Raw genomic sequence first — 144,179 nt, 5'->3', positions numbered from 1 at the left:
TAGAACTAAGAGGTCAGAGGGAGTAAGAGAAGGAGTTACTGAAGTGGAGTAAGGAGAGTTAGGGAAGGGAATAGAGCGAAGGAGCGAAGGAAGGGAAGAGAGAGGAATGAAAGTAAAGGAGAAGGTCTGAAAGAAGGTGAGTGTGGGAGTATGCCCGAGTTATAGGGAGTGAGCATGACAGAAGAGGAGTGAAAGACTAAGGGGACTGAGAGAATGAGGCTAACAGAGAGAGAATGAGGGAAGGGTAGTGTAGAACTAAGAGGACAGAGGGAGTAAGAGAAGGAGTTAGTGAAGTTGAGTAAAGAGAGTTAGGGAAGAGAATAGAGTGAAGGAGCGAAGGAAGAGAAAAGAGAGAAAGGAAAGTAAAGAAGAAAGTCTGAAAGAAGGTGAGTGTGGGAGTATGGCTGAGTTATAGGGAGTGAGCGTGACGGAAGAGGAGTGAGAAAATAAGGGGACAGAGAGAATGAGGCTAAGAGAGAGAGAATTAGGGAAGGGGAGTGTAGAACTAAAAGGACAGAAAGAGTAAGTGAAGGAGTTAGTGAAGTGGAGTAAGGAGAGTTAGGGAAAGGAAAAGACTGAAGGAGCAAAAGAAGGGAAGAGAGAGGAAGGAAAGTAAAGGAGAAGATCTGAAATAAGGTGAGTGTGGGAGTATGACTAAGTTATACAGAGTGAGTGTGTCACAAGAGGAGTGAGAGACTAAGAGGATAGAAAGAGGAGGGGTAACAGAGAGAGAGTGAGGGAAGGGGAGTGTAGAACTAAGAGGTCAGAGGGAGTAAGAGAAGGAGTTACTGAAGTGGAGTAAGGAGATTTAGGGAAAGGAAAAGAGTGACAGAGCGAAAGAAAGTAAGAAACAGGAAGGAAAGTAAAAGAGAAAGTTTGAAAGAAGGTGAGTGCAGGAGTATGGCTGAGTTATAGGGAGTGAGCGTGACAGAACAGGAGTGAGAGACTAAGGGGACAGAGAGAATGAGACTAACAGAGAAAGAATGAGAGAAGGGGAGTGTAGAACTAAAAGGACAGAAATAGTAAGTGAAGGAGTTAGTGAAGTGGAGTAAGGAGAGTAAGGGAAAGGAAAAGACTGAAGAAGTGAAATAAGGGAAGAGAGAGGAAGGAAAGTAAAGGAGAAGGTCTAAAAGAAGGTGAGTGTGGGAGTATGGCTGAGCTATAGGGAGTTAGCGTGACAGAAGAGGAGTGAGAGACTAAGGGGACGGAGAGAATGAGGCTAACAGAGAGAGATTGAGGGAAGAGGAGTGTAGAAGTAAGAGGACAAAGAGTGTAAGAGAAGGATTACTGAAGTGGAGTAAGGAGAGTAAGGGAAGGGAAAAGAGTGAAGGAGTGAAGAAAGGTAAGAGAGAGGAAGGAAAGTAAAGGAGAAGGTCTGAAAGAAGGTGAGTGTGAGAGAGAAGTGAGGAAAAGGGGAGTAAACGTGGCTATTCAGAATAATTGAGGGAAGTGCAGTAAAGGAACAGGGGTGTTGGAGCATGAGAAAAGAGTAGTGAGGTTAAGAAAAAGAGTGTTGAGAAAGTAAATTTTGTACGTCAAACATACCTTATAAGTAATGAAAACTTAATTACATATTTGCAGTAAATTTAATATCTGTGAAAGAGAGAAAAAAAGTAAATTATAATATTTACAATATATATTTCACAATACAAGAGACAAAGTAGGAGATTAAAAGTTCTAAAAAGTTAGTAAGAGTTGAAGTAAGAGTGAAGGACTCAGAAAGGAAAATAAAGGAATAGTGAAGGTCAGAGAGAGTTAAAAAGAAATAGAGGGAGAGCAATTTACTAAAAGGATAATGACATGGATACATTCAATGACTGAAAAGAATAATAGGAGAGAGAAATGAAGTGAAGGTGAGTAAGATACAAAAGGAATATGCATTAGGTAAACTAAAGGAAGAAAGGGGAGTGAAGAAAGGGGGGTGAGTGACAGAGAAGCAGGAGTGAATAACGGTGGATTAATGACAATGAGGCATGGAAGGTGAGTGAAGGTGAATGTAGGGTCGTAAAGCAGTGAAGAGACAATGGGAGTGAAGGTAACAGAGAGGGAGTGAGGGAAGACAAGTGAGAATATGAGAGAACAGAGGGAGTGAGAGAAAGAGTGAGTAAAGGGCAGTAAAGTGAGTAAGGGAAGAAGAATGACTGAGGCAGCAAAGGAAGAGAAAAAAGGGAAGAAAAGTGAAGCAAAGGTACTGGAAAAGGTGAGTGCATAAGGAGAGAAAGAGGAAGGGTAGTTAAGGATGATGAATGAGGATAACTGAGGGAACCGGAGTAAGGAAACAAGGGTGAGGGAGGGTGAGTGAAGGGCAGTGAGGTTGAGGAAAAAGCGAAGATAGAGAGAGGATAAAAGCAAGTGAGCATGAGACAAAGGAAGTGAAGGAGTGAGAACATAGTGGTAGTGAAGGAAAGAGTGGCAGAAAGAGAGCAAAGAAAGGTAAGTGAGGGAGTGTGGGTGAGTTTTAGGTAGTAGGCGTGATGGAAGAGGAGTGAGAGAGTGAGAGGATTGAGAGAGTGAGGCTAGGAGAGAGGGAGTGAGGGAAGGGGAGTGAGGATGTGAGGATGTGAGAGTACAGAGGAAGTGAGAGAAGGAGTGTGTGAAGTGTAGTAAGGTGAGTGAGAGAAGGAAAATTATTGAGGGAACAAAGAAAGGAAAGAAGGGTAAGGGGAGTGGACAGAGTTATTAACAACTGGAAAGTAGTGAATGGGAGAGAGGGAAAGGGTCGTGAAGGAGTGGAGAACGAGGATAAGTGAGGAAAGTAGAATAAGGGAAGGGAGGTGAGGGAGAGTGACAAAAGGCCAGTGAGTGTGAGTTAAGAGGAGTGATAGAGGGTGCAAATAGTTGAGTGAGCATAAGAGAAGGGGAGAATAATATATATTAGATAATACAAAATACAAAATATTTTGTACAACATGTTATATGGTTTATTTTTGCTGTTCTCAGAATATATTGAATTTCACTTAAAACAGTGACTTCAATACTACTCATCATATAACAGCGGGCAAAAAAAAAACACAATCAAAATGATTGTGTTTAAAAAACCCATAGAATGATTCAATAAATAATATAAAATGTTGAAAAACATATCTTCACTCACTTTTGAGCCATGTACTTTTCCACGAGGCCAAATAGTATATGGAAAGTCCTTTTCTTTGGAAATTAGTCAATAGTATTTTTAATCTTTGATTTACCCGAGTTTCTGAAAGAAAAGCTCCAACATCTTTTACATTATGAAACAATATTTTTATTTTCACCTCGAGCTTACTTTTTATTAATATTTTCTATAATACTCACAGTGTGTAAAAGTACACATTATGTGATATACATATACTACCTCTATGAGAACTACATGTTTTTGATTATCTTCATCACTCTCACTGTAAAAGTAATTTTCAACAGAAAACTAAGTTTTATTAACTTCTGCAATCTTCATAGGCCAATTACCTTCCCTAAAATTTCGGTTGTAAGAAAACTAGGTAATAATTTTGTAAGTCAGAAGGCAAACGTTGTTTGAAGCTCAATTGAGTATCATTGCAGTGTTTTCAACCTTTATGACATTTTAAATAAGCTGTGTAGTGTCCTGATGTTGTTGAAGGACCATCATGGTAAATAATTGCTGCAGTTGTAAAGGTTCTTCCTGAAATTGATAATTGAGAAGCCACAACATTTTTAATTAATGTTGTCAATTTAGTTCCATAAGATCTACATCATTGGAACATTAAAATTACATACTGTCCATATCTTTGTATAAATAATGTTGATAGCATTGCAGATTTACATTGAGTACAGACCATGCTTTGATTTGCTTGTCTAACTAGATTATTAAATTACACTGATTTGCAGTCTGGTAAAGTCAAATATATAAATCTTTCAGTGTCTATTGTAGTACTACTTGAAAAGGAGCAATTGTCGCAGTAATGCTGCCATTTATAAGAAAGGCCAAAAAGATTTTCTACATCTACACCTTCATCTTGCAAAACAACAAGCATATGCAATAAAAATTCCTGACAATCTTGCTGAATATTCTGTGAAAATTGATTTAGACCAGAACATATGTCTAAAACACTACATTAGCATAGCAGTTGACACCAGAACTGTTTTCAAACTGAAATCCAACAACATCTTTAACTGAATCCTTTTCATTTCTCCTTACAATTACTAGTTCATCTACTTTTTTTCTTTTTGCTAGAACTTCACTACAATTTTTCTCATTTCTTTTTTTTCGGCCTGCCACATGTTTTTCAAATAGAGGATAATGAGATAAATTTGGAGCATACTCTTTTCTTAACCTATTATATTCTTTTGCACAATTTAGATCTGCACTAATCTTTGTCTCATCCAAATCAATCAAGTTCAATCCATCACTAGTGTGCATATGTGGGAGGAAACATTATCATTGCACAATGCTTCCCCTTTAAATACATGTGGGTTAGAGTACTACAGACTGCAATGTGGCAGCCACATTGGTGGCAGTGGGCTCTTGAAACTACAGCCCGGTGCAAGTAGTGAAGGTAGTGCACTGCCGCAGGTTGCTCTCACCACTAGGGAAGTTCCATAGCTTTGTGTGTGCAAATCAGGTGTGCCACAGCTCCGCTGCCCCAGACCGATCAACGGATCTACTCCCGCGGGCGCCGTCCTTGATTCCGGCATCTCAGACCACGTCGGCAGGTCGGCACAACTGGAGGGCTCCATCCCGTGCTGCGGGTGAGGATCTCTGATGGCCAGCAGGCCACATGATCAGGAACCATTCGACCTTGTGGCACGGTCCCACAGTGGTCGCATCCTCCATCGCATCTCTTGAGTGGGGACTCCCCTTAGCCTCTGTGGTGCAGCAAATGACATGTGTCAAGGGCCTCACCTAATAGCAATGCATTGTGGGACTCAGGTCGATTTCACATAGGTCTCGCCCTGCAATGCAGTTTGAGCAGAGCAGACATAATAAGGAAAGCGCATTAGTGGGTTGAATGCCGCTGTCGAAGAAGGACAATAATCATGCCCAGCAAGGAGCTCTTTTTAGGAGCGTCCAATGCAGCTACCATTGTGGCCATGGACCTCATCAAAAAATAACTTAAACATAACTTACAGTTCAGTAGCTGAAGATCTTTCTTCATCCAATGTATGCTCCGTCCATCACCACCCCCTTTTGTACCGCTTTTGGCCGCCATAAGTGTGGCAGGGTATGCTCAGACGTGAGTCCCTTGCTCACTTTGCCACTGGATTCAAGCAAGTCGGGCTGAAGACGACTGGAATGCCAGAAAATGGTCCTCAGAAGCTTGTTTCCGGTCCAGGGAAGACATGGCTTGGCAGTTCGGGCTGGACTGTACCCATGAGGCACAGGGTCAGACTGTTTGCATATAGCCATGTCTGTACTGGGGTGGCAGAGTGGGCTAAAGAACAGTGATGGATTAAACCCAGATCTTTTGAATGGGTGTGAGCGACCGCTGTGCCTGTGATCAGGCCAGGTCAACCCCACGCTCCTCTGCTGCCTTCTACCTTGCAGGTAGACTCCACGCTCCTTCCTGTCGCTTCCTGGTTCCTGCTCGGCTGACCCAGCTGCTGCTGAGCCGCCCGCCGCCCCAGACTCTTCCCACCGCTGCCTCCATGCGGACACACCCCCTGCCAGCCCATTCGCTGCCCCGCTCCCGCCACCCAGATGATCCTCCCACCCGGCTCATTACTTAAGGGGGCCGCGTCCACCTGGTAGGGAGCGACCGCTGAGCCTGTGATCAGGCCAGGTCGCCCCCACGCACCTCTGCTGCCTTCTACCTTGCAGGTAGACTCCACGCTCCTTGCTGCCCCTTCCTGGTTCCTGCTCGGGCGACCCAGCCGCTGCTGAGCCGCCCGCCCGCCCCAGACTCTTCCCGCTGCTGCCTTACTTATGACTCCCATGCGTACACGCAGCGGACATGCGCAGTGGGCGCACGGTTGTGCGGCGAAGGCGCGCCAAAAGCAAGCCCGTCTATGCCCGTCCGTGCCTGGACCGCGCTCAGCACCAGAACCCCTGGCCCCCGCGGATGCCAGCCCACCCGCCAGACCTACGATGCCGCCACCATCAACGCACTCAACACCGGCCGGACCCCCGGCTGCTACTGAGCCACCTCGAGACGCACCCACGGACCCTTCACCTGCAAATCCTGCAAACTCGCCTGCATCCGGACCTGTACCGCACCCGCCAAGCTGAGCACCAGCAGCAACCACCTGAAGTGCATCCTGCTCAACACCCGCTCCATCCACAGACACGCAGTGGAACTCTGGAACCTGCTCGACACCACATCTCCAGACGTCGACTTCCTCACGGAAACATGGATGAATGCCTCTTCAGCGCCCGACATCGCCAGCGCCATCCCCAACGGATACAAGATCACCCGGAGGGAATGCATCAACCAGACATAAGGAAGCATCGCCATCGTCCACAAGAACACCATCCGCATCACAACCAACTCCGACGACACCCTCACAGCTGCCGAACATCTTCACTTCCAGATACACACTGACCCCAAGACCACCCTCATAGGCACCGTCATCTACAGAGCCCCGGGACCTCACACACAATTCAGCGAAGACATTGCAGACTTCATCAGCCCACACGCCCTCTCCTCCGCTGACTACATCCTCCTAGGAGACCTCAACTTCCATCAGGAAAACAACAATGACAGCAACACCACCACCCTGCTGGACAACCTCGCCAACCTCGGACTCTGCAACTGGTGAACACCCCCACCCACTACGCCGGCCACACGCTTGACCCAGTCTTCTCCTCCAGCAAGTACATCTCCTTCAGCCACTCCAACGGACTCCACTGGACAGACCACAGCTGCGTCCACTTCAGCTTCAGAAGGACCATGACACACCACCACCCGCAACAAGTTCCCCGCAGGAGCTGGAACAAGATCACCACCGACCAGCTCACCACTTCCCTGAAGCAGAATCCCCCAGCCAGCCCAACGGACCCTAACCAAGCAGCCAACAACCTCACACAGTGGATCACCAACTGGGCTGATGACCTCGCACCCCTGAAAAACCATCCCAGCAGGCCCAGCAGCAAGAAAGCTTCCTGATTCAACGACGATCTCAAAAACTCCAAGAAGAACTGCCGCACCCACGAGAAAGCCTGGCGCAAAGACCCGACTACAGACAAAATGACTGCCCTCAAGCACGCCACCCGCAAACACCACCAGCTGATCCACACCACCAAGAAGACAGCATTCAAGGAACGACTGGACAACAACTCACACAACAGCAAAGAACTCTTCAGCATCCTCAAAGAGCTCTCCAACCCCAGCGCTGGAACCAACGACATCACCCCCTCGCAAGAACTCTGCAACTCATTCGCCTTGTTCTTCCACAGCAAGATCGCCGACATACACAACAACTTTGGCGTACAGACCACGCACCCAACCACCGAACCGACGCCCCCCACCACCACCCTCCGCGCCTGGACCCCGGTCAGCACCAAAGACACCATCCACACGATGAACACCATCCACTCCGGATCACCAACCGACCCATGCCCCCATCACGTCTTCAACAAGGCCGATTCCGTCATCACACCCCAACTACGAGACGTCATCAACTGCTCCTTCAACACCGCCACCTTCCCGGAGAGCTGGAAGCATGCGGAACTCAGCGCCCTCCTGAAGAAACCATCAGCAGACCCCACTGACCTCAAGAACTACCGCCCCATCTCGCTCCTCCCTTTTCCTGCCAAAGTCATCGAGAAGACCGTCAACAGACAGCTTGCCGCCTTCCTCGAGACGAACGGATCCCTCGACCACTCGCAGTCTGGCTTCCGAGCCAACCACAGCACCGAGACCACCCTCATCGCAGCCACTGACGACATCTGAGCCCTGCTCGACAACGGGGAAATGGCGGCCCTCATCCTCCTGGACCTCTCGGCAGCGTTCGACACTGTCTGCCACCGCACACTAGTGCAGTGCCTCAGCAACATCGGAATCCAAGAGAAGGCCCTGGAGTGGATCATCTCGTTCCTCGCCGAAAGAACCCAGAGAGTCCGCCTCCCCCGTTCAGATCCGAGGCCACAGAAGTCATCTGCGGCGTACCACAGGGATCATCACTCAGCCCCACCCTCTTCAACGTCTACATGAGCCCCCTCGCAGCCATCGCACGCCAACACAACCTCAACATCATCTCCTACGCCAACGACACCCAGCTGATCCTCTCCCTCACCAAGGACCCTGCCACTGCCAAACCACCCTACACGAAGGGATGAAAGACGTAGCCGAGTGGATGATGAACAGCCGCCTGAAACTGAACTCAGACAAGACGGAAGTCCTCATCCTTGGATCATCTCCCTCCGCCTGGGACGACTCCTGGTGGCCCCCGGCCCTGGGCAACGCACCCAAACCAACGGACCACGCACGCAACCTGGGCTTCATCCTGGACTTCTCCCTCTCGATGACCAGACAAGTCAACGCCGTCTCATCATCTTGTTTCAACATCCTACGCATGCTCCGAAAGATCTTCCGATGGATCCCCACCGAAACCACGAAGATGGTCACCCAGGCACTCGTCACCAGCCGACTGGACTACGGAAACACCCTCTACACCGGAATCACAGCCAGACTACAGAAAAGACTCCAACGCATCCAGAACGCCTCCGCACGACTCATCCTGGACATCCCCCGTCACAGCCACATCTCGGGACACCTAAGAGACCTGCACTGGCTCCCCGTCAACAAGAGAATCACGTTCCGACTCCTCCAGATCTTTTGACTGTGTGTGAGTGTTTGATTGCTTCAGATGCTCCGTCCATCACCACCCCCTTTTGTACAGCTTTTGGCCACCATAAGTGTGGCAGGGTATGCTCAGACGTGAGTCCCTTGCTCACTTTGCCACTGGATTCAAGCAAGGCGGGCTGAAGATGGCTGGAATGCCGGAACCCGGTCCTCGGAAGCTTGTTTCCGGTCCAGGGAAGACATGGCTTGGCAGTTCGGGCTGGACTGTTCCCATGAGGCACAGGGTCAGACTGATTTGCATAAAGCCATGTCTGAGCTGGGGTAGCAGAGTGGGCTAAAGAACGGTGATGGATTGAACCCAGATCTTTTGACTGGTTGTGAGTGTTTGATTGATTCAGATGCTCCGTCTATCACCACCCCCTTTTGTACCGCTTTTGGCCGCCATTAGTGTGGCAGGGTATGCTCAGATGTGAGTACCTTGCTCACTTTGCCACTGGATTCAAGCAAGCCTGGCGGAAGACGGCTGGAATGCCAGAAACCGGTCCTCGGAAGCTTGTTTCCGGTCCAGGGAAGACATGGCTTGGCAGTTCGGGCTGGACTGTTCCCATGAGGCACAGGGTCAGACTGATTTGCATATAGCCATGTCTGAGCTGGGGTGGCAGAGTGGGCTAAAGAACGGTGATGGAATAAATCCAGATCTTTTGACTGGGTGTGAGTGTTTGATTGCTTCAGATGCTTCGTCCATCACCACCCCCTTTTGTACCGCTTTTGGCCGCCATAAGTGTGGCAGGGTATACTCAGAGGTGAGTCCCTTGCTCAATTTGCCACTGGATTCAAGCAAGCCAGGCTAAAGACGGCTGGAATGCCAGAAACCGGTCCTCGGAAGCTTGTTTCCGGTCCAGGGAAGACATGGCTTGGCAGTTCCGGCTGGACTGTTCCCATGAGGCACAGGGTCAGACTGATTTGCATATAGCCATGTCTGAGCTGGGGTGGCAGAGTGGGCTAAAGAACGGTGATGGAATAAATCCAGATCTTTTGACTGGGTGTGAGTGTTTGATTGCTTCAGATGCTCCGTCCATCACCACCCCCTTTTGTACCGCTTTTGTCCGCCATAAGTGTGGCAGGGTATACTCAGACATGAGTCCCTTGCTCACTTTGCCACTGGATTCAAACAAGCCGGACTAAAGACGGCTGGAATGCCGGAAACCAGTCCTCGGAAGCTTGTTTCCGGTCCAGGGAAGACATGGCTTTGCAGTTCGGGCCGGACTGTTCCCATGAGGCACAGGGTCAGACTGATTTGCATATAGCCATGTCTGAACTGGGGTGGCAGAGTCAGCTAAAGAACAGTGATGGATTAAACCCGGATCTTTTTGACTGGGTGTGAGTGTTTCATTGATTTAGATGCTCCGTCCATCACCACTCCCTTTTGTACCGCTTTTGGCTGCCATAAGTGTGGCAGGGTTTGCTCAGACGTGAGTCCCTTGCTCACTTTGCCACTGGATTCAAGCAAGCCGGGCTGAAGACGGCTGGAATGCCAGAAACTGGTCCTCAGAAGCTTGTTTCCGGTCCAGGGAAGACAGGGCTTGGCAGTTCGGGCTGGACTGTTCCCATGAGGCACAGGGTCAGACTGATTTGCATATAGCCATGTCTGAGCTGGGGTGGCAAAGTGGGCTAAAGAACGGTGATGGAATAAATTCAGATCTTTTGACTGGGTGTGAGTGTTTGATTGTTACAGATGCTCCGTCCATCACCACCCCCTTTTGTACCGCTTTTGTCCGCCATAAGTGTGGCAGGGTATACTCAGACGTGAGTCCCTTGCTCACTTTGCCACTGGATTCAAACAAGCCGGACTAAAGACGGCTGGAATGCCGGAAACCAGTCCGCGGAAGCTTGTTTCCGGTCCAGGGAAGACATGGCTTTGCAGTTCGGGCCGGACTGTTCCCATGAGGCACAGGGTCAGACTGATTTGCATATAGCCATGTCTGAACTGGGGTGGCAGAGTCAGCTAAAGAACGGTGATGGATTAAACCCAGATTATTTGACTGGGTGTGAGTGTTTGATTGGTTCAGATGCTCCGTCCATCACCACCCCCTCTGGAACCGCTTTTGGCCGCCATAAGTGTGGCAGGGTATGCTCAGACGTGAGTCCCTTGCTCACTTTGCCACTGGATTCAAGCAAGCCGGGCTGTAGATGGCGGAATGCCAGAAACCGGTCCTCATAAGCTTGTTTCTGGTCCAGGGAAGACATGGCTTGGCAGTTCGTGCTGGACTGTTCCCATGAGGCACAGGGTCAGACTGATTTGCATATAGCCCTGTCTGAACTGGGGTGGCAGAGTGGGCTAAAGAAAGGTGATGGATTAAACCCAGATCTTTTGACTGGGTGTGAGTGTTTGATTGATTCAAATGCTCCGTCTATCACCACCCCATTTTGTACCGCTTTTGGCCACCATAAGTGGGGCAGGGTATAATCAGACGTGAGTCCCTTGCTCACTTTGCCACTGGATTCAATCAAGCCGGGCTGAAGGCAGCTGGAATGCCATAAACCGGTCCTCAGAAGCTTGTTTCCGGTCCTGGGAAGACATGGCTTGGCAGGTCGGGCTGGACTGTTCCCATGAGGCACAGGGTCAGACTGATTTGCATATAGCCATGTCCGAACTGGGGTGGCAGAGTGGGCTAAAGAACGGTGATGGATTAAACCCATATCTTTTGACTGGGTGTGAGTGTTTGATTGATTCAGATGCTCTGTCCATCACCACCCCCTTTTGTACCGCTTTTGGCCGCCATTAGTGTGGCAGGGTATGCTCAGACGTGAGTACCTTGCTCACTTTGCCACTGGATTCAAGCAAGCCGGGCTGAAGACGGCTGGAATGCCAGAAACCGGTCCTCGGAAGCTTGTTTCTGGTCCAGGGAAGACTTGGCTTGGCAGTTCGGGCTGGACTGTTCCCATGAGGCACAGTGTCAGACTGATTTGCATATAGCCATGTCTGAACTGGGGTGGCAGAGTGGGCTAAAGAATGGTGATGGATCAAACCCAGATCTTTTGACTGGGTGTGAGTGTTTGATTGAATCAGATGCTCCGTCCATCACCACCCCCTCTGGAACCGCTTTTGGCCGCCATAAGTGTGGCAGGGTATGCTCAGACGTGAGTCCCTTGCTCACTTTGCCACTGGATTCAAGCAAGCCGGGCTGTAGATGGCTGGAATGCCAGAAACCGGTCCTCATAAGCTTGTTTCTGGTCCAGGGAAGACATGGCTTGGCAGTTCGGGCTGGACTGTTCCCATGAGGCACAGGGTCAGACTGATTTGCATATAGCCATGTCTGAACTGGGGTGGCAGAGTGGGCTAAAGAATGGTGATGGATTAAACCCATATCTTTTGACTGGGTGTGAGTGTTTGATTGATTCAGATGCTCTGTCCATCACCACCCCCTTTTGTACCGCTTTTGGCCGCCATTAGTGTGGCAGGGTATGCTCAGACGTGAGTACCTTGCTCACTTTGCCACTGGATTCAAGCAAGCCGGGCTGAAGACGGCTGGAATGCCAGAAACCGGTCCTCGGAAGCTTGTTTCTGGTCCAGGGAAGACTTGGCTTGGCAGTTCGGGCTGGACTGTTCCCATGAGGCACAGTGTCAGACTGATTTGCATATAGCCATGTCTGAAATGGGGGGGCAGAGTGGGCTAAAGAACGGTGATGGATTAAACCCAGATCTTTTTGACTGGGTGTGAGTGTTTGATTGATTCAGATGCTCTGTCCATCACCACCCCCTTTTGTACCGCTTTTGCCCACTATAAGTGTGGCAGGGTATGCTCGGACGTGAGTCCCTTGCTCACTTTGCCACTGGATTCAAGCAAGCCGGGCTGATGACGGCTGGAATGCCAGAAACCGGTTCTCGAAGCTTGTTTCTGGTCCAGGGAAGACATGGCTTGGCAGTTCCGGTCTGGACTGTTCCCATGAGGCACAGGGTCAGACTGATTTGCATATAGCCATGTCTGAACTGGGGTGGCAGAGTGGGCTAAAGAACGGTGATGGATTAAACCCAGATCTTTTGACTGGGTGTGGGTGTTTGATTCATTCAGATTCTCCGTCCATCACCACCCCCTTTTGTACCACTTTTGGCCGCCATAAGTGTGGCAGGGTATGCTCAGACGTGAGTCCCTTGCTCACTTTGCCACTGGATTCAAGGAAGCCGGGCTGAAGACGGCTGGAATGCTAGAAACCGGTCCTCGGAAGCTTGTTTCCGGTCCAGGGAAGGTATGGTTTGGAAGTTCGGGATGGACTGTTCACATGAGGCACAGGGTCAGACTGATTTGCATATAGCCATGTCTGAACTGGGGTGGCAGAGTGGGCTAAAGAATGGTGATGGATCAAACCCAGATCTTTTGACTGGGTGTGAGTGTTTGATTGATTCAGATGCTTCGTCCATCACAACCCCCTTTTGTACCGCATGTCCAATTTCACTCATCCTATATGGCCCAGGTACACACCCATGCACAATGCTCAATGCACATGGGGTGTGAATGTACTGACAAGATAGCTGACACTGGGCCCTGGTGTAGGCAGCACAAGGCCCTCATGTGACCAGTGCAAAAACAAACACCAGGACAACAAGCTCAGATATCTTGGGCAGGAACTCACAACCACTGTCATGGCAGCATGCTCCATGGAGGAACAGCCACACCACGAGGGAGGCCCAGTACCAACTCAGACTCCAACTACCAGCATGGCCTGTCACACACACCCCTTAAACAAACATACCCTCCTGGGACAGGCAATGGAGTACCCCACTGTCACAATGGTCATGTAACACAACAAAACCAATGCAGATCTGATGAAGCATCCAAGCAACAAATGCACGGTGCACATTCACAAGTTCTTGCGTTTCTTTCACACCGCCGTTGTGTCACCTTTGTGACACAGCGGTGGCACAAAAGAGACACCATGCTGCTGGGAATTTACAAGGTGACGCATCTGGGAGATGCGTCACGTTCTAAATTCCTGTTCCACAAGTAGGTGTTCTGTTGCAGGGGTGTAGGGGGGGAGGGCATTACGGCGCAGCCACGCCTCCCAAAATTGGCTATGTGAAATCTACAAGATTTCACTTTGTCACTTTTAAGCACATGCTGCGTCAAAACCCTGTGCATGGCTGATGCAGGTGTAAGGATTGAAGCAACATTGTGCAGATAGGGCTCCACAGACCATTGCTGGAGCTGTCTTGCGCTGGTGACGCTACTTCAGCAATGCGTCTACTTATACAGAACAGATGTGTGATGCAGCTGTGCCATTTTTCCACCATGGAGTACAACAATGTGAATGCGTCGCATCCGTGCTGGCATAGCTGTGGTGCACAATGACTGGTGAATCCCTGCTGATATGCAGGGCTGTGACAGTTCTTGTAATTATGCCCCCCATGTCAATGACTCAGGAGCACACATCAATAGGACCTCACAACATACCCATCCACAAGTGAACATTGAGGACAATCCAAAGCATGGACAACTACCAGGTGGAACTGTGCCAACTACAATGTGTATGAAAAATGGATGTTGCATTAAATGGCATTAGCATTGTCTGTCTCTCACACCCACAGGACAACGTGCGGAATCGAACCCCAACGATGGGGAAGATGATTCACAGTCCCACGCTCTGCAGGATCCTGATCCCACTGACAGCGACGCCTCTCACCACTTCATGGAATAACCACCCGAAACTGACCTGGCCCCTCTGGTGCCCCAAACCCTGCAGCACCTGGATCAGTCACACCTGCGCCAACCGCCACCACCATTCCTGCCACATCCCAGCAGACAGCTCGGAGCCCTGCCCACACTCAAGAACTGAGCCAGTCTGACAATGAGAGACAAGGTTCAGCGGGCACATATGAGGGGGCAGACAACACCACCACTGCCATCACTCAGGGGTCCCGTCGATTTGATGTGTCCACAATGGCAGGCCCGGCTTGTGTGGGCAGGGGTGGTGGAAGTGGCAGCAGGCAGAGGCGAGAACCTGACCAGCCAGCTGCAGGTCCCGGTATGTCTGAGCTCCGCAACATCATGGAGGCATACGGGCGGGACACCAGGGAGTTCATCCAGGTAGTGTGGGCCCTCACAGAGATAAGAAACCTGCAGGCCGAGCAACACGCCAGTCAACAACAACACCAAGGACAGTTGGAGGCAAGACTGGCTGAGCTCCTGGTGGTGCAAAGGGACATAGGCCATTCACTCCGTCAGATTGCTGACAACATGCAGCACCCTCCCTGTGTCACCAGACAAGACACTTCAAGGCAAAGACCGCCACCAGGCACAGGGAGGGAGGAGTAGGAGGAATCGTCCGACGGAGCGTCCCATGCATAGTCAAGGCCTGCATATGAGGGTCCCTCAAGGAAGGTGGGTTGTCCACAGAAGAGACAGTGAGAGGCAGCGGGCCATGCGCATCTCCCAGGTCACCTGGTCTGACACCTGGAGTCTGTGTGCAGCAGCATTACCTCATTGACTGTCCTACTCTCCCACATGGACTTGCTGGTTGCAGTCTGACCAATGATGCCAAGCACTGTGGTCTGGACTCTGTTGACTCAAACTGCAAGGCATCACATCTCCCTCTGTAAACTTTGGATTCCCCCCCTTTTTGTACAGCACCCATCACTAACTCACGTTTCCCGCACAAGATTGATAAATAAACAAAACCAACACAAGTGAAATTGATGTTGCAGTCATTTACCATGATTCAACAACATACGTTTGGGGATATGTCAAAGTATACCAAATGTGGAACAAACTCAAGCCATCCATACCCTGGGATCTGAGTCCGGTCGAGGACACACATAGGTCACAATGTATCATCAAATACATACATGGAGCGCTATACTCACCTGTGATGGTTTCAATCTGCTGAGGGGGGCTTGCCATACTGCTCGGACAGACAGTTTTGGAACAGTTTAATGAAGGTGTAGAGGTCATGGGTCATGTGGAGGTGCCCAGGGAGGGAGTACCAGGTCTGTTTGTTGATGTGGGAGAACTATCTCCCACATGCAGTTGTACTGTGGATGTGATGAATGGTGCCCAGGCAAGGTTGGCTGGATGTAGTTGGGGCAATGGGGTGTTGGATGGGAGACGTCCATGTTTGTCTTCGGGCTGGGGTTGGGGAGTGCGTCCTGAGTGTGGCTGAGGAGTATGAAGGTGATCCTGCTGTTGAGAGTGAGCCTATTGTAGGTATTTCAGGTGGACGGTCCTGTGGCTGTGACAGGGGATGTTGAGGATGAGGTGTGCTGATGCACCCTGGATGTGCACAAGTTCTCCTGGAGTCTGGCTGTTGTTCCTGCATAGAGGGCATTGCTGTAGTTGAGCCGGCTGGTGTTGTGGACCTGGATGACTGTCTGTCTTGACTAGGAGTGGACCTATCTGATGAATATTTGCAGAGGGACTTGCAGCATGAGGTAGAGATGGTGTTGAGTAGCATGGTTATTGTGAGCGAGGAGTGTACGATGAGCACCTGCTTGCGTATGGGGCCAATGCTTGGTTCTGCGCTGTCCAGGCCGCTGTGACACAAGGAGTTGTCCCAGCTGTAATGGGACATTCCCCAGATGATGAGCTCAGTCTTGTCCAAGTCCAGCCTCATGTGGCTGATGCTCTTCCATATGTCAATGCACCTCATGCCTTCTTGAAGGTTTGATGTGGGAGTGGCTGGGTCTTTGGTGAGTGTGATGGAGCAGCTGGGTGTCAATGGCAGAGGACATGATGATGAGGTCGTGTGCGCATGTGATGTTGGAAAGGGGGGTCATGGGGACAGTGTAGATTGTCACACTGAGAGATGAGGCCTGGGTCAGATGACCCCAGTGTACTACGTGCCGAATGGGGGAGTTGGACTCCCTGGGCCTTGCTGGTGAGGTACTTGGTGATTTTATCCTGGGCAAACCTCTGGATCCCAGTGTTCCATCCATACAAACAGAATCACAGGACACTTGACAGAAAATGTGGAACATACGCTGGCCCACACCTTCACAACATGGTTGATTAAAAATCAAACTGTACTGGCACACACAATTAAGTCGATGAGCCAAACACATCCTGCTGCACACAGTGAGGCTGCAATTCCCCATGGAGCCTGGGGTTGTGATGTCCCACACAATGTCAACCCGTGGTATCTTCAATCTGTCAGGGTCAAGGTTGACACACATTGATGCCTTCACCAGAGTCAATACTCCTCAACAGATGACTTTCAAGAAGGGTGACTGTCCTGAACACACATCAAAGTGACTTTGCATACAGTCAGCTGGACACACACATTGCAACACATGCCACTCAATGCTACAAGTTGCACACTCATTCGCAGTGACTCACCATTATGAGAAGAAGTTGAGTATGAGCTGACTCCGGATATCATCCTCCTCCTCCTCATCACTTGCATCATGACCAAGCCTTTCATCCTCAACTGGTGGATGTTCCTGCTCCTTAGGATCCAGGATGAGTGGCACTGCCTTCTCAACTGCCAGAATGTGTAACATGCAGCACACAATGAAGATATTACAGACCTTATCAGGGGCATATGGGAGGTATCCGCCGGTCTTAACGAGACACCGGAATCGGCTCCTCAGGAGGCCAAACGTCCGCTCAATCACACACCTGTTTTGCCAATGTGCATTATTGTACCGCTGTCTAGCAGATGTTCTTGGGTTGCGTAGAGGTGTCATCAGCTATGGCATGTTGGGATATCCCGAGTTACCTACAAATATACATCATGTTAATAAGTGGTTCAAGAGATGCCGTCAGAGCAAAAGATACTAAAACACACAGGACAAACAGAGTTTACCGACCAACAAGACATGCTCGATCGTTCCGCAGCTGCAGCATCATTCTTGGCACCCTGCTATGCCTCATGATGAATGCATCATGTGCCGATCCTAGAAAACGTGCACAGACATGGGAAATCAGCATGTTAGCAAGACACACCACCAGGGCATTTATTGAATGATAATGTTTCCTGTTGCGGTAAACCTGCTCCTGAGCCTGTGGTGGCACCAAAGCCACATGTGTATCATCAATGGACCCAATGACATGTGGCATCCCTTCCAGGGCATAGAATTCACCCTTGACATCTCTCAACTCTTCCAGAGTTGGAAATTTGATGAATTCATATATGTGCTCCAACATAGCTGCTAAAACATCACGCAGGATATGACTGAACATTCTTTGGGACATTCCACCAATATCAGCTATGGTTAATTGAAACTTACCTGTAGCAAAAAAATGGAGGGCTGTCATCACCTTCAGCTTGGGGGTTAGCGCAGTAGGATACCTGTGTTGCGGTTGGAGATGTGGTTCCAGCCTGTTCGTCAAGTCCTGCATCAACTGTCGAGTGAATCTGTAACGTCGGATGCAGGCACGTTCTCTCATGGTAGCCAAGTCTGGAAATGGCCTTGGTAGAGGCGGTGCCCTGCAGGACATATTTGGGAAGAATGGAGAATAACTTTCAGCCAACATCAATAGCTATGTACATAGCACATGCAAAACTGCTACTACACATCAGGTCACTATGGAGTCTGGCGTGTGCAATACATCCAGGACATATATGCCAGCTTGCAGGCACTCCTACGAAAACCCAGATACACCTGTTGATTGCCTTAAAAAACATGAGATGCCCTGAAATGAGCTGCTGGTCTGTTCTGAATGAACAGCCCAAGATGTCACTGGAGTGACACACATCACCAAACCTGTGGTGGAAGGTTGTCAACCCATCCAGACAGCTGACTGCAAGGCACATGCACAGGTCACATGGAATGGCAAATGTACTATTCAAATACATTGCAATTGAGGTGTGCATGTGACAACAAAACAACACAGCCACTGTCACGATGCAGACATGTATGCCTGGGGAAAAATTATGTCTGATGCCATCAGACCCAAAAGCCTTGGGAGTGCACATGTGGCATGGTGTGAGTACATGGGAAGCCATTTCCATCTCAGCACAGACCCATGTTAGATGCACCAACAGCAGATGCAGTTGACGGATACGGAACACAAACAGCAAGCTCAATGTCCAACATGACACACGCAGGACATATCATAAACAACTAAGGAGTGACTCTGTGAAAAAGGATAAAGAAACATAATTATTTTAGTTTTATTTGGTTGATGATACCCCCCAAAAGCAAAGGTGAATCCAATGAAGGAAACAACCACTGAGGCAACCTATGCCCCTATGTGTTTATAAAAAAGGGAAAGACAACTCTTTCTCTTTATAAAAGGACCCTCACTAACCACTAGTTGGTGACATGCTTCATCATTGGGTCCCCCCTGGGGTGGCCGAGTGCCTCCCCAGCGTGCTACAACGCCTGAATTACAGCGGAGCAGGATGGTGTTGAGTGCAACAGTGCTCTAACTGAAATGTGAAGATAACTGTGAGTGCCAAGTTAAAAAATACTAGGTTGAAACCTATACAAAAACTTTTAATAAAGGTCAACCCGTATTGGATTAAAAACAGTGTGAGCGGACAGTCTAGGTTCTATATTAGGAAACCTGTGTCCTTAATAAAAATAGATGGTCAACATGTTTCTGCTGCTAGATATGCAATTTCGCCCAGCATTCGTCAGGACCTAAATATGATAAGAAAGATGGTCCTCCGGTGGTGTGCACGCGCTAAGGTGCACCCACCCGTGAGGCTCTTAATGTGAAAAATAGGATATAACTCACGGTTGTTGCCCGTGGCAGCTCACTGAGTTTCACAGGAGCAAAAAAACCTGTGGAGATGGGAGGAAGAGAGACAAAACAAAATAACATATAATCACACACATGTAGACATATAGTTAATTTTCTAATAATTGCCAGTTATTCTATAGTCCCATGTTATGCTCGTTGTCAACTAGTATATATAAGTCATTGTGATTGCTTAACAGCCTTTGGCAAAGTCTCCAATTTGATTACAAATTGAGCAAAAGGGCTCCCTCTTTATTTGGTTATCAAAAAATAGTCTCCAAAAGAGGGGTAAAAGACCAATATTGCTTAATTCCAATAACGTTATATTAACATAGGCAAAGTGTCATAGGGCAAATCCATACTGATCACATCATTATGCTGCCTTACGTAAAATTTGAAAACCAGTGTAGCAAGAGCATTAAATCTTTAAAACAGTCGGGCCATCCCTACAAAGTTAAATAAACAAGGGCGTCTCTTAATGGAGGGTACAAAATCATTGTGAGCACATAAATAAACGAGCTCACATAGCGAGAGGGAAATACTTTCTCCTTGGGTTCTGACGACGCGGGAAACCTTCACGCTGTGTCAGTTCTAACCAGAGAAAGAAAACAATGTTAACCTCCAGGTAGCATCCCCACCTTGTTAATGTGGCATGAAACCGCTCGGCCGTATAAGCGGTAACTTGTTACTTACTTGAACACACGCGACTCCCCGCCAGGTACCTACACACTGGGTTGTCGTCAGCCCGGAAGTGTAAGCCACCAGCCAGGGTTGCGTATTTCAATTGGCAGCCGTGCCGATCATGTGCACGGCGTGAACCTAAGTCTTTGCGTTGGGATTCTGTTTCTTAAAGGGGTAGGATCTATTTATCACTCCGGACCGGGGTTCGAATCCCCAAAGAGGATTCAGATGTGACAGATCAAAAAATAAGGGAGTAATGAAAAAAACATACTATATTTTATATACACAATGGTGTACATAGTCACATAGGGTCATGCTGAGCGTGAAATGTCAAGTGACGAAGTGCCCCTGTCCCTGGCATCATGAGACAGATGCCCATAGTGATGACTGTGCCATCCCGGTGTTGATATGCATGGCAACATCTGCATAATAGTACATATGTGACAAGTGTCAAGGTGATGTGTGCCACATAGTGGCCCATGGCAAATGGCATGTGTCAACAGGTCAGCATACATCAATTGTGCAACAAGATCAGATGCCCTGTGCTATATCACTGCCTGCCACATCTAGGGCCTGCACATGTAAGTATGCAATGACAAGAATTTGATAGACATCCTTGTTTGAACCGTACCCCTACATCCCTGCCATGTGTGTGCCTTGTATTACTATTGTAATGATGCCATGCGTGAGCAAGTGAAAAGCACCGTACCCCTGCATTCACAACTGCGTGTGAAATGCACCGTGTGAAACGCACCATACCCCTGCATTCACATCTGCATGTGAAAAGCACTGTGTGAAACGCACCGTACCCCTGCATTCACAACTGCGTGTGAAATTGTTACTTTGTAAGTCCTCAGGATCGGCTGATGCAAAAAAGGGTCCACCTCTTGATCTACCACAGCCTGATCGCAGTAGTGGCACAGGTCACTTGGAGGATCAAGTGAGGGAAGGAAAGGAAGGGAACTGCGAGGAGGGAGATCTGAAATGACAAAACACAATGGTCACTTCCTTCTTAACAACTCCTATGCAATATCAATATAGCTATGCTGCACCTTGTAATAATACCTGTAAAGGAAAATAATGTAAGCCTGGTATGATACTAGCAATGAGGATTGTTGTGCCCTCTGGATGCCGTAGCATGGAAGGATGTACTGCAGTGAAGAGAAACAAGGAAACGATAAATGCACGTTACACTAGACGGTGTATAATACATAGGTAGACTTTCCTATATAAGGTAGAGCTACATACCCCATGATAACTAGGAGAGTTGAAAGTCCATCACGATATCCAAACACCCAAGTCAAGCTAAACACAAGTCTCACTGCTCAATATATCTTTCCTCTTGTGGAATAAGCAGAAGAAAGCAAATCAGGAAAGAACCAAAGGAAAGGTCCTGTTATGGATAATAGATGCCTGAAAGGACTAAACGATACCTGTAGATAGACGAATAGCCAGTGTACAGCTCCAGGACTGAATATGTTTCTAGAACGTCCTCTGCATGAACTCAGGTTCCAGAGTCCGCCAACAGAGGACACCGTGCTAAGCGGCGGCCGACAATGCCGTCCGATAACTTAAAACATCCTGCACATGAGCGCCTGAGCATGAGCAGGTCGCAAAACCAAGGTACTAATAAGAGAGCTGCTGTAAACAACTTTGAACCGTCCTCTGCATGAACTCTGGTCCCAGAGTTCACCAACAGAGGACACCGTGCTAAGCGGCGGCCGACAATGCCGTCCGATGAATTACAACGTCCTCCGCACGAGCGCCTGCAATGAGGGCTCGCCAACGGAGGACAAACAGAAGAGTGAAGCAAAAGATCGTGGAAGCGCAGCCGCGTGTTCCGGTCTATCAGGATGATAATGTCCTGGACTCAAGGATTCAGGCCTACCACCGTAAACCCAAACGGGAGACAAACGTCAGGAAGCCCAGACAAAGCAAGACTGGTAGGAAGAATTTCCGAAGCCCTTCCTGGTTGCTCACATGACTATATGGGCAGCCCCTCCTCATCATTGCAAGGCGCCAGGCATCCTGGGAGTTGTAGTGCAAAACCAATGACCAGCCTTTCATTGTTCCGCTGCCCCTCTACATTGTGTGGTTGCACTCGAGGCATCATTTTGTAACAGTACAACCCCCTTTAGGGAGAGTGCAACAGAGACCCTGCTTTCATGGGAAATTTCCTGTAAAAAGAGGCCACCAGTCGAGGAGCATGCCTCCCTGAAGCAGGCTCCCAGGAAGTTTCGTCCACACCATACCCCTTCTAGGCCACCAGATACCACAACTGGCGACCCCACAATTTGGAATCCCTGATACCGCCAACTTCGTACTCCAGCACCTCGTTGATCAAAAGGGGAGGGGACATTCTCCTCACAGCCGAACAGGAAGGTTTCAGCAAAGAAATATGAAACACAGGATGTATATGCACATGTGAACGGCAGCTTGAGACGCATGTTGACAGGACTGATGATTTTCTTAATCTGATGAGGACCAATGTATTTGGGATGAAACAGACTCCGCTTACGGAAACGCACATTCCTGGTGGATAACCAGACGGAGTCTCCTACACGATACAAAGGACCAGGCCTCCTATGTTTGTCTGCAGAGGATTTGTAGGCTACCTTGGCCTTCACCAAAAGTTCCTGTGTTTCCTTCAACGTGTCCTTGATATGAGCCACCCTATTAGCCACTTCAGGCATGTTCGCATCCTTGACGGGATGAAGAAAAGGAAGGCACCTCGGATGGTGGCCATAGTTACTATAGAAAGGAGACACTCTTGTGGAACCATGCGTCGCATTATTGTAGGTTATCTCCGCCAACCAAAGATAATCCACCCATTCCTCTTTACTGTGGTCAACATAGCAGCGCAGATACTGCTTCAAGATCTGCTTAAGACGCTCGGTATGACTGTCCGTTTGCTGGTGAAAACTGGTAGACAACGCTGACGTGACATGCAACGAGGAACAACAGTCTTCCAAAATTGGGCGGTAAATTGGGAACCTCTGTCCGACACGATGATGCTAGGCAACCCATGCAGTCTATCCACATGTATCATCAGTAGTTTTGCTAGCTGGCCGGCAGTAGGCACCTGCTTGTAGGCTATAAAATGTCCCATCTTGGTAAGGTAGTCCACTACTACCAGGATCGAAGTATGTCCCTGATCCACAGGTAAACTGACAACAAAATCCAAAGAGATATTCTCCCATGGCCTAGAAGAGGTAGGAAGAGGGCGTAACAACCCATGTGGCTTACAATGATCGGATTTCATGGTGGCACACTTCTCCCATGAAGAGACCCACTCCTTCACATCCTTCCGAAGGGAAGGCCACCAGAACTGCCTGCTGATAAGATCAAATGTCTTCTCCACACCAAGATGGCCAGCACTGGGAGACTCATGGTACCATCCGAAAACCTGTTTACGCAGTCGCGGTGTTGGCACCAAAAAGCAATGATTATGCAGAGGAAACCCATCCTTCAATTGCCATTTCTTATGGCTCTGCAACCAAGATTTTCATGCGAAGGTCTGCACACCCCTCAGAACTCCTTGAAGAAAGGACCCTGGCTGATCCACTCCCAGAACCTTGGCAGGGTCGAAGATGGCACTAGCTGGCAAGAGAGCAGGGGCTTTATCAGAGGACTGTCCGGTGAGGGCATCAGCCTTTTTGTTTCCCGCTCCAGGACGGTAAGTAATGAGAAAATGTAACCCAGAAAAGAAGAGCATCCACCTGAGTTGACAGAGGGTGAGATGTTTGGCAGCAGTCATGAATTGAAGGTTCCTGTTGTCGGTGTACACAGTAACCACATGTCTGGCCCCCATCAAGAAATGCCTCCATTCCCTGAAAGCTTCCTTTATTGCCAGAAGCTCCTTTTCAGCAATATGATAATTCTGCTCCGCCTCATTGAGTTTCCTGTAGAAGTTGGCGAAGCCAATAAAACATTGCACATCCCTGATGTTTTTGGGAGGGGGCCACTCCTGGACAGCCTTGATTTTACGCTACGCCATCTCCTGTCTGGAAGGGCTTAGTATTTCTCCCAAAAACTCAACCGTTATCAAGTGAAAGTCACATTCGCTCAATTTACAGAACAGATGGTTTTCCTGTAGGATCCTTAGTACTGATGTTACATGATGGATGTGCTCCTCCTCAGTCTCGAAATAGACGAGGATATCGTCTATATACACTACGACGTAACAATCCAGTATCTCCCAAAGCACATCATTAAGGAAGAATTGAAATGCCGCAGGGGCATTGCACAGCCCAAACGGCAAAACCCAATACTCAAACAAACCGTATCTGGTCTTGAAAGCTGTTTTCCACTCAGCACCATCTCTCATGTGCACTAGGTGATAGGCCCCTTTCAGATCGAGCTTAGTGTATATCCTGGTGCTTTTAACCTGATCCAATAAGACACTAATGAGAGGTAAAGGGTATCTGTTCTTTATGGTCACTGCATTCAAGGCTCTAAAGTCCACACAAGCTCTGAGTTCACCATTGGCCTTCGGTATAAAAAAGAGTGGTGATGCAGCAGGGGATTTGGATGGACGAATAAATCCTATTTCTAGCAGTTTGTTCAGGTATTCTCTTAGGTGGAGATTTTCCAGTTCTGTTAAGGCATACAGCCTCCCCACAGTAACCACTGCGCCGGGAATGAGGTCTATTTGGCAGTCATATTGCCTATGGGGAGGAATCAGTCCTGCTTGCATGTTGTCGAATACCCAAGCATATTCCTGATACACCAATGGCAAATGCGCCGATTTCTCTGCTGCTGTAGCGATCCATAACCCACAAGCCAAGGCTCTAGCGGGATTCTCAATGTGTATACCGCAATGCTCCAGGCAGGTCTAGGAGGTCATTAATATCGTCTTTGTTTACCCAATTGATTTCAGGGTTGTGTTTCTGTAGCCAGGGTAACCCCAATATGATCCCATATTGAGGTGCCCTGATGATGTTAAAAGTGATTGATTCTTGGAGAAGGGAACCATATTGCATCATGGTTTCTTCCGTATGGTATCCTATATGCCCTGTTGCCAATCTTCTCCCATCAACTGCATAAACTTCCTCTGGTGTGTTTCTTGGAATCAACCCGATTCCTATTAGCTTAGCCTCATCCCAATCCATGAAGAAGCCTGTTTCTCCAGAATCCACAATCGCATCCAAGGCAATCCATTTGTCTTGTATTAACAGCCTGACTTCGATATAAGGGTGTTGTTGTCCGGCAGGGTCTTGATTCAACAAAGAAGGGATATACATATGCCTCCAAGAATCCCCTTCATTGTTCTTGGAACCATCTAGCTTTCCTGCCGCATAGCCGACAGTGGATGTCGCTATCTTGCCTGCCCGAAACCTATTTGTTCTTGGTTTAACCGGCCATTCACGCTCCTAGTGACCTTTCTTGCCACAATATAAACAGAGGCCTAGTTTGCAGCATGTTTCTTTTTCAGCAGTAGTCAACGCCGCCCTTATGGCTCCAATATCCATAGGCTCAGATTTCGCGGCTTGATGCATTTCAGAAGACCCTGAGTGTCCATAAGAAGGCAGGTATTTATCCTTCCTCTTGCTATCTCCCTTGCGTTCGCTCATTCTATGATCAAGGCTTAAAACCAAATTAATCAAATCTTCACATGTAGTAGGCTGCGGATCGATCTGGACAACAACATCTTTCAGGTCGTCCCTTAATCCCTGATGGAATAGATCTGCTTGCTTCAATTCGGGCCATTTGGTTTCCACCACAAGATGTCGGAAAGAATTTAAATACACCAGCAGATCCTTACTTCCTTGTCGAAGCTCTAGCAGCTCTTTATCTGAATCAGCCCTTCTATCAAAAACTTTAACAAATTCCTCACGAAAAGCATCCCAATCATGTAGCCGAGAATCGTTCCAATTAACTATGGGTACTGCCAATTGCGCAGCATCCCTAGCAAGATATGAGATGAGGAAGGGTACTCTCACCTGATTGGTAGGGAAGGATTTCGGCTTACACGAAAAGTGAAGCAAAACTTGAGTTAGGAAAACCTGTACAGTACTTGAATCTCCATTTTACCTTTCGGGGTTGGCTAACGGAATGGAAGTCGGTAGTTCGACTACCATGGCACTAGGTGCTGCAGCAGCATTCCCTACATTGAAGGGATTCCTTTGTAACCCGTACAATTTAGCCTTCAAATCAGCCGTTTTCTGTCTGGACGTGGTTAACTCAACCTCCAATGTGGCTAAGGCCGCCATTACATCTTCAAGAGTGGCCATTTCCTACACCAACCGACCGGGAGGACTATATACCGTAGGTCGGAAATTCTGTTACTTTGTAAGTCCTCAGGATCGGCTGATACAAAAAAGGGTCTACCTCTTGATCTACCACAGCCTGATAGCTGTAGTGGCACAGGTCACTAGGAGGATCAAGTAAGGAAAGGAAAGGATGGGAACTGCGAGGAGGGAGATCTGAAATGAAAAAAAAAATGGTAATTTCCTTCTTAACAACTCCTATGCAATATCAATATAGCTATGCTGCACCTTGTAATAATAACTGTAAAGGAAAATATCGTAAGCCTGGTATAATACTAAGAATGAGGATTGTTGTGCCCTCTCGGTGCCGTAGCATGGAAGGATGTACTGCAGTGAAGAGAAACAAGGAAACAATAAATGCACTTTACACTAGACGGTGTATAATACATAGGTAGACTTCGCTATATCAGGTAGAGCTACATACCCCGTGATAACGAGGAGAGTTGAAAGTCCATCACGATATCCAAACACCCAAGTCAAGCTAAACAAAAGTCTCACTGCTCAATATATCTTTCCTCTTGTGGAATAAGCAGAAGAAAGCAAATCAGGAAAGCACCAAAGGAAAGTTCCTGTTAAGGATAGTAAGAGCCTGACAGGACTAAACGATACCTGTAGATAGACGAATAGCTAGTGTACAGCTCCGGGAGTGAATATATTTCTAGTCCTCTGCATGAACTCAGGTTCCAGAGTCCGCCAACAGAGGACACCGTGCTAAGCGGCAGCCGACAATGCCATCTGATAACTTAAAACATCCTGAGCCATTAGTGCAGCTCATCCCAATCAGGTTGCAAAACTAAGGTACTAATTACAGAGCTGCTGTAAACAACTATGAACCGTCCTCTGCATGAACTCTGGTCCAGAGTTCGCCAACAGCGAACACCGGCTAAGCGGCAGCCGACAATGCCGTCCAATGAATTAGAACGTCCTCCACATGAGCGGCAGCAACGAGGGCTCATCAACGGAGGATGAACAGAAGAGTAAAGCAAAGACCGCGGAAGCGCAGCCGCGCATCAGGATGATAATGTCCTGGACTCAAGGATTCAGGCTTACCTCCGTAAACCTGAACGTGAGACAAACGTCAGGAAGCCCAGACAAAGCAAGACTGGTAGGAAGAATTTCAGACGCCCTTCCTGGTTGCTCATGTGACTATATGGGCGGCCCTCCTCGTCACTGCAAGGCACCAGGCCGCCTGGGACTTGTAGTGCAAAACCAATGACCAGCCTTTCATTGTTCCGCTGCCCATCTATGTTGTGTGGCTGCACTCGAGGCATCACTATGTAACAGAAACGCACCGTGTGACATGCAACGTACCACTGCATTACGTGCATGTTATTCTAATCGTGCCATACGTGAGCTAAACATACCTCAACATTACGTGCGTGTGTGCGCATCATTTCACTATTGTAATCATGCATACGCGAGCGAACCGTACCCCAACATTACGTGCGTGTGTGCGCAACGTCTCACTATTGTAATCGTGCCATACGTGAGCGAACCGTACCCCAACATTACGTGCGTGTGTGCGCATCGTCACACTATTGTAATCGTGCCATATGCGAGCAAAGCTCGCCCCAAAATTACGTGTGTGTGTGCACATCGTCTCACTATTGTAATCATGCCATACGCGAGCGAACCGTACCCCAACATTACGTGCGTGTGTGCGCAACGTCTCACTATTGTAATCGTGCCATACGCGAGCGAACCATACACCAACATTACGTGCGTGTGTGCGTATTGTCTCACCATTGTAATCGTGCCATATGCGAGCGAACCGTACCCCAACATTACGTGCGTGTGTGCGCATAGTCTAACTATTGCAATGGTGCCATACGTGACGTGAAACGCACTGTACACGTGTGTGGATCTCAAAAAATACTTAGGGGACACCTAGGGGACAAGAATTTAGGCCCTGAATGCAGCCTGGTTGTCGTGGATACTGAGATTAGAGTGTGTGCTACAGGTGTCCTGCAAAAGTCCGTTTGGCAAAAATATGTTGCAAAATGATTGTGGAGCTGAAGCTCAAATTTTAACCATGCAAATGTGTGTCAAGGCCTAATGTGCAAAAGGATTGGATGAAACCTAGGATGCAAACTAATCTGGCCTATCAAACTGTAAGCCTGAAACTGAAAACCCCTCAGCAGCACTGATTTAAGCCTGCATGTAGCCCTGAGAGAGCACTTGCCTGCACAACATTGGAGTGGACCACACTGCTGCTGTCTCTGAATTCCCTGGGCTTTTATGTCGTGTACTATGGAGAGTGCCCCAGCATTCACTGAGGAGGAAAACCAGGCCCTGCTGGGTGCCCTCCTACCACAGTACAGCAAGTTGTATGGGAGACCAGGGGAGCAGGTGAGTGCTGACTACACTACCTTTGACTGTGCACCTGTTGTGTGAGTGTCACAACAGGCATTGTGCATTGGTGGGACAGACATGCAATGTGGTTGTGATTGAGTCCCGGGAGTGTACATGGTGGTGTCTCCCATGCAGAGCATGATGTAGTTCATATGTGTTCACTCCTCACTTGCATTATGCTTACTGTGACATTCAATGTATAGTGAATGGCACATTCAGCCATGCCACTCCTTGGTAGCTTTATTCCCAAATTTACTGAAGTGTAACAGTGTTTCCCCCGGAGTGACAGGTGACTGTGCTCACAGATGTTTATGACTTGTGTGGAACTGTTGTGATATTGTACAAATGATGTGTTTAACCTCATGGACATTGAAGTGTGTGAATATTCCTTGTCATCTGGGTGAGTGTGTATGTGATGTGTTCCACCACTGCTGCATGGCTTATGCTGCAGCTATAGCCATCTGATGTGACAAGTAAGCAGTGCTGTGTGCCTGACTTGCAAAGTTAGCACGACACCTGTGACACCTCATTGTCAAGTAGCACATGTGCAAAGTGAGGGTTGCATCCGCTGTTGTGAGTGACAGGCGAGTGATCTGTGCCAGGGTGTTTCTGTCTGATCTGCTGAGGGTACTTAAGTGGAGTGGGATATGTGACTGCTTGCCACGTGCTGACCCACACTTTGCAGTTGCATGTGTTGGCCAGTGTGTGCCATGATCAGTGAGTGTGTTGCACCCGTTATGCCATCTGTTGCCTTTCAATGTCATGTGGTGCATTGGGGTTTGTCCACAGGCCTAATTCACATAGACAATGATGCACGTCCTGTCAGCATCCTATGCCCTGTTCACATTATCAATGTTGTGCAAGTGTGTGTCTCTGGGTCATGGAGCAGGTGTAGTGATGTTGTTTCACTTTGTCTTCCTGACAGGTAACTGCCTACGAGAAGGGGGAGATATGGATGGAGATTGTCAAGACTGTCAGGGCTGTGGGGGTACATCGCCGGCGGCTGCGCAACATCCAGAAGAGGTGGCAAGTTATCCGGTGCTGGACCCGGTGTATTGCCCGGGTCCAGCTGAAGATGGAGCCTCCATGCCGGCATGGCGGAAGCCGTCCCCTCACCCCCTGCATGCTCTGGGTCCTGGCAGTCGTCTTTCCAGACCTTGAAAGGCAGTTGCAGGGGAGACAGCATCAAGGATGGGGTAGGTACATGGCTGTTTGTTGTGTTGTGTGTCACCTGCTTCTTGAGGTGCTCTGAAGCCTGGATACACTCCCACAGTTGGGGTGTCTGGTCTGACAGGTTATATGTGCAGTGTATTTTCAATTCCCCATATTCAGCTGGTGCTCTTTTTCATCCCTTCCCCTCCTTCACATGTGTCCTCTGGTCGGTGTATATTCACATTTGTACATGATCATCTAGGGTACAAGATAAATAGACTGCACATTGATTAGCGCATCATGTGGGAGAGTGGTCTGTGACATGTGTTGGGACCTTGCCTGTGCCATGACCTGTGTACTGTGTTTGGGCTTCATATTTGTTTGCACTGATAATGAGTCTCAACATAGGAGTGTGAGGTTTCAACTGCACACCCTTGCAGCCTGCTTGACCCATGTTGTGTTCTCAGACATGATGTACATCAGTTGGGAGATATGCATAGTGCCATGACGGTTACTCATGGTACAGTCAGCTCATTCCAGAACCACGGATCAGTGTGCCCAGTACAGTCCCCTGAGACAACCTGGCCTCCTAATCATGTGTGTCATCCAACATTGTGCCCATTCTATGTGGGTTCAGCATGGGTCTGGCTCTGTGGCATTGGTCCTTGGCATAGTTTTTATTTTTCCTGTGTCTGCTACATGTGCCCACTGGACATGGGTACAAGATTTGTCTTGTGCATACTCACACTGGGCTGTGCCTGTGTGCCTATTCACAACAATCTGTTGTTGTTTGTGACTAATATGGATTGCCAGTCCCACAAGATGAGCTTGGGTTACTTTTGGAATTGTTGCTGCACAGTTGTTGTTACCCAGATTCTGAGTTCTCACTTCTTGAGCTGTATCAATCACATTGTTGTGCAGGAGAGGTCAAATGGGCCTGCCTGATTTGGCCTTGCCAGGTGTGACCTGTGTGTGAGATTTGGCTGGTCAATCTTTCACCATGCACTTCCCCTGTGATGGTGGCCAGTGCTTTCATTTGGAGCTTGACAGCCAATGTCATTTGTTTCCAGACATGATTGTGCCTCATTCATTTTTGCCACATGTATGTAGTTCTGGTGCTACGCTGTTTTGTCTTAGTGTGCACACTACTGTGTTGACATTTTGCCTGATGATAAGGGTGTGTCCACAATGCAGCAATGATTTTATTCATCACAATTGCAGGCCCATTAGCTTAAGCGTTCTCCTGATTTGGGATATGTGCTCCGCTTCACATGACAGCCAGTAGGTCTTATATGCTAGCAACTGTATAATCAGATAATGGATGCCCCTGTGAGGACTGACATATTTCAAGTTGTCTCACATTAATGATTGAACCTTGGCACCCCCAACACTTATTAAAAGTTGTTCATGTTTTGAATGTGTTAATATGACGAATTGTGTAAGTAACACTTATGTGCCTTCATGATAGTTGTCTCACAAGGTAGTGCACACAAAACGACATTTGCAATTTTTTGAAAGAAGCAGGCAGCTTTTGAAGGAGGTCAGTGTTACTGATTAATATTGTGCCTTGATCTCCATATACATGTCCCCACTGTGGTCTTGAGGTCTTGAAACTCCTTTGTTGTCAATTGTACAAACTAATGTGTGTCAAGCCATCAAGACCTCCGTTGGACCATGTATATGGCAAATCTGCAACATCATTTGTTTCTAACAGTGTTTCATCTTAAAGGGTGGCAGCTGTTTCAATGAATGTGTAAATGTTTTTTGTGTGCATTTCATTGTGAGACATCTTTCATGCAGGCACATATGTGTTCTCTTCACAAGATGGTGAATTAACACGTTCAATACATGTCGAATGTGTAAAGTATGGTGAGTCCCAAGATGCCAACAATTTGTTACTTTTACACCCAAATGTACTTACAGATAAGCATGGGCGTAAAATCCGTTCCGCTCGCGGATTTTGCGGGTTTTCGGTAAATTCGCAATCCGCGAACTCTCGCGAATTTGCCGAAAATCCGCAAATTTGCACACGGCGGACTTTTTTGCTTGGTGATACAATATTGCGGCGCGCGGCGTTCACTTACTGTCATTCAGCGTTTGCCAAGTTGTTTTTCTCGATATTTTGCGAGGGCTGCGCCATTTTGGATCTTACTGCGGGATCCCGCGGGAGTTTGGCGACCGTGATTACGTAATCGCGGCTTGCCACCTTGCACAGCACGCATCGCAAGAGTTCGCAATTGCGAACACGTAGATGCGGCGGGCAGCAACAATCTCGCACTCGCGAAATTACAGAACTTGCAATTCTGCACAAGAAATCCACCAGCAAGCAGCATAAACCTTCTGAAAATGATGATTTTGATCAGAATAACTCCTCAGGTTGACATTTGCCTGCACTTTTATTTGCAAGGAGTCCAATTAGGGGGGGGGGAGGAAGGAAGTGCCCCACAGTCTCCAACTTCCTGGTCCTGTCCAGCAGGCGCCTACCAGTGCTTTCTTCATGTGCTGGTCACTTTCATTTGGATCTTGACCTGGAAGGATTACTTTTTTGTGGATGCTGCTGGATATTTGGATTTGAGGCCTTTTTGACTTTCTTTGGATCACTTTTGGATTAGAAATTTCACAAGTAAGTTTGTTTGGGGCATTACAGTTGCTGCAACATACAATTTTGGAATTTTCGATTTTTGGGCTGTTGTTGGGGCCTTTTGGCCAGGGGTAGTGAGTGGTGCATGGACTGATTCTTTCTGTGGGGTCTCTTTAATGTAAACATCATGGAGGGCATAGATGGCATGGGATTGTGCTGCTTTTTGTGTGGTTTTCGATTTTTGGGGTGTTCATGGGGACTGGCCATGTGCGTGGGGGCCATTTTGAGTGCTAGTACAGGCAGGCCCTGGCCATGTGCTGGGAGGCAAGGGGCCATTTTGAATGCAGGCAGTGTTCTCAGGCCTGCACCCATTTTGCCTAGCTTTCATCCATTATGCCCAGGGGTAGTGAGTGGTGCATGGGCCTAGTCTTTCTGTGGGGTGTCTTGAATTTAAACATCATTGAGGGCATGGATGGCATGGGATTGTGCTGATTTTTCTGTGGTTTTCGATTTTTTGGGCTGCTGTTGGGGCCTTTTGCCCAGGGCTAGTGAGTAGCGCATGGAATGAGTCTTTCTGTGGGGTCTCTTTAATGTAAACATCATGGAGGGCATCGATGGCATGGGATTGTGGTGATTTTTGTGTGTTTTTTGATTTTTTGGGGTGTTCATGGGGACTGGCCATGTGGGTGGGGGCCATTTTGAGTGCTGGTACAGGTAGGCCCTGGCCATGTGCTGGGAGGCAACATGCCATTTTGAATGCAGGCAGTGTTCTCAGGCCTGCACCCATTTTGCCTAGCTTTTATCCATTATGCCCAGGGGTAGTGAGTGGTGCATGAGCCTAGTCTTTCTGTAGGGTGTCTTGAATTTAAACATCATTGAGGGCATGGATGGCATGGGATTGTGCTGATTTTTCTGTGGTTTTCGATTCCTTGGGCTGCTGTTGGGGCCTTTTGCCCAGGGCTAGTGAGTGGTGCATGGACTGAGTCTTTCTGTGGGGTCTCTTTAATGTAAACATCATGGAGGGCATGGATGGCATGGGATTGTGCTGATTTTTCTGTGTTTTTAGAGTTTTTTGGGGTGTTCATGGGGACTGGCCATGTGGGTGGGGGCCATTTTAAGTGCTGGTACAGGCAGGCCCTGGCCATGTGCTGGGAGGCAAGGGGCCATTTTGAATGCAGACAGTGTTCTCAGGCCTGGGGAAGTGAGTGGTGCATGGACTGATTCTTTCTGTGGGGTCTCTTTAATGTAAACATCATGGAGGGCATGGATGGCATGGGATTGTTGTGATTTTAGTGTGGTTTTCGATTTTTGGGGTGTTCATGGGGACTGGCCATGTGGGTGGGGGCCATTTTGAGTGCTGGTACAGAAGGGCCCTGGCCATGTGCTGGGAGGCAAGGGGCCATTTTGAATGCAGGCAGTGTTCTCAGGCCTGCACCCATTTTACCTAGCTTTCATCCATTATGCCCAGGGGTAGTGAGTGGTGCATGGGCCTAGTCTTTCTGTGGGGTGTCTTGAATTTAAACATCATTGAGGGCATGGATGGCATGGGATTGTGCTGATTTTCTGTAGTTTTTGATGTTTTGGGCTGCTGTTGGGGCCTTTTGCCCAGGGCTAGTGAGTAGTGCATGGACTGAGTCTTTCTGTGGGGTCTCTTTAATGTAAACATCATGGAGGGCATGGATGGCATGGGATTGTGGTGATTTTTGTGTGTTTTTCGATTTTTTGGGGTGTTCATGGGGACTGGCCTTGTGGGTGGGGGACATTTTGAGTGCTGGTACAGGCAGGCCCTGGCCATGTGCTGGGAGGCAACGTGCCGTTTTGAATGCAGGCAGTGTTCTCAGGCCTGCACCCATTTTGCCTAGCTTTCATCCATTATGCCCAGGGGTAGTGAGTGGTGCATGGGCCTAGTCTTTCTGTGGGGTGTCTTGAATTTAAACATCATTGAGGGCATGGATGGCATGGGATTGTGTTGATTTTTCTGTGGTTTTCGATATTTTGGGCTGCTGTTGGGGCCTTTTGCCCAGGGCTAGAGAGTGGTGCATGGACTGAGTCTTTCTGTGGGGTCTCTTTAATGTAAACATCATGGAGGGCATGGATGGCATGGGATTGTGGTGATTTTTGTGTGTTTTTCAATTTTTTGGGGTGTTCATGGGGACTGGCCATGTGGGTGGGGGCCATTTTGAGTGCTGGTACAGGCAGGCCCTGGCCATGTGCTGGGAGGCAACGTGCCATTTTGAATGCAGTCAGTGTTCTCAGGCCTGCACCCATTTTGCCTATCTTTCATCCATTATGCCCAGGGGTAGTGAGTGGTGCATGGGCCTAGTCTTTCTGTGGGGGGTCTTGAATTTAAACATCATTGAGGGCATGGATGGCATGGGATTGTGCTGATTTTTCTGTGGTTTTCGATTTTTTGGGCTGCTGTTGGGGCCTTTTGCCCAGGACTAGTGAGTGGCGCATGGACTGAGTCTTTCTGTGGGGTCTCTTTAATGTAAACATCATGGAGGGCATAGATGGCATGGGATTGTGCTGATATTTGTACGTTTTTCGATTTTTTGGGGTGTTCATGGGGACTGGCCATGTGGGTGGGGGCCATTTTGAGTGCTGATACAGGCAGGCCCTGGCCATGTGCTGGGAGGCAAGGGGCCATTTTGAATGCAGGCAGTGTTCTCAGGCCTGCACCCATTTTGCCTAGCTTTCATCCATTATGCCCAGGGGTAGTGAGTGGTGCATGGGCCTAGTCTTTCTGTGGGGTGTCTTGAAGTTAAACATCATTGAGGGCATGGATGGCATGGGATAGTGCTGATTTTTCTGTGTTTTCGATTTTTTGGGCTGCTGTTGGGGCCTTTTGCCCAGGCCTAGTGAGTGGTGCATGGACCGAGTCTTTCTGTGGGGTCTCTTTAATGTAAACAGCATGGAGGGCATGGATGGCATGGGATTGTGCTGATTTTTGTGTGTTTTTCGATTTTTTGGGGTGTTCATGGGAACTGGCCATATGGATGGGGGCCATTTTGAGTGCTGGTACAGGCAGGCCCGGGCCATGTGCTGGGAGGCAAGGGGCCATTTTGAAAGCAGGCAGTGTTCTCAGGCCTGCACCCATTTTGCCTAGCTTTCATACATTATGCCCAGGGGTAGTGAGTGCTGCATGGGCAGTGTCTTTCTGTGGGGTGTCTTGAATTAAAACATCATTGAGGGCATGGATGGCATGGGATTGTGCAGATTTGTTTGTGTTTTTCGACTTTTTGGGGTGTATAATTGAACTGATGTTCCTCTGCCTTCCATTGCTTTTAGGTGCACAAGACTCAAGAGAACCACCAGTGCCAGGAAGAAGTCCTGCAGCTGTGTGTGTGTGCAGCATAACGTCACGCGACGTCACGTCTGGCCACAGACAACTCTGCAACTCGTGCAACTGCAGCCTGCTGTTCTGACCTCTGAAGAAGATGGCCCCAAAAAAAGTTCCCCGTAGCTCCTCTAGCAAGAAAGTTGCCAGTAAGGAGTAGAAGAAGCAAATTACCAAGGAGACTGTTGTGCCGCCCGCCACATTTTTTGGGAATAAAAAAAAGGTACGCCTGCAGCAGCAGCGGGATCTGCTGGGGACCAAGCTGGGAGCAGCAACCCCGCTCCATTGGGCTCAGTGCCACCACCACCACGCCAACTTAAGTCCAAGCCCTTGAGTGCTGCAGAGGCAGCCAGTCTACTTGTTCAATCACCATCGACCAGTGATGTTGGCTCATCGCAAGAAAGTAGCAGCAATGTCCCTCAATCATCACAGGTTGTTGTAACTCATCTGACGAGTGTTGAACAACCACAGCCGCAACAACAACCACATGTGCAAGTACAAGCCCAAGTACATGTGGAAGGAGAGGCAGCGCAAGGAGATGCGCAAGCAGAGGTGCATGGAAGGGCACAAGTGCCCACAATAGTTGTTCCTCCCAAAGTAGGGGCAAATCAGGAAATCGACATTCAAGCCGAGGTATCATTTGAGGACTTCTTTAGTGTTTGCCCAAAAAAGGAAAACATAGCCATTTGTAGCATTTGTAAGTTTGCAGTTAGTCGTGGTAAGTTTGGTACCAACTATGGTACCGGAGGCCAGAGAGGTCATCTTGAGAGACAGCACGCTGTCCAATGGTTTGCGCACCTAAAGGAGATCAAGGAAGCCCAAATTGCAAGTCAACAAAACGTTGATGTTTCATCTGATGATGACGAGGAGGAAGAAGCGTCAAACACTTCACTTACACCCAGTACCCCTGTCAGCACACCCCCTGTGAGCCACACTAAGAGTGTGGGAGAGAGTGAGACACCAATGCAAAAAAGTTCATCAGCTAGCGTAACTGGGTCGAAGAAGTCATCATCATCATCCCGTAAAATGGTCCAGGCCAACATTAGAACCATGATGTTTTCAGAAGAGCCATATGAACGCAACCACCCACTGATGCATCTGTATAATACTAAGCTGGCTAAAATGCTAGCTCTGGACATTCTCCCTTTTTCTTTTGTAGAAGGGGTTGGTTTTCTAGAATTAGTGGCAGCGTTCAGCCGTAATTGGAAGGTTCCTAGCTGGTTCTATTTTGCCATAGTTGCGGTTCCAGCACTACATGAAGATGTGCTGGAGGTGATTGGGGCAGCTTTGCAGAAGAGTGCTGTTCACACTATACATCTGACAACAAACATGTGGACCAGTGGCGCAGGCACTGATTTCATGTGCATCACTGCACACTGGGTCTCTTTTTCAGGAGTTAAAGCAAAGCTAAACGCAGGTGTTGACCCGGACCAAGTTTTTAAAGCTGCTCGGAAACATGCAACACTAGCCATGTTTGGCTTGGAGAAACGTCATACAGCAGAAAACATTTTGAATGAGTTTAACACAAAGGTCTTTCACTGGCTGTCCCCAAAAAAATGCAAGATTGGTTATGTTTCCACGGATAATGGCGCCAATGTAGTTAAGGTCATGGATCTGGGTAACTATTTCAGAGTGCCGTGTTTGGCGCACTGTATAAACTTGGTTGTTAAAAAATTCTTGAGTGAAGACAGTCCAGTGTGCGAGTTAGTAACCACCTGCCGAAGAATGTGCAACCATTTCAGCGATTCTTTTAAGGCCCGGAAGCATCTGAGGGGCCTGCTACATGAACGTCGAATGCCAGTGAAAGCACTCATCCAGGAGGTGCCTACACGTTGGAACTCAACCTTCTACATGCTTGAGCGTTTGTATGAGCAGTTTACGGTACTCGATCAGTATTTCTTAACACTGGGTACAGCTCAGAAGGACCTGAGGCTAGATGCGGCACAATGGAAGCTAGTTAAAGGCCTGACTGACATGCTTTGTCCTTTTGAGGTCTTCACGCGTGCAGTCAGCCGGGAGGACTGTAATTTGGGAAAAGCTATCCCATTGTTGCACATGCTGGAGCACCAACTGAAGGCGGTGTCTTCTAAGTTTCAAAAAGATGAAAAAAAGCAAGAAGCTTTTGTTTTGGCGGAGTAATTATTAGAGTGCCTACTTGGTGATGAACGTCTTCAAATGATCCACTCAGAACAGCATTACATTTGTGCTACTATTCTGGATCCACACTACAAAAAGGCGCTGGCAGGCAGAGCATTCTTTCCTTTTGGTGACGAAGATGTTACAAAGTACAAACATTGGCTAGCCTTGTCAGCCATGAGGTTTGAAAGAGAACGGCAGAAAATTGAAGGAAAAGGCAGTACATCAGCATCAGCAGGCCATCCCCAGTCAAAAGAATCCACTTCTGCACCTGTGGCTGTGGCAGAAGTGACCTCTCAGCCGTTAAAGACACCGGCAACCGGATCATATGCACCAGACACAACAGTAACATTGTGTGAAGAAGAGGATTGGCTAACTCTGCTAGGTTTGGTTCTTAAAAGGTCCCAGCAAAAAGTAAGCAAAGTGGAGGAACCATGGAGAACCTTGAGTCGATGGTGCAGGACTATCTGAATGACTCAACAGAGGTCTATGTTAATGCTGACCCATTGGCGTATTGGCATGGGAAAAAAGAATTATGGGCACAGATCTCCAACCTGGCTATAAACTACTTGTCTTGCCCACTCGCAAGTGTGTCTTCTGAACGTGTTTTCAGTGCTGCTGGTGGCATTGTAACTTGCAAACTGACCGCCTCTCGCCCAAAAATGTGGAGAGGTTAACAATGATCAAGATGAATCAGCACCGCATACCACCAGATTACAAAGTACGAGAACACACGTCGGATGAAGACGAGGAGGACAGCAACTTAGATGAGGGGATTTCTTCTCTGTTAGGTGACACTGACCTACTCCTGCCTGAATTCGCAGAGTATGAGGACAAAACCTTATTCCCTGACACCGAGCCCTGAAAATGAGCCAATGAATCAATAACTTTCTTTTTCGTCCTTATTCACTTTTATTCCTGTGTGTCTGTCTTTCTTTGTTTTGCACAGTTAATATAATTAAAACTTTAATCACCTAATCACAAAAACAAGCCCATCAGCAGAACTGTCTTCACTTATTTGCTTATTGATTTGAAGGTGCCGCAGTCTGCATTCCTCAGGTTCACAAGTTCACAAGAACATGCTCCTCTATCCTCCTCCTCCAGACTCCTATTTCCCTCAAAGCAGAGGGCTGGATTACGCCCAATGAAGAAAGACTCTGCACTTGTGGGGGTGTTCTACTTTTTTTGCGGGTGAGTTGGCGGGTCTTGGGGCATTGCTGGGAAGGTCTAATACCGGATAAAACTGGTTTTGAACAAATCAGACTTGAAAACGTTTTTGACTTTTTGCTCACTATCTTGTTTTCGGGGGCCTGTTTGGGGGGCTTTCTGGTGTTTGTGGGTGAGTTTCGGGTCTGGGAGCACTGTTGGGTATGGATACTTTTGATTGCAAGAGGTTGGAAGCAAATCCATGGTGGCAGAGGGGAGTTAGGGCCTAGTTGCAGAGCGCGCGCGGAGTGATTTTGGAAATTGCCATGAAAATGACTAGGTCCCCATTTTTGTACTTTTACTTTTTGGCTGTTTGGGGGTCTTCTACTAGTTTTTGCCTGGGTTGACGGCTCTGGGGCCATTGCTGGGAAGCTCTAATACCGGATAAAAGTGGTTTGGACCGAATCGGAGGCGATTTTATTTTGTGTTTTTGCTGACTTGCTTGTCTTTGAGGTGCTCTTTGGGGGGTTCCGGGTGTTTGTGGGTGAGTGTTGGGGTCTGGGAGCACTGCTGGCACAGTCTAATTTTGATTGCATTTGCTTTTCAGGAAATCCATGGTGTAAAACAAAAGTTATGACCTAGCTGCACAGTGCGTTTGGACAGAAGACCGAAAAATATTGTAAGTATGAGATTTTCCATTTTGGCTTTTTGGCTGTTTGGGGGTGTTGTGCTTTTTTGCGGGTGGGTTGGCGGGTCTTGGGGCATTGCTGGGAAGGTCTAATACCGGATAGAAGTGGTTTGGACAAAATCCATGAGGAAAAAGTTTTTGTTATTTCTGACATTTTGCTCAATGTAGCGTTTTCGGGGGCCTGTTTGGGGGCTTCCTGGTGTTTGTGGGTGGGTTTCGGGGTCTGGGAGCACTGCTGGGTGTGGATACATTTGATTGCAAGAGGTTTGAAGCAAATCCATGGTGGCAGAGTGGAGTTAGGGACTAGCTGCAGAGCGCGCGCAGAGTGATTTTGGAAATTGCCATGAAAATGACTAAGTCCCCATTTTTGTACTTTTGCATTTGCTTTTCAGGAAATCCATGGTGGAAAACGGGAGTTATGACCTAGCTGCACAGCGCGTTTGGACAGAAGGCCGAAAAATATTGTAAGTATGAGATTTTCCATTTTGGCTTTTTGGCTGTTTGGGGGCGTTGTGCTTTTTTGCGGGTGGGTTGGCGGGTCTTGGGGCATTGCTGGGAAGGTCTAATACAGGATAAAACTTGTTTGGAGAAAATCCATGCGGAAAAGCCTTTTGGCACTTTTTGTAACTTAGGGTTCGTTAGGGTTAGCCCTAGCAGCAGGATTGCATGTGTTTCGGGGTGCTCTAAATTTTTGCAACTGAGTTCTGGGGTCTTAGAGCACTCGTGGGAATGTTTAATTTTGGTTGCAAGTGATTTGAAGAAAATCCATGGTGGAAAAGGGGGGATTTGGCATAGTTAAAGAAAGCGTTTGCCACTATTCTTAACTTAGGGCTTGTTAGGGTTAGCAGTATTTGTATTGCATGTGTTTGGGTGGGGGGCTGTTTGTGGGGGGGTTTGCGAGTCTTGGAGCGATGCTGGGTATGGATACTTTTGCTTGCTTGAAAGTGGTTTGAATACAATCCACGGTGGGTAAGGGTGGATTTGGGCCTACTTTTACTTTCAAAGCACGTTTTGTCACCAGTTTTTTACTAGGCCTAATTTTTTGAGATCTGATTGGGGGTCTTCTATATTTTTGCGACTGGCTCTAGTAAGGGTCTGGGTGGGAGCACTGCTGGGAAGGTCTAATTTTGTTCTAAAACACAGTTTACAGTACACCTAGCTTGAGGGGAAAGATCAGCTAAATTAATTTGCCCATACTTATTTATCCTTCAAAAGGAGACTCAGACAGAGTACGCACTTTCAAAAATATTGTACTGTCTATTAGGAAACTCAAAGTGTGACTTTTTGCACTACACAGCGTACATACCTTATATTTATTTGTCAGTGGTGTTCTAATATCACTTCCTGTTTTTCCATCAATAATTACAGGCCGGGTTTCAGTCTGTGCAATGGGAAAAAAAGGATGAAGTCAGGCTTCACATTAGCCAGCCGCAATTCAGACTCCGCCAGGCAGGCAGTGGACAGGGTGCCTTCTGGTCACCAACATTGATGGACGGAGCGTCAGCTGGAATGGAGGAGTGCCGCTAATAAAAGGAATGGTTTGATGCGTGCAACTTACCAAATTCAACAGTACAACTACAACAACATACAGATACAGTATCCGTTCTTTTCTAATTATCTTTTAAGTAATGTTATTGCTGTGAACTTCTATGAGTGTGACTCTGCATTTCTTGGATCTCTCTCTGCTTCTAAATTGATCCCTACAGCCATTCTATAGGTTTTACTTCGGCTATTATTTAAACCTAATTTAATGTAAGAAGTGTTTCCCTGAGTGCAGAGATAGGCAAGTGAAAACGCTGCAGCCCTGTACTGTTGCATTCTGTCATTCATGGTTGTCGAAAGTACTACTTACTTTTCAGTAACAATGCATGCAGTAGTGCATGCACTTTCTTTATGTCACTTAAAAGATTTATGGTTAGCTTTGTACCCAAAGATTTCTTTATCTTCAATTATTGTTTGTCCATGCTGTGCTTTTTCTTTCTTCTTATTTCTCCTCGTATTTCCTTTTTCTATGTGTGCTGCATTCTACATCACACATAGAAAGAGGAAAAGCCTCTTGTGATTATTTTTGTACAGAAAGGTTTCCCTTCCTGTACAAAAATAATCTTCCCCGCAACGCAGGCACCCTTGCACCATTGTGCAAGGGTGCCCATTGTGCGCCGGCGGAGGGGAAAAGGACAGGAATGCGCTGTATCTTATAGATACGGCGCATTTCTGCCCTTTTCTTTTGCCGCAGGAAAGCGCAGCAGGAAGGCCTGCTGCGCTTCCCTACGGCAAAAAGTCATAAATGAGGCCCCAGGTGAGGGCTCGGCTCGCCCACAATAAATGTGTGAAATAAAAAATGAGTATAAGCACTTTTCCATTTTTAATCAACCGTTTATGTTTTATGACAAGCTTGATTTTAATAAATATGTTCACTTTTAATAAAGCTTTAAAACTTAAATAGACTCTGTGGTTTTTGGTCATGAGTGAATGAGCATAAGGTTTTGCAATTTGCAAGCATGAGTCCGTGCCTCTGACACTTCTGGACTCTGACTCCGTACTCTTCTCCTGCGTTGGATAATCATCATTGGGGATCCATCATCGATGAATTAGGGAGCTAAATGTCTCTGCCACACTATCTAGTCAGTAAGGAGATTGGGGGTTCTTCAAAGTCTGATATCACTGAGGTATGTGGAAAGTCTACCTGCGCCTATTATAATTGATAAACAATGCACTATTTAGTGTCCATAGTTCAGTTTGTGCAGATTTGTCCCTGCAACAGTAGTAGAATGGATTGACATCCTATCCAAACCAAAAGTAAAGCAGTATCTTATTCTTTCTTGTGGTTCATTCACCTTTTTATTGTTGGCAATTGTCAAAGCATAAACATTTAGAAGACTTGAAAATACATTATGGACAATCCCAGAGGACTGCACTCAGTGCATAGAGCTATTGCTGACTAGAATGGGAGTCCAATGGAATTGCCAAATGTGAAATCTTAGTCAGCTACACAGACAGACTAATAGGAATAATCTAGTAATCCCACAGAGAGTCATAGTTGAGGCAGGATAAGACTTTAGATACAGTCTACAAGAAGATCAAAGACGATTTAGAATAAATCGAATGAGGAACTCTAGGAAAAAATAGGTACTCCATATTAAAATTAAAACTTACCGGGGCCAGCAAAGGAGCCCTCGCCTGACCGATCCGGGCCTTGTTCAGCAGCAGCAGCAGCCTCCTCCAATGCCCTCTTGCCCCTGGGGGGAGCTGATGTACAACATGAAAGAAAGAAAGACCAGAAAACATGGATGATATTTGTCAACCAAATCAAATATTTCAAAAGAAAAATAACAAAATATTTTGGCGAAATAGCAAATGGACAAGTATTCAACGGGATATATTAACAGATCTCATGTGGTCTACTACGATATTAGTATTGCTAGATTTGCGGACCGTCGACTTGGAAAGTTATGTAACTCACTAAACTAACTACTAAAAAGGTTCGCCTAGGACTGGCAGGCAGCAATCCGCAGCACGCGAAGTGACAGACAAAGTCCATCGTGATTGCAGATCAGCATCAACACTAAAAAGTTTCCTACTACATTAACCAGTCATTAAAATACTCAAATTATCAATCCACCACCACTATTTCTTCTTATTGCCAGGTGTACAAAGGAAGGACTGGACTTGAGTCTGTAGGGGCTGATTTAGAAGCCCCTTGCGGCTCTTTTGCTCCATTGTTGCGTGACTTTTGTGACGTAGCGGCAGAACAAAAGAGGCGCCATGGTGCGCCGTATATTAACAACGTGACGCATATGGGAGATGCATCACGTTGTAAAGCCCTGCGCCATCAGGGGGCGTTCCTGCGCAAGGGAGGGCGTTCCTGTGCAGGAACGCATCCTAAAAGTGGCTGAGGGAAATCTACAAGATTCCAATCAGTCACTTTGAGGACAATGATGCATGACTCAAACCCTGCGCCTGCTTGAAGCAGACGTACGGCTTGACACAGCATTGGGGAGATAGGGCACCCCAGAGCATTGCTGGAGCTGCGCCATCGTTGCGACGCAACTCCAGCAATGCGCTGCCTTTACGGCACAGAAGCGTAACGCTTCGGTGACGTTTTGGGCCCTAGGTGCGCCGCATTGTAATTACGGCGCACCATGGGTGGTGGTGGCGTGGCGCACAATTACTGGTGCATCCATGCTACTTTGCAGGGATACACCGGTAATTAAAAATCTGACCCATAGTGTCTAGCATTACGCAGTTCTTTAAACTACACTCATGCATAATTTCACAGGCCAATGAAATGAACACAAAATCGAAAACAAATAAGCATAGTGGCAGCGCTACTGAGAAGGAGAGCAGTGCACCTGAAATGCACAGAAGATTTGGAAATATAATTTACCTACAATGTAATCAGCAGCATTATTGCTCTTGGTAAAAAACAAACATTTGCAAGATAATAACACACAGAGCAGGAGAAAACAGAGTAGTAAAGAAATAGCTACTACTACTCACCAAGCCCGGGGATCTCAAGGCCGAGCAGGTTGAGCAGATCGCGTTCCCGGTCCAGGAAATCCGTCCAACCGTGGGTGGCCTGGTTGTAGGTGCGCTGGACCCGAGAGTGTTGGTACATGGCCTGGTACACCTTCTTCCACTGCTTCCGGCGCTCCCGGATCCCGTACCCGCTAGCGATCTTGCCACCTGCCATGATGGTCCTGGGGAGGCGGTGCTGAACATAAAAAACTAGTGCGGCCACCTACTCCGCGCTGAAGATCTCCCGGGCTGTGACTGTCTCCCCCCTCAAACGCCCGCACGGGAGCCGGGCACGGGGTGCGGGACCCTTCCCCTTCTCAGGATGCTTCCCGGCTCCCTTTACCATGGTCTGGGCAAAAAGGAAGCTAAATAATGAAGAAGAAATAGAATAGGGAAGAAGAAAAGAAAAGAGTTTAAAAAAGTAGTTTAAAATTAACCAAAATAGCAGAAAACACAAAAATATAGGGGCATATTATCAAGGGGGTTTATCTCCTCTTTTTTGGCTTTAAAAGCCAAGAAAGCGGAGATAAAATTATCTCCCTATTACCTAGCTGTCGCTAACACCAGTTAGCGACAGCTAGTAGGAGATAGCAACGATTTTGGGCCCCGCTTTGCATGTCAGTGATATTTATCACTAATGACATGCAAAGTGGGCGTGCCAAGATGTTAGCGACTGGCAACAGTCGCTAACATCGCTATCTCATATTACCAACTTTTGGAGATATTCGCGCTAAGCGCGAGTATCTCCAAAAGCTAACACCTGCCCCTGAGCAGTTCCTAGCCATGTTATCCAATGGTAGGTGGATAACATGGCTAAGAGCATTAGCTCGGCAGTGCATGAATATCGCTGACTTTTCAGCGATATTCATGCATTTCAGCCGATTTTTATCGCTTAGGAGATAAACTTGATAATAGCAAGGTTCCTAAGCGATAAAAATCGCCGAAGCACGGCGGTAAAAATATTGCCGCTAAGCCAACATAGCGATAATTATTGCTAGTTGTTGGTAATATGCCCCAACGAGCTAGAAAAATAGAGGGATAGATAATAAGTCAAATAGATTAAAAAAAACTTCAAACAAGCAAAGGATGGCAGAGATTTAGAGAGGATACAGAAAGCATGCCCAGAACCATAGCAATGAATGAGAAACAAGATGGCCACGCATGTTCACGACCGCATGGGTAAGTTCGCGCAAGATTTTCCCCGCGATCACATGTGAAATTGTACTAGCGAGCCGCACACTTTGCGAGATTACACATCGCGCCCAGAAACGGAAATACGTCAAGCAAACAAGATGGCCGCGCCCGTGAACGACCGTGAGGGTAACTTCGCGCTGTTGCGCTAGAAGCGGCTCGCTAAAACGCACAAAACCTTGCGAACTAACACGCCGCAAAAAACCAATCGTATATTTGCACGAATTGGCGGCTTCCAAATTCGATCTCACGCAAATTTGCGCCCCACGAATCCGCGAAATTGCAGAAAAACAAGTTTTGCAAAACTGAAAGCACTCAGCAGGTGCAAAAGTTCAAACTCATCATTAGTAACCATTCCCTGTAGTGCTTCCTGAGGGGCCCCTCCAGAGTTCAGTTGCCTACTTGCAACTATTCTATGACACTGCTCTGACCCTCACAGCAGGCTCATAGAATAGCTACAAGTAGGCCACAAAGGTCCTGGGAAAAAAATTGCACTGCAACAGAAAGCAAATTGCAGATAAGGAAGCAGGTGCCAGACTGGAAGTTTAAATTCAGTGACACATTAATAAATTAACCCCAAATTAATTCATGTCAGTTGAAGCAGGGCAGGTGTGCTTGCTTTTCCCCCCCATAATCTACAGTGATGAACCAGAGGGTGGCAGTGATGTACCAGAGGGTGGCATGGGTGAACCAGAGGGTGGCAGTGGTGAAACAGAGGGTGCTGTGAACCTGTGATGATAAACCAGACGTAAAAACAACATATTCGCGACCGTTGAGAGCTGACAAGTAAGTTTGCCATTGCGAACTGGTACAAAACCCTCGCGAACTGGCAGAAACCCTTGCGACCACAAAAAAAAATCCGCAAATTCGCGAGAGTTTGCGGATTTTGCGGATTGCGAATTCTTGAATACGCAAATTCGCGAACGCCAGATTCGCAAAATTCATCCATGCTTACTTACAGGGCTCTTAGTGTGCTGTCACCTTGGGGAGTGAGGTGGGTTAGTTTACCCTGAGGGGCATCACTACTGTTTATATCTTTGTGAACTTGAGGTGGCATCACTTCATTGTATTGATCTGCTCTCCTGTAAATAAACAGAAGCTTCTCAGTGTAATTCTCCTTCAAGTTGTGGCCTGGTGTGTTCTTTTGATCCTTGTGTTTAAGTAGCATTGTGTCTATACCAACTGGCCATGACAAGTCTCAAATATGTGCAGAGCTATTTGGCTGTTACTCATGATGCATGCCATGATTTGCAGTGTAACCTACTGATTTTGTGCTCACAGCATCATCAACAGAGACAGGAGGAGACATTAGCACAGACCAAGAGGAGGGACCCAGCCACAGTGCCACCACAGCTGAGCAGTTGGAGGGAGCCAGTGGCACGGAGGGTAAGGGGAGTCAGGCTGGGAAACTGTTGGAAGGCAACACTTCCTACCACGCAGCCGGATCCGCTTCTGACTCCCAGGAGGAGGGGTAATATGCAGTGACAGCATTAAATATCACTGTGTCTGTCCCCGCCTCCTCCAGACCCATCTCCACCCTCCCAGTTGTTAGGGTCCTTTCTGCCCGTGCAGCCCTCCATGTCTCCTTCGGCCCCAGCACCACAGCCCCCGACCCTGTCTCCCCTGCTGCCCTCAGTGCGGAGTCTGTGGACCTACTACACCAGATTAATGTTGGTCAGACAGCAATGCTGACTGTCCTCCATGCCCAGACTCAAATACTGACCCACTTGTTGTCATTCATGGAGGGCATGTCAGCTATGATTTCTGACCAACATCGGATTCTCAGGTCCATGGACTCATCACTGACGGCAGCAGTTACCCTCCTGCAGCGGTTCCCCCCCTCCTTCGGACCATCCACACCCCCTCTCCCACACCCGTCCAGAGCACACACAGAAAAGCACAATCACGTACACCAACGGACACAACCAGCACACCACCACAGAAGTGTAAGCGCACGTCTCCTGGCACGCAATCTCAGAGGGCTGCAGGCCCACCCACAGGGACTGGGGTCAGACTGCAGCCACGCAGCCAAAGAGAAAGTCTGCAACACTCACTGCCCTCTACCTCCACTCCCATAGTGTCCTCGGGTACAGGTGGTGGTCTGGATGAACTGGCAGCAGTGTGTAGCGCTGAGTTTCTTTCCACCTTTGGTGCTGCACAAGCCACTGGGGATGCGCAATTCATCAGAAGAGGCTCACCAACGACCGTGAGGGGAACGGTCCAGCACTTTGCCCACTTGATTGAGTCCCCGGTGGCAGAGGGAACACTTCAATAAATCGCCATGAGGTAACCGCCTGCAAACATCCTCTGGCTCTCACAAGGGACTACAGCCCCCAGAACCAGCTCCGGCGCATGCAGACAGCGTAATAGCCCGGCGCCGCCAGCCTTCATCAGCGCACCGTGCCTCCCGCAGCACGGGACGCTCAATTCGTAAGGAGAGGCTCACCAACGACTGTGAGGGGAATGGTCCAGCACTTTGCCCACTTGATTGTGTCCCCGGTGGCAGAGAGAACGTTTTAATACATCGCCGTGAGGTAAACGGCTTGCAAACATCCTCTGGCTCTCACAGGGACTACAGCCCCCAGAACCACCTCCGACACATCAAGATCTAGGCCAATTGCTCCTGCTCTTGTGATCTATGCTGCCAAGGCCATAGGCTCAGCACTATTTGGTGCTCGGCTTTGAGGCTTTGAGAAAGTCGATTATATGGTAAAGGCAGTAAACAAATTTTTTAGAGAATTGGTTTCACTCCCACAGGGAATACCCACTAAGCCACTATTGAGCAACATGGTACGCCGATCATTGAAGGATCTTGCCACTTTACGTCCTCTTCTTTATTGGGCTCGCCTGTGGTGTACACCTAAGTCATCTAAATAAGCCGACGGCCTAAGAGAAGTGATGAATCTTGAGGGATCCAACAAAATTAGCTGGCTATCAAATATAAAAAAGTTCCTTACAGCATTGGGATTCAGAGCAACCTGGGACTCAGGGACTCCGCTGAATAAGTCAGTCATTAAGGGTGCCTACTGGGCATGGGTTGATAGTCAGGAAACACGAAATCCTAGCCTTGGTAGGCTGACTGATGAGTTTCGCTTGCACAAACAGGTTCCCAGCTTAGAATCCTATTTAGGTTTTATTCAGAAACCCAGGGATCGGGCTCTTTATATCCAGTTCAGATTGGGCACACTTCCTGTCCGTGAACACACTAACAAATGGAAGCCTCCACACACTCATCTTGTGGTTGAAAGCGTCCCGCACCTTGTGTTTGCATGCCCTGCATACACTAAACCAAGGAAAAAATGGTTAAAACCTATCTGTTGGAAACTAGGAACCAGGAATCACCGCGAAGCACTGAGAATATTGCAAACGGACACCAATACTACTCTGGCTTGCGGTGTGGCCAAATTACTTAGCTGGGCATGGATGATAAGATCAAAAATGTTGTGCACCAGATGAAGACCCTTCTTAAACTCTGTTTTTGTTCCGCTTCAAGCTGAGACAGTTTAATTAATTTTTTAATCATGTCTTGTGTGTTTTTATCTTTGATGAATTGTTATTTATTGATTGTATAATTATGTATAGGAGGTAAAGAGAAGGGAAAAGGGAAGTTGTTTCTCATTTCTTTTTTCTCTTTTTGTGGAGAAACCTGGATAAACTGTGTTTTTAAGATTTCTCTAATATGGTACCCCTGTCCAAAATTGTATATCTTGTACCTTTTTTACATAATTTGTAAAATGCTTTTATGATATATTTATATATGGAAATAAAGCTTTGATGATGAAGATACCTCCCCACTGCACCCACAACACCTACCCTTCCCACTACTGTCCCTGCGGTGCCTGGTCCTGACCCGGATGATGTCCCCCAAGGGTAAACAGCCCATTAGGTAATTCCTGTGCAGGCAAGTTTGGGGTAGACGACCTCCCCAACGTCCCCCTATGAGACTTTGTTGTGGACTTTTTTTTCCTTGTTTGAGCTGGGACTCATTGTTGCACTTATTTTCATTTGAAGCTGAATAAAGCCTTTTATTTTGCATTCTACACTATTGCATTTCAGGAACTTGCTGTTGTTGCTGAGGGCCCTGGAGTTGGAGTCATGGTAATGTTTTGGGGTTCTGAGATGTGTTTTTTGATGATGTTACTGAGGTGGACCATGGTATCCATGTGCCATCAAAATGTCTCTGCAATTAATCATTGGTAGTGTGGGTTCATTTTGGCTGGAGACATTGTCCCATGGAGTGTACCTTACCCTGTGACCCCTGAGATCTTCACTACAGACAGTTGCACAATTGTTGTGCTGACATGTGTGCACATTTCCTTTTTTGGGAACGGTTCCCTTCAGCAATGGCCATGCCGGCTCACAGATGTCTACTGCTCATTCATCTGTGCTATCAATGCTACTCACTTTACATGTGTATTGAGTATGTACAAATGCCTTCATGGACACATTCACCCTTTTTACCACTATGCATGTGTGTCATCACAGCCTACCCCTATGTTGGACATTGTTCTGCAGGGTATTTGGGCACATGACTCACATTTTTTAGCATTGTATCTGATGTTTTTCAACCCTATTCCTTCCATGAGAGACTACATCTTGCTCTGACTACCACCTAGACATTCATATCAGCCCAGGGATGTACGTGACAGTGTGTGTCCCCTTTCGCTCTCTTTGTTTTGTGGGCTGTTATATGACCATACACTATTGTGTCATGATGGTAGGGTGTGTATGTTGCCCGCAACCTCCATGGGTTGGTATGCATATGGAATTTGACATTACACCCACATATGGTGTGTCACACAGTGTGTGACAGAAATCCATCCTCCGTGGAGTGGGACACTGCTGTAAGTGATGTGTTGCTATGGCACTATCATGAAAGTCACAAGTTAGGGATGTGCACATACCCCCATGTAGTTGTGGTATGCTGATGATGATGATGTCCCCCTATATCTGAACACTGCTGGGAGTCCTGTGCACCCACCCCTCTTATGTCTGGGCACTGTTGGGAGTCATATCGACCCACCCCTCATATGTCTGGCCACTGCTGGGAGTCCTGTGCGCCCAAACCTCATAGGTCTGGATACTGCTGGGAGCCCTATGCACCCACCCCCATACTGTTGGCCTCTGCTGGGAGTCCTATGCATGCACCCCCATACTGATGGCCTCTGCTGGGAGTCTTATGCACCAACCCCTCATATGTCTAGACACTGCTGGGAGTCATATCCATCCACCCTTCTTATGTCTGGGCACTGCTGGGAGTCCTCTGCACCCACCCCTCTTATGTCTGGGCACTGCTGGGAGTACTATGCACCCACCTCCATACTGTTGGCCTCTGCTGGGAGTCATATCCACCCACCCCTCATAAGTCTGGACACTGGGCACTGCTGAGAGTCATATCCACTCACCCCTCATATGCCTGGACACTGGCTAGAAGTCATATCCACCCACCCCTCTTATGTCTGGACACTTCTGGGAGTCATATCCACCCACCCCATACTGTTGGCCTCTGCTGGGAGTCATATCTACCCACCCCCATACCGTTGGCCTCTGCTGGGAGTCATATCCACCCACCACCATACTGTTGGCCTCTGCTGGGAGTCATATACACCCACCCCCATACTGTTGGGCACTGCTGGGAGTCATATCCACCCACCCCTCATAGGTCTGGACACTGGGCACTGCTGGGAGTCATATCCACTCACCCCTCATATGCCTGGACACTGGCTAGAAGTCATATCCACCCACCCCTCTTATGTCTGGACACTGCTGGGCGTCATATCCACCCACCCCCATACTGTTGGCCTCTGCTGGGAGTCATATCCACCCACCACCATACTGTTGGCCTCTGCTGGGAGTCCTATGCACCCACCCCCATACTGTTGGTCTCTGCTGGGAGTCATCACCCCTCATAAATCTGGACACTGCTGGGAGTCCTGTGCACCCACCCCTCTTATGTCTGGACACTGCTGGGAGTCATATCCACCCATCCCCTTACTGTTGGGCACTGCTGGGAGTCATATCCAACCACCCCTCTAATGTCTGGGCACTGCTGGGAGTCATACCCACCCACCCCCATACAGTTGGCCTCTGCTGGGAGTCATATCCACCCCCCCATACTGTGGGGCACTGCTGGGAGTCATATCCACCCACCCCACATTTGTGTGGACACTGCTGGGAGTTATTCCACCCACCCCTCATATGTGTGGGCACTGCTGGGAGTCATATCCACCCACCCCTCTTATGTCTGGACACTGCTGGGAGTCATATCCACCCACCCCATACTGTTGGGCACTGCTGGGAGTCATATCCACCACCCCTCTTATGTCTGGACACTGCTGGGAGTCATATCCACCCACCCCTCTTATGTCTGGACACTGCTCGGATTCATATCCACCCACCCTCTTATGTCTGGACACTGCTGGGAGTCATATCCACCCACCCCCATACTGTTGGCCTCTGCTGGGAGTCATATCCACCCACCCCTCTTATGTCTGGACACTGCTGGGAGTCATATCCACCCACCCCTCTCATGTCTGGACACTGCTGGAAGTCATATCCACCCACCCCCATAATGTTGGCCTCTGCTGGAAGTCATATCCACCCATCCCCATACTGTTGACCTCTGCTGGGAGTCATATCCACCCACCCCCATACTGTTGGTCTCTTCTGAGAGTCATATCCACCCACCCCCATACTGTTGGGCACTGCTGCGAGTCATATCCAACCACCCCTCATATGTGTGGACACTGCTGGGAGTCATATCCACCCAGCCCTCATATGTGTGGACGCTGCTAGGAGTTATATCCACCCACCCCTCTTATGTCTGGACACTGCTGGGAGTCATATCCACCCACCCCATACTGTTGGGCACTACTGGGACTCATATCCACCCACCCCTCATATGTATGGACACTGCTGGGAGTCATATCCACCCACCCCCATACTGTTGGCCTCTGCTGGGAATCATATATACCCACCCCCATACTGTTGGGCACTTATGGGAGTCATATCCACCCACCCCTTATACGTGTGGACACTGCTGGGAGTAAAATCCGCTCACCCCTCATATGTGTGGACACTGCTGGGAGTCATATCGACCAACTCCTCTTATGTCTGGACACTGCTAGGAGTCATGTCCACCCACCCCCATACTTTTGGGCACTGCTGGGAGTCATATCCACGCACCCCTCATATGTCTGGACACAGCTGGGAGTCATATCCACCCACCCCCATACTGTTGGCCTCTGCTGGGAGTCATATCCACCCACCCCATACTGTTGGCCTCTTCTGGGAGTGATATCCACCCACCCCCATACTTTTGGCCTCTGCTGGGAGTCCTCTGCACCCACTTCCATACTGTTGGGCACTACTGGCAGTCATATCCACCCACGCCTCATATGTCTGGACACTGCTGGGAGTCATATCCACCAACCCCTCTTATGTCTGGACACTGCTGGGAGTCATCTCCACCCACCTCTCTAATGTCTGGACACTGCTGGGAGTCATATCCTCCCACCCCTATTATGTCTGGACACTGCTGGGAGTCATATCCAACCACCCCTCCTATGTCTGGACACTGCTGGGAGTCATATCCACCCACCCCATACTGTTGGCCTCCGCTGGGAGTCATATCCACCCACCCCTCATGTGTGTGGACACTGCTGGCAGTCATATCCACCCACCCCTCTTATGTCTGGACACTGCTGGGAGTCATATACACCCACCCCCATACTGTTAGCCTCTGCTGGTAATCATATTCACCCACCCCTCTTATGTCTGGACACTGCTGGGAGTCCTATCCACCCACCCCTCTTATGTCTGGACACTGCTGTGAGTCATATCCACCCACCCCCATACTGTTGGCCTCTGCTGGGAGTCATATCCACCCACCCCTCATATGCCTGGCCTCTGCTGGGAGTTATATCCACTCACCCTTCATATGTCTGGACACTGTTGGGAGTCATATCCATCCACTCCTCTTATGTCTGGGCACTGCTGGGAGTCCTCTGCACCCACCCCTCTTATGTCTGGGCACTGCTGGTAGTCCTATGCACCCCCCCTTTACTGTTGGCCTCTGCTGGGAGTCATATTCACCCACCCCCATACTGTAGGCCTGTGCTGGGAGTCATATCCATCTAACCCCATACTGTTGGCCTCTGCTGGTAGTCATATCCCCACCCACCCCCATACTGTTGGGCACTGCTGGGAGTCATATCCACCCACTCCTCATATGTCACGCACTGTACCCCAACATTCACGGCGTGTGTGGGGCTCATATCACTATTGCAATGGTGCCATACTCAAGCACATGTGAGGCACCGTACCCCAACATTCACGGCATGTGTGCGGCTCGTATCTAAGTATGGGCGAAATTTGTGAATTCCCGTTCTGCGAAATTTGTGAATTCGCGTTCTGAGAATTTACGCGAAATAGAATTTGCAATCCGCAAAATCCACAAATTCGTGCGAATTGGCAGATTTTTGTTTTTTGCGTGTTCGCAGGGTTTTTGCGTGTTCGCGGGGCTTTTTGCGTGTTCGCGGCCCGCTTGCATGGCGAAGTTACCCATGCGGTCGTGTACGGCACAGCACCCTCTGGTTCATCACTGCCACCCTCTGGTTTATCCCTGCCACCCTCTGGTTCACCCCTGCCACCCTCTGGTTCACCACTGCCACCCTCTGGTTCAGCACTGCCACTCTCTGGTTAACCCTTGCCACCTTCTGGTTCAGCACTGTCACCCTCTGGTTCACCACTGCCACCCTCTGGTTCACGACTGCCACCCTCTGTTTCATCACAGCACCTCTGGTTCACCACTGCCACCCTCTGGTTAACCACTGTCAACCTCTGGTTCAGCACTGCCACCCTCTGGTTCAGCACTACCACCCTATGGTTCACCACTGCGACTCTCTGGTTCACCACTGCCACCCTCTGGTTCACCCATGCCACCCTATGGTTCACCACTGCGACTCTCTGGTTCACCACTGCCACCCTCTGGTTCATGACTGCCACCCTCTGGTTCATGACTGCCACCCTCTGGTTCATCAAAGCACCTCTGGTTCACCACTGTCACCCTCTGGTTAACCACTGTCACCCTCTGGTTCAGCACTGCCAGCCTATGGTTCACCACTGCGACTCTCTGGTTCACCACTGCCATCCTCTGGTTCACCCATGCCACCCTCAGGTTCAGCACTGTCACCCTCTGGTTCACCCCTGCCACCCTCTGGTTCATCACTGTCACCCTCTGGTTCATCACTGCCACCCTCTACGGAGACCTTTTGTGACGCAGGGGCAGAACAAAAGATGCGCCATGGTGCTGGGTATTAACAACGTGACGCATCTGAGAGATGCTTCACGTTGTAAAGCCCTGCGCCATCAGGAGGCGTTACGGCGCAGGAGAAGGCGTTCCTGCGCAGGAACACCTCCTCAAAGTGGGTGAGTGAAATCTACAAGAATTCACTCAGTCACTTTTAGGCCAATGCTGCGTCAAAACCCTGCGCCTGCTTGAAGCAGGCGCAAGGCTTGATGCAGCATTGGGGAGATAAGGCCCCCCAGAGCATTGCTGGATTGCGTCGCAAGCTCGACGCAGCTCCAGCAATGAAATGAAATGAAATGAAAAATTATATTTATATAGCGCGTAACTTCCCGGAGGCCTCGCAGCGCTTTAACTGATTACTAAGGCGAGGTACAGGGTGGGTTAACACGCTTTTCCAAACAAGTGAGTTTTAAAAACTTTCCTGAATGCCAACAGGTTGTTGTTCTCTTGGAGATCCAGTGGAAGGGAATTCCAAATTCTCGCAGCAGTGTGCGAAAATGAGCGGCCGCCCCATCAGGATTTGTTGATTTTAGTTGTGGTGGCTAGATGCAGTGCACTGGAGCGAAGGGCTCTGGAAGGAGTGTAAGGCACAACTAGGGGAACAAGATGGCAGGGCCTGTTCGATGAAAGGATTTATGACCAATGCACATGGCCTTGAATTGTACTCTTGCAGCCACAGGGAGCCAGTGACCTGGAGTAAATGTAAATGTGGCATATTTGTATAGCGCGAACAGTGACCCGGAGGCATCCCGGCGCTTGTACTCCTACCACAAGGGAACCCCTCCTGGCTTTTCCTTGTGGGGTGTCCACTCCTGGGCATCCCATGGTGAAACCAGGCCTCCCTTGTGTATCAGGGGGCCTTTGTGGAGACTAAGCAAGCTATTGCCCAGAGTTGCTGTGTGGGACCCATGCTTAGAATCGGCACTGAGGCGAGAATATCCGGTCAGAAGAATTTAAGCCCGAAACCCGCCGAGGCGGGAATCGAGCCCTGGTCCCTGGCCAGCGTTCTGCATCAAGGTCTGCCGCTCTAAGCATTGAGCCACACTTCTCCACGTTGATCACTGCTGCCGGGGCTCCTAGATATAAGGCATTTCTGTAATCCAGGCGGGAGAGTATCAGGGCTTGAACCATGACTCTCCTCGCCTGGAACGGAAGCAGAGGGAGCACCTTCCGGAGCATTCTCATTAGCCCGACACACGTGGATGCCGTTCTAGTGGCCTGGACAGAGAAGTCTAGCGCTTTATCGAGCCAGACTCCAAGGCTCTTTATCTGAAGTTTGGGGGGGGGGGGAGAACCTAGACATGTGGGCCAGATGGAAGCCAGAGTGGTCGGTGCAGGGTTGCCCAGTAACATAATCTCCTTCTTCTCCCCGTTTAGTCTGAGACAAGAGGTTTTCATCCAATTGGCTGCTGCCTCTAGACAGGGGCCCAGTGTGTTGGACGACCCCTCAGTGTGGTCCAAAGAGACCACCAATTGGGTGTCCTCCACGTAGCTGACAATACGCACACCGAAGGGATGGACTATCTCTGCTAGAGGTCTCATGTAGACATTAAAAAGTGTGGGGCTCAGGGCAGAGCCCTGGGGAACCCCACAACTGAGTGGTTGCTTGGAGGAGACTACCTCACCCTCAAACACCTGGAAAAAGCGCTTATCCAGGAAGGAGGTCAGCCATGCCAGGGCTGCGCCCGACACGCCCATGCCCTTCAGACGATGTAATAGAGTGGCATGGTTAACCGTGTCGAGCGCGGCGCTGAGATCTAATAATATGATGGCTGCTTTCCCTCCCTGGTCCAGCACAGATCTTGTTTCTTCCGTCACTGCCAGCAGAGCTGTTTCGGTTCTGTGTTGAGGGCAGAATCCCGTCTGTGAGACACATAGCAGATTGTTAGATTCTAAATAATCTACTAAAATGTTATTAATGTGCCTTTCAAGCAACTTGCTCATCCAGGGAAGTAGGGAGATTGGACGGAAGTTGGCCAGGTTGTTTTGATCTAAGGTAGGTTTTTTTAAAGAACTTTAACCATTGCACATTTCCACAGAGCTGGGACAGTGCTCGAGGTGATGGAGGAATTAAGGACATCTAGGATGACCGGGCGTCAATGGCATCAATGACCTTGGTAAGAGCCTGCGGGGGTGCTGGATCATTGGGAGATCCCGAGGTAACTTTAGGGATCATTCTATCTAATGAGATGGTATCTAAGAGAGGGAACTCATCCAGCAAACAGGGAACTCAAAGGTCAGAACTTGTAACGGCGGCAGTCTCCGAGTCACTTCTACCAATGGCGAAGGAGGAGTAAATGGTCTGGATCTTCTGGGAGAAGAAGATGGCTAGATTGTTGCATCGGGCTAGCGCGCCGTCCGATGACAGACGCTCAGAGGAGGGGGAAATCAGTGGCTTGGTCATTTTAAAAATCTCTTTGGGGGAATTTGCAGCTAGGTTGATTTTAGATTCATAAAATTGGGCTTGTGCGGACTTTAATTCATTTTTATATAGCTTAAATGCAGCTCTATACTCTGCTTTATTAGGCTGTGAGTGATCCTGCCTCCAGGCTGTCTCCAGTTTATGACAGGATTGTTTCATAGTTCTCAAGGTGGGGGAGTACCAGGGGGCTACTTTAGTTCTTTTTATCGAATGCAGAGATTCCTTCGGGAAAACTTGATCAAGGGAATTGAGAATCCAATTGTCAAAATTGGCAGTGGATGTATTGGGGTTTGTCACCTTTGGAGGTTTATGTTCAACAAGAGCCAATTCCCACTTGGGAAAGGGGAGCGAGAGCCATATTCCTCCCCCAATTTTTCCTATGATCTTGTAGGATGGGGGGAGTGCTCGTGGACCATATGAAAGGTATTAGGTAGTGGTCGGTCCAAGGCAATGGTATAGGTGACTCCGCATTTAGGCTGTCAAGATTACTTTAGATGTGATCTAGGAGATGCCCCCTTATATGTGTCGAGAGAAAAACTTTTTGGAGCAGATCAATGGCTTGGAGATTCAGTCGAAGACTGTTAGCTGCTGAATCAAGCGGATCGTCCAGATGCAAATTCAGGTCGCCCAACATAGTAAAATTTGCTGAGGTGAGCATTAAGTTAGCAGCTACATCCGTCATATTCGTGACAAAGTGGCCAGGGGTACCAAGCGGTCGATAGACTAGGATGCCTGAAAAGGTGGTAGTGGGGGTGAATTCAAGAGTGTAGGCTCTCACAGACAGGCGTGGTGGAGGGAGTGACACGGCATCTATAGTGATCTCTGTAAATGATTGCCAGCCCTCCGCCTCTGCCTGTCTTACGATCCAGTCGCTTTAAAGTGTAACCCTGAGGGGTGGCCCATACCGTAGCAGGGTCAGCTTCCAGCTGGAGCCACGTCTCTGTTAGAAAGAGGACGTCAGGGTTGACCTCCTCTATCAACATAGACAGTTCTGCACAATGTTTCAGCAGCAATCGACAATTAAGAAGAAACATCCTCTACTTGTGAATGAGGGGGTGTCTCCCTGTAATTGGAGTGGATAATCCCCAATTACATGTTTAACAACTGGCCTTAATGTTAGTAGGGAGGACCGAGTGCATAGAGGGTTAGCGGTGGATCTTAATGCGTGCAGGAAAGAAGAACTATAAATGAGTCAATTTCCTACCATAGTGCCTGGAAGGGACTGGGATCTGGGAGTGTTTGGACACGGACTGGCGCAGACTGGCTTCTCTTAGGCGCCTCTTCGGCACGGCTACGGTGCTTTCGCTGCACGTACCGCTGCAAGAAGAGACAGGAGTCTTATGTAGATTGGGCTCGAGTAAGACTGGAGCGTCAACCTGATAAGATGGCCGCCGAGTATTGGCACCACCAGGAAGTAGGAGCGCTCTGTTCTCCCTCCACAACAAACAGCCTAAACCGCTGCGGTGGACCGGGGAGTCAGCGCACAATTCGCATTTAGCAACAACAACAATATTTTTAAAATAACCAGAACGTAGTTTAAAAACACTTGCAGCAATACAATGCAATGTTGTCACCCCGAGCGCTAGCGCAGAAATGATCAGTTAGAGATTACTCGGCGCGTCAGCGCAGGAAGCCTATGTCGTCAGGGCTCGAGGAAGACTGGAGCGTCAACCTGATAAGATGGCCGCCGAGTATTAGCACCACCAGGAAGTAGAAGCGCTCTGTTCTCCCTCCACAACAAACAGCCTAAATCGCTGCGGTGGACGGGGGAGTCAGCGCACAATTCGCATTTAGCAACAACAACAATATTTTTTAAATAACCAGAACGTAGTTTGAAAACACTTGCAGCAATACAATGCAATGTTGACACCCCGAGCGCTAGCGCAGAAGTGATCAGTTAGAGATTACTCGGCGCGTCAACGCAGGAAGCCTATGTAGTCAGGGCTCGAGGAAGACTGGAGCGTCAACCTGATAAGATGGCCGCCGAGTATTGGCACCACCAGGAAGTAGGAGCGCTCTGTTCTCCCTCCTCAACAAACAGCCTAAATCGCTGCGGTGGACCGGGGAGTCAGCGCAAAATTCGCATTTAGCAACAACAACAATATTTTAAAAATAACCAGAACGTAGTTTAAAAATACTTGCAGCAATACAATGCAATGTTGTCACCCCGAGCGCTAGCGCAGAAGTGATCAGTTAGAGATACGCGCTGCTTTTACGGCACAGATGCGTGTCGCATCTGTGCCGTTTTTGCCACATGGTGCACCGCATTGTAAATGCGGCGCACCATGGGTGGCGGAGCTGCGGCGCACAATAACTGGCGCATCCCTGGGGATGGGCCAGTTATTGTGAATCTGCCCCTATACATTTAGCCAACGAGGGAGCACTTACTGATTAGACAGTAGAAAGTACTCCAGTTGAATCAAGGTATTGCACAGAGAGGTGGCATTTTCGTGGACAAACACGCAGGGCGGGATTCATTCTGCCCCCTGTTAGACTCGTTTTTTGTGCCCTTCTGCCCTCTGTTAGACTCGTTTTTCCCTTTTTTTGTGCCCTTCTGCCCTCTGTTAGACTTGTTTTTCCCTTGTTTTTCTGCCCTTCTGCCCCCAGTTAGACTCATTTTTTGTGCCCTTCTGCCCTCTGTTAGACTCATTTTTCCCTTGTTTTTCTGCCCTTCTGCACTCTGTTAGACTCGTTTTTTGTGCCCTTCTGCCCTCTGTTATTCCCTTGTTTTTGTGCCCTTCTGCCCTCTGTTAGACTCATTTTTTGTGCCCTTCCGCCCTCTGTTAGACTCGTTTTTGTGCCTTTCTGACCCGTTAGACTAGTTTTTTGTGCCCTCTGTTAGACTTGTTTTTCCCTTGTTTTTCAACCCTTCTGCCCTTTGTTAGACTGCTTTTTGTGCCGTTCTGCCCTTTGCATCACCACATCATCACTCAGCGCTACGCCAGCATCACTCAGCACCACCACATTATCTCTCAGCACCACCCCAGCACCACTCAGCGTCACCACAGCATCACTCAGCGCCACCACAGCATCACTCAGTGCCACCACATTATCACTCAGCTCCACCACATTCTCACTCAGCACCTCCACAGCACCACTCAGCATCACCACAGCATCACTCGGCACCACCACCGCATCACTCAGCACGACCACAGCACCAATCAGCATCACCACAGCACCACTTAGCGCCACCACAACATCACTCAGCACCACCACATTATTATCCAGCACCACTCAACACCACCACAGCATCACTCAGCACCACCACAGCATCACTCAGCACCACCACAGCATCACTCAGCACCACCATAGCACCACTCAGCACCACCCCAGCATCACTCAGCACCATCCCAGTATCACTCAGCACCACCACAGCACCACTCAGCATTACCACAGCACTACTCAGCACCACCACAGCACCACTCAGCGCCACCCCAGCATCAATCTGCGCAACCATTCAACAACAACTGGTTCAAATATGTTCTCTCAATGTTTCAAACTTTATTACAAATGTCACAAAAAGATGTTAATATTTCACTTCTGTTCTTGGATTTTCGTCACAATAAAATACACTGAACATAATCTTCACAAAAAATATTTATAAAAGTTTAAGCTATTGCCATTATAAATTAAAATCACTTTTATTTAAGTATTATTATTTAAAAAAATTAAAAGCCATTGCAATTTGTAATATCAATACATCTAAGTCACGTAAATACAAAACATGTTGCATTACAAATGCTATAGGTGTCACATTTGCGAAAGTTATAACTATTGGCATTGTAAATGACAAAGCTATTAATTTAACTATTTTCAAAACCAACACATAAATAAAAAAAATTGTCATTTACAAGACCAATAGCTCAAACTTTCCTAATGCGAGACCTATTGCATTGCAAATGCTTGTTTTTATATCTGTCAGTGCTTCCTGTTGAGGTTTAATTTTCGTGACAGGCACCTCATTGCCTACTTGTAACTATTGTCTGACCCTGCTTCAAGGGTCAGAGCAGGGTCAGAGAATAGTTGCAAGTAGGCAACGCGGCGCCAGGAAGCACTTACAGGCTTACAGCAGCAGGTGCCCAAGTTGAAGTTAATTTCTTTGTAACCCTTTTGTAAATGGTTACAAAAAATTAGTTTCAATTTTTGCACCGGCTGCTGTAACCCTGTAAGTGCTTGGCTGAAAATTCGTCCCCGATGATTCACAGATTTTACCGCGATTTCGCGAGATTCGCGGATCGCGAAATCACAGAAAATCCACAAATTCCGCGAGCGGAACAAATTTTCAGCCCATGCTTACTCGTATCACTATTGCAATGGTGCCATACGCGAGCCCGCGTGAGGCACCATACCCCAACATTCTTGGCGTGTGTGGGGCTCGTATCACTATTGCAATTGTGCCATACGTGAGTGCGTGTGACGCACCGTACCCCAACATTCATGGCTTGTGTGCGGCTCGTATCACTATTCCAATTGTGCCATACGCGAGCGTATATGACGCACCGTACAGGTATAATTCAGTTGTTGCGGTACATTGTTCTCACCGTCTATGCCGTCGTCAGTTTCTATGCACCAGGTCATGGCGTACAGGACTGGGATGACACAGACAATGGGGTTCATGGCGTGTATGTCGCGTACCGGGCCAGCAGTCCGGGCCAGACTCTGCTTTTACGGCTGTTTTCGGGTACCGTAGAAAAAGGGTCGAACGGAGTGTCGCAGAGATGGATCGTACTTGCTGGGCCGGAAACTGCTGCTTGTTTACGTACGGACGTAGCGTACTGCGTGGACCGGATACAAATCGTATGTATTTTTGTGTCGTATGGTGTTTAGTACGATTTGTACGTGGATCTGCTTTGGGTTTGGATCATACTTGATCGTACGTACAGGGACGTTGAAGGTGTACAATACGTATGGGAAATACGCTCTGTACAGCTATTCGGAGCACATTTTCCCGAATCGGAATCGGCCCCTAAATAGGGTACCCATACTATTCCTGAACCAATGTTCACTGTACTGGGAAAGCTGTTGGACACTAGAGGGTTTACAACTACTATTCCAGCTCCTGCCTAAACCATTTTGGGGAAGGTGATGTACACTAAAAGGGTTACTTTTACTATTCACACTTCAAACTAGACTATTTTGGGGAAGGTGTTCAATACTAAAGGGTTTAGATTTATTATTCCCATTCCAGTCTAAACCATATTTTAGAAGGTGTTTGCCAGTAAAACTCTTCAATTTATTTTATTTACTGTAAATTAAAAAACCATAATATATCCAAAATACACAAAAATTTTAACAAAATCATTAATCTTATATTGTAAATATTTAAGATTCCATAAATAGTCATCTTGCTCTACAAAATGGGTTAATACCACATTGAACACTTACATTTAAAAAATCAGTATTATGTACACAAAAAGCAAAAAAATAGTATTAGTAAATAAAATAAAAATAACTCTTCAACATTTGTAATAAGTATTATTTTTTTATATTAAAACCTAATTATTATAAAACAAATATTACTACACACTAATCTAAAAATAACATATGTCCATAGTAAGAAATTAACATAGAGGAACACATATATATTAACAAATAATTTGAAACCAAACTAACATTAGTAATTACATGATTTTCAGACAAAACTGTAAATATTTCATTTGTTTATAAGAACAATTTAACACCTTTTGCAAAGTATTAATAAATTACTAAATAGTTTTATAAAAATACACAATTGTATACATTTTTTCTAAACATAAAACATGACATTAAAAAGAAATGTATATTAAATATGTATACTTGCTATCAATAACAATTACCATGGCTACATTTAATTTCATTTTCAAAAATATTTGTAAAAAATGACATGATATATTTATCAAAATGTGCAAATGTCCAGAAACAACCATAAGGTAAATTTAAAAATGATATTTTAGAATTATAAAAAGTACAAATGAAATCCAATATTTAAGCTTTAAAACACTTACTGGTTTTTAAAACTCTTGCCACCCATTTACCCTAAAAACTCAACATTCCACTTCAATAGCTGAAGTACATTTATAATATTTGAAAATCGATTGCAAGTGTAAATAAAATATAACACTTTTAACAAATTAACTGAATCATTAGCATAAAAAATACCTAAAAAATATAATATAATAGATTAAAATAAACAGATGGGAATTAACCCCAAAAACAATAATGTTTTTATTATAAAATTTAAATACATTATATTTTTAACAACAATATAAAAACACCACTTCCATATTTCTGTTGATTATATTTTGTACAACACAATATTGACACGATGTTCATGTTACACAATATATTTCATTCAATATTTTCTCCAAACACTGTTTATATAATGCCTATAAAAACATAACATTCTCTGAAAAAGCACAAAGCGTGACCTCACTTAACATTGTAAATCAATGCACAGGATCTGCATCAGTCTTACAATTCTCTTGGCAACACAGCCAACACACAAACAGGCTAAATCCCACACACACTATGCAAGCTCATCCTTTCTCTCACTCACACATTCTCACCGACATACATGCAGATACACACATGCAAGTGCGAGTCTTGTTTATCCATCTTTTAATCCCGTGAACCAACTTAGCTTTGCACAGCGGAATAAATTTGAGTTCTCTGGCTGCTTCCCATCTTTCTAGATCTATATCATATTGGGTTGTCCATCATTCTTCTGTTCATAAAATAGTGGTTTCAAGTGCCAGAAGGGGGGAGCTGTGGCTCCAATCATAGCATCTGTGTGTACTAGGTCTCAATAGGGATGAGGAGACAGTGATCTGACTCTTAAGGGCTACTGATGCTGTGCACTGACAAGGAGCTGAACAACTGGGATTTGGTCAAGAGGCAAGGAATCGGGAGACAGACAACAAGAACACTGACTGCCAGGGGTAGGTAAAAGAGGAGAGGAGGCTTTGAGGGTGAGACCTGGAACAGGTAACAATGGGTGTATATTGTGCTGTCAGTCCACATCTCAATTCCAGCTCGCACTGGCTGACCCTCTAAAGTATCAGCCAATGTCTGGAGGAGGGATCTGGAGGTTTGGCTCAACACACGTAAGGAATCAGGGCAAGCTGATTGCTAATCTGGGTCTGGGCAAAATTGTGACTTCTGGCAGCATTTGTCTGCTTTCTCTCTTTCCTTGTAATCATACTGGTATGTTATGTTACATTAAATTTGTTTTATAAGGCGTACAGCTACCCAAAAAGGGTTCCCAGCACCAGCCTGAAGAATGAAAAAAGGTAGGGGTATTATTGGTTGAACAGCCATGTCTTTAGACCTTTGCAAAAATTAGCAAAGCTTGTTTCATTGTGAAGGTATGCATGAAGAGTGTTCCACAGAGTAGGGCCAAGAAAAGCAAAGGAGCGGCCACCCATCCGTGAGAGTTTAACCCTGGGAACCAAACATTTTCACTGAGTTGTAGAACGAAGCAGGCGTGTAGGTTGGTAAGGCTGGGCTAAGGCTTGCAGGGATTGGGGAGCAGTGCCAGACTTGATCTTGAGCTTTTGACTGCACATTTGACTGACACTTGGGCAATGAACTTATTAAAATTACACATAAACAGTATGAGTCTGTGTACACTGACCACTCTGTTGATCTTCTACTGACAATATTGGGCAGTGAGAAAGCAGCAGACCAGACACCGTATTACGGAAGTGACCCAGGGTTGCTATGGGCTTTTGCACCAGCTTTGTACACCCTGGGGCACTTTGATATTACAGAAGGGGCTGCTGACACTTGTGCGTTCCCTTCTGTGTTATCAATAGCACTGGCACACATTAAGCACCAGCAATATCACCAGAGGGCGTTCCCTTACTTGCATTAGACGTGGTCCCATGCAAATGAGGGAATCCCATTGCCTCTGCACCCGTGCCGTATCAAACACAAGGGCGCAGTGAAAAATAAGCTTAGAGGAAGTGCACTGACAGTACGCCACCTACAAGGTAGTGCACCATTAGTGTCCCCCCTGATGGCAGCCCTCTGGAGTGGAAAAGGGAGTCTCATGGACTCCGAGACATCTCCTTGCAGGAGGGTGCAGTCACTCACTGCACCAGCCATACAAAAGGATCTCTACATGCAGGCAGATTCAGCCATGGCTGGTGCAGGTAAGAGTGTGGGGCGGGTGACTCGGCGATGCAGTGAGCGCAAAGTAAGCGGATTGCAATATTTTTCTTTTATTTTACTTTGTCGTTGTCTGTCAACAACCCCCTACCCTGGCTCCCACTCCACTGCTCTTACCTGCACCTGCCGCGACTGAGTAAATTGATGCCTGAAGTGTGAAACACGGAGCAGCTTCATAGCAGCCGCTCCATTTTTCACATAAATGCGCTGTCCCCAGGGCACGTGAGTTCGCCACTGCCCTGGGTGCAGCGCATTTATCCAAATACAGCACATTTTCCGAGTTTGGCATGGGCTCACCTTTTAAAAGGTGCACCCAGCGCAAACAAAAAAAATGCTCTATATCTGTGATACTGTCCCAGAATCTCAATCTCCTTCTTCTCCATCTTCTAAGTCAGGGCTGGAAGCACCGCCCAAGAAGCCTGTATTAAAGAGCCTCCTTGATTCTTCCCCCCCTGCGTTGAACTTTCTGCTGTCAAAATGATGCTCTCAATCAGAATTCAGTCAGTACTCTTGTGGGGCTATAAGTGAAGAGCAGATCTGTGTGCAGCCCATTGTGAATGATTAATGTGCTTGCCATACCGTTGCCCAGGTGCATTGCCAGCCAAGGCCGTGGAGGGAGTTACGGTGGGACAGGAAAGCGGGGCGGGGGAGGGGCAGGGTAGGGGGTGCTAAAAACCGGAATATGGATACTTGGAGGTAAGTAAACAATTTAATTATTACAACGAATTTCGTAGTGCGCAATGCAGCGCATTTTGCGATGCAGGGCGCGCTATGAAATTCGTTTTATTTCACCTGTGCAATTTTACCCACTCAGAATCCCTTTCCCCTGTGGTTCCAAGCAAATATAGGAATTATACTTTCTCAGTTCCACCCTGAAATGGGCTCTGGCTGGAATAAAAATGTGATCCTTTCGAAAGTGGGAAGGGGAACGAGTATAGTTTGTGAGTGCCAACAAACCTCCATGTCTATGAGTGTTCAGAAACGTCTTTGTGGGTGCCAAGCACTCTGCACGCCCATTGCGCAAACAGGCTTAATCTTGCCAGGAATCAATTTGTGAAAATACAAATTCGTCCATGAACATACATTTTAACCCAAATTACCTTTGTGAATAGAGTCTGATGTAATGTGCTAAATCAAATCAAAAGTTTTCTTCCATGAAACCCGATTGTAATTTTCATGCTCTGAGGCTCAATCAGTGCTGAATTAATAGCCATTTTTGAAACTTTATATTCAAAATGTGTGTTACAAAAAGTTTTACAAATGTTATGTTTGAAACAGTATTTTAGAAAAAAATGTATTATGTATGCAAAAAGGCAGAGCAAGCTTTCTGAGAGCACTGCTAATTTAAATTATTTTTTAATATTATTGTTGATTTTTTTTTTTTTTTTTATTATGCTAATGCATTAGTATTTTATGGACCCAAAGTCTTTGCAATATTTCAATGTCTTCTTGAATAAAGCCATACTCGTTTGATTAGAATGCATTTTAATAAGACTTGTATTTGCTATGTAAAACCCTTTCTTAATGCGTTTTTCAGTTCAGCACTTAACGTAAGTAGTTTTTCATTTGCATTTGGCACAAAAAAATATATTTCTAGTTGGTGAAAAACTCCTTTCGCAAATTATTATGAACATTAGCGTTCTATGTCAAATTGCACGCTTGGTTCCTATATGTTATTTCAGAAGTAATGGCTCAATATCTAAACATATAATATCTCGAAGATCTGGACATGCAGTACCTCAAACAAAATACCATTCCCATCTTTTAAACACTTGCAGTTATTTCGTGATATCATACTTTAGTCTTCAAATATTCCGTAAATCTGATGGCAAATATAACAGCAATTTGTGTTTGTTTTTTTGCTGTGTGCACAGTTAGATCTGTGGCATCAGTGATGCGTCGTTAGACCCAATAATACAGGAAAACAATGTAGGTTTCAGAATATGAGACTCTCCTTTGAGGTATTTCGCGAAGAGAATCTGTAGACAAAGTATTTTTGACCCTAATTCCGGAACGTGTATTACTCAAATGGCCAATCAATGCATTGTTATGTATGGCTTTCTTTAAGATCCCTTGTGTGCATAATTATTCACTCTTGACAACAATAACGGAGAAAGAGAATCTGCTTTCCAGAGCTGTTATGCCACCATGAAAAGGTTGTCCTAGTGTTCCACCACCGCACCTGAGTATCCAGAGACCCGGGAAAAAAAACAAATGGAATGGTGGGGGATACATTTGGTGACTTCTCCCACCTTTCGGAGGGCTTCAAAGTCCCTACACTGGTGGGCCCTATTTTCCCTCCACCAAATGGCTATCTCTCCTGACAGCTGCCGGCTTCTGAAGACCTGCCATGACTTGGAATTAATTTCAAGTCCACTGACACGGCTCTTTGAAAACTGCTCACAACACACCTTTGACTAGGGTTTGAAAGGGTAAGGCAACAAGGGGTGTGTGGGAGATGGCAGTTTGCTAGTTATTATTGTTTTTAATTTAGCAAGACGTACAGCAGGCAGTACCTGAAGAGATGGTGATATTGTAGTGTAGTTCCTACATTCCCAATAGCCTCTGCGCATTGGAATAGTGTATCCAGTAGTTTAGACGTGGTCACCGAATATACTAGACTTAATTGGGTGTGTGCCAGCTAGCTCAGAGATCACTAGAAACTTTTTTTGAATACACAAGAGGGGATTCGTTTCTGATCACCGCATAAACAGGACAACTTTGTTTCCCAAGAATAAGAACTCAATCTCAGGAGTCACGGAAACAATCGATAGTTATTTCACCTAGTCAACCGTGCATGCTTCGTTTCACCAGAGATGCAGAGAAATAGAGAGACGGGCGTTTTCAATAAAAGGTTTTTATTGAACAGTCTTCTTTCTCAAGCATAAGAAATGAATCGCTGCAATCGTAATACTTGTGGTAAACTACAAAGCGTACAGTACAAAGAGTATTATAAAATAATACTGTAAAAGGATGATATGGTTTCTAAGCCATAAAATACATAAAATACATACACTAATAAACAAAGACTAAAAGTACTCAACTGGTGCTTCTAAAATACGCCTACCCCGGTCTAGTACAAGGGAAGAAGTATGTGAGGTGTAGCTTAGTTTAAGTATTATTTGCCAATAATCTATTCCAAGAATTCTCTAAGGGTCGGTGACATGCTTCATCATAGGGTTCCACCAGAGTAGCAGAGCGCTTCCCTGGTGTGCTTCTACGCCTGGTTTACAGCGGAGCGGAATGTGCAAAGGTGTGTGTGCATTGGTGGACAAAGTGAGGTGAAATAAAAGGTGTTTGGTGCTAGCTTATCAACAACTTTATTAAAGGCTGACCAAAGACCGTTAAAAGGGGTGAGATGGATGTAAACTAGTCCTGTAAAGTGACTAGTGGCATCCAATTGGTGTAATTAAGAATTGGTCAACATGTTTCTGCTTTTAATGCCATTCGCAAAGCATTCGTCAGGACCTAGATAGAGTTCCATCGCGGTATGCGCTCGCTAAGGCTCACACTAGCCTGTGGAACGAACCAGTATGGTACAGCTCACGGTTATATCGAGAAGGTCTTGCGTAAATTCCTAGACCTTTGGAACCTGCAATCAAAGATAAAAAAGGGGGGGGATAAGGGGAGGGAAGCACAAAGGCATATGTGTATGTTAGCCATTTAACCGGTTATACAGGTAGCTCCACATTCAAACATGCAGGTATTGAAGTGCTGACAAAAAGTATACATGTGCATCAAGGCATCATATCACCTTGACTTGCTTTCACAGGATAGTGCATAAACAAATTGGAAAAACTGACCCAATTGTGGTAACGTATATATAGCTTAGAGATACCTGTTATTTAGGCTATTTTCACTTAGATCCTCATAACATAGGGAAAATGCGACTTTACTTATTAACCAGCCCATTTAGGGCAGTGCTTTAATGGCCCTATGAAAATGTGGAGGAGCAGCACCCATTGGGCGTTCCACATTGAAAGGAGCCGAATGAACTTAATCCGGTATAACAAAGCGTTTTTTAAAAGCGTGCACTGAAAAGTAATTTATAAAGCGACTTAAAGAATATATACAGTATTGCAACACATTATCCATTGTTGTATTGGATAAGGTACCGTTAGCAATTCACAACATGAGGTAGAAGGTGAGACTTACATAAGTCCGTGAAGTTGTCCACTTCATGGAACTATCAGGGAGGGGGAACAGGCACTCGGGCATCTGGGGAGGGAAAGAGACGCACAGACTCGATCAAAACTTCCGGTACTGCCTCCACCTTTCACAATGTGAGAAACCCGCCCTCAAGACCTACTTACTTCCCATCTCGCATGTTCCATCAAGAAACCTAGCACGGGCCTCCCTGGTCCAAATGTTGACGATTTTGGGAATTCCCGGATACTAGTACAGTTCGGCGCTCACGTGACCGTGTGACGCATTCAATGTGAGACGCGAAACTGGGAAACAGGGGAAGCACTCGGACAACTAGAGCGCTAACCTAGTATGTTCTTTGAAAGGGAAAACTTTATTAAAAAAATATATATATATATATTATTTTAAAAAAACGTAATGCGATCCCCAATCGCTCTTAATGCGAAAGTCGTGGTACATATCGACTCTGGGCATGATTTATGAGGAAGTAGATAGAATATCTTTGCGCATTGCACCTAATGATATATTTTATAGATATCGTCCACGGCTTAGGGGCGTTCAAAAAGTGGGGACAACAGCAAGCTAAGCTAAATCGTGCAGTGAACAACGATGGTGCAATGATCTATGATTAAAAATCTAGGAGCTTACTGTAGTTGTAATTCAGGGCGCTCACTGTGGGCTGCTACAGTGGCCCTGCCAGTGGTCTTCATTCAGAAAGAAAGCTCTTTCATAGTGAGTGTCAGGTGGCACACACCAAAATGGCCCTGTTAGTATCCTTCTCCTAATGTACCCTCCCCCAGGGAGGTTATGGCCGTTTTGTTGAGGTCTATCTGTGGGAATCATAGGATCTTCCCTTTAGATCATCCTATGATAGTAAAATGATCTTTTTCAAGGTGACTGCATTCCAGGAACCACAATGACGGGGGATCAACGGTGTAGGACTGTACCCCAAGGAATGTTATCGTTTAAACCTGTAAGGTGGGTTGACAGGCGATAAATACATCTTTGTTCCTTCTCGAAAAGAGACTGTCCGAGGGGCAGATGCTCAATCACAGTCCAATGTAGATCGTTGGGGGTGTGGTTTGACAGAAGAAAGTGATCTGTTAGTTTTGTGTTGTTCTTCTTGCATCGAATATTGCTGCGATGCTCGCCGATACGTTGTTTTATTTTGCAAGTGGTCATTCCCACATATCTAAGTATGCATGGGCAGGTGATTAAATAAACCACATTGGTGAAATTACAGTTAGTGTGGGATTTTTGCACCCACAGTTTCTCTTGTTCCAGGTCCATCTCTTTTGTAGTGGTTGTCAGGTGGCATACACTGCATGAATCGCAGGGGAAGTGTCCGACAACTGGAAGGAGACCCCATTCATTCAGGACAGATGGTTGTTGTGCAGGTGTACCCGGCCTGGGACGAGTATGGACCAAGGAGTCCTTTAAGCTGCGGGCTCTTTTGTATGAGAAAAGACGTTTGTCCCAATGGTGTTTATTGCTTTCCAGAATTCGCCAATGCTTGCGGATTGATTTACTAACTGCATTTGATGCAGTGTTGAAAGTAGTTACACAGGTATGTGGTGGAGGGCCGGAGGCTGCAGAGGTGTTCACTTCCAAGAGTGCTCCGCGATTTTGGTTGCAAGCTCTCTTGCAGCTCTTTTTCAAAATTCCTGTGGGGTAACCACGATCCTGGAGTTTTAAAGTAAGTTTGCTGGCCTAGTTCTTAAAAACTGCAACCTCGCTGCAGTTTCTTCTCAGCCTTAAAAATTGTCCAAAAGGGAGATTCTCCCCTAAGGGGCGCGGATGGTGGCTGGTAAAGTGTAGCAAGTTGTGTTTTCTTGTTGGCTAGTGATGGGTTCTCGTTTGTAGTCCATTGTCAGATTTACTGATCACAACATCAAGGAAGATTATTTCATTCTCATGAGCCGTGTGGGTGAATTTCAGATGTTCATCGCAGGTATTTATCCAGTTGAAGAAGTCAAGGAGGATGTTTTCCAGACCTTTCCAGATGATGAGCACATCGTCTATGTATCTTCGCCAGAAAGATACACAGGGAAGGAAAGGGTTTAGGTCTGATAAGACATATTTAAATTCAAAATCATGGACGTACATCCCGGCCACACTAGGGTCAAAGTACTGGCCATTGATGTCCCGGTCGATTGAAGCTACAGGACTCCTTGGTATTCAAAAAAGTTTTCTTTTAGTGCCAAAGTGGCACAATCAACCACAAATTTCTGGGGGTGATATAAACCCAATCGCCGTTGGCCAGAGTCTCCTCAATCACTCTGATAGTAGAGTCCTGCGGAATGCATGTATAAAGACTCTCTATATCTAGAGTCACCTGATTGGTGGGATCCTCAGTGAGCTCAATAGTTTAGAGCAGAGCAAGCAAACTTTTAGTGTCTTGCAGGTAGGTACTCATTGCCTGGATCAGTGGTTTTAGGAAAAAGTCGCAAAATTGCGACAACGGTTCCAAGAGCGAGCCTAAACCTGATACAATGGGCCTCCCTGGTGGTGGTAGCCTGTTTTTATATGTTTTGGGCAAGGTGTAAAATTAAGGTATAATGCCCTTACTAGTGGTAAGGAAATCGCTTCATGTTTGGAGATGTAACCCTGACTTTCTGCGTCCATCACAAGGGTCATGATGGTATCTCTAAGTTTTTGCGTGGGATCCGTGGCAAGGCGGGTGTAGCTGACTCCATCTGCCAGGAGGCGTTTGCACTCCATGTCTTAAGCCTCCGCATCCTGTATCACGATGCCTCCCCCCTTTTAGCAGCCTTAATTACGATGTCCCGGTTGTTTCTCAGGGATTCCCGACAGAGCATGTCCTTACCCTTGCCATAGGTGTCACAAACCCCTTTGCGCCCTCCCTGTCACAACCCCTTCCTGTGTCACCTGCGTAGTAGTCTAGCATGCAGGGTTCTGGTGATATTACCCCTGTGGTGCTTTATGGCACTCTGTGATGGCATGACTGATGTTCCCCAAAACCTGTGATTCCATTGCACTTGAATCCCTGCAAGATTGCCATTGCTCCGTTCTACTGGCACTAATGGAACAGCAGGTTTGCGTTTTGTCTGATGTGTTTTTTAACAGCTTGTGTACTTCTGCGGCAACTTCTGGGGCAGCTGTTTCTGCTCATAGACATTTGCGGATGTGCAACTGGAAGACTGATGCTGCTCAGAAGTTTGTTTTGATGAGACTGCCAGTTGAGGGCCCTAAGCTGCATGGTCAGCAGCTTAGGAGATGGTCAAGAAGTTAGTGGAGAACAAGAAGTTGATGGTGGCAGCGAGGCCCTTTCCAAGGAGTAGGGGGTTGTCATTTAAGAGGGCTGTTTCTTTCAGCTCTTCTCGGGGTTCAGCCCTGCCCTTTTGTGGTAGGGGTCATGGCCAGGGAACGCCGTATCCAGACAAATCCTGGTTACAGTCTTCCGCTTCAGCTGCCAACCCCCAGCCTCCCAAAGCATGGTGCATGACTGCTGGTGTGCCAGTCCAGTGGGAGGACACCTTCTGGATTTTAAGGAGCAGTGGGAGAGGGACATGTCAGAAGCCTGGGCTTTGCAGGTCATGCCCAAGGGGTATCGCTTGGAGTTTGCAGAAAGTCCGGATTCCTTATTCCGCAAGACTCCTCTTCCGTGAGATCCAGTGCGTCGATTTGCCTTGTTGAATGGGATTCAGCAACTCATAGACAAGGGGACAATGGTTTAGGTTCCCCCAGGGGAACACCGGCTGGGCTTTTACTCCATTCTTTCTTTGGTCCAGAAGGTTAAAGTAGACTACAGCCCTGTGTTGAATTTTAAGGCTTGGAATCAGTTCCTGGTTGCTCGAATGTTCAAGGTATTCACCCAGCAGAGTATCTTTCCACTGTTAAGTACTGGCCTATTCTCTGCATCTTTAGCCCTGCAGGATGCATATTTGCACATCCCAATCTGTCCTGTGCATCATCAATACCTAACGTTTCTGGAGGAGTGCTGCCATTACCAAGCTGCTGGCTTCCCTGGTGGGTATTTTGCACTTTTGGGGTGTTCTGGTTTTTCTTTACCTCAATGATTATGTAATTCCATTGTCTTCTCTTTCTAAGGCTTGCCTAGATGTAGAGGACGTCTGTGTCCTGTTGCCCACACATGGATTCCTGCTAAGTGCCTCAAAGTCCCACCTGCATCTGTCCTGTCTCTGCAGTTCTTAGGGGCCCTATTCCAGATGGACTTGGGGGAGCTTTTACTGGCTCCTGCACGAAGGGACAAGCTGATTGTGCACCTGTCTTTCCTCCTGTCTTTCCTGTCTGCTCCAGTGAGGCTGTGGCTAATGATCTTGGATAAATGTTTTGGGCTATTAAAAATGATGAGGAATGTCCTCCCCCCTGCTTCCTATCCCTCATAGAAAAACTGTGGTCCAATCACTGGTCATGTCAAGGCTGGACTACGTAAATATGTTGTATCTGGGCCTTCCTGACTACTTATTGAACCGCCTCCAGGTAGTTCAAAATGCTGCAGCGAGGACAGTGCTCATGGTCGGACCCAGGTCACACATATCTCCTGACCTTAGATCCTGGCTCTGGCTGCCAGTGAAATAAAGGGTCAGTTTTAAATCCCTGGTGCTGACTTCTAAGGCCCTAAATTACAACAGGGCCCCGTACATCAGGAATAAAATTCACCCCTATAAAGTCCAGAATCATTCGGTCATCATCCCAGCAATTGACAATTGTGCCAAAGTTTTGTCATTCTCGCAAAGGAGGATGCTCCTTTCAGGTAGCAGCTGCGAAATTATGGAACAGTGTCCCACTCTCCCTTAGACAAGAACGTGACCTTCTTAGTTTTAGGCGAAGCTTAACAACCTGTCTCTTCCCACAGTAGACTAGTTGTTTTTGGTGGCTTTGACTTTCATTTACTCTGTTCAGGAGTCAAGATAGCACTGGGACACTCCTGTGCGCTTAACAAATACCCTTTTACACAACATTTAAGGACACAATTCATGACCACAAATTGCTCTCCATGTACCTCCCTCCTACCCCTCCCCTCACACCATAAACAGTCACCATCTGTTTCAAATGGGGTTTGTCCATTTGGTACTCTAAAATTTTTTGCTTTGGGTCGCCTGTTCTTTCGAATTTGTTGTGATAAGGCTCCCTACCGTTAGTGCCACTCAAATTAATTTCATGGTAACTTGAATTTCGGGCCAGATGCATCAAAGGCTTTTACCCATTCTGTGTCTATGGGAAAATGTGTTCTTGCATATGACCCCAATTGGACTCCTCTTATTTATCACCAGTGTTTGCCTTTTAAAATAAGGCCTCTGCAAAGCAACTAGGGTAAGGAGCACTGAGCGGTAACACACCATTACTACAGGGGCATTACTACAAAGTGCTATTACTACGCATTTTTTACTTCCCGTTTACCTTTCCTTTGAAAATGCTATTACTCCGCATTATTTTACTACGACGGGACTTGCAAATAGGAGTGAGGTAAGTGGGATTGTGTAATTTTTTTAAGGGGGTTTGAGTAGTAGTTTTTTTAGTTTTAGTGCATTGCAGGGGGTTGTGTTTTAGGGTTTTGGGTAGTGTTGTAGTGTTTGTCTGGTGTAGGGTAGTGTTTGAGGGTTTAGGGTAGTGTCGGAGTGTTGTGTAGGGTAGTGTATAAGTGTAGGGGATGGACTGGTAGTAGGGGTAGGGTCGTGCTGGCGGTAGTGTTTAGGGTTTGCTATTACTACACATTTTTTAGTTTGCGTTTACCTTTTCTTCGCATGTTTTTACATAGCATTCTGTTACTTCGCAAATGCTATTACTCTGCATTATTTTACTACAACCGGACTTGCAAATAGCAGAGAGGTAAGTGGCAGTGTGTATTTTTTAAAAGTGTTTGAGTAGTATTCTTTTTAGTTTTAGTGTAGTGCAGGGGGTTGTGTTTTAGGGTTTAGGGTAGTGTTGTTGTGTTTGTGTACTGTAGGGTAGTGTTTCAGGGTTTGGGGTAGTGTTGTAGTGTTTGTCTGGTGTAGGGTAGTGTTTGAGAATTTAGGGTAGTGTAAGTGTGGGCTGAAAATCCATTCTGCTCACGGAATTTGCAAATTTTTGGCAATTTTGCAGTCCACGAATCGCACAAACGTGTCCAAAATTTTGCAATTCGCAAGTGGGTGAATTTTTTTGCTTGGTCACGCTTCAAAAATACAATCTTGCGCGTGCGGCGTTGACTTACCGTGATTCTGAGTTCGCCGAGTTGTTTTTCCTCCCAGTTTGCGTGCGCTGCACCATTTTGGATCTGGCTGCGCGATCACGCAAGACCTTTCGACTGTGAGTACGTCATAGCGGCCCGCCATCTTGCACTGCAAGAGTTTGAGAACGCGACTACGTCATAAGGGCCCGCGATCACGCATCGCGGGAATAAACTATTGCGAACACGTAGATGAGCCGCGCAGCTGACATCCGGCGGGAGATTTGAACAGCTCGCTTTCCCGAACTTGCAAAAATTGCAATTCTGCATAAGAAATCTACCGCAGGCAGCATAAACCTTCTGAAAATGAAGATTTGGATCAGAATAACTCCTTAGATTGACATTTGGCTGTACTTTTTTGTGCAAGGAGTCCATTTTTTGGGAGGGTGGGAGGAAGGAAGGAAGTGCCCCAGAGTCTCTAACTACCTGTTCCTGTCCAGCAGGCTCCTCCCAGTGCTTTGTCCATGTCCTGGTCACTTTTCATTTGGATCTGGAGCTGGAAGGATTACTTTTTGTGGCTGCTGCTGGATATTGGTATTTGAGGACTTTTCGTTTGGATCACTTTTGGATTACTTTTGGATTTGACATTTTACAAGTAAGTTGGTGTTGTTTGTTTGGGGCATTGCAGTTGCTGCAACTACAATTTTTAAACTTTTTCACAACTTTAAAAAAAATATATGTGGACAGGATCCAGTAGGCCCAGGGTTAGTCATGGGTGCATGATACAACTGTTTCTGTGAGTTTTGTTGAACTTAAATATCATTTATGTCATGGAATTGAATAGCTTACTGTTATATGTAGAATTTTCTTTTATTTTGGGGTTGCGTGTAAAGCCACACTAGCCAGTAGGCCCAGGGGGTAGTCAGTGGTGCATGGACCAAGTCTTTCTGTGGGGTGTCTTGAATTTAAACATCATTTAGGGCATGGATGGCATTGGATTGTGGTGATTTTTGTGTGTTTTTTTATTTTTTGGCGTGTTGTTGGGGCCTGGCCATGTGGTTGGGGGCCATTTTGAGGCCTGGTCCAGGCAGGGCCTGGCCATGTGGGTCGGGGTAAAGGAGCCATTTTGAAGCCAGTACTCAGTGGTGCATGAAACAACTCTCTCTGTGTGGCCTCTCTTCTATTAAGGTAAACTTCCATTTTTGGTTAGAAATAATTGCAATTTTTATTTTTGTAATATTAAATGCCTAGTTGCAAATATTAATTGAAGCACGACATATGCAACATTTATTTAACTGATTTTCCTCTGGCTTCCTTTGCTTTTAGGTGCACAAAGGGAATCACAAATCATCCTCATCATTCATCATCAGTGCCAGGAAGAAGCCCTGCTGCGGTGTGTGCAGCACAACGTCACGTGACATCACGTGTGGCCACAGACAACTCTGCAACTCGTGCAACTGGGGCCTGCTGTTCTGACATTTGAAGAAGATGGACCCAAAGAAAGGTGGCCGTAGTTCCTCTACCAAGAAAGTTGCCAGTGCCACTGCCAGTAAGAAGGAGCAGAGGAAGCAAGTGGCGCCACTTACCAAGGAGACTGGTGTGCCCACAGACACTTTTTTGGGGGAAAAAAAACGACGCCTGCAGCAGCGGTGTCCGCCGGGGACCAAGCTGGGAGCAGCACCTCAGCTTCATTGGTCTCAGTGCCACCACGCCAAGTTATGCCCAAGGCCATGAGTGCCGCAGAGGCAGCCACTTTATTTGCTCAATCACTGTCGACCAGTGATGTTGGCGTTGACTCATCGCAAGAAAGTAGCATCCCATCAACGCAGGATGTAACTCATCTGACGAGTGTTCAACCACAGCCACAACGACAACCACAGGTGCAACAAGGAGAGGTGCAAGGAGAGGCTCAAGGAGAGGCGCAAGGAGTGGAGCAAGAAGTGGCGCAAGGAGTGGCGCAAGTAGAGGCACAAGGAGTGGTGCAAGGAGTGAATGAATGAATGAATGAAAGCAAATTTATAACACGCGTACTCAGCCCAATGGGCATCAAGGCGCAAGTAGAGGTGCATGGAGAGGCGCATGGAGAGGCGCAAGTAGAGGCGCATGGAGAGGTGCATGGAGAGTTACAACTGCTCACAATGCTTGTTCCTCCAGAAGTAGGGGCACATCAGGAAATCGAGATTCAAGCGGAGGTATCATCCGAGCAAGCCACTCCTCCTGATGATCCATTGTCTTCCAGATCCCCAGCAAGAAAAAGGTCAAGGACGGCTAGTACAAGTTCTTCTTCAAGCCCATTTTCTTCTACAGATCTAGATCTTTGGAACCCACAAATGCAGTCTGAGAGGGAGGCACGCCATGAACCGACAAAGGTAGCTAAGCCTAAAAGGAAGGTTCCCGCAAGGCTTTCACTTATGGGTGATGACGACGAACAAGAAGTAGAAGTGGTGTATTCTGATGCTGATGAACAGTCTGATGATGACGACCCAGTCATCCCAGTCGTCACTCTAGCCCAGCTGGCATGCAGCAGACAGACATTTTTACCCTATCCTGAATTGCTGTTGAGCGGGATGTGGGCGCATGGCACTGGTATCACCACCAACACAGGTAACTACTACACCAACACGACCTACAGCAGCCATATTTTCTCTTCAGAAGGGCCGGCAGGGACCCATCCAGCTTGACCTCCGTTACCTCAAGTAGTGGTGCTGTAATTGTAAGTGCACAACAGAGTCAAATTCGGCCACGCCCATCCTCCACTTCATCTGGCATTGAAAGAAGTACCTCCACCATCACCACCACCAGAAATCTCCAGTCCCCAGTTTTGAACTTCTTTAGTATTAGCAAAAAGGCAGAAAACCTAGTTGTTTGTTTGATTTGTAAAACTGTAGTTAGTTGGGGGTAAGCTTGGTACCAACTATGGTACCGGAGGCCAGAGAGGTCATCTCCAAAAACACCACACTATCCAGTGGGAGGCGCACCTAAGTAAGATCCGGGAAGCCAAAAAGTACAACAAATCCAAATACATCCATTGATATTGTATCTGATGATGACGAGGGGCTGATGATCATGCAGGGGGGAGGTGAAGAAGCGACAGACATTTTTTCTGGTACACACAGTACCCCTGGCAGCAGCACTGCAGTGGTAGCACCCACACCCTATACCCCAGCAACATCTATGATGCACACTAAGAGTCTGGTAGGAACACCAATGCGAAAAAGTACATCAATGAGCCTAATTGGGTTGAAGAAGTCTGGATCATCTGCAAAAACAACAATTGATGGACAAAATGCAGAACAATGTCATACATTCACCCCAGTACAGAGATCTGGGCCTAAATCCATCGTTTTTTTGCACTCCACACCACCCCAGTTCAGACATGGTCATATGCAAATCAGCCTTGACCCTGTGCCTCATGTGAACAGTCCAACCTGAACTGCCAAGCCATGTCTTTCCTGGACTGGAATCAAGCATCCTAGGACCGGTTTCTTACTATCAGCCGTCTTCAGCCAGGTTAGCTTAATCATCATCATCACGTATGAAAATGGTCCAGACCTCCATTAAAAGCACGTTTTGGTCGGAGGCGCCATTTGAACCCAACTACCCAACAGCACGTCTTTATAATGCAATGCTGGCTAAAATGTTAGCGCTGGACCTTCTCCTTTTTCTTTCGTGGAAGGGGTGGGTTTTCGAGAATTTGTGGTAACAGTCTGCCCTAAATGGAAAGTTCCTAGCCGGTCATATTTTGCCAGAGTTGCGGTTCCAGCACTAGATCAAGATGTGCTGGAGGTGATTGGGGCAGCTTTGCAGAAGAGTGCTGTTCACACTATCCACCTGACAACAGACATGTGGACCAGTTGCCAAGCCCTTTATTACATCTAGATCTCTTTTGCAGAGGTTAGAGACAAGATGTCTGCAGGTGTTGACACTGCCACAATTTTCAAGCTAGTCAGAAACATGCAACAGTAGCCATGTTTGCCATGGAGAAATATCTTACTGCAGTAAACATTTTGGTGGAGTTTAAAAGTAAGGTCTTTGAATGGCTGCATCCAAGAAAGCGCATGATTGGTTATGTTTCCACAGATAATGGTAGTAATATAGTTAGGGACATGAATAATGGTGGCTATTTCAGAGTGCTGTGTTTGGCGCACAGTATTAACATTGTTGTTCAAGATTTCTTGAAAAAAGAAAACAAAGTAAGCAAGTTACTGACCACCTGCCGAAGAATCTGCACACATTTCAGCCATTCTTTTAAGGCCCGGAAGCAGCTGAGGATCATTCAACGTGGCCGTAGAGTGCCAGTCAGAGGACTCATCCAGGAGGTGGTAACACGTTGGAACGCAATCTTCTACATGCTTGAGCGTCTGTCTGAGCCGCGCTTGGTAATCAATGGTAATCAATGAGTATGTCTTTGTACGAGGTTCTTCTATGAAAGACATGAGGCTAGAGTTGGAGGAATGGGACCTAGTTCAAAGCCTGACAGACATGCTTCGTCCATTTGAGGTCTTCACGCGTGAAGTCAGCAGGGAGGACTGTACTTTCGGCAAAGCTATCCCATTATCCCATAAACTGCAGAACAAGTAAAAGTAAAACTGCGTAAATTGAACAAACATCGAAGTGCTCTGCACAATATCATACATGATGAAACTCAATATCACCGTCTCTTGATGTGTATGCCCAACATGTTGATTCAATTCTGCAACAATAGGAGGGGAATCGAAGCATGCGAAAACTAGATGTCTCAGACTCACTTTTGTAGAAAGTGCTGCGCTATGCGCCTTACCTGATAAGTGAAAAACACTGACATACAGAAGGCCAGATGAAGTAGCCATTTCCATGAAACAACTCTAGTAAAGGAAGGAACACAGTAAGACTTCGTAAATTCCCTAATCTACTGTACCAGAAAACTGTACTCAATGGATATCACCATTCTTTCAAACAAACTCACCGGCAGTGAGAATGTAACATACGTTGAAGGTCAATGACTTGGCGTCACCCTGAGGTCACATGTGAGCCTCATAGCCAATTGTTGCTCCAGTTATACTGTTAATCATGGAAACAAACGACGAAATAACCAGTGCCTCACTTGGACCCCACAATAAAAACAAAAGACGGGCTAATACAACCGCAATATGAACTTTATTGTAAACGGAGTCTAAAACAAACACAGCTCGATGTGCCTCTACTTATGAGTCTACATCAGACCTATATGATGAATGATGATTAATATGCTGCCAAAATTATACTAGAATCACCAAATGGTGAAAAGAGCTTAATTGCCACGCGAAGAAAATAGCGAGTCTTAATATAGAAAATGAAACAAAAAATAAGAAACAAGAAAGAGGCTGTAGACTTGTTTCACAAGAAAAATAACATGAAAGAGGCATGATAGATGATGAAGTGGCACGAAAAACACGTGCAGGTGCAACCAGGGAGAACTGTGCGACATAAGAGGTACAGAAGAAAAGAAGATATATAGTGCAAATCCCTTACATTCTCGAGTGCTTAGCAAGAGCACTACATTATAAGAAGCACAGAAGTTCGTAATGATCATTGAGACCCCCGGGATTACCTGGGCATTGCAGGTCATGTCCAAGGGGTATCGCTTGGAGTTTGCGGAAAGTCAGGATTCCTTATTCCGCAAGACTCCTCTTCCGCGAGATCCATTGCGTTCATTTGCCTTTTTGAATGGGATTCAGCAACTCATGGACAAGGGGACAATGGTTTAGGTTCCCCCAAGGGAACACCGGCTGGGCTTTTACTCCACTCTTTCTTTGGTCCAGAAGGTTACAGGAGACTACTGCCCTGTGTTGGATTTTAAGGATTTGAACTGTTAAATTCTGGCCTTTTTTCGGCATCTTTAGCCCTGCAGGTTGCATATTTGCACATCCCAATCTGTCCTGTGCATCAGCAATACCTAAAGTTTTTGGAGGAGTGCTGCCATTACCAAGCTGCTGGCTTCGCTGGCGAGCATTTTGCACTTTTAGGGTATTCAGGTTTTTCCTTACATAAATGATTGGGTAATTCTATGTTCTTCTCTTTCTAAGGCTTGCCTAGATGTAGAGGACATTTGTGTCATGTTGCGTACAAATGGATTCCTGCTCAGTGCCTCAAAGTCCCACCTGCATCTGTCCCTGCCTCTGCACTTCTTAGGGGCCCTCTTCCAGATGGACTTAGGGAGGTTTTTCTGGCTCCTGCATGGAGGGACAAGCTGATGGTGCATCTGCGTTCCCTCCTGTATCTCCAGTCTGGTCCAGTGAGGCTGTGGCTAATGATCCTGGAGAAATGGCTTCAACTCTGGCTCTGGCCCCTAGAGGCAGCTGCATCTCTAATCCGTGGTGGACCATGTTCTGCAGCACTGGAATCCTGTGTCTCTGGATTTTAAAGCCTGGGTTCCTGGTACTTAGTGGGTGGTACGGGAATTCAGTTTTGCTTAAACCCCGCTAACCTCACAATGGTCATCAGTTGTGTGTTCCCCGTCCGGTGATCATCTCCACCGAAGCCAGCTGTCTGGGATAGTGAGTAGTCCTGGGGACTCTTTTTACTCAGGGGTTGTGGAGCTGGGTGGAGTATCTCCATTCTACCAACTAGAAGGAGTTGGCTGCAGGTTGTGCAGCTCTGTTTCATTTTCTCCCTTCCATATTGTATTGGGTGTTGTGTGTCCAGATGGAATATCAATTCACAAGGTCTTATGTTTGTCGTCTAGGGGGGATGGTTCCTTCCCTCTGTGTCCTGGCAGGAAGGTTGGGTTATGGGTGGAGCATATTCTTCTTTATCTGACTGCAGTCTATCTCCCAGGGTGGGAGAATGAGACTGCGGACAAGCTCAGTGGGTGGTTTCTGTTGTTGATGTCTCTGTGTCTCACGCCTAGGGTCTTTCAGGAGGTTTGTCTGAGGTTCAGGACTGTTAGAAATGGGATTTCTGGTTGGCTAAGGCTTATGCATAAGCCAGGCAAAAACCACCCCTCTGGTCAGGGCAAGGGAGTTACATGCTGAAGATACCCCCTGCTTACCCACTTGGGAGCTTGGCACAAGCAGTCAGGCATATCCCAAAGGCAACGTGTAAAGCCTTTTCTCAACACACACACAGCAGCAACACACTAGACCTACCAAAACAGAAACTCCACACAAAGTTATATATGAAAAAGCCTTTGTAATATCCAAAACACATTACAATAGTAATCACACAGTACACACTGTGCCAACTGGCACTATGCAATATTTACAGGGGATTAAACACACATGACAGGGCCAATTGGGCCATTGTCAGAACCATCACAAAGCACAAATAATAAATGTAGAACATAACCAGTAATTACTGGCAAAATGGTGTACTCAGCATTATATCCTGCAACATAAATCCCATTATGTGTCAACCTCATAAGTATAAATCACATTAGGCAATAAGCACCACCAGCATAAACACAGTATGCAATAACACCATAAGCATAAACATCAAAGGCATAAATCATGGTTCATACATCACATTAGGGCCTGGCGCCCAACCAACCTAACAATGACCTCCTAGCCAGCTGGCCTTCTCTCTGGGGCTCAAATGCCCTATGACCAAAATGTCAGGGCTTGGCTGCCAATGCAGCTACATCACAGGGCGCATACTGCACTGGGGCAGGGCAGGAGTGTATCTCACTGCTTTCTCATCAAAATTAATAAAAAATGCCCCTAAATAAATAGTAGCACTAGCACTCACTGTGTCTTGAGTCCCCCACTGGGTCTTTTCAAAACAAATGTGCCCAAACGTTACAGCTGCCCGCGCTGGTGCGCTCCAGCTATGTCAAAATTTAGGCTAGAAATGTTCCCTGGCACCAAAGTGCCGTGAGAGCCCCCAAAAGGAAATCAGTCTGGGGACTGCAGTGCCTACTGGGTCCCCACTGGGACTCGAGAGAAAATGGCCTCAACTTTGGAGCACCCCGCTTTCCTGCGGGACCGCTCAGGCACCAACAAGTGCCTCGTGGAGCCCCTCTCACATGGGGTCTCCTCGGGGACACTGCTCCTGTCCCGGTCATGTTCGCAGCGGTCTGCCTCCCCTTCTGCCAGGCAGGAGAAGGCAGGCCTTGCAGCAAGAGGAACAAAATCCCCACCTCATCTACAAACCGACACCCCAAACCTTCTTCGACATCCCTAAATCCTCCACTCCTACATCTGTCACCCACAAAACATCCCCCCTCCCAGTAGCCCAGAGCCCGCACTCCGTAGTCACCCGTACTGCGCGTCCCACAGCCCAAATCCCCACCTCACCTACAAACCCTCCCTGCTGCCGTAGGCCTCTCCACATCTACCGGACCACTCCTCCCTGAACATCCACCCCTCCGCCTCCCGAAACACACAACACCCACTATGAACTACACTCATCCTGCAGACAAGAAGGAATTTAAGTCCGGGACCCCTCACCCTGTGCTGTCCACCCCTCCCCATTACACCTATACCTCCAACCCAGAATCACACTCCTCCCTCTCACCATAATCTTACCTCCGCTCTCCCTCATCTCGAACACATCTCCTCCGGCCCCAAGCGCTACCAACATTGGCATCCAATAGCACTAGCTCCACCCCCTTGTTGCTGCCCTCCGCTCTCTCCAACATATTTCCCTCCGGCCCCACGACCTACCAGCATAAGTGACCCCCCTCCGCAGCGTCCAACCGCACTAGCTCCCCCAGACCCCATCAAGCTGCTTCTCCCTCTTCCCTCCTTCAGGCTCTCATTTCCAGCCAACATCTAACCCCCATGCCCCTCCCCCTTCCCACTGCCCGAGCCAACTCTCAACCATATCGCTCTATAACTTTCCAACATGGAACTAAATCTCTCTATTGTTCAGACTGAACTTATGAGACTCAGAGAAGACTTCAGGGTCTGAACAACGAGGTCCTCCCCAATCATAATTGCTCCACTTGCCCATGCCTCACTCACCCCTCCCAACATAACTTCTGGAAAACTATTCCCCGCAAAAACAGAACCTCTAGGCCACATCGTGCTGGGAACTGTCTCTCCCCCTCTGGCTCTACAGACCTATGCAACTCTTACCTTCCCAAATACATGACACCTGATCACACCCAAGTAAACAACGAGGACTGGCCCACTGTGTTGGAGTGATGGAATCTGGTTAGTATCCCATGTCACCTGTAAATGTAGCTGTGTCAGCTGGGCACAAGCAGTCTTTGTTTAAAAACCCCTCACACACCAACCTGGTTGGTGTCATGCTTCATCATCGGGGTCCAACCAGGCAGCTGAATGCCGCCTGGTTGTGCTTCAAGCCTGACTACAGCGGAGCGGGTGTCGTGCAATAGTGTGAAGTGGATGAAGGTGAATGTTAAAATGCACCTCTGGGAATCCTTGCCTGGTAATTTATTTGTGGCGGCCCAGGGTGTCAATTAAAAACTATGTGCTGCAACTGATAGTACAGAAATTACGATTACTTAGTTGACTTGATAACGGTCTACATGTTTAAGTCCCTGTAGAGTCTGGGTGGGACTTTCTTCAGGATCAGGGTGAGTGAGTGGCAAAAGGAAAGGCCACGTGTTTTAATCTCCTACACACGCGCTGAGGTGTGTGGAAAAAAGGTGGTGGAAGGCGCGCCTGTGGGTTACAGGGACCTACTGGGGAGCGAAAAAATCCTGTGGGAAGGAAGAACAGACAATGCACACCAATGCGTTAAGAGGATTGCTGCAAGCGTGCGTTCGCTATGTTACAACAGGTGTTCTATGGCGTGCTTGGTGGTTGCTGATATCAAGGAAAATAGGTGACAGTGGGTAGAGCACAGCACGCTGTGAGTGCTAGCATGCCTGTGCTGTGGACTATTATGGTGGTGCTATAGAGCCTGGTGGGTGTTCACAGTCACCTAAGTGTCCCCAGTGTCTTAACCGTGGTGATGCCGTCACCTATGGTGGCTGACCCATGCGCCACCAAGGAGTTGATGTTCTCAAATGCGCAACAGGTAAGTGTTTAAATGTGCTGTGTTGTTACAGTGAGACTCACATACATTTAAAAATTACGTAGTGACAGACATACATATAAAAATTATATCGTGAAATGCACACACAAAAAAAAGATGCCAGAGGGTAAAGCGCCAATAATGACATCGCTACTTATAAAGGTCCAGAGAATCGGGGCACAGGGGGGGAGTCACTCCTGTCACTATCTGGAGATAAAAGAGGAATATAGAAGTCAATACCCCTAGTGTATGGTGAAAGATAGGCTGTCGCCGTGCTAGAGGCGAATTCAGAAAGGAAGGCGAGACCTTACTTGTGTATGCAGAATGCTCCGCTTTGATCCTAATCAGTATTCCTCCGTGGCCCGGCTGGTATGGGGCGGCTGGCAGCATCCGATTAAGTAGCGGCCATCACCGGAGGCTTGGGGGAGGCGCCTTAGTATCGCGCATGCGCAGTGTGCCTGGAGGTGGTGGGCATGCGCGCTAGGAGACGGTAGTCCTTAGAGCATGCGCATTGCTAGTTACGGCGTCCCTGGCTGGTGAGGCAGGGCGCCGGTTCTCGTCTGCTATGGGCCAATATTAATGTGGGCAGAAAACGAGAAACACACCTGTTGCAAGTGTCTAAAATTACATAAATAAAGAAACATAAAATGGATCATGGTGGGATCTCATATGTTTCAGGAATGGGGGGAAAAAAGAGGGGAGGACAGCCTGTCTAAAAAGTATTACTATGTATAAGGACATCAATACTGTTGCCACAGTTCATGTCTCTTAAGACCGGAGGGAGACTGGTACAGGTAATGGAAGTACAGCAAGGATACATAAATTGAAAATGACAATTATGTATCTTAGTGAGTGCATAGGGAAGGATCACAAAAGGGTCACATATAATGCGGGTGGTGACATGGTGTTATGTCTAAGTACAGGGACACTGTCACCATAATTCATGCCCCATCATGGACATGAGGGTTCTGAAAGGGACGGTCCTGGTAAGCGCCACTGGTATAGTTGTATGTTATAGAAACAATGGTTAGTGGTTACTTAAACTTGATCACACCCCCCATATCTCCTGCATCCCTGTGATTCTGGGAACAAACAGAACACCCACCTCTCCCAGCTCACCCAGACCCCCAACCCAACTTACCACCATACACTCATGCACTATCGCCAAAGTCAACTCTACGCCCATCTCCTGCGTGCTCGTAAACTGAAATATCTGAAACCCTCCATAGTGAATCCATCGACATTGCCTTTCTTATAGAAACCTGGCTTAACACCCACTCAACGGCCATCCTTGACCTACTCAACCCCCCCGGGCTACTGCATTATTAGGAATGATGGACAAGACAAAATTGGAGGTGGCCCAGCTATTATTCACAAAAACAAACAGCAACTCTCCTGTATTAAAAACTCTGAACACTTAACCTTTGAATACCTTGGCGCGATCCCTCCATCCAGGGTGCCCCCCCAATTCGACTACATACCATCTACCACCCTCTGGGCGATCCAATTCCCTTTGCTGAGGAACTACCCGACCTTCTTTCTTAATCTGCTTTCTCCAACTTGAAAAACATCTTCCTTGGAGACTTGAACATCCACTGGAACAATACTGTTGACCCCACAGTCTCCCATCTCAACAACATTCTAGAAATCAATGGCCTTGTTCAACTTTGTCATTCGCCCACCCACATCAAAGGAGCCACTCTCGATGCCATCATATCCAAAAATGACCTGGTTTCCCTCTCCAGCATCCTTCCCATTGACTGGTCTGATCATCACCTCATCCTATTCAAGATCGAAACAGCTCCCCTCCCCTCCCATACCAAAAACCAACTTCCCATGAAATGGATCAGAAACATTAACCAAATCCCTCCAGGCGAACTCAAGTCTAATATACAAACGCAACTTCTTCTCAACCCTCCCTCCCAAAATGCAAATGAGCTCACCAAACTCTTCAACAAGACCGCCAGTGAGATCATTGACCTCCTAGCACCTCCAAAACTAAAAAAGCAAAGAACCATTCCATCCAAATCCTGGTTAAACCCTGACCTGAACGACAAAGACAAGCACTCAGACTGTCCGAAAGATCATGGGGACAACACCCCACGGCCGCCTACCTTGCCAGTCTCAGGGCTGCTAGATCATCCTTCTTTTTTCTGAATACAACTCGATCGAGCTAAAAAACAGGCTCAGGGCAGTATTCAACATTGTTCGCAAACAAACAACCGAAGCCCCCCAAACTTACTTCCTCAATAAATAGATGTGAGAAAATTGCCAACTTCTTCTCAGATAAAATCGCTAAAAACGATCACTCCTTCCATCTAACTGAGATCCCTCCTATCTCCCCTCTCATCTCTGACAATACACTAAACGATCCACCTGTCCTGACTCTGTCTCCTTACCCCTACCCCCCCTCCCTTATACCCCTCCTGAACCCAGCCTACCCCCTGCAATAAAAAAAACTATGCATCCTGGACTAATTTTCACCCCGTGACCGAACTCGAAGTCTCTAACACCATAACCAAACTCAAACTTTCCTCACACTCAAAATACCCTATCCCTTCTAGTCTCATACAGAATCTCAACCACATCATTGCCCAGTACAGGATAAACATCATCAACACCTCCTTTTCCACAGGTAGTGTCCCGGACTCACTTCAACTTGGTCAAATCACGCCTATCCCTAAAAATCCCTCCTCAGACCTTAATTACCTGAACAACCTCTGCCCTATCTCCAACCTACTTCTCCTTTCCAAAGCCCTGGAAAAATGTGCCCTGCTCCAAATAGATAAACACATTAACAACTTCAACCTCCCTGACCCCCTGCAACCCGGCTTTAGAAAAGGCTGCAGCACGTAACCCCTATGCTTAATATAATCAATGACATCCACTCTGCCCTTGACAAAGGTAAAGCCTGTCTACTCATTCTCCTTGACCTCTCGGCCTGCCTTTGATACAGTCAACCACAACTACCTTCTCGGCCAGGTTCTTAAATGGCTCACCTCTTTTCTCCAACACAGAACACAACAAGTCAAACTGAAAGACTGTCCATCTAACGCCTCTCCGGTCACCCTAGTTGTCTCCCAAGGCTCTATTTTCTCCCGTTCACTCATTAACCTCTTCATGGAGGAACCTCTTGCACTCATCATGAAAAAAGTTGGAAATACCTACCACCTCCATTCCGACGACACACAATTTTATTATAAGATTAGGTCCCACGCTGATGTAATTCATCTTAACCATACCTTAAACAAGATCCAACACTGGTTTTACACCAACCATCTCAAACTCAACCCCAAGAAAACTGAAATCATCCTCTTCTCCCCTAAAATCAACAGACTTCCCATCCAAAACAGGATCTCTGACCTCAATGCGCTAAACTGCTCACTCTCTTTGTCCAACTCAGCAAAATCCCTTGGTTTCACCGTTGGCAAAAATCTTATCCTCAACGACCACATAAAAAAGTCAGCTAAAGGAGCTCTCTTCACTCTCCGTCACCTGAAGAAAATCAAACCCCTCATCACTCCCGAAGATTTCAAATGGGTCGTCCAATCCCTGGTACTCTCTAAAATCGACAATGGGAACGCTATCCTCACAGGAAACCCCAAAGTCGACAAAGCCTCACTCAGTTCTGTGCTCCACCTACCAGCCAGGCTTATCACTGGCTATAAACTTTTTGACCACATCTCCCCAGCCCTGAAGGCTTTCAACTGGCTTCCAATTGAAGGTAGTTTCTCCTACAAAACAGCATGCATCACACATAAAGCCTTACAACTGAATGCCCCGCTGTATCTCGCGAAAAAACTTTAAAAAGCGGACTGCGACAGAACGATGAGGAGCACAAACTCCCTCCTCCTCATCCTCCCTTATTCAAAAAGGAAACCACTCAATCTCGCTTCTTTTTTGGAAATGCGATGATCATCTGGTATGGCCTCCCAAAAGAATTGCACTGTAACCCCTCCAACAGTGCTTTCAAAAAAGACCTTAAACTGCACCTCCTAGGCAAATCCTGGGGTCCTTAATCAGTCCTCTCACCTTCTCTGACCCCACCCTCCTCTATTTTATTCCCTCCCCTTTACCCATCCCCCTCCCCATCTATCTCCTATCGTACTCCCACCTCCCCCTGAAGCGTGTTCCCCTCACCTACCACTTTATACATATATTTACCTGCTTCTGTTATGTATATGTTTACTAGACCTCAATGAAACGTTTGTTGTTATTCTATTGTTTACAGCTCAGCCTGTTTCCCTCACCTGCCACTTTATATGCGAATTTATGTGCTTTTGTAGTGACCATGTTTATCAGGCCTCAATGGAACTTCTATTTTTATTGTATTGTATATACTGTGTTTTTTTATCAACTCTTGGAATCTTGTCTAGGCACCTGTGAAGCCCTCTGATACCTCTGGGTCTAGCCAGCGCTATATGAAACTTGTCAAATAAATAAATAAATAAATGTTCCCTGCCCATAGGGAGCGCTAGGTCCGACCTTAGGGGTGACTGACATGAAGTCAAAGGGGGGTCACAGATAAAGCACACACTTTAGGTACCACGTCACAGCAGCAGTAACACTGCGCACACAGGCCCTGTAATGGCAGAGGCATGATAGAGGTTTGAAAGACTACTTTGGTGGGTGGAGCAATCAGCGCTGCAAGCCCACCAGTAGCATTTAATTTTCCAGCCCTGGGTATATGAGATACCACTGTTCAAGGGACTGACAGATTTATTAAATAGGCCAAACAGGTGTAGACCAATCTTACCATATTTAACACAGAGAGTGCACACACTTTACAATGGACAGCAGTGCTAAAGTGCCCAGAGTCTAAAAACCACCAATACCATGTCAGAAAAAAGGCTAGGAGATAGGCAAAATGTTTGGGGATGACCCTGCAAAAAAGGCCAAGTCCAACAGGGACCAATTGGTTGGACCTGATGCCATCAAGGATATTGTCCTTCTTCTACTCATCTGCTCCTTGATTTAGTCTCGGATACCCTTTTGATTCACTGAACAGGGTGTTGCCTGTATTGTTTACTGTCGATCCCATTAATTACCAGGGTGTTGCAGAAGGTGATCTCTGACCAAGCTTGAGTTCTTCTGGTGGCTCTGGGGTGACTGAGGTGGCCTTGGTTCCCTCTACTTATTTAACTGTCAGTGGATCTTCCCTGGGTCTTTCCTCATTTCCCTCTCCTCTGAGTCATCCTATTCTGGAGCCTTCCTCCCTGCAGCATCACAATTTGGGGGTCTGGCTGCTGAGCAGCTGAATGTGTTAGATTTGGGTTGTTTTGAGGCTGTTGCCACCTCCATCTACTTGTATCGCAAGGCATCAACTCGCAAGTCGTATGATTGCCATTGGGGTCACTTTGATAAGTGGTGTCATTCTAAAGGGTTGGTTTCCTCCTTCTGTCCTCCTTTGCAGATTTTAGATCTCTTGCAGGATGGCTTTGCTTTAGGTCTGGCTGTTTCTACCCTTAGAGCCGAGTAGACAGCCCTTCTGGCCTTTTGTGGGGATGATCTCTCCGATGTTGTCCCTTTGGCTCTCGGCTCCTTCAGGATTTCTTTTTGCAAAGACTAGTTTCCCATTTTCTGATGAAGAAAGGGGTATTTTTGTTGATGCTTGTTCCGGGTGAAGGGTGGGAGAAATTGGTCCTTTGATGTCGGTTTCACGGATTCTCAGTTTCTTTCCGGATAATGTTGTTCTTCAGCCTGGCCCGGCTTTGCTTCCTAATATTTCTTCTCGGTTTCACTGTTCAGAGGACATTGTACTTCTGGTTTTCTTTAACAACCCTTCTTTAGCAGAGGAGGTTTGTTTGCACTCCCTGGAAATTTATTGGGCTTTGTGGAGCGTTCTTCTTCTTTTCAGAAGGCTGCTTCCCTTTTTGTTACTTTTGTTTTCCAAATAAAGGTTCCCATCCTGCTACTGCCTCCATTTCCAGCTAGATTAAATTTGCAATTGTGAAGGCTTACCAGTTGTCTGGGCCTTCTTCCCCCCTGCCAGTGCATGATTGTTCAATGCGGTTGGTAGCTACCTTTTGGGCGGCCTTTCTGGGGGCATCTCTGCGTGATGTATAAGCTGCAGGTACTTGGAGTTCCCATCACACTTTTCTTTCCCACTATAGTTTACAGTTAGATGGGCTTTTTTCCTCCTCCTTTGGGCATCATGTCCTGTCTGTGGCAAAGGGAGATTCTGCTCCTTTTATGTCTTGAGCTGCATTGGATTTTGAATGTTTTATTAAAACTTAGATTTAGTTCTGCATCCATGGTTCTTCACTGGTGTGTTTTTTCCTGTGTTTGTGTCTGTGTTTGTGTCTGCACCCAGAAGGACGGATGAAGAGGTAATGCCCCGGTTATTTACCAGTAATCTTCATTACCACGAGTGCTGGTCTTCCTGGATGCAGTCCTAAGTTCCGCCCTCCCATTTGAGCATGGCGGTCAACTATTTCCTGTCCTCATGTGTCCTATGGCATGGTATGCTACAAGAAGTGCTTTATTTGTTCCTCCTTTTGATGTGGGTCATGGGTAAGAGGGACCATCATGGGGGAACATTTTTGGTTTCAGCTAGAGAATTGGATCTACCAGAAAGGAGCAGTATCCTGAGTAAGGACTGCATCCAGAAAGACCAGGACTTGTAATAATGAAGATTATCAGTTGGTAACCAGGGCATTACCTCTTTGTTAGGACATACCTCAAGAATTGTGCAAGCCCACAAACAGACTACTGGCTGTCTGACCCTAAACTACAAGCTAGTGATAAACCCTGACCTTACTGGAAGGCCCAATTGTGATTCAAGTTTAAAAGTAGGGATTTCACCTAAACCTTGTTCAAGATCCTATCTACTTGTACACAAAAGCCCAATGTAAAAACATGCTCCTCCTACTTTCAGCGCTGCACCATAGGACTCTCATGCCCAAAGGGCCAAGAAGCCAATTTCACTCTTTTGATGTAAGCCCCCAGGTTACCACTGAAGTTCACCAACCTGGGCAGCAAGCAGTAGCCTCATTGATCCAGTATGATACTCTGGCATCCCCTCACTGCTTTCTCCTGTGAAAAGTACATCTGACTGCATAGTCGGTGGAACTATAAGTGGCATTATTGTATAAGTAATTTGATGCTCTCCTGGGCGTCTACCCTACTCACTCATGCATGCCTTATGACACCCGTCTGACATTCATCTTCTTTTCTTGGTCCCCGTACAGAGGGTGCATACCAAAAAGCAGGTGATGTAGCCAATTGTAAGAAGATTCAGCCCAAATCTGTGCTCCTTCACAGAGTGAAAGTCACTCCTTAATAACTTATCCTCTTTATAACCCCCCTGTTTTTTAGTCTAGAAGATACCTTAGCAGCAATTGATGCAGTAAAACCCGGGAAAGCCCCAGGCCCAGACAAAATACCAGGCGATGTGTGGAGACATGATAACGCTGTTTGGGGGCCATATATCAATCTTCTCTGCAAAGCAGTGGCAGCGGGCGCCCCAGTTCCGGAGTCATGGAAAGGGGCTGAAAGTATTATCATTTTTAAAAAAGTCGATCGCCAAGACCCTGCAAATACCGGCCAATAAGTTTAATCAACACTTTACTAAAGATTTATGCTAAGCAGATTTTTACAAAATTAAATGATTGGATTGAGAAGAATCATATTCTATCCCAATACCAGGCTGGGTTTAGAGCTAGAACCAGTACGATTGATCAGGTGTTTAGATATCTCTGTATGAGTTGGAAATATATGATTTTAAAAAAAAGGCTACTTGTATATAGCTTTTATTGAACTGAAGGCTGCCTTCAACCTCATTCCCAGAGATTTGCTTTGGACTTCCATAAAAAAATCAAGGTGTACCGGAGGAGCTCCTTATGCAAATAATAAGACTGTATAAAGACAACTATGCGAAAGTCAGATGGGGTCCGAGGGGAGAGCTTATTGAGGCAATCCCCGTAAGGAGGGGTTTAAAACAGGGCTATGTACTGGCACCCACCCTATTTTTACTATATGTAAATGATGCCCCAAAAATATATTTTGGGGTATACACACGATTCGTCGAAGCTATGTGGAGTGCCAGTGCCAGCTCTTTTATTTGCGGATGATACTATTTTAGTATCTCTGACCCCAAAGGGAGAACAATGCTTATTTGACATTTTTAATGTTTATTGCGACTTTAAGGGTCTAGAAATAAATTCTAGAAAAACCAAATATATGGCAGGTTAATCCACATACATTTTTAAAGAAGAACATAACTGTCCAAAAACAGAAGCTAGAATATGTGCCAAATGTCAATTATCTAGGCATTACAATTGACACTAAAATGACCTGGTACCCTTATCTGCACAAAAGTAAGACCATTTTTGCTCCAAAATTCCCTACCAATACTAAAAAACATGAGAGCAGCATTACCAAGGCAGTGTCTCCTGCACTTGAGGGGGCATAAATATAGGGCACAATCAGCATCCCTTTATGGTGCGGAACTATGGGGGCCTTCTTGTAGGAATATCTTTGCGGGGAAGAAAACAAGTTTTTAGGTAGCTGCTTCATCTCCCAGTGCGCACACCTGTGATTCTTATTGTTATGGATTTAAATATAAAACGCATCGATCACCAGGCTATACTGAGACCATTGCTGTTCTGGGTGCGATTGTAGTCTACAATAGAACTAGCATGTTAATTAAAAAGGTCTAGAAGAGATCGTAAGGTTTGACCAAAGTATTAGCCTCCAGTTGGTCAAGCACAGGCATTCACAGCTTTACAAACTTGGGTTGAAACATTTCTGAAAAGCACTTATCCAATTGACATAAGCCTCCAAAAAACATTGAAAATTGACTTACAAAATAGTGTGTCTCATAGCCCAAATACTGGTAGACTAACGGCTCAGTTCCTTCTCATGACACCAACCCCGGTTTCTGTGCAATATCTGGATGAAGTACAGCACTAGTTGGCAAAATTTTTACACATGAAATTTCGCCATGGTGTTACAAAGTACCTCGAACACAGCGAAATGGGGTCGAAAGACAAATGAGAACAATGAGGACTTTTGTGTACTATGTCAAGCCAAAGCACAATAAAATTTACACTGAGTATTCTTTTGCCCTTCATATGCCACGCCTAGGTAAAAATGGATTAAACCGATCTATCAAAATTTGAAACTAGGTCTTGTCTTGAGCGAGATCCGCTACCTGGATCCCAACTTAACCGATACTGCACTCACCCGTGCTTCGATCATCAACTGAAATATTTTTCTCGTGGACTTTGTACTTCAGACGTACCCATCCTTAGTCTTCCCTTTTACTGGCATACACCGCCCAGAGGGAATCTTCTCTACAATACGGACGTGGTCTGCCTCACCATGCTTCGCAGCCGGTTTGGAAGTATCACCAGACCTGCGTGCCAGCACTTTAACTTGGAAATCCGACAGCCCTGAAGAGTCTTATCCTTCACACTGTGTGACAAAACACGTGTCGGCTATTTGTATTTTCACATGTACTGATCAAGATTGAACTATAAATTAACGATTTAAGCATCGCTGGATCTCGACCTCATTTACTTGAACTTGTCTGATTTATCTGGTTCTGACATAAGAACTAAAGATTTTGATGCGTGTGCACGAGACTTGTACTTAATTGTTTGATATGGGACATATCCCTTACCTATACTGAGATATCCCTTACCTCTCAACTGAGATATTTTTCTCGTGGACTTTGTACTTCAGACGTACCCATCCTTAGTCTTCCCTTTTACTGGCATACACCGCCCAGAGGGAATCATCTCTACAATATGGACGTGGTCTGCCTCACCATGCTTCGCAGCCGGTTTGGAAGTATCACCAGACCTGCGTGCCAGCACTTTAACTTGGAAATCCGACAGCCCTGAAGAGTCTTATCCTTCACACTGTGTGACAAAACACGTGTCGGCTATTTGTATTTTCACATGTACTGATCAAGATTGAACTATAAATTAACGATTTAAGCATCGCTGGATCTCGACCTCATTTACTTGAACTTGTCTGATTTATCTGGTTCTGACATAAGAACTAAAGATTTTGATGCGTGTGCACGGGACTTGTACTTAATTGTTTGATATGGGACATGTCCCTTACCTATACAGGGGCTGTTTTCTGTCTGGGTTTGTTCCCCTGACCTGTCTGCACCGCTGTGCTTTAGCAAATTACAAATCTAACTTATAATCGTACCTGCTAGAGCGCCATTTCTTCCTGTCCTTTACCCAAGCCCAATCATTTCTCACTTTTTGTCTTGAGGCAGAAAGAATATTAAAAACTGACACTTCCCAGATTTTTTTCTTTTATTGTTAGTAGATATTTTTTTGCTGTAGGAATAACAAGAGAAAAAAAGGTCTGAAATGTTAATGTTCCTAATTTTATGTGTCATCTTAAACTCTAAGTTGCACCTTTCTGCATGTGCACTTTAGAACGTCCCAGAGCTCAGGTAGAACATATTGTTGTGTACATTACATACCGCTCGTGGTAGCCAATAAGCACTTTTTAAGCACTTGCACTTTTCGTTGCTGCTCAGATTTTATGAGAGAAGGCTTAATTTATCTTATGTACCCTTCTACTATTCGATTCTTTCTAATCCAACCTGGACTTCATACTCTCCTCAAACGTTTTAATTATATCGGAGTGTAAGCTTAGCATTTTTGTCCTACTTTAATTTGCTAGATCGATTGTCTGTTTTTATTGTGATTATTTTAGCATTTACATTTGTCTAAAGTGGCACCTTTGGAATGCTTTGTATTTTAACTGAGTCTTATCAATTAGATATGTATGAACTGTTATTATGTATCTTTTATGGTTTAAACAAAATGGAAATAAAGATTAATGAATGAATGAATAACTAATGTCTCTTACGTTGTGAAAAGCTGACAAACCATGCCTTGTATGACATTCTGAAGTGCAACATTTACTGCAGCAGACTACAGAGAGAACACTGCAGTTTATTAATCTGGAAATACATAAGAATAGGATAAATGTATCTTCTTAACTATATCCCCACTGCAGTACCATCCTCAAGCCGCAGGCCTAGATACATTTCGGAGGGTTGGGAGTAAGCTATGTTCAGGATTTTGCACTGGGCTCAAGCTTCTACTAGCACATCATGTCCACTTCTGCCCCAAGCGTTGAAACATTATCGTGAATATGTGCCTACAAATAAAAAGGTACTAGAAAACTAGTGTCTTCTGGATGACCCCCTGAATAAATCATTGAGATAACTGTTCAACCTACATTGACCTGCTATTCTACAGTACATTAGCAACAAAGTTTCAGTGAGAGGACCCTCTAGCCCAGCCTGCATTGAGTGGTCTTATTCTAAATCTACCTTTTTTTGTAATGGTAGTAGAAAAAGGTCACACCTGTGAGCGCAATGAGGCTTCTCACTGATGCTAAGCTTGGTGCCACTGCACCTACTGTACTACTGGTAGCTTTACCCCTGGGATAACACTCATAACCACACAAGACACTGAGAATGTGCTTTAAGCTGGACTCCAATAATAGTACATATGGAGTATAAGGGCTGTTTAGGTCACCTGTGGATAAAACCCCACTGGCCCAGTAAGCTTCTAAAATATTCTTGCCTGACTGCTCCAAGATGTTGAGTCTGTGCATGCCTCTCCTGGTCTGCAATGATTAATGGGATACATGGTGCTCAACAATGAGATAGCAAACCCTTCTAGTTACGGTAAATGTGTGCATGCATAGCAACTAGGAATAGCCCCATGGGCTAAGACTTTTCCCTGCATACATTAGTTTAAATATTAAGGATGGTAAGGACAGCTCAAACTGCTAGACCTCTGTTCTACAAATCGTTCTGCATTGCAGCTCCTGTGATTTAACTGAACAAACACCAGGCCGTTGAAAGCTGCAAATTTGCCACTCGAGGGCGTTACCTTGAAACTAGGATGAGTACAAGCACCATTGAAAAATGGCAGTTACCTCCTGATTCACACTACCATGGGGCATATTAGCAAGGGATTTATCTCCACTTTTTTGGCTTTAAAAGCCAAGAAAGCGGAGATAAAAATATCTCCCTATCAGCAACAGGGTGATAACACGTAAAATCGCATGTTAGCACCCTTTTTCTCTACGCTTCCCCGTGCATCTCTAATGAGTTGCAAAGGGGGCATTCCAGAGAAAAATAATAGGAGAAATGTTGTTAAGCGACATATCTACTATTATCAAGGATTTCGCTAACCCTGTTAGTGATAAAAAAAGCAGCGCTAACCGCGGTTAGCACTGCTTTTTTTACACCTGTTATTTTCCTGACTTAGCCATGATATCCTATGGAAGGTGGATATAATGGCTAAGTTTGTGAGCCCCTATCATCAAGCTAACGCCAAACTTTGAGAGATTATCGTTGGTTTTTCAGTGATAATCTCTCAATTGGCAGTTAGCGTGAGGATTTTTATCACTTCTGAGATGAACCTTGCTAATAGAAGTTATCTCTGCGATAATTTCCGGCGATGCTTAGCGTTAAAAAATTTGTTGCTAAGCATCGTTAGCGATAAATATCGCTTAACGTTGGTAATATGCCCCCCTGTTATTTTAAGTGAATGGCATGAATTAATGACATGTGATATGCAAACCTTACAAAGCCCAAAAATGCACGGTACCCTTACCAAATTTTTATTGGTGCTTGGTCGATTTCGTGGGCACATAGTTCATCTTGTTTAGCTATCTATCTATTTCTGGGACATTATAGAAATACACATTTTCTCACCAAATGTGTTTGACCCAGAAAAGAACTCACATGGCTGTACAATATTAGCCACAGCAGCTTTAGCATATGTGTCTTTCGAGGCGTAGAACCATGTTGATGAAGTAACTTTCCTGCTCTTGCCACACTAGTCGCATTGGCGACATCTTCAAATTTGACTCTGCTCTTCTGAATGGTGTTCAGATATATCCAAATGCTGCTATCCCTTCTTTCTGGGCATGCATTACCCCCATATTGCCACTTTCATCCTCGTATCACAGATTGCACGAACAAAAGAGAAGCTGTTGCGTTCACCCACAGAACTCATAACCAACCTATCTCTAGGAAAACCAACACACCCTGGAGAACTCTCATCAGCCCTAACCCTGGGTGGTAAACTTCGCCCTGTTCATGAAGTTTGTGAAATTTTCTGCGCTCCACGTTTCACAGAGCAGGCGGAGTTCACCAAAACTCTGCTCTGCAAAGTGGAGCAAAGTTTTTCCTAGCTCGACTTTGTCAACATCAAGTTGCGGCACTTGTGCGAGGAACATCGACTTCTTTGTGAGATTAGTCCTTGTTCATGCTTACCAAGGTCTAGTTGGCGAGCGACAAGTGAGAAAAATCAACCTCCTGCCAAGATTTCTTAATAAGAGTAGTCAGATTTTTCAATGCGAGTTGGCGCGCCAGGTAGCGAATCATTTGTGATGAGAAACCTTCTCTTCGTGTTGAGTAAGCTGTTGCCCTAGTAGACAATCTACTTGAGCATCAGAAAGAAAGCTGCGCCCTTTTGTGCCATTTGCAATGATTTTACAACGTGGGACAATCACCCAGGATTAAAATTCATCGTAAATTGCGTGGAGCCTGGAGTACGCTGAGCTGGATAAAACTATCTATAGAGAAGCTATCAGAGAATATAAAAAGGAGATAAAGAGGGTTCAATCAATGTATTATACTAAAAAAATCTCGGAAGCTAGGTCCAACTCTAAAGAGATCTACCAGATCGTGAAAGACCTCACTAAACTTACCCAGCCCCCTTTGAGTCATGATAATTCACAAGCTCACTGCGACGATCTTGCGGATTTCTTTTTCCAAAAAATTGATCTCATCTACTCTTCATTTCCAAATACTGAATTAAATATCCCTGCGGCCAGTATGTCAACCTCTATGCAGGATGTCATGGCCACCCTACCACCCTCGCTCGAGGAATTTCCTCTGTTAAAACCAGATTCACTTGCTATTCTGATGACGCAGGTGAAATCAGGATCCCCTAGAGATCCTGCACCCCCGGACACCATGGTTGCGGTCACTCGAACCGTCCATCCCACTCTGCTGGAGGTACTCAATGCTTCAATCTCCACCAGCATTGTTCCTCCAGAGTGGAAACAGGCTAATGGTGCGAGCACTGGTGAAAAAACCCAATTTGGACATCAATAATTTTAATAACTATCGTCCTATCTGCTTGCTTCCCTGGGCAAGTAAAATTCTAGAGAAATATTTAAATGGTCTCCTTACAAGTTTTCTAGAGACCAACCAGCTGCTTGACCCTTCGTAGACGGGCTTCCGTCCCAAACATGGAACTGAATCCGCTCTGTTGGCAGTCAAGGAGGAAATAAGAGCAATCTTTGATCGGGGAGGATCGGTGGCAGTCATCCTCCTCGATCATAGCGCTGCTTTTGATACGGTAAATCATAAAATCCTAGTGCAGCGTCTCCGGGACATCGGAATAATGGGTAGAGCGCTGGAATGGCTCATATCCTTCCTGAGCGATTGAATCTTCCAGGTCTTTGAGGGATACACCATATCCTCTAGAAAACCCCTGGGCTATGGAGTGCCATAGGGCTCCTCCCTGAGCCCGACGTTATTTAACGTCTATATGAGACCGCTGGCTGAGATCGTCCGTCCCTATGGTATTAAAATCGTTACCTACGCTGACGATACTCAGCTGGTGGTCTCTATGGCACAGGAAGATGGTGGACCTTGCGGGCTGTCTGGAGAAAGTAAAAGGCTGGATGACACAATCCTGTCTCAAACTTAATGGGGACAAGACAGAGCTAATGCTGCTGGGCCGATCGGCTCCAGCTTCAATTGACTCAATCTGGCCTCCCTGTTTGGGCTTGCCTCCAGTGCCCAAGGATACCATCAAAAGCCTGGGTATTTGGCTTGAAAGATCCCTGAAATTTGATTATCAGGCAACCAAGCTATCGGCTACCTTCTTCGGCCTTCTCAGAATTATCAGAAAGATCCTCCCTTTGCTACCATTCGAAGCCAGGCAAATGGTGATACAGGGCCTGATCCAATCTCGTTTGGACTTTGGTAACTCTCTGTATCTGGGAGCCCCGACTCAACCCTGCGAAAGTTACAAGTTATTCAAAACTGTGTGGCCCGCACCTTATTGCAAATTCCACGCAGACAGTCTGCTAAACCCGGACAAATAAGCCTGCATTGGCTTCCCGTCAAGGACAAAATTAGTTTTAAGTCCCTATGCATTGCACACCAGGCATTCTGGGAAACCGGCCCGGCAATTAATGCCCCCCTAATTACTCAGTACCATCCTAGCAGACAACTGCGCTCGGCCAATGCCTTCCTCGCCGTGGTGCCCAAGTTCAGATGAACAAGAATAGGAGGCCGTTCCTTTTCCCTTAACGTGGCTAAGCTATGGAATTCCCTTCCTTTCCTCCTGAGGTCCGATACGCAATTGACCTCATTCCAAAAGCAATTGAAAGCGTTCTTGTTTAATAAATAGACCCCTCTTCGGACCAGTGTCTAAAGCAACTGATATCATCCCCCCCCCGTCCCCGGCTCTATGCCCTGCCACACAACTTCTTTAGTCTTAGCGCTTGGACACCTACGGGCAGCTATGTGCGCTCTATAAAACCCATTTTCATTTCATTTTATTTCATTTCACCCAAACAAACCCAGACGCTTGCGGAACTCTGAGTAGCCTGGCAGTTTTTTTTTATCACTTAGCAGAGTTCTGCATAGTGGAACCATGCAAGCTCCACTCAGGATTAATCAGCACATGTAACTTCCTACTGCGCCGTTTAGCACTTATGGGTTGCAACCATTGTTCCCAGTTTTGAACAAAGCCTTTCCTCTTGCGCATAATACACACTTGTTCAGGTGTAAATTTCATTAGCTGCCTCTTGTTCGACAAACCTTTTTCAAAGGGAAGTGCAGCGTTTGTACTTACCCTGTTCACTTGTACAAGTGCAGAAAATCTTGATTCCCCTTTCTTATTGCCAATGGGATTCTTGATCATGACCCAATCACCTACCATTAGATCTACTACAATTTTTTCCTGTTTTTAATCAAAATGTTGCTTCTTGCTTGCTTATTGCCAAGCCACTCATGAGACAATGTAATCTCTGTTAATGCAGACACTCCCACCATTGTGTTTTCTTTCACTCAACCTTGACGGAAACTATAGCATGTGCGTATCCCAATCACTTGGCAAAGAAAAAGTGGCCACACCTGCGGTACAATGTGGAGACGTATTATAGGCCCAACATATAACATAAGTGCCAACATCCAACCCTGAAGCCAGGGCCGTTTGCACACCCTCCTTAATGACTCTGTTGTTACATTCAACCAGGGCATTAGAGGAAGGTGATTACAGAGCTACAGAGAGTTGTTTGATATGGTATTCACACAGATAAATATCAGAAAAAAATCACCATACCAAATATTGTGATACGTAAATATCGTTAGCAAGAATATCGTTGTCAAGAATAGCCATTTTAAGTTAAGTAATTTCAATTTTTTAAATATCAAAGTCATTAATATAATTTGCAAAAATATTGTTTGTAAATTATTGTTATGTATTTTAGTATATATTTTAAATGTATGTGCTGTTAAAAAATATGATTATTGTTAATATTTTTTTATATATTTGCTACATTTTTAGTATCTTTAATTTTATACATTTTTGTGATTTTCTAGTGCTGGAGCATGTTGTGGGTTTAAAGAGGTGTAAGGTGGGAAGTAATTTAATTATAATTCATCAATGATTATTCTTTATCTAATATGATTTATTTTATTGATATTTATTTATGTTACTTGTGCTATTAATTTTTTTACGTACATTATGGAGCCGATTATGATTCAGTAAATTCCCTTACCAATAGCTGTACGTTGCATATTTCCCGTACAAATCGTAACCATAAACTTTCCGGTACGTACGACAAAGTACGAAACGTATCCAAAGCAGATCGCTGTACCATGCGACCCAAAAATCTGTGCGAATTGTATCCGGAACACGCATTACGCTACATCAGTACGTAATCAAACAGCAGTTTCTGGCCCAGCAAGTACGATTCGTCCCTACGACACTCAGTACGACCCTTTTTCTATGGGACCCAGAAAACGTCCGTAAAAGCTGAGTCCAAGTCAAACCTCATCCCCGGTACGGGACATACACGCCATGAACCCCATTGTCCGTGTCAGCCCAGTCCTGTACACCTACGACCTGTTGCACAGAAACTGACGATGGCGCATACGGTGAGAACAACGTACCGCAACAACGGAAGTGTACTTATACGGTGCGTCTTACACGCTCGCATATAGCACCATTGCAATAGTAATACGATGCACACACATGCCGTGAATGTTGGGGTATGGTGCATTTCACGCGCTCGCGTACGCCACCATTGTAATAGTGATACTATGCGCACACACGCCATGAATGTTGGGGTACGGTGTGTTTCACGCGCTCCCATATGGCACCATTCTAACAGTGATACTATGGCACACACACCTTGAATGTTGGGGTACGTGTGTCTAACGCGCTTGCGCATGGCACAATTGTAATAGTGATACTATGCGCAAACGTGCCATGAATTTTGGGGCACGGTGCATTTCACGCGCTTGTGTATGGCACCATTGCAATAGTGACACGAGGCGCACACACGCCAGGAATGTTGGGGTACGGTGCGTCTCACGCGCTCGCGTACGGCACCATCACAATAGTGATACGAGGCACACACACGCCATGAACCCCAAGTGCAAACACAACAGGTGATGGACCGAATGTGGATCAATGTCACACACTCACCCCAGTCCAAAGATCTGGGCCCAAATCCATCGTTTTTTTGCACTCCAAACCACCCTGGGTTAGACAATGGCGATATGCAAATCAGCTCTGACCCTGTGCCCCATGGGAACAGTCCAGTCCGAACTACAAAAGCCATGTCCTTCCCAGAACGGAATCAAGCATCCGAGGACTGGACCGGTTTCGAGGTAACACCTCTCGTCAGCCCGGCTAACTTGACTCCAGTGGTGTGGAGTGCCTGGGACCCACGTCTTGGCATCCCCAGCGCACTTAGGGCGGAATATGCAAACACAACAGGTGATGGACCGAATGTGGATCAATGTCACACACTCACCCCAGTCCAAAGATCTGGGCCCAAATCCATCGTTTTTTTGCACTCCACACCACCCTGGGTTAGACAATGGCGATATGCAAATCAGCTCTGACCCTGTGCCCCATGGGAACAGTCCAGTCTGAACTACAAAAGCCATGTCCTTCCCAGAACAGAATCAAGCATCCGAGGACCGGACCGGTTTCGAGGTAACACCTCTCATCAGCCCGGCTAGCTTGACTCCAGTGGTGTGGAGTGCCTGGGACCCACGTCTGGGCATCCCCAGCGCACTTAGGGCGGAATATGCAAACATAACAGGTGATGGACCGAATGTGGATCAATGTCACACACTCACCCCAGTCCAAAGATCTGGGCCCAAATCCATCGTTTTTTTGCACTCCACACCACCCTGGGTTAGACAATGGCGATATGCAAATCAGCTCTAAGCATGGGCGAATTTTGCGAATCGCGCGTTCGCGAATTTTGTGGATTTGCGAACTCGCAATCCGCAAAATCCACGAATTCTCGCGAATTTATTTTTATTTTTTTGTGTTCGCGCGGGTTTCTGCCAGTTCGCGAGGGTTTTGTACAATTTCGCAAACGCGAACTTACCTGTCGGGTCGCAAGTTTTGCGAACTTGTTGTTTCTACGTGTCCAGCCTGTTTGGGACACTCTTCTTCATCACTGCCACTCTCTGTCACCACTGCCACTCTCTGACTAGTCATGCCACCCTCTGGCCCACCCATGCCACCCTCTGTTTCATCACAGCACCCTCTGGTGTACATTATTGTGGCAAAGCAAAGCACACCTTCCCTGCCTCAAGTGACCTGAATTAATTTGGGGCTGATTAATGTGTCACAGAATATTTTTTTAGCTGGCATCTGCTTCCTTAGTGCTTCCTGATTAGTGATCTTTTGCACTTGCTAAGTGCTTTCATTGTTGCAAAATTAGTTACAACACCTGCCCTGCCCCAACTGACAATAATGAATTAGGGTCTGATTAATGTGTCACTGGATTTGAACTTCCAGCCTGGCTCCTGCTTGTCTGCCTTAGCTGTAATTCAGGACCTTTGTGTAACTATTCTGAGGGTCAGAGCAGGGTCACATAATAGTTGCAAGTAGGCAACTGAACTCTGGAGGGGCCCCTCAGGAAGCACTACAGGAAATTGCTACTAATGATGAGCTTGAACTTTTGAACCTGGTAAGTAGTTTCAGTTTTGCTAAGATCGTATTTCTGCAATTTAGCGCTTATTCGCGGGGCGCGAAGTTGAACTGGTAAGCCGCGAACTCACGCGAACAGTGCGAGCAAGCCATAAAATCCGCTGCTCGTGGATTTGCGGATTTTGCGGGAAATTCGCGAATCTCGCGGATTGCGAATTTACCAAAAATCCGCAAAATCCGCAAGCGTAATGGATTTTCCGCCCATGCTTAATCAGCTCTGACCCTGTGCCCCATGGGAACAGTCCAGTCCGAACTACAAAAGCCATGTCCTTCCCAGAACGGAATCCAGCATCCGAGGACCGGACCGGTTTCGAGGTAACACCTCTCATCAGCCAGGCTAGCCTGACTCCAGTGGTGTGGAGTGCCTGGGACCCACGTCTGGGCATCCCCAGCGCACTTAGGGTGAAATATGCAAACACAACAGGTGATGGACCGAATGTGGATCAATGTCACACAATCACCCCAGTCCAAAGATCTGGGCCCAAATGCATCATTTTTTTGCACTCCACACCACCCTGTGTTAGACAATGGCGATATGCAAATCAGCTCTGACCCTGTGCCCCATGGGAACAGTCCAGTCCGAACTACAAAAGCCATGTCCTTCCCAGAACGGAATCAAGCATCCGAGGACCGGACCGGTTTCGAGATAACACCTCTCATCAGCCCGGCTAGCTTGACTCCAGTGGTGTGGAGGGCCTGGGACCCACGTCTGGGCATCCCCAGCGCACTTAGGGCGGAATATGCAAACACAACAGGTGATGGACTGAATGTGGATCAATGTCACACACTCACCCCAGTCCAAAGATCTGGGCCCAAATCCATCGTTTTTTTGCACTCCACACCACCCTGGGTTAGACAATGGCGATATGCAAATCAGCTCTGACCCTGTGCCCCATGGGAACAGTCCAGTCCGAACTACAAAAGCCATGTCCTTCCCAGAACGGAATCAAGCATCCGAGGACCGGACCGGTTTCGAGGTAACACCTCTCATCAGCCCGGCTAGCTTGACTCCAGTGGTGTGGAGTGCCTGGGACCCACGTCTGGGCATCCCCAGCGCACTTAGGGCGGAATATGCAAAGATAACAGGTGATGGACCGAATGTGGATCAATGTCACACACTCACCCCAGTCCAAAGATCTGGGCCCAAATCCATCGTTTTTTTGCACTCCACACCACCCTGGGTTAGACAATGGCGATATGCAAATCAGCTCTGACCCTGTGCCCCATGGGAACAGTCGAGTCCGAACTACAAAAGCCATGTCCTTCCCAGAACGGAATCAAGCATCCGAGGACCAGACCGGTTTCGAGGTAACACCTCTCATCAGCCCGGCTAGCTTGACTCCAGTGGTGTGGAGTGCCTGGGACCCACGTCTGGGCATCCCCAGCGCACTTAGGGCGGAATATGCAAACACAACAGGTGATTGACCGAATGTGGATCAATGTCACACACTCACCCCAGTCCAAAGATCTGGGCCCAAATCCATCGTTTTTTTGCACTCCACACCACCCTGGGTTAGACAATGGCGATATGCAAATCAGCTCTGACCCTGTGCCCCATGGGAACAGTCCAGTCCGAACTACAAAAGCCATGTCCTTCCCAGAACGGAATCAAGCATCCGAGGACCGGACCGGTTTCGAGGTAACACCTCTCATCAGCCAGGCTAGCTTGACTCCAGTGGTGTGGAGTGCCTGGGACCCACGTCTGGGCATCCCCAGCGCACTTAGGGTGAAATATGCAAACACAACAGGTGATGGACCGAATGTGGATCAATGTCACACAATCACCCCAGTCCAAAGATCTGGGCCCAAATCCATCATTTTTTTGCACTCCACACCACCCTGTGTTAGACAATGGCGATATGCAAATCAGCTCTGACCCTGTGCCCCATGGGAACAGTCCAGTCCGAACTACAAAAGCCATGTCCTTCCCAGAACGGAATCAAGCATCCGAGGACCGGACCGGTTTCGAGATAACACCTCTCATCAGCCCGGCTAGCTTGACTCCAGTGGTGTGGAGTGCCTGGGACCCACGTCTGGGCATCCCCAGCGCACTTAGGGCGGAATATGCAAACACAACAGGTGATGGACTGAATGTGGATCAATGTCACACACTCACCCCAGTCCAAAGATCTGGGCCCAAATCCATCGTTTTTTTGCACTCCACACCACCCTGGGTTAGACAATGGCGATATGCAAATCCGCTCTGACCCTGTGCCCCATGGGAACAGTCCAGTCCGAACTACAAAAGCCATGTCCTTCCCAGAACGGAATCAAGCATCCGAGGACCGGACCGGTTTCGAGGTAACACCTCTCATCAGCCCGGCTAGCTTGACTCCAGTGGTGTGGAGTGCCTGGGACCCACGTCTGGGCATCCCCAGCGCACTTAGGGCGGAATATGCAAAGATAACAGGTGATGGACCGAATGTGGATCAATGTCACACACTCACCCCAGTCCAAAGATCTGGGCCCAAATCCATCGTTTTTTTGCACTCCACACCACCCTGGGTTAGACAATGGCGATATGCAAATCAGCTCTGACCCTGTGCCCCATGGGAACAGTCGAGTCCGAACTACAAAAGCCATGTCCTTCCCAGAACGGAATCAAGCATCCCAGGACCAGACCGGTTTCGAGGTAACACCTCTCATCAGCCCGGCTAGCTTGACTCCAGTGGTGTGGAGTGCCTGGGACCCACGTCTGGGCATCCCCAGCGCACTTAGGGCGGAATATGCAAACACAACAGGTGATGGACCGAATGTGGATCAATGTCACACACTCACCCCAGTCCAAAGATCTGGGCCCAAATCCATCGTTTTTTTGCACTCCACACCACCCTGGGTTAGACAATGGCGATATGCAAATCAGCTCTGACCCTGTGCCCCATGGGAACAGTCCAGTCCGAACTACAAAAGCCATGTCCTTCCCAGAATGGAATCAAGCATCCGAGGACCGGACCGGTTTCGAGGTAACACCTCTCATCAGCCCGGCTAGCTTGACTCCAGTGGTGTGGAGTGCCTGGGACCCACGTCTGGGCCTCCCCAGCGCACTTAGGGCGGAATATGCAAACACAACAGGTGATGGACCGAATGTGGATCAATGTCACACACTCACCCCAGTCCAAAGATCTGGGCCCAAATCCATCGTTTTTTTGCACTCCACACCACCCATCCCATTTAGGATGACCAAATCTGCACTTCTAATGCTATCGAGCAGGAGGAATCCCCGCTTGTCCGTTTTTATTTTATCCGGTAAAAAGGACTCGGGAATGTGCCAAATTTCTTCCTTATCTGGGTTAGCATATATTACCTGCGACAAATTTGAAATTTTTGCATTTAAATCTCCCACTAATATCACTAGAGGGCATTCTTCCATGGTGGCTATCATATTGACATATAAAAAAATTGAACTCAACAGATGGTCATAATTTTTCCCTGGGGGGATATAGAGATTTGCCACCAGGAAGAAGGAGGGCCTATCGGACTCTCCCAGGCATGCCAGCTTCAGGCAAATACAGAGATTAGATAGATGGTAAAAAACTTTCTGATTCTAATAATACTGTTTTTAAGCAAAATGGCGATCCCCCCCACTAGCATGTCCACTTTCAGAGTGCTTAGCATAACATGAGAAAGTAAAAAACCCATTACAATCAAGATCTTTGCATGCCCAAGTCTCTTGTAGGCATATAATCAGAGGGTTTGAAGATTTTAAATATTTCAATTTTTCTTCATCGTGCCCCAGACCAGCCATGTTCCAGGACAGAAGTAGCCCCCCCTGGCTACCTCAGAGGAGCACTTCTTTCTACCTCTGGACATTGGTATTCAGGGTTTTTGCTACCCAACTTCACGGGGCTAAGTCATCTTCTTTATTAGGGGGATGACATGCAACTACAGAATCAGACACCAAGTTTATTGAACGGCCCTTTTTATTTAATGAGACCATAATATTTTTTGCGTTGCCCATAGGAGACTCGAAGTCGGGGCCCATGGCGTTCAACACCACAGGATTACCCGGCCTCAGATCTTGAGGGCGTAGGATTTTACTACACCTAGTAGAATGATCCTCAAAATTTACTACAGAAATTATATCTAACCCTCGTTTTAAAAAGTACTCGCCGTTCTGTATGGCTAAGTTAGCCACTAACAGGGAACAAAAGGTGACTCTAGAAAAGGAAACATTCTCGTGCTAGATAATATTCACATTTAAAATATCCCTGCTTTCTAACAACTTCAATGTCTCTATTTCAGAAAAGATTTTGAGAAGGAGTCCTCTATTTATCGGATCAGATTCAGACTCAAATAGCCAGATGAAATCCAATATGGGCAATGAAGCAGTCTGCACCGTATTGACTTTCTTTACCGCATCAAAAGAGGCACCTTATCACCATTATTAACCACCTGTACCTTCGCGTTGGACTCGATCTGTGTGAGAGACCCCAACTCTAGTTACCATCTGGTTCAAACCCCCGAACTGTGGACCATGTTTGAAATATAGGGTCTCCACCTCCCAATATATTTCTCCTCCCCAAGGGATCATCCCCCTCACTAGGTGGAAGAGGATGAGGTACTAAAGGGGACTGCGGCGAAAAACATGATGATGCCTCTACTGCTCCAGTAGCCCCAACTCTCCCATTAGGAGACGGAAGTACTGCAACTGGGTTCCTGGGTGCACCTTCTCCAATGAATAGTTGATAACCACCCTCCTCCATTGCAGTCTGAGCAACATTCTGACTATCTGGGATCTGTGGAAAGTGTAACTTTGACATTTTTCTTTTAGGTAATCGTCTTCTCCTTTTTTGTTTCTTCTTCCTGTTTTCCCCTTTGCAGTTTATTAAGAGCCCACCCCTCTTCCTTACTTTCGTTCCCAAGTCCACCAGGGTATTTGGAGGTTGGGCCTGAGGGGCAGATGGATTTTGAACCTCCCCCTCTATCCCTCCCACGCCTCTTTGCCCAACATAACCCTCAGTATTCTCTGCTTCCTTAATGGCTTCACATGCCCCCCTTTTCCTCTTGATAAATAAAGGGTAAAGTTTTAGTGGGATGTGTCCCAGAAGAGGGCCCACTGCAGCTTCCTCAAAGAGTAAGCTTAAACCTAGCTCTTCATTTTCAAGGTTGCAGGAAGCTTCTATTGGGGACAGTGAGAAGAGAGGTGTACCTGCTTGAACAGACACGTCTCTGTGCTCTACGCAGGGCGCCAATAAAGGAGGACTAACATCGATTTGATCATCCAATCGTGCTGGTATAATGGAGGGGGAATAATGGTGCCTGATTTATTTACTTTTTGTATTTCAAACAGCATTTCAGAGATCATTTCCAGCATATGATCTGAACTAAAAACAGATTTCTCCAACAAAGACAAAATAGAACTTAAGAGTCTTTCAATGCATACAAAGAAGTCCGAAGGCACACCATCCCTCTCGTTGCCCAACTTTGGTTGTGAACAAGGCAAAAATACATCATGAACATCATGAGCATCGTAGACGGACTCCACAGAGTTACCATTCAGGGGACTTGTACTACAATATAATAGGGGCATTGAGAGGCGCCTGAGGGGGGAGTTTAGGGTACAAATGTTCTTCTCCTTTAGACTACTCATTGGATACCCGCTCTTCACTGAGTTCTTCGCAGGGTGTATGTTAATGGCTCCCCACCCCCTTGTTTGAACATCAGTGTCAATGTCTGGGAGTGTAAAGTCTTCCCTTAAATTGGGTTCTCCACTAAATGAAGCCTTTTCCACCATTGCAACAATATCCTTCCCGGCATCCTCCCTAGTTCCTACAACAACCCCAAACGCACCCTCTACACTGAGTCCCTTGCCGATGTTCCCCTCCATGATGGCAACATATGTACACTCGGTCTTACTGGATAATTTTTTTGTGCTCAATGGAGTGGATTCCTAATTCTGCTGGTGAAAAGGATGATCCAAACCCATGACTGCGTGCAGATCAGCGTCCGAAGCAACAGGTATACCAACAGCAGGAAACTCCGTTTTTGATGGATTCGAAGGGGTGTATAGGTTATGTTGTGACTGTTGAAACCATTGGATTGAATCATTACCACAACGGCCAGGAACCAAGTTTGTCCTTGAAGATGTATCCGGTAAAGAGCTAATTGGTTCATCTTCTGTGCCTGATCTTATCTGGCCCTTTTCCCCTTCTTGGGACATGTTCAAACTCCCCGTGGATCCATAAGGGTTTCCCTGAACTTCCCCTGTAGACAGGGGGGGGGGGGTGTTACTAAGGCAAACTTGGAATACATGCTATCTTGTCCCAATATTGCCTCTGCAGGAGCAGTCAGGGGAGCTTTTCAAAAGAAACCTGTGATAGTTGATTGAGATTGAGATTTATGGCAAAGATGTAAATTTTTAGTTCCACTATATGATCTCCTCAATTTCCTTCTCCAGTTAGGAGATGAGGTAAGTACGCAACCGGAGCGTAATGTTTTTGAAGTCATCTTGCGCATAGGGTGGAGACTTACGCCTCTCGCCCACTACCACCACCTCAACCATTGAAATGCTCTTGAAATATACAGTACGGTTCGTGCTTCACCTGGGGTTGCAAAGGTTGCTTTACTGGGCTTGACTGGTGCCCGGTGCCCAAAACCGGCAATGAGGCTGAGGCTTTAGCTTAAGGTAAGACCACGGTGTTCTAAGTGGTGGGGACTCTGTCCCCTGCAGCTCTGCACTTGGTGAAATGGGAAGCCTGAGACAGGGACTCCGCTCTCCTTGCAGGGACCGCTATAGCCCCCTCACAGCCTCCTGCAATTCCCACGACTCCACGCTGCAGCCTCTGTGTGCACCCTCTATGTGACAGTCCTGCTACAATTCGCGAGATCCGCGGCTTACCGCAACACTGCTGCAAGGCAACTCATAAGCCACTCCTGCTGTGATCCTTGACTTTCGCTGTAGCTGTAGCACTGTAGCACCTGGTGCGGTTTCTCGCGTTCGCAGTTCCGCTGTTCTCCTGGGCTCCCACTGCCGCGACCGCTTCACCGCCGCTGCTGCTACTGCCAATGCTACTTCTGCTCACGTGTTCACTCCGCAGGACCTGGACTTAATCTCACCTCGAAACTGCCTCTGCCTCTGCCTCAAACCTCACTAGGACACGCCGGGGCAGATGTACAGAGGGGCAGGGGAGCAGAAAAGAAGATGACCGGGTGGCAGGATGGAAGGCAGATGCTGGCGCACTGGAGACCCTTCGCTTACCCCGTAGTCCTTAGACCGCAACTCCTTGTTGCCCTGGGCAATACGCTGTCTCTGCTGATTTCCGCGGTGGTTCCCGGTGTGTTATTATTATTATTATTATTATTAAATTACACTTGTATAGCGCTATCTACCCGGAGGCCTCGTAGCGCTCATGACTTACTCTTTATTAACGCATACGCAGGGCAGATCAGTAAGCTTTTGCATACAGGTGTGTTTTAAGAATTTTCCTAAAAGCAAGATGGTTAGTGATTTCCCGAAGAGCTGGGGGGAGGGCGTTCCAGAGCCTGGCCGCGTTATGTGAAAAAGAGCGACCACCCGGTGTGCTCCTCCCGGTGTTCCTGCTCGTTCGCTACACGCACGTCACGGGGATCACCACTTGGCACTTGGCCGGCTTCAAGGCCTCTGCCCTGTCGGCGTTTTGCGGGGTTATGTGAAGAGAGCTCAGACCGCTACGGTCGCGGTTCATTGGCGTTTAAAAAAAATGCTACTCCCCATGCTACTACTGCTGTGGCTCACGGCTCACTGCTCAGAGTGCTCTCCACGACTCCACGGCTCTCTGCTGCTCTCTGCTGGCCACAGGAATTGCGTGAAGTTTTCCTCCCTTTCGAGGTACATTGGTCAATAAATAAATGTAAATAAATGTTGGTATCTTGGGACTCACCATACTTTACATAATCGACATGTATTGAATGTGGTAATTCGCCATCTTGTGAAGAAAACACGTATGTTCCTGCATGAAAGATTTCTCACAAGGAAATGCACATAAAAAACATTTACACATTCATTGAAAAACCTGGCACCTTTTAAGATAAAACACTGTTAGAAACAAATAGCGTTGCTGATTGTCCATATACATGGTCCAACAGAGGTCCTGATGTCTTGACACTCATTAGTTTGTATAATTGACAACAAAGGAGTTTCAAGACCACTAAGGGGACATGTATATGGAGATTAAGGCACACCTTTAATCGCTAACAGTGGCCACTTTGAAAAGGTGCCAGCTTCTTTCAAGAAGGTGGAAATGTTGTTTTGTGTGCACTACCTTGTGAGACATCTATCATGAAGGCACATAAGTGTCATTTATACAACTCGTCATATTAACACATTCTAAATATGAACAACTTAAAAGTGTCATTTATGTCAACTGGGGGTGAGTGCTTGCATTGTCAACGCTCCGTCCATATATTCCTTTGGTTTTTCTTTGTTCGCCATAAGTTGGCAGGGTATGCTCAGACGTGAGTCCCATGCTCACTTTGCCACTGAATTCAAGCAAGCTGGGCTGAAGACGGCTGAAATGCCAGAAACCGGTCCTCTGTAGCTTGTTTCCGGTCCAGGGAAGGCATAGCTTGGCAGTTCGGGCTGGACTGTTCCCATGAGGCACAGGGTCAGACTGATTTGCATAAGGCCATGTCTGAACTGGGGTGGCAGAGTGGGCTAAAGAACGGTGATGGATTAAACCCCGATCAGTTGACTGGGGGTGAGTGCCTGTATTGTCAATGCTCCGTCCATCATTTCCTTTGGTTTTTCTTTGTTCGCCATAAATTGGCAGGGTTACTCAGACGTATCCCGTGCTCACTTTGCCTCTGGATTCAAGCAAGCCGGGCTGAAGACGGCTGAAATGCCAGAAACCGGTCCTTGGTAGCTTGTTTCAGGTCCAGGGAAGGCATGGCTTGGCAGTTTGGGCTGGACTGTTCCCATGAGGCACAGGGTCAGACTGATTTGCATATGGCCATATCTGAACTGGGGTGGCAGAGTGGGCTAAAGTACGGTGATGGATTAAACCCAGATCAGTTGACTGGGGTTGAGTGCTTGTATTGTCAACGCTCATCCATCATTTCCTTCGGTTTTTCTTTGTTCGCCATAAGTTGGCAGGGTATGCTCAGACGTGAGTTCCTTGCTCACTCTGCCACTGGATTCAAGCAAGCCGGGCTGAAGACGGCTGAAATGCCAGGAACCAGTCCTCGGTAGCTTGTTTCCGGTCCAGGGAAGTCATGGCTTGGCAGTTTGGGCTGGACTGTTCCCATGAGGCACAGGGTCAGACTGATTTGCATATGGCCATGTCTGAACTGGGTTGGCAGAGTGGGCTAAAGACCAGTGATGGATTAAACCCAGATCTGTTGACTGGGGGTGAGGGCTTTTATTGTCAATGCTCCGTCCTTCATTTCCTTTGGTTTTTCTTTGTTCGCCATAAGTTTGCAGGGTATGCTCAGACGTGAGTCCCTTGCTCACTTTGCCACTGGATTTAAGCAAGCCGGGCTGAAGACGGCTGAAATGCCAGAAACTGGTCCTCTGTAGCTTGTTTCCGATCCAGGGAAGGTATGGCTTGGCAGTTCGGGCTGGACTGTTCCCATGAGGCACATGGTCAGACTGATTTGCATATGGCCATGTCTGAACTGGGGTGGCAGAGTGGGCTAAAGAACGTTGATGGATTAAACCCAGATCAGTTGACTGGGGGTGAGTGCCTGTATTGTCAATGCTCCGTCCATCATTTCCTTTGGTTTTTCTTTGTTCGCCATAAATTGGCAGGGTATGCTCAGACGTATCCCTTGCTCACTTTGCCACTGGATTCAAGCAAGCCGGGCTGAAGACGGCTGAAATGCCAGAAACCGGTCCTTGGTAGCTTGTTTCTGGTCCAGGGAAGGCATGGCTTGGCAGTTCGGGCTGGACTGTTCCCATGAGGCCCAGGGTCAGACTGATTTGCATAGGGCCATGTCTGAGCTGGGGTGGCAGAGTGGGCTATAGAACGGTGATAGATTAAACCCAGATCAGTTGACTGGGGGTGAGTGCTTGTATTGTCAACGCTCCGTCCATCATTTCCTTTGGTTTTTCTTTGTTCGCCATAAGTTGGCAGGGTATGCTCAGACGTGAGTCCCTTGCTCACTTTGCCACTGGATTCAAGCAAGCCGGCTGAAGACAGCTGAAATGCCAGAAACCGGTCCTCGGTAGCTTGTTTCAGGTCCAGGGAAGGCATGGCTTGGCAGTTTGGGCTGGACTGTTCCCATGAGGCACAGGGTCAGACTGATTTGCATATGGCCATATCTGAACTGGGGTGGCAGAGTGGGCTAAAGTACGGTGATGGATTAAACCCAGATCAGTTGACTGGGGTTGAGTGCTTGTATTGTCAACGCTCCATCCATCATTTCCTTTGGTTTTTCTTTGTTTGCCATAAGTTGGCAGGGTATGCTCAGACGTGAGTCCCTTGCTCACTCTGCCACTGGATTCAAGCAAGCCGGGCTGAAGACGGCTAAAATGCCAGGAACCGGTCCTCGGTAGCTGGTTTCCAGTCCAGGGAAGTCATGGCTTGGCACTTTGGGCTGGACTGTTCCCATGTGGCACAGGGCCAGACTGATTTGCATATGGCCATGTCTGAACTGGGCTGGCAGAGTGGGCTAAAGAACGGTGATGGATTAAACCCAGATCAGTTGACTGGGGGTGAGTGCTTGTATTGTCAACGCTCCGCCCACCATTTCTTTTGGTTTTTCTTTGTTCGCCATAAGTTGGCAGGGTATGCTCAGACGTCAGTCCCTTGCTCACTTTGCCACTGGATTCAAGCAAGCCGGGCTGAAGACGGCTGAAATGCCGGAAACCGGTCCTCGGTAGCTTGTTTGCGGTCCAGGGAAGGCATGGCTTGGCAGTTCGGACTGGACTGTTCCCATGAGGCACAGGGTCAGACTGATTTGCATATGGCCATGTCTGAACTGGGGTGGCAGAGTGGGCTAAAGAACAGTGATGGATTAAACCCAGATCAGTTGACTGGGGGTGAGTTCTTGTATTGTCAATGCTCCGCTCATAATTTCCTTTGGTTTTTCTTTGTTCGCTATAAGTTGGCAGGGTATGCTCAGACGTCAGTCCCTTGCTCACTTTGCCACTGGATTCAAGCAAGCCGGGCTGAATACGGCTGAAATGCCGGAAACTGGTCCTCGGTAGCTTGTTTCTGGTCCAGGGAAGGCATGGCTTGGCAGTTCGGGCTGGACTGTTCCCATGAGGCACAGGGTCAGACTGATTTGTCTGAACTGAGTTGGCAGAGTGGGCTAAAGAACGGTGATGGATTAAACCCAGATCTGTTGACTGGGGGTGAGTGCTTTTATTGTCAATGCTCCGTCCTTCATTTCCTTTGGTTTTTCTTTGTTCGCCATAAGTTGGCAGGGTATGCTCAGACGTGAGTCCCTTGCTCACTTTGCCACTGGATTCAAGCAAGCCGGGCTGAAGACGGCTGAAATGCCAGAAACCGGTCCTCGGTAGCTTGTTTCCGATCCAGGGAAGGCATGGCTTGGCAGCTCAGCTGGACTGTTCCCGTGAGGCACATGGTCAGACTGATTTGCATATGGCCATGTCTGAACTGGGGTGGCAGAGTGAGCTAAAGAACGGTGATGTATTAAACCCAGATCAGTTGACTGGGGTGAGTGCTTGTATTGTCAACGCTCCGTCCATCATTTCCTTTGGTTTTTCTTTGTTCGCCATAAGTTGGCAGGGTATGCTCAGACGTGAGTCCCTTTCTCACTTTGCCACTAGATTCAAGCAAGCCGGGCTGAAGAGGGCTGAAATACCAGAAACCGGTCCTCAGTAGCTTGTTTCCGGTCCAGGGAAGGCATGGCTTGACAGTTCGGGCTGGACTGTTCCCATGAGGCACATGGTCAGACTGATTTGCATATGGCCATGTCTGAACTGGGGTGGCAGAGTGGGCTAAAGAACGGTGATGGATTAAACCCAGATCAGTTGACTCGGGGTGAGTGCTTGTATTGCCAACGCTCCGTCCATCATATCCTTTGGTTTTTCCTTGCCTGTGGGGTGTCACAAGTGTCGTGCTAGCTTTGCAAGTCAGGCACACAGCACTGCTTTCTTGTCACATCAGATGGGGAGAGCTGCAGCATACGCCATGAAGCAGTGTTGCAAACCATCACATACACACTCACCCACATGACAAGACACATTCACACACACCAATGTCCATGAGGTTGTACACATCATTTGGACAATCTCATCACAGGTCCACTCAGCTCATGAACATCTGTGGGTACAGTCACCATTCACTCATGGGGGACCTCTGCTCCACCTCAGGACATTTGGAAAAAAAGACACTAAGTTCTGGCGCGGCTGAATGTGTCATTCACTATAAAGTGAATGTGACAGTAAGCACAATGCAAGTGAGGAGTGAACACACATGAAATACATCATGCCCTGCATGAGATATATCACCATGTACACCCCCTAGGACTCACTCCAAACCACATTGCATGTCTGTCACACCTGGAGAAAAATGCCTGTTGTGACACTCACACAACAAGTGTACAGTCTAAGGTAGTGTAGTCAGCACTCATCTGCTCCTCTGATCTCCCATACAGCTTACTCTACTGTGGTAGGAGGCTGTCCAGCAGGGCCTGGTTCTCCTCCTCTGTGAAGGCTGATGCCCTTTCCACAGTACGTGCCATTGTAGCCAGAGGATGCAGAGACAGCAGCAGGGTGGTCCACTCCAATGTTGTGCAGGCAAGTGCCCTCTCAGCGGTTCTTGCTGCCTTAAATCAGTGCTGCTAAGGGGCATTCAGTTTGAGGAGTACATAGGGATAGGTCAGATTCGTTCGCATCGTACGTTTCCTCCAATCCCTTTAAACATATGGCTCTGACAGCATTTGCATCGTTCAAAATTTAAGCTTCAGCTCAACAATCATTTTGCAACATTATATTTTTTGGGCAAACTGACTTTTGCAGGTCACCTGTTGGACACATAGCAACTCAAAAATCTGCATCCATGACACCCAGGATGCATTCAGGGCCTACTACTAGTCCCCCTATTAGTTTTGAAATCCACACACGTGTACGGTGCGTTTCACGCGCCCACGTATGGCACCATTGTAATAGTGATACTATGCACACACACGCCATGAATGTTGGGGTATGGTGCGTTTACGCGCTCGCGTAAAGCACCATTGTAATAGTGATACTATGCTCACACACCCCATGAATGTTGGGGTATGGTGCGTTTCAAACGCTGATGTGAATGCAGGGTACGGTGTGTTTCACACGCTGATGTGAATGCAGGGATACGGTGCGTTTCACACGCTGATGTGAATGCAGGGGTATGGTGCGTTTCACACGCTGATGTAAATGCAGGGGTATGGTGCGTTTCACACGCTGATGTGAATGCAGGGGTACGGTGCGTTTCAAATGCTGATATGAATGCAGGATTACGGTGAGTTTCACACGCTGATGTGAATGCAGGGGTATGGTGCGTTTCAAACGCTGATGTAAATGCAGGGGTATGGTGCGTTTCAAACGCTGATGTGAATGCAGGGGTACAGTGTGTTTCACATGCTGATGTGAAGGCAGGGGTACGGTGCGTTTCACACGCTGATGTGAATGCAGGGGTACAGTGTGGTTCACACGCTGATGTGAATGCAGGGGTACAGTGCGGTTCACACACTCAAGTATGGCACCATTACAATAGTGATACGAGGTGCACACATGGCAGGGATGTAGGGGTACGGTTCACTCAAGGATGTCTATCAAGTACTTGTCATTGCATACATTCATGTGCAGGCCCTAGGTGTGGCAGCCAGTGATAGAGAACCGGGCATCTTATTTTGTTGCACAATCAATGTGTGATGACCTGTGGACACATGTCATGTGTGATGGGGCACTATGTGGCAGACATCACCTTGACACTTGTCCCATGTGTATCATTAGGCAGATTTTGTCATGCACAGCAAATCTTTGATGGCACAATCATCAGTACCGGTACCTGTCTCCTGATGCCAGGGACTGGGGCACTTTGTCAACTGACATGCCACGCTCAGCATGACCCTATGTGACTATGTCAGGTGTGTGCCATGTGTAACATTGCGCTTGCTGTTTGTGTTTGGTAAACTGCACCGGCTGTTGGTGCATATTAATGGGTCTGTGTTGAGATGGCAATGGTTTCACATCTACGCACAGCATGCCATATGTGCATTCCCACGGCTGTTGGGTCTGATGGCATCAGACATCATATTTCCCCAGGCATACATGTCTGCATCTTGACAATGGCTGTGTTCTTTTGTTGTCATGTGTAAACCTTAATCCCAATGTGTTTCATATGTATATTTGATATTCCATGTGACCTGTGCATGTGCCTTGCAGTCAGATGTCTGGATGGGATGAAAACCTTCCACTGCAGGTATTGTGACATGTGTCACTCCAGTCATATCTTGGGCTGTTCATTCAGACCGGCCCAGCAGCTAATTTCAGGGCATGTCATGTTGATTTGTCAATCAACATGTGGATCTGGCTTTTCGTAGGAGTGCCAGCAAGCTGGCATATGTGTCCTGGATGTATTGCACATGCCAGAGTCCATAGTGACCTGATTTCTAGTAGATGTTTTGCATGTGCCATTGATGTTGGCTGACTGTTAATCTACAAAAATGTCCTGCAGGGCACCGCCTCGACCAAGGCCATTCCCAGACTTGGCTATCATGAGGGAATGTGCCTGCATCCGACGTTACAGATTTACTCAACAGTTGATTCAGGAGTTGACAAACAAGCTGGCACCACATCTCCAACCGCATCACAGGTATCCTACTGCGCTGACCCCCAAGATAAAGGTGATGGCAGCCTTCTATTTCTTTGCTACAGGTAATGTTTCAATTAACCATAGCTGATGTAGGTGGAATGTCACAGACGATGTTCAGCCGTGTCCTGCGTGATGTTTTGGCAGCCATGTTGGAGCACATTGATGAATTCATCAAATTTCCTACTCCTGAAGAGTTGAGAGATGTCAAGGGTGATTTCTATGCCCTGGGAGGGATTCCACATGTCATTGGGTCCATTGATGGGACACATGTGGCTTTGGTGCCACCACAGGCACAGGAGCAGGCATACCGCAACCGTAAACATTATCATTCAATAAATGCCCTTGTGGTGTGTCTTGCTAACAAGCTGCTTTCCCATGTTTGTGCCCATTTTCCAGGATTGGCAGACAATGCATTCATCATGAGGCATAGCAGGGTGCCACAAATGATGCTGCACCTTCGCAACAAACGGGAATGTCTTGTTGGTGGGTGAATTCTGCTTGTCCTGTGTGTTTCAGTATCTTTGGCTCTGACAGCATCTCTTGACCCACTTATTTACATGATTTATCTATGTAGGGGACTCGGAATATCCCAACATGCCATGGCTAAGGACACCTCTCCGCAACCTAAGAACAGCTGCAGATCAGCGGGACAATAATGCACCGGGCAGACCAGGCGAGTGATTGAGAGGATGTTTGGGCCTCCTGAGGAGCCGATTCCGGTGCCTTGATACGACCGGCAGATCCCTCTCATATGCACCGGACAAGGTCTGTAAGATCTTCATTGTGTGCTGCATGCTGCACAACATGGCAGTTGAGAAGGCAGTGCCACTCATCCTGGATCCTGAGGAGGAGGAACATCCACCCGTTGAGGATCAAGGGCTTGGTCATGATGCAAGTGATGAGGAACAGGAGGATGATATCCGGAGTCAGCTCATACGCAACTTCTTCTTATAATTGTGAGTCACTGGGAATGAGTGGGCAACCTTGTAGCATTGAGTGGCCTATGTTGCAATGTGTGTGTCCAGCTGACTGTATGGAAAGTGACTTTGATGTGTGCTCTGATGTGTCACGCAAGTGCTGATGTCATGCCACACAGTAATGCGCAATGACTTTCCTTGAAATTTGCATGTGTCCTACATTGTTCCTGTTTTGTAACTGCCCATGTTTTTTGTAAAGATTTGTTCCGGTGAACTCTTGTGTGTCTGTCATTCACAGGTTGCTGTGCCTGTTGTCTGTTCGTGTCATCTTAGTCCTCCTGCGATTCCTCATGATGATTGCAATGTTGGGAAGTATGTTTTTTTGGGGCGGGCTTTCTGATGTTGTTGGGCTTGGCCATGTGGCTGGTCGCCATTTTGAAGCCTAGGCCAGCAAGCTTGTCTGGCCTTGTCTGCCAACAGGCCTGCTTTCATCCTGTAGGCTTAGAGCAGGTAGCCACAGCTTTATTAGTCAAGTGTTTCAGTGTGGTCTGTTGAATTTAGACATTATTTACGGCATGGATGGCATTGGATTGAGTTGGGAAGTGTGTTTTTTTGGGATGGGCTATCTGATGTTGGGCCTGGCCATGTGGCTGGTGGCCATTTTGAAGCCTTGGCCTGCAAGCTTTTTTGGCCTTGTCTGCCAACAGGCCTGCTTTATCCAGTAGTCTCATAGCAGGTAGCCACAGCTTTATTAATCAAGTGTTTCTGTGTGTGGTCTGTTGCATTTAGACAGGACTTAGGGCATGGATGGCACTGGATTGAGTTGGGAAGTGTGTTTTATGGTGGTGGGCTTTCTGTTGTTGGGCCTGGCCATGTGGTTGGTGGCCATTTTGAAGCCTAGGCCTGCAAGCTTGTCTGGCCTTGTCTGCCAACAGGCCTGCTTTCATCCAGTAGGCTCATAGCAGATAGCCACAGCTTTATTAATCAAGTGTTTCTGTGTATGGTCTGTTGAATTTAGACAGCATTTAGGGCATAAATGGCACTGGATTGAGTTGGGAAGTGTGTTTTTTTGGGGTGGGCTTTCTGATGTTGTTGGATCTGGCCATGTGACTGGTGGCCATTTTGAAGCCTATGCCTGAAAGCTTTTTTGGCCTTGTCTGCCAACAGGCCTGCTTTATCCAGTAGTCTCATAGCAGGTAGCCACAGCTTTATTAATCAAGTGTTTCTGTGTGTGGTCTGTTGCATTTAGACATTATTTACGGCATGGATGGCATTGGATTGAGTTGGGAAATGTGTTTTTTTTGGGATGGGCTATCTGATGTTGGGCCTGGCCATGTGGCTGGTGGCCATTTTGAAGCCTTGGCCTGCAAGCTTTTTTGGCCTTGTCTGCCAACAGGCCTGCTTTATCCAGTAGTCTCATAGCAGGTAGCCACAGCTTTATTAATCAAGTGTTTCTGTGTGTGGTCTGTTGCATTTAGACAGGACTTAGGGCATGGATGGCACTGGATTGAGTTGGGAAGTGTGTTTTTTGGTGGTGGGCTTTCTGTTGTTGGGCCTGGACATGTGGTTGGTGGCCATTTTGAAGCCTAGGCTTGCAAGCTTGTCTGGCCTTGTCTGCCAACAGGCCTGCTTTCATCCAGTAGGCTCATAGCAGATAGCCACAGCTTTATTAATCAAGTGTTTCTGTGTATGGTCTGTTGAATTTAGACAGCATTTAGGGCATAAATGGCACTAGATTGAGTTGGGAAGTGTGTTTTTTTGGGGTGGGCTTTCTGATGTTGTTGGGCCTGGCCATGTGACTGGTGGCCATTTTGAAGCCTAGGCCTGCAAGCTTGTGTGGCCTTGTCTGCCAACAGGCCTGCTTTCATCCAGTAGGCTCAGAGCAGGAAGCCACAGCTTTATTTATCAAGTGTTTCTGTGTGTGGTCTGTTAAATTTAGACATCATTTAGGTCAGGGATGGCACTGGATTGTGTTGGGAATTGTGGTTTTTTGGGATGGGCTATCTGATGTTGGGCCTGGCCATGTGGCTGGTGGCCATTTTGAACCCAAGGCCTGTAAGCTTGTCTGGCCTTGTCTGCCAACAGGCCTGCTTTCATCCAGTAGGCTCAGAGCAGGTAGCCACAGCTTTATTAATCAAGTGTTTCTGGAATGAGTTGGGAAGTGTGTTTTTTGGTGGTGGGCTTTCTGATGTTGTTGGGCCTGGCCATGTGGCTGGTGGCCTTTCTTTGTGTTGGGAGTTACTAGTAGTGTCCTGCTTTGGCATATAGGCCTGCATGGTTTTCCTATTGGCTTACTGCTTCCATCCATCCACCCCCTTTGCCAGGAGCAGCTCCATGAATTATGTGATGCTCTAATAATTTAATGGCAAATAGGGTCCACCCCACTTCCATTACACTTTTATTTTGGTGGTTCTTATTCTCTTTCCTATCCTTCCTGAGAGTGTAGTGTCTGTATTATGCACAGTAGTATACCATAGCCATTGTTGACAAAGTCTCAGAAATGGCTAGACTATATCTTTTGTTTTACAGTAGTAAGTAACTGAACCACAACAACAAATGCAACATTTCACTGATGTTCTTCTCCTGGCTTATTTGCTTTTAGGTGCACAACAAGCCAGAGGAGGAGGTGTCATCATCATTCATCACCCGTTGTACTGCCAGCCAGACTGAAGTCCTGCTGCGCATCACGTCCACGTGTGACCACAACTTGTTCTGCATCTGTGTCCTGCCTGACATCTGAAGAAGATGGCCCCAAAGAAAGGTACCAGGTCCAGTACCAAGAAAGTTGCCGGTGAGAAGAAGGAACAGAAAAAGGAAGTGTCATTAACCACGACTGGTGTGCCGGACAATGTTTTTTGGGGGTCCAAAAAAAAGGTTCGCCTGCGGCAGCGTTGTCCGGGAACCAAGCTGGGAGTAGCACCTCCGCACCAGTGGGCCCAACCCACATACCTAGACCCAAGCCCTTGATTGTCGCAGAGGTAGCCAGTCTACTAACGAGCAGCGATGATGAAATGTCATTATTGCAAAGTAGTACACAATCAACGCAGGCCGAAGCTCAGCAGATAAATGTGCAGCCACAACAAGAAATGCAGCAGCAGCCGCAAGAACAGCAGCAGCAGCCGCAAGAACAGCAGCAGCAGCCGCCGCAAGAACAGCAGCAGCAGCAACCGCAAGAACAGCAGCAGCCTCAAGAACAGCAGCAACCTCAAGAACAGCAGCATCTGCAGCCGCAAGAAGAACAGCAGCAGCCACAAGAACAGTCCACAATCGGAGTTGTTGCTACTGACGTAGGGGCATTTCAGGAAATCAAGCTTCCTGCAGACAAAGTGGATCAAACCACTGTTTCAGATGATCTATTGTCTTCCAGACCACCATCACGGAAAAGGAGGCTTGTTAGTACATCATCTCCTTCTTCAAGCCCCGCTGATGATGATTGGGATGCCACTTGGCAGCCACCAGCTCAGGCTGAGAGTGACGCACGCTACAAGACAATGCTTCTGAAAAGGAAGGTTCCAGAAAAACGTAGAGTTATGGACATAGATCTAGATGAGGGGGAACCCAACTTGCTTGCGAAACTGGTGATAGAGTTTTATTCAGATCACTTAGCTCCACCTCTAACAGTGATCTCCAATGTAAATGATCATCAAATAACATTCCCAAATAGGAAAAAACTGTAACCTTACTGAGGGTGTGATGGCCAGCTTTAAAACTGTTCGACCGTAGCCCCCGGGTACCCGCAACTAAAACATAAGACTTAGTAAAATTAGCTGGCAGGTCCAGCCTGTCCATAAAAGTGACAAAGTCATCAACTAAAAGCTGCAGGCCCCCGGCCGTGTTGGCCAGAACCACTGCATCATCGGCATAGAGTACATCTGGCCTAGATCTTCTACCCTCTCTAGGGGAATCCAACTGGAGAGACAAGAAGGCAGCTTCAGGACCATTACAATGAACTGAAAATAAAAATGGGGCTAAAATGCAACGTTGCCATACCCCTGCATATAATTAAATTAATTGGTGAAGGCCCCTACATGGGAAAATCTCACTGCCGCTGTTGTGTGAACGTGAAGTGACATTAGTTGGTAGACAATGCGGGGGTCCACTACCAATGAGGTCAGTATGTCCCACAGCTTACTATAGTTCACTAGGTCAAAAGCGGATGTAGGGTCCATGAAAGCTAAGTACAAGGCGCCCTGTTGTGTCATTGTGTATTTCGATATTAAAAGATACAGATTAAGACATTGGTCTGTAGTTGTCATGCCTTCATGGAAACCAACATGAAATCTGTTTGTCGATTGCCCATAATGACATTCTGGTTAAAAAAAACAGCCAAGATCTTCACTATGGCATCAATAAGGGAAATCGGGTGATAAGATTGAGAATTATCCTTGTCCCCCCTTTTAAAAATAGGTATGATGGTGGCAGTAGACCAGGAGTGCAACATTCCTCTCGAGACCGTCACAATTAAAACTTACGTCTGAATTAGGGCCCACACCTCAATGTTATAGCAAAAAAGATCTGGAGTAATTCCGTCAGGGGCCAGGGTCTTATTTCACAACAGCTGCTCAATGCTCGAGTATACCTCGTTAAGGGAGAAACTAATAGGAGTGATAGCCAGGCTGGTAGGTATCACAACATGCAGCTGATCTGGCATGATGTGGTGGTACACGGTTGGTCTAACTGGCCCTGCAAAGCAGGGACTAATAATGGTCTTCTAGAACAGTGTTGAGTACCTCAATTCCCCTGCTTTGATTAGGTCCTCTCAAGCCTGCTTTTGTATTTTGTGCCTGCGATCTTTCAACAATTTGTAAGTTGTAGCGCACTCTAAGGGCTGACACATATTCCATGTTCCCCTCTGGTTGTTATTTACAATTGTAAAAGCTATGACGTTCAAGCACAATGTTAAGCTCACCTGAAAATTGTTTGTACAGCCTAGCAATAGCCTCCACTGACCATCTCCAAATGATGCGGGTACAGGCGGTTAGCTGCACTAACCTGCTTCCAAATAATAAGGCTAATCTGTGCGCAAGACTGTAACCAATAGCGTTTATGGCAACCAGATGATTTTCAAACAACCAAAATCACTAAATCCATTGTATAAGTGGTTTTCCAGGTTGAACTAGAAAAGGAGGTAGCTGCGTAATTTGCTGCGGAGTGGCCATGACAAAAGTGCATTAATTTAGCAAACACAAACATTACACATAAACAGCCCCAACTGCCAACAATACCAAACAAATGAAAAGGTAAGCAACACAATACGAATACATTGATGACACAATAATGTTTGAAATGTACCTTACTTGTGCATCAGTAACTAAGTAGGAATTCTAGACAATTGAAAACAAAATAAAAAGCAGATTAGCAGGAAATTGCAAAAAATCGTGAGGAAGTTTGAATGCTGCACGTGTCGATGAAGAAATGCACCCGAATATGGGCATCATTTAAAACGTGGTGATATTACTGCCTCTATACTGAATTCCAATGTGCAAGCCCAATTTAAGATGGCTGCTGAGTGACGTGGGGAAATAGTTGATAATGAAGCTTGGAAGAAAGGCACGCTCAACCAGAGGCACTGCAAGGCGCGCATGAGCCAATAAACAATGCATCTCAGCACATTCCAACAGCAGTAGCCCAAAATATCCTACAATTTGCCCACAGTCTATTCCACTGTCTGGACTTGGCAAAGATCAGCAGCAGCAATGCAGGCAGCAATGCAGGCAGCAACAATAATCCTGATGGCAACTGGAATTCAAGGTGTTTCTATAGAGCTTCACTGCGGAGAAACTAAATCCAAAAGTCAGTGGGTCAATAAAGAAATCCCCAAAAGTCACCATTATGTAATGAGTGAATGCCCCCTAACTGTTCGTGTAGCACGTGTGCCAAATCAAATGACATGCATGCTCCTGCGTGTAAAGTATGCATGAAAATACATAGAACAATGCATTTACTACAATGACGTTGACCCAAGGCAAGGACTAAACCTGCTTTCAAGCCAAAAGCTCTCACTATTAGGCTACTGTGAAGGAGCGTTGGCCTACTTACTGCGAAATGGTATGCCGCTACTGTGCTGACAAAGAACTAATCACTTATTGCTGTAATCCTGTGCACACATCAAGCTTAACCACTATGCCAACTGAGGCCCTACACGGATACTGATGCAACCATGAATCTATTAACACCTTCCACTCAGCAGTGGATGCCAGACCTGCTGAGCCGCCAGACAACTAGCTTGCACTAGTCAGTATTAGTATAAAACCACGTAGCTGCCGTGCTATCTAGAATCTATCCTTCACAACTGCCTGGCGCAAACAATAAAGACACTCCATACAGACTAATCCAATATGACAGTGGTTCTTAATCTTTTGACTTCTGAGGACCCCTACTTAATCATTACTGGAAACCGGGAAACCCAACTATTATTATTGGAATCAGGGACCCCCACTGAGTTATTACTGGAAGCTGTGGAACCTGGGCTAAGCCTTTCCAATTATTTGAACCACTAAATGGTACACACACAATGCAGAAACAAGCATTTATCAAACAAATACACAGACGATGAAATAATTTATTTAATTCACAATCAAATATAACAAAAAACTAAATTGAAATGTTTTATTAGAGGTTGGAGCATTTGTAATTTCAATTGAGGACGCTCTTCGGCCATTTTCTATTCTGTATAATGCACTTGCACTGCTCTCGCACATCAGTCTGAGTACACTAAGGGGCTCATTTATGGGAAGGTCACTCTGAAGAAAGTTAGACTCACATGAGTGCTCTCCGAGTTTTGAAACCTTGTACAATAAATGAGTTAAAATCATTTTCTGAATCTTTGAAGTCTTAGCCACAATTTTGTCGACTCAGTGTGGTCTGTTTCCCAGGGTGGTGAGGAAAAAAGAGGGAGATATCAATTCAGGCTATTAAACCCCTTGCTCAATGCCCCTCTCACTGACTGATGTCACTGAAAACGATCCCTCTGCTAACAGCTGTGCCTTTAACAAAGGTGATAAGTAGGACAAAGAGGGACAAAGGAGACTGCCCACCCTAAAAGCGGCCGATACAACTGACCCCCACAGATCGACTAATGATGCCCCTCCGCTAGTTGCAGGGTGCTGTTTCCAGAATCATACTGCATTTCTTTTATCATTCATTATGACTACAGCAGTATCTGCCAAAGATTTCTTTAAGTCAGGAAGATAGAGTTAGGAAATGTATAAAGAATATAGGTGATCTTCAGACTGTTTGATGAGTAAATTCTCTGGGAATAGCATTGAGCATTTTGTCTTCATAATAGAGAAATGTATTGTTTGCTCATTGCAGTGGCTTTGTTTGCACCCAAAAGAGCATGTGTTGAGCATAATTTCGAATGAGCTATTCATCAAAATACATAAATGTGTTGATGAAAAAATGTTTGGATTTTGTGCAGTAATTATGGTCTAAACGGAATATGAATTGCACCCAATTTCACCGAGTGTCGCTCTAGTCACTGCCTCTTCCATGGTCTAGGAAAGGGGAAATGGTGTGTTTATTGTTCCTGTTTTAAATATAATCTCATGATTCTGCACTTTTTTCTAAGGTTAGTCTCAAGATTTTCTTTTATCCTGCAGCAACATCTGTACATATAACACTATCAACTCTTCTATTACATGAAGGTTATTTCTTTTATTGACATGCAAACAAATTATTGTGTACACTTTATCAAATAAGGAATTAATTGAATGACCTAAAGTTGAGATCACATGTTTTTGAAAAGAGGTTATTATGATGAAGACTTCAATAATAGACCTCAAGTGTATGTGCATGGCAGGACATATTCACAAGACATGCCCCTGCAGCCGGTAATTCTGACTTAGCCCTTGCTACTGCCCAAAAGTCCTCTGAAGTGGTGGAAGTAATGCCAACTCCCCAAATGTCACCAGGTGGTCACTTGGCCATAATTCTGCCCACAGTCCCAGGCCCTAAATGTTTAGATAAACCCCGACTAGACAGAGCAGTAGTGAAAAGTATAATGAGAACGACCTCTCAAAGACTTTAGTCAGGGAACTTGCACAGTAGAATATGTTGGGGGCCATCTTGGGCATGGCACACTATTTACACTATGCCTGTGCTTTTAAACTTGCTTCCTTTCTAAGATGTTATCTCAGCCATCACAATCTTCTTGTACTCTCCATATGCCTGCTTCTTTTTGATCAAATGTTGTGATAAGCTCAAGAACTGCGTCCTCTTCTCCTGTTGCCTCTATAATTACTATTCATGATTCTCTGTCCTGTTATATGGAGACCAGAGAGCGAGAAGAGTTTAAATTGGTGGAGACTCCCCCTGTCTTTTACAAGACACCTGCATATTAACTTTGCAAAATTCACCTATGTAGGGAATAAAATGAAGGCCCTGCTAGTCCGTCCCACACATCAGCATAGTGCTGACTGGATTACTCTATCTCCTCTTAAAGTCATTTTATCTAGTAGGAGTATTGCCTCAATGGGGAATTCTTTTAATTATGTGTACTGTTACGAACTTGGCGATACAGGGTCAACTAATTGGCCGCACTATAGGAGCAGTTCAAAAATTAATAATGCTACGCTCTACCCCCCTCAGAGGCACCGCCCTACCTCAGTGTAACAAGTAAATTAATGAAGATAGGAAGGAGCGTCAAAGTAATGCAATAAATACACAATAACTTGCATTCACAATAACAATTTCCCAAAACTTCTTCTGTGTTCGAATAGTCTGTTTAGTCTTTTTGTTCAAACTCAAATGGTCAAAGTACAATCAACAGCCGACGCGTTTTGTCCCATGCAGGGACGTCCTCAGGGCTGTGAAAGAAAGTACAAATAAATATCACTAACATATTCATCTGTGGACATAGTACATGAACAAACTGATACAAATCCCCCTCTTGGTGTACTAAGTACAGTGCACAGACTATGTCATCAAATCTTTATAACATTGAACACATAACTAGATATCCACTCTTGAGTACAACAGATTACCACTGCCTAATGAACATTCTAAACACATACTGGGGTTTATACGACCCTCCATTTACAATATTCATGTTTACTGCAGGACTCAGTGGAGCTTCATATTTTTAATCACATCTTCTAAACAAGAATATAATTTCACATAGTTTAATGGCTCACCTTAAATAACTTCATTCCAATCAACAAGTATACTGGACAAGAATCCTATCATCACGTAGATATTCAGAAGGCGACTCAAAGTTCTGCTTTATGAAATCTATAATGTGCCAATAAATAACAAATTAATGTTAGCTATGAACTTAAATGGCACTAACTAAATGTTCACTTCCTCTTATAATAGCACCATTCTTAGTTGGTCAGTCTTCAGCAATTATGATATCCTAATATTACCAGTCATACAAAAGCGCCTCTTGTTCATGATACCCCAATATTGCTCGACAACAGTTATCTATAGTTACCTCTATTACACTCTGTCTGTTCTCCTTATAAACCTCTTCTTATATTCTGATAATTGCGAGCACGGACACCTCCTGATATTCGCTGAATGTGGCACTGTACTAAAACAAATAAATAACCACAGGGCATAAGTACCTATAGGACCCCAGAATATGGCCTAGTTTACTTGAATAAAACCTGTCTGCAGTAACTGGCAAGGCTTCTCACCTTGTTATAAAATATCTTAAAGTGCAGACTCTTTTCTGGTTCCCCTCCTGTTATAATATCTTGTATATCTCCTCGTCCTGTATAGAAGTTGAATAAAACAGACAAAAAAACAGTCTGTTACCCCACAGGACACCACATAATCCAAGTCTCCCATCCAATTCCTGTTCCTATTCAGCTCTCACCTTACGTCTTCTTCACAGTCACCTTCATCCACGTCTCCGCACAAACCCAGTTAGTCTGTGATAGCCCCACGTTTTGCCCGCATTCTTATACTGCGTTGCTCCAATCGGGGGCCGCTAGCAATTTCCCTCATTATTTACAAATATCAGTCACCTGTGTAACAATAAGGAGTTCCTCTGTGGTCCGCAACAGTTTAAATCTACTCAGGCTCACATTTCACTCCTTCCTATGTTGATTAATTTTCTTTTAATTAAGCTACAAATATGTATGCCATTTGGGAGTTTCCTCTTTGCTTCACTGGCTCTAACCAAGGGTTCCAAAGTTCCTTCCCTACATTTTCAATCAAATCCTTTCAAACTGTTACTTAAATTGTTGATGGAGTCAACCTTGTGATTAAATATTAATTCACGTTTTCCAGATTTATGTTTGATAATTTTCCTGTGTAACTTGTCCTTCCAAATGTTATGGTTTGAATTTTTTCTGTATTGTTGGTTAGGTCGTTGCTTCCAGCATGCCCCACAGATTGGTTGGTTTACTCTCAAACTATCTACATACAAAAATACTGAGTCAAAAATATCTATCTCAGAAATATTGACTTCCTATACTTATTGTTGAAAGTACAAAAATATAGAAAAAAAATGTGAGGCCTGATTAGGATGTTGGTCAGGAACTAACCCGCCTGACTCCTTGTCAGGTTCGGTTCCGACCTACTGACTGTTGGCGGTTCTGCCTGACCGATTATGATGCTTCAATGGGAGCCTGTGTTCCGACCAACAACACAGGCTCCTATGGGGAAAATGTGTGTCAGTAGAAACCATGCAACCTAACACAGGCCTTCCCTGGTGCCTGCTACACTGTGCATGGTTTACAGAGGACTCCATTGGGTACCCCCTCGACTCCAAACCTGAAGACTCAGGATGAAGGGGGGCCTGCTAGGGGCCCCCAAAGTCATTTTTCAATAGCCTTTTTATGTTGGACGAACCGATTCGGAAAGGCTGTTGGGATCCAACATCATAGTTGGTCGGTAGGAAACGCTGTCTGTTGAGCTGTACGAATCAGCTCCAACTGACTCAGATTCTCTGAATTTCGATCACAACAGATTTGGAATAACCGAACGGTCCCCTTCAGACCGCAGCCATCGTAATTGGTAAGTCAGAAATGTTTCCAAACGATTCAGGCAGATGAGTTCTGACACAGCCAACTGCCAGTCAGGGGCTTTCCGACCGACATTGTAATCAGGCCAATAGTTGTCACTAATATAGTTTTTTAAAATATCAATTTTTTATTATATATGAATTTAAATAGTAAACATTACTTACATTCAATAATACTGATATAATAAAAATACAAATGTATTTAAGAATTTTTTAGAAAATATAACTATTACTTTGTAAAATGTAGAAGAAACATATATATATTAATTCACTGAAAAAAACAGAGGTTACAGAGACATTATAGTTAGGCTGATATGTCACTCAAACAAATCCAGAGAAATTCAACAGTTAAATGCACTGCGTATGACCTCACATATTACATCACTCATGACATGGTCAGAGACATCACTCATGACATCCCTGATGACATCTCAAATGACATTGCTTGAATATTATTGGATAATATACTTTTCAGTAAAATGCATAGGACATATATAGCCACTCCTCCTTCTTTAATCTTCTTTTCCAGGACTTTATTGTGAGCAGTTGGTGGATTAGGCTGGAGACTTTTTTGGGACTATTTTTGTATCATGAATGGCAACACAACAAGGAGATGGGGATCAGCTACAAAAATAGCAGAAGCAGGACGTAGAGGAGGTCTACATAGAAGATATTGAATACGAGAGCCCTCCCCAGAAGAGGGCAAGTGTGGCTTAGGAGTTTTTTAAAATCCCATCTGGGGTATCAAAAACTGCTTCAAATCCAAGTGCAATGCACTATCTGTGACAAGATCCTCTCTAAAGGGTTGAACAACAAATACTCATGTGGGACGACGTCGATGATATATCATCTTAAATGCTATCATAGAAAAAATCTCCAACTGCTGATCAAGCAGTGGGAAGCTGGAGGACCATCCACATCATTGGCCGCAACAACAACTCCTGGCGAGAAAGTCCCTTCAGAGCTACAGAGTACTACAACAGATATTGCTCTAGAGCTTTCAAGAATGGCCACGTATTGCATGGACTGTGATATTGTTATAAGAGCTGGTGAGCAGTGTGTTAGAGCTATTTGCAATGCTGCAAAAATCATGCATGCTAATTTTTTCCCCTTTTATATTCTTAGCACATTTCTCAGTGCACATTTATCAAATTCCTCCTTTCCCAGTAGCCATTTTGTTACCATAAAAAAATATATTTTTTAAAACTTTACAACACCTCCAAAAAAAAGAAATTAAAAACAAAACAGAAAATCATGTTACCGGGAAATCAAGGAATTCATTGGATAATCCACTTTCAAACTAAAAGAATAAGAAGAACCTGCCCATTTATCTAGCTAGAACATTCTTTAATAGGAGTTCATAGTGAGCAACAAGAAGGCAATGCAAGACTGAAGGACCCTTGACTTCAATAGCAGCCAAGAAAACACTAAAGCAGAGAGTCCATTCAAAAGTCTGATCTCAACTTCAAGATTTGGCTCCACAGTTTTCCCCGATGGCATCATACTGTATGGATTGTGAGAAAAGACAGTACGGTCCAGGAATCCAGAGACTGCATATGAATCCCAAATACATTTTTACTTGGAGGAAAGTTGATTCAAGGCTGTGGACCTCTCCAGCCTCTAAAGAACAAAGTTAAGCAGAAATTGCGAGCGTTTTTTCCTTTTTCCTAATATTTTCATTCAATCCAATCAAAGGACAGATTTTTCTCAGTTTTTAAAGATACCAGAGTGCCAGTTGGTTTGTGTGAGTGGAGTTCTTTTTATTAGTGTTATCACAAGTTTTTATCCATTTTTTCCTCATTTTTCATTTATCCATTATGCAGTTAGTTTTTACAACAAAGGACAAAACAGCCGACACGTGTTTCATCCTGTTTGGTGAGTCGAGCCAGGGCTTTCTCGAGGCTAGTTTATAGTCTTTTTTCTTTTTTACCAGGTAGCAAAGTATCATATACATTCATAATCACGTGGTGATGCATGCATCATCAATAGTCTTATTGAGATTTTGAAAAGCCGTAATCCTTGGGTCAGGAGTCTCCGGGTAAATCCGTTGTGTTACTGTATGGATTGTAGAGTTGTAATGAGTGATGGTGAGCAGTCCATAATGGCCCTTCGCAATACTTGAAAGAATAATATGTTTTGATTTATGTTTTATTTTTGGCCCTTCACAGTTTTTCTACATTAGCTGGCAATTGATTGTCTTACAAAATGGGTATCTAATATCTATGGGCTCGATTCACAAAAGTTGTCTGAGACAAAATCCTAATATTACGACCTACGGTATTCACAAAGGACATTTAGAAGTAGTAAAGTTAGGATTGTGGCTCAGTTAAACTTAAGTTTAGGTCATAAGTTTAACTTAGGTAAAACTTAAGTTTAACTGAGACACAATCCTAACTTTACTACTCCTAAATGCCCTATTTGAATACTGAAAGTCATCAAATTAGTATTTGTCTCAGATTACTTTTGTGTTTCGGGCCATATGTGTTGTTCATTTTATTATGTTCTAATTTATTGAAGCACTGCTTACATATAACTTACCGTATAGACAATTCTAACCATCGCTCTACAAATGAATACACAGCTAACTTTTGCCATTTATCATAATTTACTTTTTTGAATATAAGTTAACAATCTGTTTAAATCTTCCAGTAAGGGCTTCAACACATTCAAACATACTCTGGTTTTCATACAACACTTTGTTCAATTTTGTAATCTCTTCTTTCAAACTATCAGCTATAATATATGTGTCCTGTTCTGCAACTTCTTCTCTTAACAACTCTTCATTTTTCCTAGAGTCCTGCTTTGAACCAAAGAAACAAAACTGCACATCACCACAAACCTTTTCTACGTCTGCCACATTACCATGTACAAAGTGCTTTATTCATATCTCCTAAACATAAAGCAATAGTTTTCACATAGTATAACCTCCTAACGAAAGTTTGCATTGTTGAATGGTATAACTTATTTTGTGATTTAGACTTCCCCTTGGAAAGATACATAGGAATTTTCTAATATATCAATGGATTGCTGTCTAGTACTACAAACACTACTACAACTCGATTTGTATACAGGACCCTGACTATGCTTTCCTTGGACCTCTTCTGCAATAACATCTTCTACATTTTTAGTAACATAACTTCTTTTACTATAGGACTACCATTCTTCATTTCATAACATTGTCCTCTTTCATCAGTAGCATGAAGTAATCTGTTCTCTTGGAGACAGCTTTCTTCATTAAAGAAAGGCTCTGTACTAGAAGTATGGATCCATATCCCCTACAAACTGTCAAATGTTGCTTTTATTCACTAATCTTTTCATCTGGTTTTGTCTCCTCATGCAGAACACTAGGGGGCTTATTAGCAAGAACCTCGTTAAAATTATCGCCATTTTAGCGGCAGGAAACTGCTGCTAAAACAGTGATTATGGGCTTGCTAATATGCGTTATAGAATTCCAATAGAATCCCAGGTTAGATGTGCAGGACATCTAACCCGACTTCTTTATTGTCATTATTATTACATGGAGAAAGATGTTTTACTGTTTATTACTTACATTATTATTACTATTGCATTGTATTTATTATTAGTACATAGGCAAGGATAATTTTTATTACTTACATTTCTCATTATTGCTTTACTTTTACATTATTATTATTATTACATAAGAAGATTTGGTTATATTATTATGGTGTTCTTTTATATGTACTTCTGGAATGTTTATCTTCTCTTCCTATGTTATACTATTTCGTTTTGTTAAATATTATAAAGGGGAAGATGTGTAGTAATCTCCTTCTTATGTAATGAATGTCCCTGGCTTTGATGCTCTTGCTATGTGATGTCATTTAGAATGTTGAGGAGGTTTGTGCTTGAAGTGAGAGCAGTTAGAGAAGATGGGCTGAGCAGCCAGGAGGCCGCTCCTGGTGGGGCTTATATTAGGAACTTACATTAAGACTTACATGGAACTTAATAAGCTGTAACTTAAGGAATAAACTACAAGTACAAGAGCTGTCTACTGGACTTCTTTATTTCTACAGAATCCTATAATGCATATTGTACAAGCCAATGTACAAACTACTTTACTACTTTACTACTGACTTACACATAGTACAAGAACTATTTTAATAGCATATTGCAGTTTTAAATCTACAGATGAACCCAGCTATATTACTACATGCACTTACATCAATATAGCAAACACAAAGCAAAACATTCAACTTACCACCGTACACCAGTGCTGCTGGCTCACCTCCTGCAGCTGCCGCATTTGATGCTCACTCTTTACTTGTGTCGCCTTCGCCGCTGGCCCCAACACTCGTGGTCTGTTCTCCTAGAAAAAACATTGCACATTTTTTTAAATACCATATACACCACACCATATTTTTTCAGTTTAAATATTGAAAATACAAGACATACATACACCACCCAAATCACTAGTACAAATTGGGTACTAGAGTACAGTATGTCCTATCTTACCAAAAATAATAAAATATCTGGCTGGGCATTTTGTTGGTGTTAATTTTCAAAACGTCTCTCAAGAAGAGGACAACCCGAAGGACTGGACTTAGTTGCTAGAGCTACTGGAAAATCTGAGGGTTAAAACTTAAAAAAAAAAGAATTTCCAACTGGGTGGACAATCGGACATGAGGTCTCTGGAGTCCTCTCTCTTGGATGGAAAATATAATTGTGCCCTTCTCCTCCTCATAATTCCTTCCAGCCATGGTGTATAGTAATCAGTTGTTCACATTTAACTGCTGCTATTAATAATAGTAATAGGACTAGATGAGAAAAAGTAAAAATACAACACTTTGGGGTGTCCAACGTCACCATAATTTTATTTACTGAATGAGCATGAGAAAGAAAGCAAAAGAAAGCCTTCTATTTTCAACAAACATGCGTAGAATACCTTAGTTGTGCATGCAATGTGCACAGCAGAGTGGTAGTACTAGCAGTAGTAAAGGACCATTGTGTTCTCTGAGTCTTACAGTAGTACCACCACTAGACAGTCCCCAAAATTTAAGAGGTGAGGGAAAGCTGACTGAAAATCCAGAATTAATTATAAAGCAAGCTACATGCAGACTAATAGTACAGAGTCAGAGGCAGTGAGACTGATGTAAAAAATAAAAAATGAACAGACACTAGAAATAGAAATAACTAAGTTGGTAGGTAATGCAGGGATAACACAAATTTAGAAACAGATAGATCAAAGAAGATTTGGTAAATAATAGATTTAGGTAACAGACATATTAGTTTGAAAAAATAAGGTTGGACAGGAAACGGCAATTGCAATAAAATTGACAAATCTAATCAGATTGACTAGTAGTAGTAGACTAGTATCGCAGTCACAGACCGCCCTATCTCTTTAATATTCCAATGTTTCAATTCCAAAATCTTAAACCTATGTACCACCTAGCCCACCTATTCCTAAGACTTTGTAAGGAATTGCCAAAAATTATATTTGTTCCTTCTAAGTTCCGATCTCATCGCAATCATCACTCAACCCCCTTTGACTGGCCAATTCACTAAGTCTGCATTTAATTTAGCTCTCACTAAATGCATTGATGGACGCATTTTTATTGAATACACCAAATTGTTGGTTGGTTGCTGATGCCGAGTTGCTGTATTATTCACTCAACACCAAACTACAAAAGGTTCTGCTAAGGAGTCATCAGCACATGATGGAGGAAGAGTCACATGGACTGCCAAAAAACTACCAACCAATACTTAGTAACAAACTATAACTACCTACCACTATTTCAGTGACAGGACAAAGGAAATGATCTCACTAGTATGCATTACCTAACTTAAGTTATCTAACCTCTCCTACATAATCGGCCCAAGTGAGCACAAACTTGCAAATAAGTAAGTTTAGTATCGCCTTTCACCCGTCTAGAAGAAGAACAATCACATAATATGAGATTTTTAAACGTAACTTACCAGCATGTAACCAGCAGCAGCATTCTCGCTATTTGGGAAAAAATAATATTTGCAATAGCACAGAACACAAAACAGTAATAAATTAGCTACTATCCAAGCCCCAGAACCTCATTACCTAGCAAGTCCAGCAGGTCTTGCTCCCGTTCCAGGATGAAGGACCACCAGTGTGTCAGTTGGTTGTGGGTGTGACAGACCTTAGATCAGCAAAACACAGCCCCTGCGGTGATGCTCCTCGATCCCCTACCCGGAACCAGGCCTAGTGCCTGCTCTCAAGTTTAAGGGGAGGTGACACTGCAAAAAAAGCCACTGCAGCCACCTCCACATCAGAGCATAAGGCCCGGGCTGCACCCTATCTGGCACCGCCTGTTGTTGTTTCCCTGGGAACTGGAGGAAGCACTAGTCTTGGCCAAGGGTATCGGGCGGACAGGAGTTGAAAAAGAAAATGTAGGAGTAAAATAAGTCAGGAGAAAAAGCAGAGCAGTAAAACCCACAAAAAGTAGAAAAAACACCACAAAATATACACTTGGGAAGAGAGAGGGATAGAAAGTAAATAAAAAAGATTTTAGGGACAAAGGATTGGAAAGATTTAGGTAGGATTGAAAAACAGGCCACAGAACCCTAACCAGACAAGAAAAACAAGATGGCCGTGTTCATGTGGGACCACGTGGTGAAGTTTGGGTGATATTTGGGATCCTCATTAGGACATCCTGCCGACTACGCCAGTGAAGTATTCCCATAAAATACATGTGGACACAGTATACAACTTCTTATCAGGTTTATTACTTAGAGGATCCCATCCATCAAAAAGCAGACAATGTCACTAACTGCTACAGTTTCTATGAACATTAGCATAGAACCTAGTGACACATCTCCAATTCCTATATGACATAACCATGTGATATTTATACAATTCTATTAATGACTTATTACAAGTACCCTTATGTTGCGCCCCACTGCACAGATCACCCCAAAACAGCTTCATGACAACCAGAAGGTAATGTGACACTTTCATGAAGATTGGTCAAATGACACCACAGTTAAAGGCAAGCCAAAAAACGCTTTTCATATGGAACCATGGTCCTAACTATAACTACCTACTTTAAATATAATTATAGAAAATAATGATATGCATATATCCAACAAGATGATTAAAAAACATTTTAAATACAATCAAATAAGGAAAATGTAAATGTACTCAAAATGAATTAAAAATAACAAACATTAATAATTGTAAATATTATAATTTTAAATAAATAAAAAAATATTAATATAAATTATATAAAGTAAACTACTCATTTTTAAATTAATGCACATACAAGAGAAGACAAAGTGGCATACTCAGGAGGTGTAAAAAGTCCCATTGCACTCAATACAATCGTAGAGAAAGTGCTGAATTGGGGAAACATAAAATTAACTATTCCCACTCTACTCAGTTCAGAAGTAGGGAAAGCGTTAGATTGCGTAGGGGTAACATTTACTATTCCCACTCCAGTTAGTTTAACAGTAGGGAAAGTGTTGGTTTGAAGAGGGGTTAAAATTACTATTCCAACTTCAGTCAGCGAAACAGTGAGGAAAGTGTTCAATTGGGGAGGGGTAAAATTGAGTATTCCCACTCTAGTCAGTGCCACAGTAGGGAAGTTGTTGGATTGCGTGGGGGTAAAATTTACTATTTCCATTTCAGTCACCGCAACATTAAAAACAAAGAAAAGATCTTGAGCAGAAATAAAATTATAAAAAATAACTAATTAAATTCAAATATAAATATGTTGAATTAAAAACATATTACAGTGTGACAATGTTAAATACATATCACAAATACCAACAAATAATATAAAAAATAAAATACAAACATTATTTTCATACAAATACGCATTTTTATTTAGAAAGTATTTATTAACAAAAAAAATTATTACATATATTTTATTTACTTACTTCCCACCATATAAAAACACAAAACTCACAATGTGCAGCTAAACTTAGCTAACACAAAAATGATATGCACTATTATTATACATATTTTTCAACAAACCAATAATCATTAATTGAATATGAATTATTAATGATTTTTAATTAATGTATTTTCCACAGTATACCCACATAAACCCCACAAAACACACAACAAATTCATACAATTTACATGAAAATGATTTACACTACAATTCTTGAACATTGCTTAGCGGGGCATTGTGCTACGAGATCACCAACCAGTTTGCAGCAAGCGTGGGGAGACCGTACCACTGGTGGTGACACGGTCGGTCTAAAACTACAATCCCCAGAATTCCCGGCGCTCCAGAGGGCCACATGTGATCGCCATCATCTTTGAGCACCAGGAGGCGCTCAAGGGCACGCCGAGGCCCACGCGTTGCAGGCCGATACAAATCTTGAACACTGCTTACCGGGGCATTGTGCTACGAGAGCACCAACCAGTTGACAGCGAGCGTGGGGGAGACCGTACCGCTGGTGGTGACGGGGGTCGGTCTAAAACTACAATCCCAAGCATTCCCGGCGCTCCAGAGGGCCACAGGTGATTGCCATCATCTTTGAGCGCCAGGAGGCCCGTCCTAGCCCATCACAGCCAGGAAGAGGCAGGGTAGGGCCCCCCTCTAACAACGAGGATCCCACCCAGAATACAGTACCAATGGAAAGGTCAGGTGCCTAACAGCCGTGTTCTCTTAATGAACCTTGAGTAAATTGGGCTACAGAACATGTCTTTAGACTTCTCTTAACTCTGGTGCCCGTTACTCCATACTGACTCCTTGTACTTTAATATCTTCCCGCTGCTATTGCCAATGGTTCCCATTTCCTTGATTTTAATCTCTTATTTTAATATCGCCTTGTATGTCTGATACCGTGGGATTTTACATAATTTTGCAATATACCTATTCTGCATAGCATATGTCATTTTAAGGATTAATCATCTTGCACTTTTTACTATGGAGTATTAATACAGCAAGCTTTAGTATAGTAAGTACACTTGTGTGGTAGCAAAAATTACATCCTGTAGTATGTATCTTTTTTAAAACAAGTCACATTGCACTTTATCTCAACAGTGAGTTTTAATGATGATATATTAACAAACTGTTTGTATTGAGTCGGTAGGTTTTCGATTTGCGGCCCAACAGTTCCACTGTTGTACTGTTTTCTTTTAGTACATGCCACTTTATCAAAGGTCTATTCATTTTGCACTTTACTATTAGTGGGCTGGTCAACACCCAAAGTTTATGTATAGTGAGTTCGCTGGTGAAGGAATAATATATACTGTGCAGCACGCGCCACTCCATAGCCAGCCCACTTTGCACTTTATTTTGAGAGGTAATATCTTATAGCTGAAGATTGGTTTAGGGGGCAAATCTCATGTTTAGTAAGGACTTTAAGGCCTTAAGATCTCAGGAGGGCAACATTCACTGCGTTGTGTTGGCCCCCTCAGTTTTATCTTAGCTGCTGTATTATATCTGGGGAAAAAACCCCTGCGCCCCTGTAGGCATTTTAGCCATTTTTGTTGTCCCACTATGGCAAGGAGGAAGTTAGCTAAGCCATTTACTGATAAATCATGTACTACGATCGATTCGTTTCGGGTCAAAGCTGTAAATGTTCTCTCAGAATAAATTGACCGTACTATGGGCTCAAGCTATATGGGGGCAGAACAGGGAAATGGAGCTGGGGTCCCCCCTGGTCCATCTAGTTAGAACGGATCCAATAAATCGATCCATAACTCTTTGATAGTCGAGGAGCTGGATGCGGTTGTTGCTGATTCGGGTGGGATCAGTGGGGATCTTACCCGATTATCTATGACCCCTGATTTAACTATCCCTGAAAGCCTGCTGCAAACAACCACGGGTCGCAGAAAGAATACCGTAGAACGGGGGAACCTTATCTCTAAGGCTAAAGTTAAAAAAATGCCAACAAGAGTATTCATAATGGGAAACCAGATCCTACTACTGATCTTTCATCTAGTATAGACCTTGTACCCCAACATCTAACATTAACGACCATTTCTGATAAAATGATAGAGCTCTTAAAGCCACTTTATGATAAATTGGATACTTTAACTAGAGAAATCCATAAGATTAGCGGAGTGCTGGATAAAGTTAATTGTAATTTTCAAATAGAGTTAAACAAGAATTACCATAAGGATATTATTACAAGCCCTATTGACCGAACCATTGTTGTGGGTAGCGATCGTAGTGATCGCAGTAAAAAACCTAAGGAGCAGGCCCTAATTCCACATGTGAAAAATAGAGAAAAAGACAGAAATACAGTAATCAGAAATCTAATTAACAACAATAAACTTGTACCACCCCAAAAGGAGCAACAAGTGAGCAAGTCAGACAAACTTATTACATCTGATCCTTTAAATTCTGATGGTCCAAGAGCTTTAGCCCATGGGGATAGGACAATGGCGCCATGGTTGCAAATTTGCCCCCTGAATGTAGTCCCTATGTCGCAATTCTGGCCAATGTTCCCAAACTCCAAACTGGCGAGGTCCAAGAACATGGTTCACTTATGAAGAAAGTAGTGTTCTGGTTGACCAATAGCTGTGGTTATCCTATGGAAGGAATAAATCAGATTTTAACAACCTGTAGAGTAGGCTGGATTGGGCCTCTGAAAAAATGCTTTGATGGGGTCTGTATTATTATTAATTTTAGATCCCCAAGGTGGGCATTTAATTCACTCAAAAATGTACCCCCACCGTCACTGGAGGAATTTAATACCACTCTTCTCCCTCTGGGGTACTTTTATAGACACCTGAGGCTGACACATGGAAATGTAAGCTGGCCCACTAATGGATCCTTGCTAGCTTTTTCTCGGTTCTCTCCTCTGTCCAACTTTACCATCCCGGTAACCAACGGGTATCAGGCTCTGAGTAATCTGGATACCAATGACTGACATGAGGGACCGATACAGTTTAGTGAGTATGTTTGGGAAAGTTATGTACTTAAAAGTCCCACATTGGAAAATCTAAACGTTAAGAACATAACTAGTAAGGTTGATCTATGTATGCCAAAGCAGGGCGGGGCGTCTTCTACAAATACAATATGGACACCTAGCATTCTCAGCAATTCAGAATGTATTTCAGTAGAATCAATTATTACTAGTAAAGAGGAGGGCCATGAAGTACTCCCTCAGGAACCCCATGAAACAAATTTGGGCAAAGGGTATCAAGCCACTACCTGGAACATTGCTGGGCTTAAAAGTAAAATAGGTACTCCATCATGGTCTGATTTTTTCCTGGCACAACATGATATTATATGCTTACAGGAGACGTGGTGTATTGATCCAATATATGTAGAGGGTTTTACCTCACATTGGCTACCAGCCCAGGCCTTCCAATCGGGTAGAGCTGAGGGTGGCCTTTTGATTTTGATTTCAGCTACTTTGAATAAATGTAAAATTAAAGGCTGTATTAATGTGGGCACCCATGCTCAGATTATGTGGCTGGCATTCACTGTGGGTAAAGATGTTATTCTGATCAACTTGTATAACAATGTGTTTAACTCTTTACATAGTTTTATTGTTCATACCCTGGAAAGGGAACTAGAGAAGCTGACTAGTACTATCAGGAAACGGATTATTATTCTTTGGGTTGGCGATTTTAATGTTCAAATATGCCCATTGTCCGTGACCAAAGTCTGTGGGCCCAGGAGGGGGAATTTTGAAGATGATTGTTATATACATTTCCCCCATTGTGATTATGGTAGGGTTCTAAATGAAGTCATCGCTAAATTTTACTTAGAGTTACTGTATTGTGCTACTGATAAATATAATATGAAATGTCCCACATTTACAGGCAGGAATGCAACGTCCAATATTGATCATATTATTATCTCCAGCAATAGTGTGCAGTTATTCTAATCTCCTTGGATAACGGAAGAACCAACTAGTGATCATAATAGTATTTCTCTGTACTTATTATGTTGGGGTTTTAAAAATGTTACTGGTGTCTCTCACAGCCCATGTATTGCCCCTACCAGATCGGACAGTGTCCTGATAAAATGGGCCGGACTGGACCCATCTAAAATCCAGCACGATATCATTACACAATTTCAGAATGAAATCCAAGTCTGTTTAGGGGATGATGTTGACCCAGTACTGCTGCTTGATACTTTTACTAAGATTAATAATACTGTGGAGAACCTCTTGTCAAAACCAGTGCGTAGAAATAATAAACCTAAGGAGGGCTGGTTTGATGATAACTGCATAGCGGCCTTTGGCCGCCTCAAACTAGCTCTGAGGTGCAAGCCTAGAAACCCGGATATAATTAAGGTCCTACGTACAGATTATGCCTTAGCCCTAACAACTAGAAAATCAGAACTACAAAAAAAAGGCCTGGGAAGACTTAAGCCAGGCAGCTGATACCAAAAATAGTAAACTTTTCTAGGATACTGTTAATAGTACCTTCTTAAAGGATGATCATATCCCAAAGCTTAATTCTTATATTAATTGCAATTCCTGGGTAGCTCATTTTCAAATATTTTTAATCCAACTGATAAAGATGTTTCATCTATCTTGCCCAATCAATACACTGCTGAATGGCCAATAATGCCTCTGTCAATTAGTATAGAGGAAGTAATTGAGAGCATAACTAGTAGTAAGGGGGGCAAGGCTCCAGGACCCGACGGGGTCCCAATAGACCTTTACAAAAATGAAATGGTTTTATGGCCGTCATTTTTAACCAGAGTTTTTAATGCTTTTGTTGAGACCCAATTTCCTTTATCATGGGGCCAGTCAATTATAATACCAATCTAAAAGAAGGGAACCAAGACCGATGCCTGTAATTATCGTCCAATTTTTCTTTTTGGACTCGTCCATAAAGATTATGAGTAGGGTCATG

The sequence above is a fragment of the Lissotriton vulgaris genome, chromosome 3_1 (assembly GCF_964263255.1).
Source record: "Lissotriton vulgaris chromosome 3_1, aLisVul1.2, whole genome shotgun sequence".
NCBI classification, from domain to species: domain Eukaryota; kingdom Metazoa; phylum Chordata; class Amphibia; order Caudata; family Salamandridae; genus Lissotriton; species Lissotriton vulgaris.
This window is presented reverse-complemented; position numbering follows the sequence as displayed.